The sequence below is a fragment of the Macrotis lagotis genome, chromosome 1 (assembly GCF_037893015.1).
Source record: "Macrotis lagotis isolate mMagLag1 chromosome 1, bilby.v1.9.chrom.fasta, whole genome shotgun sequence".
In the NCBI taxonomy this organism is placed as follows: domain Eukaryota; kingdom Metazoa; phylum Chordata; class Mammalia; order Peramelemorphia; family Peramelidae; genus Macrotis; species Macrotis lagotis.
The window spans coordinates 782,797,308-782,912,371 of NC_133658.1; the positions used below are offsets into that span (position 1 = coordinate 782,797,308).

At 36.6% G+C, this 115,064-nt stretch overlaps 1 protein-coding gene across 1 annotated transcript; it reads right to left on the reverse strand.

Annotated features, from left to right (window-relative positions):
- Nucleotides 1-28,831: 28,831 nt before the first annotated feature.
- SLC35F2 (solute carrier family 35 member F2) lies at nt 28,832-96,908 on the reverse strand. Its single transcript, XM_074216611.1, has 8 exons — nt 96,715-96,908; nt 62,395-62,570; nt 57,813-57,940; nt 47,263-47,422; nt 45,574-45,730; nt 44,069-44,121; nt 39,316-39,470; nt 28,832-31,562 (listed from the first exon to the last, which is right to left on the reverse strand). Exons 1-8 carry the CDS (start codon nt 96,816-96,818, stop codon nt 31,377-31,379), a joined length of 1,119 nt encoding a protein of 372 aa, XP_074072712.1. The 5' UTR covers nt 96,819-96,908; the 3' UTR covers nt 28,832-31,376.
- Nucleotides 96,909-115,064: the final 18,156 nt, after the last annotated feature.

The following is a 115,064-nucleotide window of genomic DNA, read 5'->3' on the forward strand; positions in this document are numbered from 1 at the left end:
TAAGAGATAATGACATGTATGTTGTTCAGTCATTTCAGTCCTGTCCAAGTCTTCATGACTTCATCTGGGGCTTTCTTGGCAAAGATACTAAAGTGGTTGGTCATTTCCTCCTCCAGTTCATTTTACAGATGAGGGAAAACCAAAGCAAACAGGGTTAAATGACTTGCCTAGGGTCTCACAGGTAATAAATATCGGAGGCCAAATTTGAACTCAGGGTCTCCCGACTTCAGGGTCAGTGCTGTACCCCGTAGATCCATTGTGGTTAAATATGCTCTGTCATAAATTGATAAGGAACTAAACAATACTGACAGCCATATCAAAAGAGAGGAGGAGTTTGAGAAATATTGCAGAGTTATTTGTAATATTACAAAAATATTGAGTGAGGAATCAAGGATGACATCTAGGTTGGGAACCTGTTTAACAGGAATATAGTGAAAAATCAGGAATAGTTATCTTCATGTATTCGAATCTGGTCTCAGACACTTACTAGCATGTGACCTTGGGTAAGTCACTTAATCTTGATGGCCTTGTATCCAGGGCCATCTCTAGTCATCCCTGGTATATATTTGTTCACTGAACCCATGACTCCAGAGGAGAAAGTGAGTCTGGAGTCTGAGCACAGAACCTCCTCACTCAAATCCAATTTATTTGCATGTCATGGCATCACCTTCCCTGAGGTAATGGCCTTTGAGAACAGAGGACAAACATCATCATCATCAACACAGAACTAGTGTGAATGAGCAGAGTCTATGTTCCAAAATAGTGTAAAAGAAGCAATAGTCTATACTGAAATCCATTCCTACCTCCCGCTCCCCTGCTACTCCCAGGATAGACCCTACCCATCCCTACAGTACATTTCTGAAAGAAGAAAGCATTCCTAAAAGTAGCACCAGTGTGCCAAATGTAGAACACATTTTTGTCCTTATTGATTCAGATTTCTTGGAAGCAATCCACAGCTTAGCATCCAATATGGGGAGTGTGACTGCCATCTACTGTACACTTTCTGGCAGTGAAAAAAAATGTGAACACCTGATTGAAGAGTCGACTTTCCAGACTCGTTATATTAGCTTCTAAATTGGCTGGGAAGAAAGATGGGCACCAGCCAACTACATAATGGCCTTGGCTAATCCCAGATCAGCACTCACCTAGCTTGGAAGGACGCATATGGCAATACAGCTGCCACACATTTATAATAAAGCTAAGATTGTGGGCTAGAAGAGTGAAAGACAGTGACCTCCTCCTTCTGGAATTGCTGTTATACCTGTGTGGATTCATTTGCATGCCACAGAAGATCTCAGGCTTCAGCCTAGTTTCTGTGACTTCTGTCTTTACAACAAAGATAGCACAAAATCCCCTGACTATTGTGCTTATTCTGGCCAGAATAAAAACTGACTCTTCCATACAGATACATGAATGTATCAATAAAAATCATAAATATGCATATCTGCTTCCTATGACCATGCATGTAGAAATAAAGGAGGATTAACCAATCTGGTACAGAGATGTACGTCAATAGGAATGAGACGATAGAACAATAGCTTTGCTATGGTGACACCAACTTAAAGGAGGAGGGAGGTATTGGGAGTCTTCTAATATCAGTTATTGATTAACACATTCATATCATTCAGTCCTTAGGAGCAGAGGTGTAATATTGTACTTCCTCCCTTCCATGATCATCCTTCCCCCAACACTCCGAGCACCAGTCATAATAGGTCTTGGAGAACAGGTAGTGACTGAATTGCTGTTTGTGGTTAACTTTGAAGGCCCTTTTTATTTAAAACTATCCTATCCTTTAGACAGGAGTGGTACCCTACCCTTTCACAAAAATGATAAACATGAGAGCAAAGGTTGTTACGGCAGCTTTTGTTTGTCCTTTGTTCTAGAAGACCATGACATCAGGGAGGTGATTCCATAACATGCAAGTGAACTGGATTTAAATGAGGGAGTGCTGTGCAAAGTCACCAGCCTCACTTTCTCCTCTGAAGCCATCTAAGTCCAGTGGCCAGATATGGATCAGGATGACTGGTGGACAGAGCACTAGCCCTGGCATGAGGAGGACCTGAGGTAGAATCTGCCCTCACATAATTGACCCTTACAAGTTGTGTGACCTTGGGCAGGTCACTTTAGCCTGACTGCCTCCTATCTCCAGCCACTCTGATTCATATCTGGCATTGGATCCAGATGATTCCAGAGGAGAAAGTGAGACTGGCGACTTAGCACAGCATCCCCACTCAAATGTAATTTAGGAGAATAGAAACTGAGTTCAGACTACAGAAATTATATCAATATCTCCCAGGTGAAGGGGACAAGAAGTGTGTAGAGTTTTCATCAAGAGCAAAGGTCACAGGGCAGCTAGGTGGTGCAGTAGATAGAGCACCAGCCCTGGAGTCAGGAGGACCTGAGTTCAAATCCAGACTCAGACACTTAATAATTACCCAGCTGTGTGACCTTGGGCAAGTCACTTAACCCCGTTGCCTTGCAAAAAAAGTAAAAAAAAATTAAAAAGAGCAAAGGTCACTTTTGTCAGAATTTCTTAGAGGCCAGGATGAACTGGAGCCAGCATAGATGAGTTTTGGAGAATCAATTTTTCTGTTTGCTTGTTTTTTGGAGAACAAAAATGTTTTTCTTTCTTTTTGGAGGAAATTAGGATTAAATGACTAGTCCAGGATCACACAGTTAATAGGTATCAAGTGTATGAGAACAGATTTGAACTTAGGTCTTCCTGATTTCAGGGCACCACCTAGCTGCCTAGAGAACCAAATGTTTAATTCTCATTGCTAGCATTTTCATCTCTTAAATGAGCAAATAAAATAAATTAAGGCTCAACCTATTTTTTGTTGATTATCTAGACTTAAGTGATACAGAAAATGTTAATGATGCAGATAAACTGAAAAGTGTATCTTGCATATGCATTTTTGAGGGAGATTTAATTGTTAAATATTTCCCAGAACAGCATTGTTTATAGGTTATCTGACAAAATTGAAAGCAGTGAAAAGAACATAAGGCAGATGATGCTCATAGGACTTTTTCCCTCTTTATCCCAGACACTTCTTGACCTCATCTTTTTTCCCAGACTAGCACCTGTATTACTACTCTTCTTCCTTTCTTTCACTCTCCTCCAGAGGCTACTTATGGAGTGATGACAACTTTTCCACACTCTTTTCATGTCTTGGGGTCTAGAGTTGGAAAAGCCTTGTACTAAACAAATACAAGAAGGCCTAGGAGAGGTACTCATCTGCAATGGAGTCCCATCTCCTAGTAAAAAATCACATCGATGCATGATCTTTCAGGCCATTGTTAGGTATAATGTTTTTTTCAATAGAATTACATATTCATGTTTGGCTTGAATTCTTCTCTCCCTTGGAATCATATAGTTTGAAAGGACCTCAGAGGCTATCATAATCCAACACTTCCATATTCATATACACTTTACAGATGAGAAAGTTGAGGCCCTAAGATGTTAATTGACTTGTCCAAGGTCACACAGGAAATAAGTGGCAGGGCCAAGATCAAACCCAGATATTCCAACTCCAAACTCAGCTTTCTTTTGCCTTCCTCCTCCCACTTAATTTATGTTTACTTCATGTTGTACATTCAGTCATGTCCAGCACCATGTAACTTTCTTGGCAAAGATTTGGGGTGGTTTACCATATACTTCTTCTATGTGTCCCCATTTCACAGATGAAGAACTGAGTCAAACAGGAGTTAAGTGACTTATTCAGGGACACACAGCTGGCAAGCATCTGAGGCCAGATTTTTAACTCAGATCTTTCAGACTCCAAGTCTGGTGCTATATCCACTGCACCACCTAGCTGTACTATATAGTCTTACTAGTTCTCTTTAAATGTCATTGTGTGTCCTCCATGTTGGAATAGGAGCAAAGACATCACAAGGTTATGTCTCCACTTGTGCATGAATTGGATTTAAATGAATTAGAATTGCACAGTCATCAGTCTCACTCTTGCTTCCAGACACATCAAAATCCAGGGGCAGGACAAAAGTTAAGACAACTGGCACTGCCTCAGGATGCAGCAGTTGACCTTGGCATCTTAGATATCTAACTAAGTTTTAGCCTTCTTTGTGACCATTAGAAGAAACTGTTCTTATCTGCCCATTCCTCAGGGGGGGGAATTCCTCACATGTTTGGGCTACATCCCCCTCATTAACTGGGTTTGAAGTCTGTTGACTATTCTCAATCTTTTTAAACTGTCTGACAATTGCTGTAACTTCTTGGAGCCACAAGTGAGAGCTGAATGAAGTTGGACACCAAAGGTAGATGAGCAGACCTGAAAGAGCTAGTCCTCCTAGAACACCCCATAACTCCACTTTTAAATATTCCATTCTTTAAAGAAAAATCAATCCTGTCTTATTGAGTACTCCAGCCCATAACAAAGACCTAACCCTAAATTTTGTCCCATTATAATGTTCATAACAGAGGTTTGTCCTTTAGTCTTTACAGCCCAAAGGGCAAACTGTTAGAATGTCAGCTAGCCTGGACCCCAGATCAACTTTAAGTAATGAACAGGAATGATTACATTTTTAAAAAGGCCTCTCAGTTTTATTGGCACGGTGGGTGAGCAAAGGTTTTATGGAAAGCAAAAGGCCACATCTTCGTTGTAGGTTGACATACCAGAGGTGCAAGACCATAGTTCCACTGTCAGACTTCCTGCTTACTATCCCCTTCTATCCTCGGACCCTATTACCAACCTGATAAAGATACTCATCACCTAATATCTGGACTACTGGAAAAGCCTTAAGTTCCTTCCCACTCCTATTTCAGCCTCCATTTTGTGATCAAATTGATCTTCCTTTATATTGTTTTTTAGGTTTTTTGCAAGGCAAATGGGGTTAAGTGGCTTGCCCAAGGCCACACAGCTAGGTAATTATTAAGTGTCTGAGACCAGATTTGAACCCAGGTACTCCTGACTCCAGGGCTGGTGCTTTATCCACTGCACCACCTAGCCACCCCCAAATTGATCTTCCTAAAGCTCAGATCTGATCATGTCATTCCCTTAATTAATTGACTCCAGAAGATTCCTCCAGGATCAAATATAAATTCATCTGTTTGGCCAAAACCCCTCATCAGTGGGGTTTTATTTCAAGTTTTCTTACACCTTGCTCTCATTGCTATTGTTCCACTGTGTCTGATTCTAATTGACCACATGGACTTTGTCTTGGTAAAGATACTGGAGTGATTTTCAATTTCCTTTCCAGTGTGTCTTGATTTGACTTATGAGAAAATTGAGGCAAATAGGGGTTAAGCGACTTGCCCAGGCTTACATAGCTAGCAAATATCTGAGTCTGGATTTTAACTAAGATTTCCCTGGTTGTCTGGTGCTCTATCCATTGCAATATGTAGCTGCCTTCTTATAACTAACTCCACTCCAAATACTCTCTGACAGTGACAGTGACTGACTTCCTCATTATTCCTCAAATACAACATTCATGTCTTGTATCCAAACATTTTCACCGACTGTTCCCATTCTTGGAAGTCCCCCTTTCCTCATCTTTTCTGGTTTCCCTCAAGTCTCAACTAAAGAACTAGTACCTAAGGGGCAGCTAAGGGGCACAAAGGATAGAGCACTAACCCTGGAGTCAGGAGTTACACTCTCAGGTACTTGACACTTCCTAGCTGTGTGACTCTGGGCAAGTCACTTAACCCTAACTTCTCTTGCTCCCCCCAAAATAAAATAAGAACCTTTCTATCCTTCCTTAGCCCTTTACTTTCTCTCTGAGGCTATCTTCAGTTTATCCTGTTTATATCTTATTTATACATTGATATTTGTAGGTTTTGTCCCCCTCAGTAGTGAGCTCATTGAGGAGAGGCTCTTTTTATAGTATTTCCTTACGTCTCTTGTGTTTAGCACAGTGTCTGGAATATCATAGATGTTTTATAAATGCCAGTTGAGATGAAATATTACTTGCTATAAGAAATGAAGAGCAGGACACTCTCATAAAAAAACCTGGAAGACTTAAATGTATTGATGTAAAGTGAAATGAATAGAAACAGGAGAACTTGGTAAATAATAAAAGCAACATTTTAAGATGGCCAATTGTGAATGACTTAATTTCTCAACAATACAATAATCCAAGACAATTCTAAAGGATTTATAATAAAAAAAAAAGACTTCCCTCTCCCAGGGGAAAAAAAACTGGAGTCTGAATACTAATCAAAGCATGTTTTTTTTAACTTTCTTTGTTTTTCTTAGAGGCTTTTTTTTGTCTAATGACTAATATGGGAGTGTGTTTTGAATGACTTTACATATATATATATATATATATATATATATATATATATATATATATATATATATATATATATATATATATATACCCATATCAACTTGCTTACCTTTCCAATGAGGAAGCAGGCCAGAAGGAGAGAATTTGGAACTCAAAATTTTAAAAAAATATTAAAAATTGTTTCTAATTCAACCATTCTGGAGAGCAATTTGGAACTATGTCCAAAGGGCAATAAAATTGTGCAAACTCTTTGATTCAGTAATAATACTATCAGATCCTAAAGACAAAATAAATAAGGGGAAAAGACCCATATGTATAATAATGTTTACATAGATCTTTTTGTATTGGAAAAGAATTGGAAATTGAGAGAATGCCCATCAATTAGGGGAGGCCAAACAAGTTATGGAATATAAATGTGATGGAGTATTATTTTTTTGAAAGAAATCATGAGCAGATGAACATCAGAAAAGTTTGGAAAGACTTAGATAAACTGATGCTGAGTGAAGTGACTAGAAACAGGATAACATCATTCATATTAACAGCAACATTGTGTGATGATCCCCTATGATGAACTTAGTTCCTCTCAGCACTTCAATGATCAATAACAATTCTAAAAGACTTGTGATGAAAAATACTATCCTCAACCAGAGGGAAAACTATGGAGTCTGAATGCAGATGAAAGCATACTATTGTCATTTTTTAAAACTTTTTCTGTTTTTTTATTTCTCAAGATTTTTTCACTTTTAGTTCTGATTCTTCTTTCACAGTATATCAAATATGGAAATGTGTTAAACATGATTGAATATATGTAACATATCAGATCACTCTCTATCATGGGGAGGAGGAAGGAAAAGAGGGAAGTAGAAAAATATGGAACTCAAAAGTTTACAAAAAGATGAATGCTGAAAATATCTTTGCATGTAATTGGAGAAAAATTTTAAAAGCTTCAAAAATTGTTATTACATGTAATTAGAGAAAAATAAAATACTAAATTTTAAAAAAATCTGGTTCAGGCCAAAAATGAATCGATGTATAGATAGATGGATGGACGGATGGAGAGAGAAACAGAGAGACAGAGAGAGACAGAGAGAGAGAGAGAGAGAGAGAGAGAGAGAGAGAGAGAGAGAAGAAAGAAAGAGAGAGAGAAAGAAAGAAAGAAAGAAAGAAAGAAAGAAAGAAAGAAAGAAAGAAAGAAAGAGAAAGGAAGGAAGGAAGGAAGGAAGGAAGGAAGGAAGGAAGGAAGGAAGGAAGGAAGGAAGGAAGAAAAATACTAACTGCTCCAGGCAGCCATCTCCCCAAAGAAACCCCATCACGTGACAATTGGTTTCATCATTGCCACCTTGACTTTTTCTGACTCCCCAAATTTACTTGATTCTGATTCTAACCCTATCCAGAAAAGTCTAAAAAAAGAAGACTACAAAGACATGTTTCCAGTTCAGTAAAATAACAAGATGACCTACTTCTGCCTTTATAAAACATATTTCAGTTTCTTTGTCAAAAAAAAAAATGTTTAAAAGTATCAGGGAGGGAGAGGACAATTAGAAGGAATTTTTGGTATGTGTATTAATTGAGAAAGCTCAAAGGTAAGGAAACTAAAGGAAAAACTTACTTTGATTCCTCATAATTTAAAATCTTAGCAAAAAACTGGGACATGAGAGAACAGCAAAATAAACACTTATTTCTCATTAGTATGTAATCTTCACGAAAGCATCATTTTGGAGATTTTTTGCATCCCCAATACTTTACATAACTTTTTTTGACAGCTTGAGGGGAATCTAGGTCTTCTATTTATTTCATTAATGTAAATAAGGTAACTCTTATCAAGAAATCTCTATCCACTGAGGCAATTGGGCAACTCATCTATCACGTCTACATTTAGGGTTACTTTGACACTGAGAGGTTAAGTTATATGTATGTATCTTGAAGCCATCCTGTTTCAAAGTTTACAAAGCACTTTACAAATATTTCATTTTATCCTTACAATAACCTTGTTAGGTAGATGTTATTTTTATCCCCATTTTACAGATGAGAAAATAGAAGTTAAAAGACTGACTAACTTCAGATGTGAACTCAGGTTTCTTCTGACTTTAGGTTCATCACTCTACACAATCTATCATCTAGCTGGTTCTAGGACCTCCTCTCTAGGAAGAACCTTGGGCAAGCAAAGAAGCTAATATGCCAAAAACTTAAAATGCATTTTGTTATTTTTCCAAATAATTACAATCTTTCATTTTATTCTGACACTGATACTAGGAAGGAAATAAGGAGGCCAAGTAACATCATCATTTTACAAGTAAGGAAATTGAGATGGAGAGAAGTATGACTTATAAGGACTTAAAGGATCTTCCAGCATCAAGTTCTATACTCTTCTCCCTTTAGGGTAATGCATAAACTAAGAAATAGAAATACATGTATTTAAAATAATCAAGGACCATGGTAATTTAGTCTGAAAAAGAGACATTTGAATTTAACTTTAACTCTTATTAACTATTGTTGTGATTCTCTGATGGAGAATCCTAAGTTCTTAACCTGGGTCTATGACCTTAATATTTTGATAACTATTTAAATATAATTAGTTCATTTTGTAAATCCTGTGTAGTTTATTTTTGCATTTCAAGACAATATTCTGAGAAAGGGTCCATGGACTTTATCAGACTGTCAAAGGTTTCATGGCACAAAAAATGCTTAAGAACCTTTGAATTGGAAACCCAAGCAAGGAACTCTTTCTCTATGTAACTTAGAAACTCTGGGAGCTGTACTATCTCATACCTACAGTGAAGACCTCATTAATTTATTGTCCCATGGAACAAAACACCATTTTAATGACAGGTCCAAACTGTACCTACCCAAAGGGTTTGTCATGGTACACCACAGATATCAAGAACATGAGGAACAAAGTCACCAAAAAGCTTTGGCATGACCTGATTGCTTCTGCAGTCACAAGTGTCACATGAAGTAGGCACTGGTCCAGAGTCTTTGAGCAAAGGCCTTAAAATTTCAGATCTGAAACACAGAGGTTATACAGGGTGTGGAGGCAGAAAGAATCTGGGAGAAGGTCATCACAAGCATGATGGGAAAATTTAATCCTTGAAAAAAAAGAGGGCAAATTTCCAACCCTTCCCAAGTTCCAGTACAAGAGAGATAAAGCTCCAAATCTTAAAAGCCTTTGAGTGACTTTATCTCCTTTATCCCAGACCCACATCTGAACAGAATACTGTTCTGTACATTTTCTCATGAATTTCCCAATCTGTGCTAGTTCCAGAGCCATCATAATAATACAGTCTCAGTCAGAGGAACATTGCCTCACTGATCATTAATTTCCCAAGTCATCAATCACTAGATGCCACTGAATTAATTCCCAGGAGTTCCTTCTTGAATCTTCATTTGCACATTTTCTTTATTTAGCTCAGATCCCAAGAGAGCTATCTAAAGCTAAAATTGCTGATAATAGCAGAGCTCAGAGAGCTCAGGTACAATGAAAAACAGAAGGCTGCCACCTTCTATGTTGATGCATTCCCCTCCTGGGTTCTTCTGGAGCCTACAACTACTCAAAAATAGAATTGGGTAATTAGTAAGTCCCCTCTTCCCCGGAAGTGTTTGAGCAAAAGTTGATCATTTATTTCTCAGGTATTTTGTAGAGAGGATTCTTTTTCTGGTAAGGATAAAATGAAATGGTTGATGAGAATCCTTTTCAACACTGACATTATAGAATTCTGCATTCTATTCATAGGGGTTAAAAGAAAGATGCTCTTTCTATCCTATGAAATTTCTAGTCAGATCTCAGACTCCAGTTAGAGGTAGGGTAATAGCCTACCTATTATCAATCAGTTAAGTCATTCAACAAGTATTTATTAATCATTTACTATAGGCTAGTTGCTATGCTTAGCAATGAGCATATGAAGGAAATAGAAAATATCACCCCTGTTCTAAAAGAAATCACATTCAAAGAGGGGAGATAACATGTAAATAGAATCAAAGATCAAGACCTAAAAGACACTTCTGAAATCACTTACTACAATAGCCCCATTTTGTAGATAAGGAAACAGAGCCAAGGAAGTTAAGTGACTTGTCCAAGGTCATGGAGTTTGGTGATATTGCATATTATTATTCTGGGGATATTGTACATCTCCCATTGTACAATTTTCTAAAGAAGTTTCTCCAGTTTTCTATCCTCAAAAACATATGTTCTAGGAGGTCCCCTAATTTTACATATCCCCATTCTAGAGCAAGTGATATCTAGAAGTAAGTTCAGGATAGCCAATAACCAATATGAAGGCCAATGCTGAAAATCCTTGACTAATTTAAAGTCTGGCCTCAAGTTTAAAACAGAGTCAAATTCCACTACAAAGTAAGAATTCATCATATTGAAACTGGTTTTTGAAAGACATTTTAGTTTTCCACATTATTCCAAACACTTTGGAAAAACTTATAATTAAATTACAAAAAAAGGTATTATGTCCTTCTCTAAATCATCCAAGGAAAGGAAGGAAATGTTGAGCAATCCTTCAAAAAGCAACTGAGCCCAGACAGATTCTGGCCCAATCTGCCTTTTCTCCTGTGTTTATCATGGATTTGTCTTCTGAACAGAAAAAGAAGCACATAGCTAATATATTCAACTAAGAATTTACCTTGTACTTTGTGATGTGAAAATTTTCCACAACTTTTCAGGCCAGAGGCAGCTCTCAAAAAAAATGATAGAACTCTAAACCTCGATTACACAAAACATCCTAAGACTTTCCGGCAGCTTTCTGGGCAATCTGCCTTTGTGTTTTGTGACCCTCCATGTCTGCTAATGGGATTAGTGGAATTATAGGTGACCTCTGAGCTAGTATGAGGTTATAGAGACTGAAGCTTCACATGGGGCAGTAGGATGGCAGGGGAAAGAGTGTTAGATTTAGAAAAAGAGAATCTGGGTTCAAATCTTCTAGCCGTGTTCTTTCCATTCTATTTTCCTCTCTACCTCCCACTTCTCACCTTGTACCCCTGTTCTCTGGATTAATGAGAGTTCATTGTATCCATTCTACCAGGACATCTAATCATATAGCTACTTTTTCTCCGAGTCCCTTCCCCCTTTCTTTCTCTGGGAAAAATAGTCAAATCAAGACTAATATTCCTAATTCTGAAGTCTGAAAGCAGACCAAAGCTTACTATTTTCAATTATTAAAATTAGTTTTATGTTTTATAGGTTTTTTTCCTCTCATAGTGCTTTTTCCTTTTTGTTCTGATTTTTCTTTTACAGCATGATTATTATGGAAATATATTTAACATAGTTATACATTATAACCTATATTAGATTGCTCTGTATTGGGGAGAAGTGAAGGGAGAGCAAGGAGAAAATTGTGAAACTCAAAATCTTACCAAAAATTGGTTGTTGAAAACTATCTTTTCATATAATTGGAAAATTAGATAAATATTTAAAAAAAAAAATTTAAAGACTAACAGTAAAACTCCTAGGTGATACAATGGATTGAGTACTAGTCTTGAAGTCAGGAAGACCTGAATTCAATCCAGTCCTAGATGCTTATGAATTAGGTGACCCTAGACAAGTCACTTAACCTTGTTTGCCTTAGTTTCCTCATCAGTAAAGTAACCTGGAATAGGAAAAGGCAAACCACTCCATTATCTTTGCCAAGAAGACCCAAAGTGGGACCACGAGGAGTCTAAAACATATGGACAACCAAAAATGATGCATCAGTCAATTGTTCTGTGCCTCCATTCACCATAGCTGACTTTTTTAGATTAAAATATCCTTCCATGACCAGATACACAGACACACACACACACACACACACACACACACACACACACACACATCAATTTCTCTTTTCAGAATATAAACTGCTCAAGGGAGTAATCGTCTTGTTTTTTAAATTGTATCACCAGAATTTAGACCAATGACTGACATAAAGTAAATCCTTTATATATAGGTTTTTTTGGGGGGGGGAGAATTTATTTATTTATTTGTTTGTTTGTTTGTTTATTCATTTATTTATTTAAACAGCTTAACCTCTCTGGATATCAATTTCTATATCTGTTAAAGTTCTAACTTCTAAGGTTCCTTCCATTTCTACAGTTATGATCCCCCAAATATATATTTTCCCTTAAAAATTATGAAGTTATAAAGCCTGTATGTTACTAACTCTAAGATATGAACTAGGGTGGGGATGGGAAGATAAGCATTTGTATAGTGTCTACTATGTAATAAGCACTGTACTTTACATAACCTTTTTTGACAGGTTGAGGGGAATCTAGGTCTTCTATTTATTTCATTAATGTAAATAAGGTAACTCTTATCAAGAAATCTCCATCCACTGAGGCAATTGGGCAACTCATCTATCATGTCTAGATTTAGGGTTACTTTGACACTGAGAAGTTAAGTTATGCTGCTGATACTACCATACAGTTTCCCAAAAAAATCTCAATGCCATTTACTTAGTGCATAGTATATTTGCTGATATTATGTGTTAGTCCCTATGTCCTACACCTATTTCCCTCTTTCCTTTCTATTCCCTGTTTCCACATGCATTAGGACACAAGAAAGAATTTTCTAAGATTTGTTTATAAGAGAGAGATGCATTCAGAAAAATACACTAGGGTGAAATAACCAGATATGCATAGATATAAAAATCTGCATAGTCTCAGATTAAGTGGTCTTTCATATAGCTCTATTTTACCAGTCTACCTTAACCCATCACAATTTTTTCTCAGTTGAATCATCTGGTTTTTTTAATACAGTCAGAATGGGATCTTCTGGAGCATATAACATCTCCATATTGCCTTTGTAATTTGAAAACGGGCTTGGGCTCATTCCTACATCCCCAGCTTCTGTTCAGCTGATCAGAAAGATCAAGATAGGTTCTTGTTACTCTACCTATATTACTGCATAATTCCTTACTTCACTTCCCCACAATCCAAGAGAGAAGAAAGGAAATATAAAACAGGTATAATGTTTCCCTTACCTTGAAAAATAAGAATAACTTGTCACTCCCAAAGTTCACAGAAGATAAAAACCTTCCCTTGGAGTCCAAAGATAAACTTCTTACACACACACACACACACACACACAAGTTCTTTATTCCTGATTTCCCTATTTGTTTAATCTCTCAAATGCCCATGCTTGTACTCTTAAAGTCACCTCCAAGTCTTCCCTTGGCTTTTGCCCTCCTTGATTAAGACCTGTAAGTTTTGCATCTAAAATGTCCATTCAAATATCTATTTCAACTATTACCCTGGCAACATTAACAGTTGTTCCTCACTTTCATTATAACAGCAGGATCATAACTGACTATTTTTTATGTTTTTAATGTTTTCTTTTTATAATCAAGACATAGCACTGGCAGATTAATTTTTCTAAATAAATTTGGATCATGTCAGTCCCTCACCTGAAAATTTCAATAGTTCTCTAGTAAACAACAAACACCTTAGAAAGGCATTTCAAGCCCTTATATAATCTTTCTGCCTCATTCTCAATTTCAGTGACTCTTTCTCTATCATAGTACAACATTCATCTTCTACCTCCAAGCCTTTAATCATTATCTTTCTTTGTAACTCTTCCCTAGCTTCTTTTGTCAAAATAGGATCCTTCAAGGCCTGTTCAAATGTTCCCTGAAGCTAAACCTACTCACCCATAATCCAAGTCCACATGATGTCTTCCTTATGTGTTTTTTTAAGTTGTTTAAATTTTATATCCTAGCTACTTTCCCTTATAGTCTTTGTCTTATTCATCTATGTATTACACATAATTCATGGCATATCATCTTACATTCAGAAGATATATTATACTCAATAATCATTTGAATAGATGACTGACCAAATAAATGAATGAGGATACTTTGCAATTTTTTTCTGTCCTATAGATGGGAAAATAAGTCAAAGTACTGAAAGACCTAAAATTTGCAATGAAATATAATTGAGCTTGTTCAATGAATTTATATTAGCATAGATTTTTAAATTATTTTTTATTTCTGCATTTAACAAAAGAAGTTGAAATCTAATCATCTATGTGATAGCTAATCCAAGTTTAATCATATTTGTATTCATCAATTTGGGGTTTGTTTGGGTGATTGTTTGAATTGTTGTTTTGTGTTTGTTTATTTTTTGATATAGAGCTCTTATTCTGAGCTCTGATCATATCTAAAATATATTCCATTATCCTTTTCCAAAACTTCCACTTCTCTGAATGTGCTTATTTTTCTTGAGAGCATAACTGCTTCTCCCAGGTTTGCAACTGCAGGGTCATCTTTGACACCTTGTATAATGACTAAAATCTTCCCCCCAAAATGTGCACTCCTTCAGGCATATTTTTGTATCTCTAGTTCTTCTTTTCCTTTTGCAAGACAATGGGATTGAGTGACTTGCCCAAGGTCACACAGCTAGGTAATTATTAAGTGTCTGAGGTCATATTTGAACTCAGGTCCTCCTGACTCCAGGGCTGTGCTCTATCCACTGCACCACCTAGCTACCTCTGTGTATTTCTATTTCTTAACAGAGTACATGGGACACAGTAAGAATTTAATAAGTGCTTGTTGATTGATTGACTTACCTCATATATCCAATCACCTTCAAATCTTGTCATTTCACAATGTCTCTTGCATCTGTTCCCTTTTTTCCCTTCATTCAACCTAGTTCAAGTTCTCATCAACTCTTGGCTAGACAGTTGCACTAGCTTTTCAATGATCTAGAATTGACTTAACTCCCTAACTACCTACCTCCCCACTCAATTCATCTTCTGCCAAAGTGATTTTCTTAAAGCAGAGATTGAACTATATCTTTTGCTGCTTCAATAAACTCCAGAGGTTTCATACTACTTTGAAGATCAAATATAAATACCATCTTTTATCTCTACCACCTCTCCAACTTACCTTCCTGACCTAAGAGTAAGTGTAAATAATAATTGGTTTTGTTTTAACCAGAAACCTTAAGATTCTTTTTAATTAGGTAAAGAGATCATTTTTTACCTAACTTCTTACTTATCCTTATATACTTAATGGATAGTGCCCCAGTCAAACTGAAAACTGGAAAAGACTTTAACATAAAAAGGTCAAGGTCTCCCACTGCATCTAGTGCCATCTCCAGTCATCCTGATCTCTGTTTTGCCACTGAACCTAGATGACTGCAGAGGAGAGAGTAAGGCTGGTGACTGCATAGCCCTCCCTCACTTAAATTCACTTGCACATCATGACATCACCTTCCTGTTGGCTCAGTCCTCTTCAAGAATGAAGAACAAGCAATAAATACACTACTCCTTTCCAGAAACTTTTCCGCCTTCCATCTCCTGTCTCTGTGTATTGGCATTGGCTGTGCTTCATACCTGAGAGCGCTCCTCAACCAGAGGAGTCCCTCTTCAAGGGACAATTCAATGCTACCTTCTATAGGAAGGCATTCCTGATTCTTCCAACTACTAGCAATTGGTCATGGTCTAATATACTAATATATATCACAGACAGAATTTCAAAGTATTTCTAGCCCTCTAGTTACCACGCTCTGCTGCCTCCCAATGTTCAAAAAGCTAAAATGTTACTGGGTGCAGCCCAGTACTACATAGAACTATAACCAGTGATTCTCATATTACATGTATAAAATGTTCACACACACACACACACACACACACACACACACACACACACACATACACACACACACCCTTAATACCTCAGGCTATATCTACAGCACTCCAGTTAGTTAGTATTTGGACAGAAGAAAGAATTGAAAGACAGCATTATTATGTTAATCTGTTAAAATACACAACTGCAGTAGCTTTTAGTCCACAGAGGCCTTCTAAACTTTAAGATCATCTAAAAGCATACATCCTAGCTTCCTGGTGTATTCATATGAGCTTTCTGATAGCTTTAGCAAATAATTCACACTTATTATCTTAATTCACCTTCCCTGAAGGTAATCTAAATCCAAAAATGCAAGGGCTCACAGTTACAAGTGTGCTGGCATCTCCAACAGCTGGGCTCCCACCAATGATAAATACACCTGCTTTAAAATTAGCAAATCCTATTGTCACTTCTCCAAACTGGGATTGTCCTGAGATAGCAGTTGATCAGAGAGCTTAGAGAGAAGCAACTGCTGCCTGAGGAATGCTGCCAGAGATTAGGATTAAAATTTTGTCATAGCATTAACTTTAATCATGAACCCCCATTCTTTATTTTGGGAACTGACATGTTTTGGTGAACAAAAGGGCAAAGAAACATGAGACTCACTGTATCAGAACTGGAAGGTCTTAGAAATTGTCCAATCCAAATCCTTCATTTTACCACCCCTGACCTTCTTCCTTTTCATATGTAAAATTATATTGGAGAGTTATAAAGAAAAATAATGCTGGATATTATCGCAATCTATATTAATGGATATTATAGCAATCAATATCTCTGTCTTTTCCTTCTACTATATGGCAAGCATTCCTGAGGGCAAGCACTTTGTATGTTCCTCAATAACCTACCACAGTCTTCTCTGCACATATTAGGAGTTAATAAATCAATAAATTTCAGAATTTGAAATCTGGAAAGGAAATCAGTGACCATCTCATATCTAAACTCATTTCATATCCAGACTCTGTTTGAAGACCTCCAGGAAGGAAAGAACATCATCTCTTTTCCCCTTCTGTTCAGCTATAACTGTTGTTTGAGGAAGGAGGTTGGTAGTGTTAACTTGGTTATGGTGGTAGTGGTAATGATAGTTTTAAGACTGTGTCTCTCCATCTCAAGCAAGCTACAAGTGCAAGAGCTCCTCATGAACCCAATCCCACCACTGATTAGTATAAGAGCTTTGACTTTCTTAGGCAACTGCTCCCAGGGGCTTAGCACATTGATGTTCTACTTAATGCAGACACTGGACCATGGACACAACCCACTGATACTCAGAACTTCTGCATGCAAGAGATCTGCCTACCTCAGCTTCTCCAACAACAGGAATCACAGGCATGAGACCCCACTCTTAGCAACTATAATTGATAAGAAATGTTTCCTGATATCAAGTCCACATTGGCCTTTTTGTAATATCTCCCTTTTAGTCTTGGTCCTGCCTCTGTGGACCAAAAAGAACCAGTCTCTATTCTGTGTGGCAACCTTTTATTCTCTATTCCCTGAATCTTCTCTTGTCCAAATTAAACATTCCAAGTTCTTATAACTCATCCTCACATGACAGGAATCCTAGGTGCCTGGTAAGCCTTAGTGTCTTCTTCTGAGTCCTTTCCTAGCTGATCAGAATACTTTCTAAACTGTCACACTTAGAACTTAAGGAAAGTACTACAGGTGTCCTATCTGGGACAGAGTACAAGACTGGCTATTATCCCTTTGTCACAACAGCAACTAGTGCTGCCATAGCCAGGCCCTGTCAGGCTCATATTTTCTTGTTTCCATTAAAGAGATGGCCTGTCAAGTCCAATCAGCTCCAATTCATTTATGATTGGATTAAAATTAATCTGATTAAATTTTTTTGATTTATTATAAGAAATACATCACTCATAAGGCTTAACGGAGAACTCCATTAGCTATGCTTAATGATATTTCTAATCATGACCTGAATGGTTTAAACAATAGCCTGAACCTGACCCTAAGAATCTATATGTACAGACAAAATAATATCTCACCACATATGGATTGCTGAGAAGTCATAGTTAAACACAGATAACTTCTTTGGAAATTTTCTAGTACCTAATCCAATTCAATTCAATGCAATTCAACACTCAGTCATTAAGCCTCTTGTGTGGTTTACAAGGCATTACAGGAAATAAAAAGAATATCTTCCGTACTCTCAAGAATCTTGGAATCATTTTTTTTCTGGGGGGGGGCAGTCAATTGGGGGAGGAATGGATATTCCAGAAAGTATGCTGCAAGAAAGAGTGTAATGAGGGCAAAAAAAAGATATTAACACAAAATCCTCTAAAAATATCAAAAGGGGGTAGCTAGGTGGTGCAGTGGATAGAGCACAGCCTGGAGTCAGGAGGATCTGATTCAAATCCAACCTCAGACATTTAATAATTAATTACCTAGCTGTGTGACCCTAGGCAAGTCACTCTTAATCCCTTTGCCTTAAATAAATAAATAAAAATATCAAAAGAATAGAGGATAAGATTTTTTCTGAAGAATGTGGACATTTTCAGTTTCTTTCTTTCTTCTTCTGACCAGGATTTAAGATAGAGTAGATAAAATTCCCATTTCATAGAAGTAGCAATTTGAGAAACAACTGTCAAAAATAAATTAGTAGCACAGCCAAATCTCCTGACTCCTGACCCTTTAACAAAAAATTAACAGATTTATTAGTTTCATTAAGACTCCTGCCCAGGTCTTCTGATTTTGCTCTTCCCTCTTCTTATTGAAGGTAACACCATCCTCCCAGGTTCTCAGGCTCACCACCTGGAAGTCATCCTGGATTTCTCATGATCTCTCACCCCACCATATTCAAATTTTTGCTAAGGTCCAACAATGATATTTTTTATAATCTCTCTTGAATAAACTCCTCTCCTCTGACACCTCTGGTGCAGGCCCTTATCACCTCATGCCTGAATTATTGCAATAGCCTGTTAGTGAGTCAGTCTACCTCAGATCTCTCTCACTCTAATCCATCTTCCATTCAGCCACTAAAATGATTTTCCTAAAGCACAAGTCCAATCATATTGTCCCCCTACTTAATAAATTCCAGTGGCTCCAGTTATCACCAGGAGCAAGTACAAAATATTCCATTTGACAAAGTCCTCCATAATCTAGTCCCCTCCTACCTTTGCTGTCTTCTTATACCTTGTTCCCCACCTTGTATTCTTCAATTCAGTGACACTGGCCTCCTGGCTATTCTAAGAACAAAACATTCCATTTCTTGGCTCCAGTCATTCATTTTGTCCATCCCCCTTGGTTGCTCTGAAATACTCTCCCTCCTCCATTCCAACTACTGACCTCTCTGGTTTCCTTTAACTCCCAACTAAAATTCCAGATTCTCTAGGAAGCCTTCCCCAGTCCCTCTTAATTCTACTATCTACCCTTGGTTAATTACTTCCTATTTATCCTATATATAGCTTGTTTTGTGTACATTTTTGATATGTTATCCCCCCCCCTTAGATAATAAATTTGAGAATATGGACTGTCCTTTGTCTCCTTTTGTGTCCCTGACTCTTAGCTCACTGCCTTATACAGAGAAGATGCTTAAGAAATGTTGTTTGGGTTTTTTTTTTAATGAAATGATTGTTCTTCCACTATAGCACAGTTCATGATGCTGAAGTTTTTTACTCTAACTACCTTATGCTTTTTTTGTTTCTTATATTATTATTTACATTGGAGAGCAAATCAGAAGGTATTTTGTGGAACATTAACTTTCTAAAATGCATAGTAATATTTAGCCTATTGGAGCACTAATTTATTAAATTGCATAAATTATGTATAATAGGAAACTACTTAAGGAGCCCAGAAATTATGATCATGAACAGAATGCTCACTTGATTCAAATCCCACATAGACTTTGTTACATGAATAGACATTCTGTAACTGGTTCTATGCTACTAAGCATGTTGTAAATAGGAACCTTTAGATTGGTTAGAGAATTGAGGAACTTTATCCTTCTGTTGATTTGTCTTTCTTCTTTTCAGATGATGTTCCAGTGGGAGTAGAAAGATAAGTGGAGGCAGCCCTCTCCATCTGAGGTTGACATATGACCCATGAATACCAGTTTCTATACCTCAAAATTTGTTCTTTTATTTTGATGGCTATGACCTTGGCTTGGTTTTTTTAGGGGTTTTTTTTTTGCAAGGCAATGGGGTTAAGTGGCTTGCCCAAGGCCACACAGCTAGGTCATTATTAAGTGTCTGAGACGGGATTTGAACCCAGGTACTCCTGACTCCAGGACTGGTGCTCTATCCACTGTGCCACCTAGCCACCCCAACCTTGGCTGTTTTAAAGGATCGGGAGAGGAATCTACCAGGAAATCTTGGAATGAAGTCTGTGCTAGATTTTGTAGCCAATCTAGCCTTGATGTACTGAGGAACAAGAAGTCTTAGGATCTGGTCCAGTGGAAGTTGAGATAAGGGCCCATGCAGCAGGGATGCTGCCTCTATATAATACCTTGGTAGGACCAATACCTTGTAGAGACTTCACTATCTATGTCTCTTCCTTCATTAAGTCTAGGTCTCTCCAAGACCTAGGTTATATAGGGAAAGTGTGTCCACAAGGCATTTGGAGAAAATGTTTTTAATTCTGTTTTTGCTATATTCACATAGTAAATACCCCTTTGTAAAAACTAATTCCTATTCACTGGTTAAATAGATCTAGGTAATTAGTCAACAAGGGAGAGAGGAAGAGGAAACCGCACCAGAACTGCGGTTTAACAGCATTAGAGAAAGGTATTCTAATCCCTCAGGGAACCCTTAGGATCTTAGGAAGCATAGTAGATCTGTCTCTGGAACGTGAGACCAGAACAACTGTCATGACTAACTCAGCTGGTTATGTTTTAGTACTAAGAAACCTGTGGTCTCCTGGTTTAAGCCTTCTTGAGCTATTTAGTTTACTGTATTTTATTACCCTATACCTAACCCTGGCCCATTGTCATATAAATCATTGGTAACAAAACAAATTGGTGTCAAAGGCCCAGGGAAAAAGAGGACACATTAGAGGATCTTAGATCTAGAGATGAAATGGAGTTCAAAGAACATCTAGTACATCCTCTCCACCTCATCAGGGCTCCCAAACTTGTTCCTACAAGTCTCCATGCCTCAGTTTATGCTATTCCTGTGTGGTCCCTCTCTCTATTCATCCTTCATTAAGTAACTCAAATTTCGTTTCCTCTAGGAAACTTTCCCTAATTCCCTTAGTCCATATGAATTAATTAATTAAATGAAAAAGTATTTATTACCGAATGCCAGCACCTATACTAAGTTGTGAGGATACAAATACAAAAAGCAAGACATTCCCTGCCTTTGAGTTGACATTCTCAAGAGGGGAGGATAGTACAAAGGGAGCAATGACTGGAGAAAGAAGAACAGAGGTAAGTATCCACTTACTTAGAAGGGCCTAGAAGTACAACATGATTCTCTTGGCTCTGGGATGTTTTGTATACTATAAGGAGGTTAAGAAATCATGTTCCAATTTGGAAAGGGAATCATATCTATCCCCTTCTATCCATATTCACAGCTATCATTTTAGTTCAAACTCCTATCACTCCTTTCCTGTTCCATTGCAATAACTTACAAGTTTTATATAGATTATTAGCAATTTAAAGTGGTCGATATGGTTAAACCTGGAGTCAGGAAGAATCTGAGTTCATACTTAATAGCTGTGTCCTTGGACAGATCACTTAATCTCTCTCAGCTTCATATAGCTATAAAATGGGACCAGAGAAAGCACCTACTCCTCAAGGTAGCCGTGACAATTAACTGAGATAAAATGCATAAAATTATTTGCAAATCTTAATACACTATATAAATGTTAGCTTTTGTTAACCAGACTGAGCCAGCCTCTAACTTGTGGGTGGCCAGAGCTGAATAGAGTATGTTAGAGAAAAGAGAGACAGGAAACAAGTTTAATTTCAAAATGAGAGAAATAAGTTCAAGTAAGGAGACAAATTAGACACATGTGCTGAGTTGGGGGGCGTGATTTAATGTGGCTCAACCTTGATACTTATACCAATGACTATGCCCTGACAATGAGGGGTAATAGAAACAGTGAAACAAGGTTGATTCAATAACTGGTACCGTTTTGCCTTGCCAGATTTCTCATATTATTTTTTTCTCTTCTATACATGTTTGGTTTCAGTCAAATTGGATTATTCTCTGCTCCTTGAACACGTTCTTGCAAACTCCTATGCCTTGGTTTATGCTGCTCCTGTGTGGAGACTCTCCCTACTCACCTGTTTAATTCATCTTCAACTTGCATTTCTAGTTTCTGCTCTCTCTAAGTAGATACCAAAATAATCTTCAGGAGACATAAATTATCCAATTCAAAGTTGTATTCATGTTCCATTTGGCAGCTTCTGCTTCTGATGAAGCCTGTATGATGATACAAATGAGAAAGGCAAAAGTGAAATGGGTCCTGCACTTAATGATATCCTTTTTATTTTAAGGTTCACTTCAAGGAGTTGCTATCACTTCCCTACATGCTTATCTAGTCTAGATCACTGAATGGGTGCTACCTCAGTCAAACTGAGACTTGTTAAAAACCTTAGCTTAAAAAGACAACCCTACTGCATCCAGGGTCAACTCCAGTCATCCTGATCCATATCTGATCCCTGACCCGAGATGGTTCTAGAGAAGAAAGTGAAGCTGTTGACTTTGCATAACCCTCCCTCGCTTAAATCCAATTCACTTACATGGCATTACATTCCTGATATCATAGTCCTCTTTAAGAATGAAGGACTAACAATCCCTCTTCTCATTTAATTCAACTCTTATGAAAAACCTGTCAAGCACCTGCAATGTATATGATGCTGTGCTGGGTGTAAGATAGAAGGAAAATAGCCACTGACCTCAAGGAGTTTAACAATATAATAGAAGAGACAAGATATGTACAGAGTTAAGTATAACATAAGGTAAAATGCTATGAAGTAAAAGAAAATGGAGGCCATGAGTTGGCCAACCTAACAGGAGAATTGGAGCATTGACTTTGGAATCAGAAGGCCTGAATTGGAGCTACAAGAGATCTAGCCTAGAGAATAGAAGATTTAGGAAGATATTATTAACTGAATTCCATTATTTCCATTCCATTTCATAGGGCTGCCATGTGAAAAAGAGATTAAATTTGCTCTACTAGGCATCAAAGGAAAGAACTAGGAACAAGGATGGGAGTCCCAAAAGAAGCAATTTTAGGCTAGATTTAAGGTAAAACTTCCTAACACAGGAAATCTGTGCAAAAACTGGAATCAGTCACCTCAGAAGTAGGTGGATTGCCAGGATATCTGACAGGTGTTTACAGATACAGAGACAACTTGTTCAGGTACAGGTAGGAATATTATAACTCAGCCACCATCTATTCCAACTTATATATAAAATTAATTCTCACTGTAACTTACCTGACAAGCTTCAATCCAGATTCTACTTGAAGACTTCCAAAGGAGAATCCACCACATTTCTAGGACCTTCATTCTATTTTCGGGAAACTCAAATTGTCAGGTTTTTCCTGGTACCAAACCCAAGTTTGTGGTCTGTAACTTCTATCCATTGCTCCTGGCTATGGCTTTGAGGTCAAATAGAACAAATTTAACCTTTCCTTTATATGACAGCTCTTGAAATGTTTGAAGACAACCATCCTTGAGTCTTCTCTTCTCCAGGCTAAACATGCTTAGCTCTTTTATCTGATTCTCATACAATATAGATTAAAGGTCTTTCACATTCCCAATCATCTTCCTCTGGAAATTCTCCAGCAAAATTGAAGGCCCTGTTACTTATTCTTGTCTGACAGAGTTCAATTTATTTATATCACTAGCTATCTTCATTCATAAAATGAGGGAATTGGTATAGATTGGTATGAGAACTTAAGTTCCTTCTTCTAGAACTTAAGAATATAGAGTAATGAGAGAGATATATGCAGAAAAATCTCAAAGTCTTGACACAGAAAAAAGAACACAGAACCTACATCCAAGGAACCACTTAACCACTTAGTATCTCTGTGACCTTGAGCAACTTACTTATCCTCTCTTGTTCTCAGATTCCATCTTTGCAAAATGAGAAATTTAGACTAGATGACATCTAAGAGCCTTTTCAGCTCTAAATATGTTAACTTATGAATCAAGGTAAAATTATATGAATTTTACCATATAGGTAATGAGTAATTCATTAAGATTTTTGAATGGAGGTGAAAAGAATGTTAAGGGGCTTGATATATAATATCAAACTACATATATGTAACAAAGAGAGGTCAAAGAATTAATTTTTTAATGGTTGAATGACTGGTATCAGGAAAAAGAAATCTGGAGATGACCTTCCCAGTAACCCTCAAATCCTACAACAGAGGAAATAGACTTATTTTGTTTGAGCATTCTTGTGTGGACAGGTAAAATTTTGGCATACTTGAAGACTTGCAACCCCCATGCTATGCTATTTACATATTTCCTCCCCACCCTCTGAGAAAACTTTAAATGGTTTGTTGGAAAACTGCATGTTTCAGCATTTACACAATTTTCTCATAAATCCCTCAGCCTTTTAATCAGTTAAGTGACTATACTTAGAATGTCCCTTGATTTATTGATATCTTTTGGATCCTGAGCCATAAACTAAATGAATAAATGGTTTTAGTGCTGAGGCAGATAGCAGAAATTAACATAATGATGACAGAAAAGAGCACAGTCAGTGTGCATGCATCAAGTATCTGAGAGGCTTATATAGGAGATATCCAAAAATGCAATGGGCTGTCTGTGGAAGGGGAGCAATCCTCTGCTTTGGAAGTCTGCAAACAAAGGCTGGTTGGTCACTCATTAGGGATGCTACAGAAAGGCTTCTTCTAGCTTGGGTAGGAGTCGAATTAGATGACGTTTGAGGTCCCTTCCAATTTTGAGTTTATTTGAGAATGTAGCAAAATTTCGTAAAGGTATAGTCCTTTTCCTACAGTGGCAGACTATAGTTTAAAAATATATCCACTTGTTCATCAAGTATCAAAGGGGTAAATATGCCATCTCAAAGTTGGCAGCACCACCTAGTGTTGGTTTTCTCAAGAAGGGTCTTCAGTCAGCCCGTTAAACTAGTCACCTAGAGACCCAATGCTAGAAATTTAACACAGCCATGGACTCGGGGACCTTACGAAAGCTATTCTGCCCTTTCTGCCCACAAATTCTTCATTTGGATAACAATAATATTAATGGCAAATATTTTATAACACTTCATTTTGTCAAGAACTTTATGTATCATGTCTCATTTTATCATCAGAACTTCAGATGTAGGATTATTAACCTCATTTTACAAATGAGGAACTTGAGACCAAAAAGTTTAATTTCCCAGTTTGACACAATTAGTATCTGAGATAAGATTTAAACTCAACTCTTCCTTTCTCCTAGTCCAGCATAGCAACTCTTTAGGGAAATTGTGAGAACCTCCATAAAACTCTCAGATTTGCTAGAAGGAATATGCTCTAAATATAGGAAATGTATAACAGGATCAAATGTTAGGCTCTACATAAGTATCTAGCATTTTCTAGCAATTCACACATTGTCTGTTTTACATATTTCAATACCTTTTGTAATCTGGTTGCTTGATCAAGTCATGTGGGTATTTAACATTTTTAAATGTTCAAATTAAAAAATATATAGAAATGAATTGAGCACTGCCTTCTCTAACAAACTCATTTTCTGTGTTACATTTCTTTTCCTAAAAATTGTTGCTGTGTTGTAGAAGGAACAGAGGGTTCCAAAACTAAGAAGATGTTGAAAAAACAGTTTCTAGAGCATAAAATCCTTTTAAATGAAACTGGCACTGCACATTAATTGCTAAGATTCATTTAAAATGAAAATAAAGGTATACTTGATTTATGAACTCTCTCTCTCTCTCTCTCTCTCTCTCTCTCTCTCTCTCTCTCTCTCAACAATTATGGTAAGTCTCTGAATTCAGGATGCAGGAAGCAATATTAACAATGGAACCCAGACTCCCAACCATCTCAAAGACTGTTCCCCAATCCTCCCCATACTCTTTCCTCCTGGTTCTCTGACTTTCTTCAAGTACCAGTTAAAATCTCACCTTCTGCAAGAAGCTTTCCTAGTCTTTAATTCTTTCCCTCTGAGATTATCTCCAATATATCCTGTTTATAACTTGCTTGTACATAGTAGTTTGTTCTCTTGCCCCTTCAACTGTGTGCTACTTGAGAATGGGACCTGTTTGAATCCTTAGAATTTAACATAGTAAATGTATGGTGTATTCAAGGAAGACCAGTCCTTCAGGTGTGAGGGATACCTAGCCCCTTTTAGGGTTGCTTTCCACTCTCATCATCCACCTGAGCTGCCAGCCTCACCTGTGACTCTAAGAAGCTGTAGAATGCACAGCAGCCACTGTAGCAAACCCATTTTGGCAGATGGGCTAAATCAGGTTGTGGGTAACCACAAACCACTGGGTTTGTGGAATGAGTGGATGAGAACAATTTGCCCCAGTAGCCATGAAGGCAACTGAAGCAGGCACTATGGAGCAATTTGAACTTGGTTAGACATCAAAGACACCAAGGTCATTCATTGAATCTTGAACCATCACCAGGTATCTTGACAGTATTTTTTTCCTTTGAATGCTATTTCATTTTATTTTTTCAATGACACACAAAGATAGTTTCCAACATTCATCTTTTTGTAAGCTTTTTCTTCCTCTTCCCTTCCCTCCCCATGACAGCAAGTGATCTGATAAGGGTATTACTGTATAATCAAGTTTAACATATTTCCATATTAGTCATGTTGTGAAGGAGGAATCCAAACTAAAGAGAAAAATGAGTAAAATTAAAAAAAAATAAAAGAAAATTTAAAAAGTTAAAGTAGTATCCTTTCTTTCAAACTCCGTAGTTTTTTCTCTAGATGGGAATGGCAGTTTCCAGCAAAAGTCTTTCAGAATTGTCCTTGAACACCGAACTGCTAGGAGGTGCTAAATCCATCACATTGATCACACAGTGTTGCTAGGTTTATTTGGGGGTTTTTTAAGTTAAAAAGTATGTTTCAATCTGTATTCAGACATCATCAACTCTCTGGGGATAAATATCATTCTTTATCATAAATCCTTCAGATTTTTCTTAAGTCACAGTACTTTTGAGGAAAGCTAACTGACTTTATTTTTCCATTGGACTGTGATGGCTCTGGAAGAGAGTTAGGATGATTTCATGCAATTCTGCCTCACTTATATACAATTTATGCATGAATGAAAAGACATCACCCATACCATTTTACCATTTTTATCTATCTCAAAGTTCTGTGGCAACTCGCAAATGATGAAGCAGCAGGTGTGGTTACATTGGAAATTGTAGTCACAACCCTGCACACAAGCAGCCCAGGTCATAGGATCATCCCTCACTGGAAGCAGCAATGGGATTTGACAGCCCACTGGGTTTCTGAGCAGCCATTTAAAAATCACACTGCTCACCTTGTGGTGTGAGGAAGGGGCCAGAAAAGATGTCCTAAAAATCATCTACTTAGGCAACCCTGGCCTGATTACCTTGGCACTTGGGGATCCCACCCTGAAGTCAAAACATAAAAAAAAGTACCAAAATTTTTTCAAAGGTGATTCCACTCACCATCTGTACATGGAATGAGTGCACACTCAGAGACAACACAAAATCCAATAGACCTGAGAAATGAACAGCTCTTGTTGCAAGAGAACTCAAAATCATATCCAAATAGCAGTCATGAGGATGGAAAATTATGTCAAAATTTGCTAGAGCAGTTCATCAGTGTTGTATATCAATTTCATGATGTCATACCTGTCTGGGTTCTGGATAAAATATGTTTTCATGCTTACTAGTCACCAAAGGAGTTAAACAAGGCTCTGTGCTTGCTCCCATGCTTTTTAGCAAGATGTTTTCAACCATGCTGTCAAACACCATCAGTAAGGAAAAACACATCATCAGGTCAGCTACTGCACTGATAGTAAATTTTTCCATTTGAAAAGGCTACAAACTAAGACCAAAGGAGGGAGTGTTGGTACATGATTTTCAGCTTGCAGATGATTATGCACTCAATGCAACCTCTGAAGCTGAGCTACCACAGAGTATGGATCGATTCTCTGCTGCTTGTGCTAATTTTGTCCTAACAATTAAGACAAAGAAAACACAGGTTCTCCATCAGCCAGTACCACACCATCCATACATGGAAACATCAGTTATGGCAAATGGAGAAGTTTTGAATACTGTTGATAAGTTCACTTACCTTGGCAGTGCATTTTCAAGGGAGGTACACATTGATAATGAGGTTGTTGTACCCACTCCCAGAGTAGTGCTGTGTTTGGAAGACTCCAAAGGAAAGTAAGAGAAAAGAGTTTTAATCTGTCCATCAAACTGAAGTTCTACAGAGCCATTGTGTTGACCTCACTATTGTATGCCGTGAAATCTGGGACAGTCTACCAGGGCCATTCCAGGAAACTGAATCACTTCCATCTGAATTGTCTTAGTAAGATTCTGAAGATCCCCTGGGAGAAGACACTGTGGTCCTTTCTCAAGCTAAACTTCCAAGAATTCAAATTAGAGTGAACTCCAATGGATTGGTCATATTGCTTGAATGCCAACATATGCTTGGCAAAGATACACAAGGCAAGCACTCATGGTGGGGGGGGGGAGACAGGTGAGAGGGGTCAGAAAAAGCAATTATAGAACTCTCAAGATCTCTCTTAAGAACTCTGGAATTGATTATACAACATGGGAAACACTGGCACAGAATGGTGGGCCTTCAACAGAAAGGGTACAGTGTTCTATGAGCAAAGTAGAATTGAAATAGCTCAAAGGAAAAATGAGATGCACAAGTTTAGAGAACCCACCTCAAATGTTCACATGGACTATTTATACCCAATCTGTGGTAGGGCATTCTGAAGTCACATTGCTATGATCAGTCTTAGTCAGACAAACTGCAACTTGATTCTAACATAGTGATGTCATTTTGGTCCTCCTTAAGGTAAAAGAACAACAACCAACCAATCAAATGTTTAATAAATGTTCATTGATTTGACACAGCTTGAAATCAAGTACTGTTAGCTGGAAACTTGTACAAAAATCATTGTTATAGCTACAACCAAACACCATTTCTAAAGTTGTTGTGCTCTCACAAAATGCATTCTAAATTCTGACTTAAGCTGTCAGAAATATATCTTCCCTCCCCTGTGATTGGCTATGCCAAATGTAAATCCAAGGAAAGAAAGGAAGAGACCAAGGAGAAAATTCCTGGATGTCAATAACATGCATAAGAAAGGGTAAGAATAGTTTCCACTTTGAATCTGTAGACTAGAAGTCACCTTTGTGGGTCACACATTCATCAGTATTTTGAATTAGGAAACAAAGAAAAATTGTGTCCTTGGAAGCAATTCCTGCTGTCCCTACAAAATCTTCAGACTCATATTCAAAACCTATCCATTGCTTTCTGGATCATTTAGACATCATGTTTCCTTAAATTGGAACGTGTGTGTGTGTGTGTGTGTGTGTGTTTGTCTGTAATTGTAATTGTCTTTCTTTTTTGTCCCCAGCACTTAGAAGAGGTCCTAGAACCTACTAGGACTTGATAAATGATTGCTGATTTTTTTTCATCATTTCTGCCTTCCAACAAATTAAGTGGCTTGGTTTTTTTTTCAAAATAAACAGCTTGTTTTTATGTGGAGTTTTTTCCCCACCTAGGAATTATCTTATAGTGATTCTCTATGGTATGCCACAAGGAATACTAAAATGTCAGATCACTCAAAATTGCAGATGATCCAAAAGAGGCAGTGTGCTGTATCACAATTAACATAGATGAATTGTACATGAGAATTGGCATAAAAGTATTTATCATAACCAAAAAGAAGGTGGGATAGGAATGTAAGGAGAATTAAGGATAAAAGATGAGATAACTTGTGTGTTGGATTGGTATCCACACAATATTAAAAGCAACCAAGGAAGGCCTCTAGCATATTGGGTAAAAACATGGACAAGAATAATATGGTATAATAAGGAATGGATAGGATACAATCTTTACCAGCAATGGATATATTTATATAGAAGAGATCCCAGATCCATCAAAGTGGTAAAGGAAAAAAACCTGAGAGTTAATGATCACATCATGTGAACCATATTATGATAAATTAAAATGTCAATATGCATTGGTTATCAAGAATTTTTAATGTAATACTGTAATTGTGATGCCATTACATTTTTAATTAAGTGAAAAAATCACTTTCCATAACTCAAAATATGAAAAAGCTTTTCATTTCTCCCAAATAATCTCCAAACCAATTTTGATTTCTCTTATTAGATGAAGAGTACTTCTAGTTAAATATAGCTCACTTTATAAGGTAGATATATTCTTGGAAGGGCAGAGGAGGAAGTGCAAAAATAAAATTTTAGAAATTGTATCATATTTTAAATGTAGTAGGGAACAACAGTATCCTAAAGGAATTCAATAATGTCATATGGTGGAATAAAGAATTGTTTTATAATATAATTTGTTGTTGTTTGTTATATCCAACTCTCTTGTGGAGCCTGTGGACTGTAGTGTCCATGGGGTTTTCTTGACAAAGGTTCTGGAGTGATCTGTCATTTCCTTCTCCACTGGATTAAGGCAAACAGAGGTTAAGTGATTTGTCCAGGGTTACATAGCTAATAAGTGTTTAAGATCAGTTTTGAGCCCCATCATACTCACTCCAGGTCCAGAACTCTAGCCACTAAACCACTCACTGCCTCCTAGAACTTAAATACTTACTCTTTAATTTATTTATCTTAATAAAATTTTTGCATATTGGTTTTACTTAAAGTGAAACATACATGAGTATTTGGTTTATGATAATTAAAAGTGGTAATACAATATACCTTTTATTAAAAAAAAAAACTTATAATACATAATAACAGTTTGATAACAAGTCTTAACTTCTGTTTTTACAACAATAAAAGAGAGCCAGGGTTTCCTGAATTCCATTAAGTGTCTGGTGCATTAAATGGTATGGTCAGGATCTGTCAACTAGACCTCATTTACTACCATTTACAACCAAGTGCATTTATTTACCTGTTCTTTTGGGTACTAGATCACTCCAACTTAGAAGAACATACTTTCCTTGCAAGAACTAATTAAGAAGTCACTGAATAATGGAGAAATTGGACTAGTCTGAAACTGTCCAACTGGCCCTGACCTCAGCTCCAATCTTGATCTCTAATTTACAGTTTGTTTGTTCCTCAGTTGCTCCTAATAAACATTCTTTGTTCTTCATTTCTAGCTTCAAGTCAGCTTTCTCAGACCCAACTCCTTGTATCTGTAATTTTGACAATTTACGAGTTTTGATCAGCACATTCTGAACACTCAATTTTGCTATACATTAGTAATTTCTTTTTTATTTTAGAAAATGCATTCTATTTCTTATACAATTCTATACAACATATACAATTAGACATTGAAACGTTCACATTTTGACAATATGGATATTTCAAGAGTGTTGCTTCCAACAGTGAATGAGTCCAGTTTATACCCAATGGCAACATTCAGTTTATCTGGTGGTTATCTTGAATCCATTTGCACCCTAGCTTCTTTGGCTACATGGTTGCAGGGTTCGTTTCATGGATGTTCTCTTCAATCTTTAATCCCAAATTATCAAACCCAAAGCTGATTGGTTGTGGCACATTGCTTTCAGGTGGTTCTGCATTTCGAGTAGGAGTGGAACAATATAAGATGAAGCCCACCATGATAACACTGAAGGAAAGAATGTAGAGCCCTGAAAACTGAGAGGAAGAAGGAGGCTTTAGGCTTCTGACCATGCTCATTGTCCATAATCATGAAGGGTACTGTGACACTGAGGATAAAGCACTGATCAAAGAGGCAAAAAACCCAGGTTCAAATTCTACCTCAAACACCAGCTGGTTAACACCAGGCACGTTATGCTAAGATCTTTTTTTTTACTTTTGGTCTCAGGTTCATATCTGAACAATGGAGCTAATAAGGGGTGGTTGTAAAGATAAAAATAAGATGATATTTGTGAAAAATACTTTGTAAAACTTAAACTAACATATAATTATGACATTATTTTTAAATAATAATGGTCTTTTGCCAAAATATCACTTTACCCAAACTTTTCTTTTAGCACTTTTGGATTTGCAGAGAGCCCTTTAATCCTATAATCTCCTATGAGCTTCACAATACTCTATGGGGTAGATTCTGCAGCTATTATTATTCCCATTTTACAGATTAAGAAACTGAGGCTTAGGCACAGGCTCAAACTAACTGAACCATGATCACACAGTTCATAAATAGTAGAGGCAGGATTTCAACTCAGGTCCTTTCCTGGCTACAAATCTAGGACTCTTCCCACTATACTTACCTGCTTAACATGATTCAGAACATTCCATTGTTCATAGATGAATGCATAAGCTATAGGAACACCACATGGTAAATTTATTACATACTTTTATGCATCAGAGGTTTAGGCTTGAAAGAGCTCAGATCATTTTGTTTGCTCTTCTCACTTTACAGACAAGGGAATTGAGGGCCTGAAAGGTTGAATGAGTTACTGAAAGTCAAATAGATCGTAAGTGGCCAAATTGGGATTTGCACTAAGATTCTCCGACTTCAAAAATCCAACATTCTTGCCTCTACACCCCTCCACCTGCATAGTAGAAATGCTACTTGTTTCTCAGAAACAGTCTACCCCAAACCAGGAAACAGCCATCTTTATAAAGAAGTGATCCTTTAAAATAGAACAAACGCAATATCAGAATAAGCTCCAATAAATCCAATCCAATTCAACTCTAGATTCCTAAGGTGGCTTGAGATGGACAGATCATAATGCCTTTTGATATTTTATGAAATGGTAGATGTTGAATTTCATTTAGTCTCTATATATGCTCTAATATTTTTTCACTACTCCCTTAAAAAGAAACAACAAAAAAAAGGAAAAGCTGATTATGAAAGCAATAAGGAAAATTTTAACAACAATTATTGAACTGCAGTCATTTCAATCATGTCCAATTTTTCATGTACCCATTTGGGGTTTTCTCGGGAAAGATACTGGAGTGGTTTCACATTTCTTTCTCTAGCTCATTTTAGAGATAAGGAAACTGATATATTACCCTATATTTACCATGTTTCCATGAATATAGAAACAAAATTATTTCAAGTCTGTGTTTACATTAATTAGTTCACTTTGGGCATTTCATTCCAAAGCTCTTTTTTCTTCCCATCTTCTCACTTTCCTTGGCTCTATTTCTCTAAACAGCATTGAGGACTTGTAGACTCACCAAATGTTATAATTTACTCCACCTAGTGACTGTCTTTGTAATAGAGCTCTTGCAATGGATTTCCAAATAAGAATAAGAATCAGAAAAAAATGAAAGGTCTTCCTATTCTGCTAAAGCAACCATCTTGTTTTTTGATTCCATGAACACTGAAGTGCCCTTCTTCTTTTGAATAAAGTGTAGACATTCCCCAATTTCCCCCCCCAACTATTTCTTCTCTATCAATAAAACAAAAGTGGTTATAAGGATGCTCTTTCCTCCATTCTTTGCAAAGGTGGAAGATTATAGATGTGGAAAACTGCATATATATAGGCTTTTTTTCCTTTTTTATTCTTTGTTATAAGGAATGATTCAGAGGGATCAGGAGAGGAAAGGATACAATGAAAAATATAAGTGATGTAAAGACAAAAGATAATCAAAATTGACATAAAAGAAACCTGGTGAGAGAGGCAGAGTATGAATAGATGTAAATAGATTATGTTCTTTATCAATGAAGGTACTACCCATATGAATAAGATTATAAATTCACTAGAGTATTGGAGAATAATTTTAAAATTGATGCTCAAGTCAGGAAGCATGTGTTTCCCTGGAGAATACTTTAAAACAGAGATTAGCAAAATAATACTCTTGGGCCAAATACAACCCACTGCCTATTTTTTGTTGGTGACCTATGAATGTATTTTAGATTTTTATATATGATAAAACTTTATTTAAAAAATAAAACCTCTTAGTTTATGTTGTACAGATGTTTCAGTCTTATCTAACTCTCTTGACCCTATTTGGAGTTTTCTTGGCAAAGACACTGTAGTAGTTTGCCATTTCCTTCTCTAGCTCATTTTACAAATGAGAAACCTGAGGCAAACAGGGTAAAGTGACTTGCACCTGGTCACACAACTAATAAGTGACTGTGATTAGGAAGATGGATCTTTCTGACTCCAGGCCTGGAACTCTATCTACCAGCTGCCTTCTCACAAAGCAGTAGTTTGGCAATACCTGTTTTCAAACATCAGGTTGAAAAGACCAAATTTTGCTCTGATTAGAAAGAAAAAAAAAGAAAATATTCTCCTATTCATGTAGAAAAGCATTGTGATTTGTAAAGGGAACTGATCCCAAGTCCATCATAGAAGTATGACAGAGCTGTGGAAGGGGGATTCAATTATCTGGACACCTGTCAGAAATCTCTCTGATGAAACCAGAACTGGCAAGACATTTGTCACTTGCTTTTATGATAATTTCAGCAAGGAAAAATTATATTCTGCATCTGAATCTCACCACTAGGTAGACACTGGTTGCTAAGTCAGAAATGGTGAGAATTTTGTGAAGAAATAATGATTCTGTCCTAGAGTTTGTGAAACAAGAAAGCAAAAGCCAAAAACAAACCTAGACTTTAGGAAAGGGAATTCCTTCAAGAGGAAGGAGAGATAAGATTTCATGGATTACGCTACATATAAAGTTAGCTAAGGAAAGATAGAACAAAAAAAGATAAAAGACAAAAAAGAAACAATTATAACGAAGAATAGGTGAGTTACTCAAAGAGACCAACACGAGCATACAGGAAACTCATCAACCAACTTAGATTTCTTTAAAGAAAGTTCAGGAAAAATGAAAGAAAGGTTGGGAAATAGAGATAAGTATACAATCTGTGATTCATTGATTTAGGGAACTTATATATGAGGAAACTCCCATTATATGTGAAAATTGGCACCGTTTCTGTAAGGTCCAGTAAGATCTTACTTATTGTGGATTTGCCTAGAGGACTGATAAACCAAATGACTTCCCCTCTTTCATACAAGTCTGAGTGAAAGATGGAACTTGAACCCAGGTCTTCCTAGTTTCATGGCTGGGCATGACATCCTCTAAGAATAGTAAGTAAACTTCAGAATGAGTTGTGGGTAGTTAGAAGAGCTAAAGATGGGGCAGCTAGATGGTGGATAGAGTTACCAATGCTGGAATCAGGAGAACCCGAGTTCAAATGTGACCTCAGACATTCAATATTTGCCTAGCTGTGTGACCTTAGGCAAGTCACTTAACCGCATTGTCTGAAATAAATAAATTTTAAAATGTTTGGCATATTTATGTTTTTTTAATTTATCTTATAGAAAATAAGAGCCAAAAAATAGAATATTGTTTGGATAAAAGAGATTCTTACTTCCTATTTTGCTCCTTTTTGTTTTTTCCTGTCAAAAAGAATTGAACTGGAAATAACAGGGGAAAAAAATGACTAAAAGAATTCTTGCCCCAGGTAAATAAGGAGATAATAAGAAAGTGCTTACATGGCTCTGAATGAGTTCAAGTCTCCTGGCTCAAAACAACAAAAACTTCAGGTCCTAAAAGATATGGCTCATATGATTGCTGATTGAGCCACTACGTGATCTTCAAAAGATTGAGAATGAAGGATTTGAGGAGTAGAGAAAAACTGATGAAATTTTCCTTAAATTTTTTTAAAGGTAATAGAATTGAAGTCTTTCAAACATAGGTCAGTGAAATTAACTTTGACTCCTCAGAAAATTCTATAAAATATGACTAAAATGATGGCCAATAAATGTGTAGAAAGAAAATAGTAATTACAAACAGCCTACCTAGCTTCATTAATCAATCAATAAACATTTATTAAATGTCCAAGTGCCAGACACATAATTCTTTTTAACAGATTTATTTACAAAGCAAAAATATCAGTGTAATTCTATAGCTATGGCTTACCTAGCTTTTAGCACCTCATCAAGCAAACCCTTATACTATTCTTATGGCAAATATGGATAGATATGGATCAGACTATAGGACAATTAGATGGATTTGGTACAAGTCATCATTACTAGCTTGATATCAACTTGGAAGAAGTCTCTAGTGCAGTGCCACAGGAATCTTTAACTGGTCTTTTGTTACTAAACATTTATCAATGATGTAGGTAAGAGCCTAGATCGAATACTGGACCACAAAGTGGGATAAATAGCTAACACACTGGCCAAGGAAGTAAGAATTCTCAAAGACCTCGACAGTCTAAAACAGTGAGCCAAACTGAAGAAAATGAAATTAAGGAAGAAATGAAGACTAAAGGAAAATATATTTGAAATCAAGTAAATCATAAATAGACTTGTTCACCAGATCCTGGAATATGAAAACTTCAGAATGCCTATTCTATTGAACATGGGTTATCCCAAACTAAGTGATCTCTTATATATGTATAAAAATTAGAACTTCTTCACTTTTTCAGTCAGCAGAACTTAGCTATCTAAAAGGCAAACATATCTACCTAGGGGACTTAAAACACCTCCACAAGACTTGTTTCGTATCCTCATTATCTAATCTTGGCCAATGAAAACTTTACAGTACCACTATCAAGAGAACAGTGTGTGGACCATTGGTCTGACTCAATGTCACATGGAATATCTTGGGAAATTATAATTCAATAGATAATTATGCTTTAGAGTAGCAATAAACAAGTTTTTAACTTTAGAACATTCATTATCATTTGAGATAACAGCTAGTTACAGTCAAATATATGCTTTACTAAGCAGCAAAGCTTTAAGCCTCTCCCACCAATCAACTCATCTCAATGGTCAGTCTTTCAAATAGGAACAAGACTAACTCACTGAAAGATGTTCTCTTGTGTGGGTATACAGCATCAATCTTGATGAAAGCCCTGCTATATTCCTCCATCATGGCAGGAAGGTAGCTCTGAGTTCTTAAAAGGCACTCATCTTGGTAGATTCAATCTCAGAGACAATGTGTCCATCATCTGAGAAATAATTTAGTTGAGTCTGGAGATACTCATAACTGATTGGGTCAATGTGAAAAAGCAACTAAGAAAAACTAAAGACTTTGAGGGTTGGGTAGAGTTGGGGAACGGCATTATACAATTACAGAGACAGGATCCATCCTTATTCTATCACAAAATGTTGAAATGTGAGAGCAGTTTCAAAAGGACAAAGGCACAAAACTGAATCACCTCTCTTACCAAATTCTAGTTATCAAATGAAAGCCAACATCTCAGCTACAAACTCAAATGATTATGATTGCAAAGTCTGTCAATGAACTTTTTTATTACTCGTATGTATGTGTAGCATACTGAGCAAGGGAGGTGGGAGAAACTATGATTTCTTCATTTTTGTCTTTGCATTTCTAGTTACCAGCATAGTCCTAGGCACATAATAGGTCCTAAAAGAAATACTTCTTGATAGATCAATATGGGAAACTTCTAGGGTGGGTAATCTCTCCTCCTCTGATATATATTTCGACTGTGACTCTAAAGAGTTGCCATGGAGTACTGCAAGGTTAAGTGATTTGGATATGGCCACACAGCCAATACATATCAGAGGCAGGTCTTGAATCCAAGTCTTCCTGACTCCAATGGCTGACTCTATTCACTATAACATCCTACCTCTCACCACCATAAGGGGATAAAAAGGAACAGAAGACAGTTTCTAAAGAGTCTGCTATCCAGCTGACCCACTCGGCAAAGGCAAAAAAGTCTTGGGGTTTTTTTTTCCTCCAAAAACAATACTTTAACATACTTGATGTGAAATTCTCATCTTTTTATCTGATATTCTTCTTTTCATCTTCTTTTTTCTTTTGTCTTTCATCCTCTAAGAAGACCATGACATCAGGGAGGTTAATGCTATGACATGCAAGCTAATTAGATTTAAGTGAGGGAAGCTGTTCAAAGTCATCAACCTCATTTTTTCCTTGGCAGCCAACTGGGTACAATGGCCAGATAAGGAGCAGGACAACTAGACATGGCACTGGATACCTTGGGAGACCTTGGCCTTATTGAACTAAGGTCTTTAACAGCTATCAATTTGACTGAGGCAACACCCAGTCAGTGATTAAGGCTAGGTAAGAAACAGATGAGGTAAAGGAGCAAAGAATGATCACTTTTACAAGGTTTCTCAGTAATTGAGACAGGTAAGAAAGAAATGAACAACGAATAACTTCTTTTGCATGATCAAAAAATAGCAATCTGGGAGGAGAAAACCCTCAGAATTTCTAGCCAAAACAGAAGCAACTGTTATTTACCTTCTCTCTAAACCAATCAGGGCCCAATGGCCAAATGGAGCTTGACCTGGGACTTACTATTATAGGCCAATCAATGAGAGACAGTGATTTGGTGCTGGTACAAATCCAATTCACTTGCATATCATGGCATTACTTCCCTGCAGTCATGGTCTTCTTGGAGAGCAAAGGACAAACAACAGTCTATATCAGTAGTAGAAGCAATCCCATTGCCCAGCTAGACTACACAGTTTGCCCCTCCTTTCCATCTTTCCTTCCTTTCTCTTTCCTTACCTTCCCTCCTTCCTTCCTCCCTTTTCTACTTTTTCTTCCCTTCCTTTTCCTTCCCTTCCCTTCTGGAAGATAGAAGATTTGATTTTGGGTCCCAATTCAAATGTGTGATCTTAGGCAAGTCACTCTGTACCTCTGTTTCATGAACTAGATAATATCTAAAATTTCTTACTGCTCAAAAATTCCATGACTATATTAATAGGAGAATTAACATTAGAAATCAAATGATCCTAACAGCTGTCAGTGAGGAAAAATAGAAATAAATCTATCTCCTCACTTTTCCCCATCCTATTCTTTTCATGCTCTGATTTGTGAGCAGAGGACATGGAAGGTTAATTGGAAGGGGAGAGAATAATAGGATCTAAGATTCACACAGGTCCAACTATTTTATCATGCACAGCTCTTAGTATCTTGGCTCCATTCCTGCTTACACAAATTTAGCCTCTCCAAAAGTCATTGCCCTGTAGCCATGGCCTCCTCTGCCAAGAAAATTGGCTATGCTTCATTAATTTGAAAGTGCTTCACTGGAGCACTTTCAAGTTCTCTGCAGTTCTCTAATTAGAAAATAGCAATAAGGGGAGCAAAGAGGGGTAACTCTTGACCTGCCATGGGCCATTACCCAAAACTCTTTCCTTAGAGGTGATGAGATTTTCTTTCAAGCCTGAATTCTTCAAAAAATATAATACTTTAGTCTACATTTGTTCCAAGAAAGAAACTTTTTGGGGAGCATGCCAAATATGTATCCAAACATACCAGCTTTACTTGCTTGTTGTTGTTTAGTTATTTTCAGTCATGTCTGACCCTTTGTGACCCAATTTGGAGTTTTCTTGGCAGAATTTGGACTGGCTTGCCTTTTCCTTCTCCAGCTCATTTTACAGATGAGAAAACTGAGGCAAACTTGCCCTGAGGAGTCTTCCTGACTCCAGGCCTAATTCTCTATCTCCAGGATTACCTAGTTGCTTACCTTATATCCAAAAAGAAAGAGTCCAAAGAAAAGGCTGTAGAGATCGGCAGTCAGGATGCCCAGGTTGACTGAGGTGGCACTTGTGACTTTGATGACCACAGGCATGAAACTATACAGACAAAACATACAGAGGGCAAAAGCCACAAATAGCAGAACTGCAAAATAAAAAAATCACACATGACATCACCGGTGAGAAATAATTACATTTAGCAAACTTGGCAAATATTTGTTAGGTGTGGACTATGTATAGAGCACTGGTCTGGATGATGAGTAAGAATAAAAAAAAAACCTTACATAAATCACAGTGCATAGTCTGGTAGGGAATACGGCACATACACCAAAACCAGACTAAAAATAATATAACTTACTTTGGTAGCACATATCAACATTCTTCCCTAGTAATATTCAGTGAATGAAGTGAGAGAAATCAAGCTTTCCAAGGGGGAGAGAGAGGGAAAGGAACATATTTCTAGTTTGGGGTTGGAAATTTCTGGGAAGGAGCCAAATGAAGGAATTGGAATAGATGATCTCTAAGGTGCCCTTGAGCTTTAAAATTCACTTCTAGAACCATTAGCTCATACTCCCTGCAGGGGTTTATTCTCCCCAGCTCAAATAAGAAGAAATCTGCTGCCTTTCTCTGCCTTTCCAAGTCAGCAGAGCAAAGCTTTCTAATTATCTAGCTCATTATTTTGCTGGAAAGATAGAGGTCACTTAACATTTTCATTACCAGAAAGTTACCAATTGCTTTACAAGGGCCTAATATGTAGTAGTCACACTTTTTTCAACTGATGAATATTCTCAAATAGGTCTTCAAAACCTAAGATTCACCTATCTTCAAATATTATTTCTTGGTGAAGCTTTAGAGACATTAACTTTCTAGAAAAAGGATTGAATTAGATGTCTTTCTCTGTCAAAGATTAAAATTCTATGGCTCATTAGGATTTTATATTTACTTTTCTTTTCCATGGTTGCTCCCACACCTCAGTAAAATGCAAGTTGCTTGAGGCCAGAGACTGTTTCATTTCTGTTTTTGCATTACCAATGCCTGATGCTATTGTTGTCCAATCATGTCTGACTTTCTTGTGACTTCATTTGGGGTTTTATTTGGCAAAGATAATAGAGTATATTGCCATTCCCTTCTCCAATCCATTTTACAGATGAGAAAATTGAGGCAAATAGGATTAAATGACTTACAGAAGGAGGGTCAGTTAGTAAGTGAATAAGACCAGATTTGAACTAAGTAAGATAAGTCTTCCCAAATCCAAGTCAGACACTATCCTCTACACTACACCGAGTCTTCCATTATGTGAAGTAGTTGGTGTTTACTTCAGTTTTAATGAATAAGGAAAGCATATTGTGAATCTTAAAGTACTAGATAAATGCGAGTTGTCACTTTGGTAAAGGCCTACAATTTCATTGGTATAAGAAGCTGCATGTGAGAAAACTTCTACCAAAACACGGTGTCCACTTTTTTTTGCCACTTAAAGTCTTCAAAAGTTGCCTGAAACATTAAGAGGGGAGGTGACTTACCCAGAGTCACTGAATCAATACGTATCCAATGGCAGGACCTGAACATATGCTATGCAGACTGTTGTGATTATTATAAACTGTAATGACCTCTTTTTTTGACTCCTGATTGGCTCAATTTGTATCATCTGAATCAAGAATTGGCTCTGAATCAAGCTTTCTAGGATATCAAAGAGGTTGGATAAATTCAAGGTCCCTTATCTTTACTGTATGCTACAAATGAGACACATGAAGCTGGCACACCATGGTAGAACAGGAGATAATGAAAGGACAGTGAGTTACAATAGGACATAAGCTAATAACTTGGCAAAAATTCTTTTAAAAAAATGGCATTATGGATTCTGCAGATGCATTGCTTTGAAATTCATCACTACAGATAAATTCTCAATTTGGAAATGAATTGTCTACAATGAAATGACTACATGACATGATAATATTTTGAAATAAGACTCAATGTGATTTACTGCTAGAAACTTTCTTTACAAAGTCATTTCATCACAGGGAGGTTTAATCAATATAATAAGTGAGGCTGCATGGTGTGTAAGGGAAAGAAACCAGGACAGAGTTCAATAAGATCTAAGTTCAAATACTCCCTCTGACACTACTTCATCTCTATAATACTGTTCCTTTATCTATAACTGAGGATAATAATACTATAATACTTCTCTCAAAGGTGATTATGAGAATCAAATGAGAGGATCAAATTTAAAGTGCTTTGCAAACTTTATAGTGGAATGTAAATTGCACCTTTCACAAAAGAATGTCTATTTTTTTTTTTTTTAGATTTTTCAAGGCAGTGGGGTTAAGTGGCTTGCCCAAGGCCACACAGCTAGGTAATTATTAAGTGTCTGAGGTCAGATTTGAACCCAGGTACTCCTGACTCCAAGGCCATGCTCCATTCACTGTGCCACCTAGCAGCCCCGAGAATTAGTTTAATTCAATCCAATACAACATGTATTTATTCAGTACCTGTCATGTACAAAGTTTTGTGTTAGGCATGAATAACAAAGGCAAAACAAAAAAAGGATCTTTGCCCTTAAGGAGTTTACATTCAGGAATTTAGCACGTAAATAGATAAGAATATATACTATAATTTAGGAAGAAGGAGCAAGAATTGGATTAAAGGAGGAGAAGCATTTGAAAACTTTTCACCAGCCTTTACAAAATCCTGGGGTGTCAAATAGGCAACGCCATGGTAGCCAATTCTGAAGTTTCCATGGTCCATTGCCAATCATTCACCATAAAATCCAATTCTATTTGTTTCAACCAGCTGGGATGTTCTAACTTTTATTCAGAGTCAGACAAGATTAACCTTTGGTCAGTCTCAGCCACATTTATGTCAAGGGAATGGCAGGATTTAAAAAGACTTCCCTTAAAGTAAGGTAGGGATTCTAAGAGACAGAATTTGGGGGGATGGCATTTGAGAGACAGAGAATAAATGGGACATATTTAGCAGAAAAATAGTGCTTGAGTGAACTATTAGACCAACACTTTTGAACAACCATCATAGAGGAGAAGGATTAAATTATGCTCCTTGACTTTCAAAGGTAGAATTTACAGGAAGACAGATAGTGGCTCCTTAAAAAACCCAACAATTAGGATAGTCTGAAATTGGAAATGGGCTACCTTATGAAATAGTGATTTGAATAGACGTGCCTGAGAACCTCTCTGAGATCCCTTCCAACCCTAAAGATTCTCTAAAGTTTTTCCCTACTTATTTCACAGTGATATAAGTTTTGAATTTTGACTTAAATTTCCTTTGGCAGTTTTCTCAGGATGTCATCATTTCTAAGGATGTGGAGGGGGAGAAGGAAACATTACATTTTTCATGATTAAACACAATCAGACGTCGCAAATCAATACTTAACAAAAACAAGGACAAGTAGAGTAAACAACTTATTTTCCTGATGACTCTGGCATTATGTAGTTCAGTGGGACCGAAGATTAATTTTGTCTGGTTCTGAATAAAAATTAGATCATTCTATGTGGTTTAAAAAAATGGAATTAGTGTTAATCAACAGGTTTATAAGAGGTTAATCAAAAATGGTCTGAGGAAACCTCAGGATTAACTACTATAGCATCTATTATTGAATACTCCTCAATTTTATAGACTGGTGAAAAGTTTTCAAATGCAGCTTTTTTTTCTGAATGCACTTAATCAAATGATCAATAAACATTTTTTTGGGGGGGTTTTGGCAAGGTAAATGGGGTTAAGTGGCCTGCCCAAGGCCACACAGCTAGGTAATTATTAAGTGTCTGAGACCAGATTTGAACCCAGGTACTCCTGACTCCAGGGCCGGTGCTCTATCCACTGTGCCACCTAGCCACCCCAATAAACATTTATTGAATATCTATTATGTGCTGAGCATTATGCTAGACCATGTCACTGCCTTCCACCCCAATCCACATGCATTCAATGATCTCCAGTGGCTCTCTGTTATCTCCAGGATCAAATATCAAATTCTCTAATTGACATTTAGTCCTTTACAACTTGACCTCTTCCTACCTTTCCATCTTCTTACACTTTACTTTCCTCCACAGCCTCCATGATCCAATCACACTGACTTCCTGGCCGATCATGACTCGCCATCCCCTGACCCTGCACATTTGCACTATCTGTCCCCTCTGCCCCGTGCTTTCCTGCCTCACCTCCAAGTTCTAGCTTTTATGCCATCCTTCAACTTTTAGTTCAAATCCTATCTTCTGGAGTTTGAGGGTTTTTTCCAGGTTGTCTCATCCCTTAACTCTGACATTACCTTCCCATTTATGCTGTGTATGCATTTATGCATTTTTCTTATATGTACATAGTTATTTGCATGTTGTTTCCCCCCCCCGTCCCCCATATAATATGTATTACTTTGAAGGAAGGGGTTGTCTCTCTTTATATCTCCTAACACTTAGTACCAACATGTAATTATATAATATACAGTATAACATGTTGATTGATTTGGAAATGTGTAGTAACTAAGAATGGGATGTTTTCAATGATAATGACATCAAACTGCATTACTAACAGAATTATGGAAAGAGGGAAATTCTGAAAAGGGTTAGTAAAGGTTTTATTTTGAACAAGTTCCACTTGAGATACCTACAGGATATCCTATTGGAAAATCCAATATACTGATTCAGAACTACAGTTCAGGGCAGATACTAGGATCAGAAATATAAATCCTATGAAATAAATGAAAGAATCATAATTAAAATGGACCATCATTCATAAACATACCAATTTTCCAGTTCCACTGAATGTCAACAACATCTCGATATTCTATAAGTACCCTTAATAAAAATTAGAAAACAAAAAGTTAGTATAAATCTCACAGATTACTTTTAATATTTATTTTGTAAATAATTCAATAAGGGGGTATGTATATTTCTTATATATTTTTCTCCTATTAACAAAAAAATGTCTTAAGACTATACAACTATTACATATAAGAAAGATGGCAGGGGAAATTAAAATGGGTTTCTAAAACTTAACTCCTACATTTTATTATAATAGTTTTAATTCTAAAGGGGAAGAAAAATCATACCTTGTATTCCCTCTCAAAGTCTGTTAATGAAATGTTGATGTTCTAGAAATGATTAATATAACCAAGACTCCATAATATGCATTATTAAAAATTGGAAGCAGGAGTCCTAAAGATCTTACATTTCAACAAATGAATGAAAGTATAAGTTATGTTTCAATATTCCCATATAATAAATATAGTCAATGATAACAAGTGAGTTCATCAGAATCTTAACTGCACGAACATGAACTATAACAAAATTCAAAAAGGTAAAAACCAAAGTAAATAGAGTTTCAGAAAGATTCAATAAGGGACACAAAGTAAGTTATCTTTTTTGATTTGTTTTGCTTCAATTTGTAAAGATGTATAATATAATATTGGTAATTTTTATCCATCTGATTATTAATATTACAACCATTAATCATAAAAGTAAATATTTATGTGAGCAGCTAGATATCACAGAGGTTAGAGTGTCTGTCATAGCAAGACACATCTCCTGAGTTCAAATCTGGCTGCAGACACTTATTAGCTGCATGACAGGTCATTAAATTTTTATTTGTCTCAGTGTCTTCATCTGTAAAATAAGCCAGAGAAAGAAATAGTGAACTACCCCAGTATCTCTTCTAAGGAAACTCCAAATGGGGTCACAAATAGTCCATCACAACTAAAATGACTGATCAACAACCAAAATATTTATGTAGCACTGTCAGATTCACAAAACACTTTACATATATGATCACATTTATTCCTCAAAAAAGAAAACCCCTCTGAGGTAGGTACTGTTATTATTCCCAGTTTACAGATGAGGAAACTGACTGAAAAAATTAAGGTACTTGTCCAGGAAAACACAACTAGAAAGTATCTGTGGCATGATTTGAACTCAATTCTACCTGGCTACAAATCTATCCTGACTCTATCCATTATACCACCTAGCTTCCTATTTAATGTATTGATAGAGAGTTATTGCATGTTTAAGATAATTATTAATTATTTGGAGGTTCCTGTAAATATTGAGTATATACTAATGATTAATCAACTAATCTCCAAAGATAAATTTTTAAATCAAAAATGAAATATTTTCTAAAAGCTTTACAGGATTGTAAGCCATATGAATTAATTTTCTTAATAGTTTCAAATTAATAAATGTGTTATTAATAGGAGAGTCCTGGTGTATGCCACATATTCTAATCATAGTATAAAGAAAACAAAAGAACCTTACAGCTGGAGACCGCTGATAAATGTCCCAAACAAGCCCACCATTCCTAGAAACTCTACTCGGCTCAGCTTTTTCACAATATACTCTTCACATACATTAGAAATGGCATAGAGAGAAGCTCCAACAAGAACTAAGACATCACCAATCAACACATCACTCCCTGCATGAGAAGGGGAGAAAAAAAAAAATTAATTCACAAGAGAATATGTTTAACTCCCTTGGATAAGGGTCAGAAGAGTGGTGTGGAAAGGGGAATAAGGGTGAATTAGTTGCTTGTTGTTGATGACCATGAAGGTCTAAGTTGCAGAGAAGGTGCTGACCTTCACTGACAAAGAATTCCCCTTTTTGAATTAAATCAGTAAAATCACAATTTTGTTCCTTATCCCTAGACATGACCATGAACAACAAGCAATTAGCCCACCTTTACTCGAGGGTCACATAACCAGTACACATCAGATGCAGGTCTTAAATCCAGGTTTTCTTGCTTTTAAAGTCATTCTCTTTCCCCTATGCCATGCTGCCTGTCCATCACCGCTCTGACTACTATACGGAAAAGAAAAGATACCTTAAGTTTTTAAAGGTTGAAAAAATCTAAGGAATGTAAGACTGAACTTGAAGGATGATACTATCTATGGAGATGTGGCTATGAATTTTTATATATTCCTTTCTGATTCAGACTTTCTTTAGTCTCCAAGATGAGGTTCAACTTAGAATACCCAGGAAAGTCAGATTTTTGAAGAATAATGGGATAGATCAATCAGTTTCAAAAAAAAACACAGAAAAGGAAAGTGTTTTCTCAGTTTTTACTCCAAGAGGATGTTAACGGGGGTTTTGCCAAAGCAAAATGCCCACTCTGACTTTCTTTCATTTTTCACCTTAATTTTGAGACAATGGGCAGTTTATTTGCAATTAAATAGAGGTTATCTAGGGAATATTTATTATTTTTGTTTAAAAATTTTTTAGTTCCTTTATTTTTAATTTATGGAATAAATCAAGCATTTCTGAACATAGTATGATAAAAAAGAGATTACACATGAAATGGCAAATAATGTACAACTTGTAATTCCTATATAATAAATTTATAATGTAAATTTCTTTTTTTATAATACCTTTTAAAATAAAAAATTCATAGGAAACTCATAGTGGGCCATGATATTCAGGAAATTACTTCAAATTTTGCAGCCTCAAGAAGAGGAAAGCTAATACAAATAAATGATGGAAAATGGTTGCTCTTTCCCAAATCAGAAAATACTTGGCAAGGAAAATCTATAATATCAAAAAAAATTAGAGGAACTATCCATAGGCATCCAAAGACAAAAAACTGAGGCACAGAGAGATGAAGAGGCCTGTCCAAGATCTCAGATTGGATCTGAGTCATGGCATGCCTATGGCATGAGTAATGCCATGACTATTTTTCAGATCTTTTGATTCCCAGACCAAGACTTTTTCCACAACACCACTCTACTGACCATATTCCTTTGTTATTAAATTAAGGAAATTATGTACTTTTCTCAACATCTTCTAAAAACAGATTTACAACATAAACTAGGAGAAAAATCAACTTGAAAAACCAATTTTAAAGTTACCTAGCAAGTCTATCTGATGTCTTTGTATGCCTTAATTATCATTATTTTAAAGTTAAATTGTCTCCAAAAGTGTCTCTAAGGCTATTGCTGAGCAAGAAAATCTTACCTGAATTATTATCTCTTCCAGCTAGTATGTCGGCACCAACCATTGTTCCTACTCCCAAAAGACAGACGGCCACAGCAATAAAATGGATCACTCTGTATCTTGCATGAAGAACAAACCACGAAAGGGCCATCAGAATTGGAATCCCAAAGCAGTCCAAAAGCTGTTTACATGGAGATGAATAATCTGTTTTTAAACTAGCCTGGATTAGAACTAGGAGAGTGATGAAAAGGATCAGATGCAAGAATGGCCAACCCCAGTCCATGAGTTTACCCAACCCAACAGTATCCGCAATCGCTAATGGTCCCATTGACTCTCCCTCATTCTACTCTGGCTCTGAGGAGGCCAATGATCAGAACAACATCAAAGCTGGTGAGAGGTAGTAAAGTAAGTGGACAGAGCTCTGGGTCTGGAGTCAGGAAGACTTTGCTTCAAACCCAGCTTCAGGTGATAAAAAAGATCAGGCAAGTCATTTAACTTCTATTTGACTCAGTTTCCTCAACTGAAAATGGGGATAAGAACTACCTGCCAAGATTACTGTGAAGATCAATTAGAAAATATTTAAAAAACATTTCACCTGCTAATAAACTATCTGTGTGATCTTGATCAAGTCAACCTCTGTTTGCCTCAATTTTCTCAACTGCAAAATGAAGATAAGAATAGCACCTATCAGGATTGTTATGAGGATCAAATGAAATAATATTTGTAAAGGCATTGGCTCTATACAAATGCCTATTCCCTTCCCCTTGCCATTTTGCAAGCCTTTTCTATTCCTCAAGAAAAACAACTAAGCAATGCCAAGTGAAAGCATACATGAATAAGTTAAAATATCACCAGAACAGTTGATTTTCTGAGGAAAGAAGGGACGGGGAATTTCAAGTCACTGGTAATTTAAGTGACTTGCTCATGATTAGATAACTTATTAGTGACATGATCGCAGTTTCTGAGGCAAAATTCTTATCTAGGTCTCCTGGCAATAAATCATAGAATCATAGATATAAAGTTGAAAAGTCATCCTCTCCAATTTAGAAGAGAAAACTGAGACTCAGGGAAGTTAAGTATTTGTCTAAGGTCACAGAGGTAATAAACACCAGAGATGGGATTTAAAATCAGGTCATTTGGGGGCAGCTAGGTGGCACAGTGGATAGAGCACCGGCCCTGGGATCAGGAGGAACTGAGTTCAAATCCAACCTCAGACACTTAATAATTACCTAGTTGTGTGATCTTGGGCAAGTCACTTAACCCCACTGCCTTGCCAAAAACCAAAAAAATAAAAATAAAACTAGGCTATTTTACCCTAGAACCAATGCTCTTTTTTTTGGGGGGGGGGGGGAAGGGAGAAGTCAATAAAGATACATGGATAAGACAGAGTAAACTTTAATTTTTTTTCTATTCCAAACTTAAAAATTAATTAAAGTGAGCACTTCTACATAAACCACAGAATAAAAAAGAAAGCAATGTATATGGAATTGCAAATCTCTATTACACAGAGTTTGCTTTTACTAATTATATAATAAATACAACATGCTACTTTCAAAATTGTCTTCTTTATGATTCTTTCCTGGCTTCCGTTCAGTTCTCTTCTTTGCTTTTACAAAAAACTTGTTTCAATGACACTTTATTCTTTTGGAGAGTTCACAATGCACATTGTAACCCTACCCTTCCCCATCTCCAATCTCTACCCTATTATTGAGAATAAAGAAAACCAAAACCTTTGAAGTATACACACACACACACACACACACACACACACACACACATATATAATCAAGAAAAACAAATTCACTCACATTCATACTCATGTTTTAAAATATGTCTTATTCTGCACCCTGATTTTATCACTTCTCAGTCAGAAAGGGTAGCTTCATCATCAGTACTCTGAAATCATGGTTGATTATTGCAATAATCAAAGTATTTAAGTCTTTCAAAGTTATTTTTGTAATATAGATAATTACTTTATGAATTATTCCCCTTCTGTTCAATTCATTGTAAACCAGTTCATACAGATCTTTTTATATTACTCTGCAACTATTCCTTCTATTATTTTTAGGTGGGTTTTTTTTTGGCAAGGCAATGGGGTTAAGTGGCTTGCCCAAGGCCACACAGCTAGGTAATTATTAAGTGTCTGAGGCCGGATTTGAACTCAGGTACTACTAACTCCAGGGCCAGTGCTCTATCCACTGTGCTACCTAGCCTCCCCTTCTATTATTTTTTAAAATAAAATAACATTCAACTTTAGTAATATACCATAATTTGTTCAGTCATTCCCTAATTGATGGATATCTTAATAGAGAAAGCTACTATGAATACGGTTTTGCAAAGGGCTATTTTCCATTTTCTTTGATTTCTAGAGTTTAGGCATAGTAGTGGCATCACAGTTTCAAATTGCTTTCCTGAATGGCTAGACCAAGTCATCATTCCATATTGACTGAATCAATAATGCATTAGTGTGCCTACCTTCCCACAACCCTTCCAACAATATCAATTCCATTTTTGTAATCTTTGTCAATCTGGTATACATGAATTAGAAACATGGCTATTTTAATTTGCATCTCTCTAATTATTAGTAATTTGGACCATTCTTTTACTGACAAGGAATCTTCCCCTCTCCCATTTCCCAATAAGTTAAATAATTAAGGCATTCTGGCTGATATTGAAGGGAGTTAGCTCTTTCACTGCTTCCAATTAAGCAATTCGGACCCAACCCAGTGGAAAGGTCAATGTAGCTTTAATAATGATAATGTGCAATGTGACCTAGTGCTGATTTATAAGAGCTTCATTTTATGTGTACTTTTACTTTTTTTTTGTAAACAAAAATTCATTTTATTTTTGCAATTACATGCTTTGGTAATTTTTCAACATTCATCTATTTGCAAATTTATAAATTACATATTTTTCAATCACCCTCCCTTCCCTGCCTCCTCCTCTTAATGATGAACAGTCACCGTCACAACGAAAGTTGTATATGTATATTTCTGTTTAACATATTTACATATTAGTCATTTTGTATAAGAGGAATTAGGACTAAAGGAAAGGAAAGAAAACCATGATAGGAAGGAAAAAAATGTTTAAAAAAGGGAACATGGCATATATTCAGATTCTGTGGTTTTGTTTTTTTAATTTTTTTTTCTTTTAAATGTAAATGACATTGTCCATAACAGGTCTCCCAGAGTTGTCCTTGTTCTCTGAACTTCTGAGAGGAGCAGCTGTACTTTTACTTTCAAATCCTGGGGCTTAGATATGCACTTATTTATGTACTTTCACACCTAGTTGTATGAAAATCTATGCTTATATTCTTCTGTCTGTAAATACCAAGTCTCTGGCATAATAATAATATTACTAGAAAAATTGCTAATTATGAAGTCAGAATTTCGAAACAGCAATTTCTTTCCTTCCTTCAAACAACTGGTGGTTTCCTTTCTCCATCCTATTCTCCGACTGCACTAAGAAAAGATACTAAATTCAATTAATTCTAAGTACCTTAAGGGACAAGGGCTAGGTTTTATATTTCTTCTGTATTCAATAATTCATTCAGCACCTGCTATGTACAAAACATTGTGCTAGACACTAGGAGAGATAAAAAGTTTCCCTAAGGCAATGTCCCTGCCTTACTGAATTAATAATCCGATTAGTTCCAAGTTCTCTGAATTCTGAAAAATCCCAGACATTATTGAGCTCAATAAATACTCTTGATTTGTTGTTGAGATCCTTTGAGTAACTTTATTCTGTTCTACTAACAGAAATAACCCAAGCTTGTTCTTTTCAAATAGATTTTATTGATTTTTTTATTTTTATATTTCCTCAATTTCCCTCTGTGTTCCTCTCTGTCCTTCTTCCCAGAAAGTCAACCTTTATAACCAAGAATTTATTTGAAAAGAGAGAAATTCAACAAAACCAATTTAGTAAATAGGAAAAAAAATGACATTATTTGTACAGTTGCACAGCCATGGGTCCCAAACTCTTCAAATGAGTCAGAAAAGATTTCTCTGATATTTCTTCTTTGGGGCCAAGCTTGTTTACAATTTGTGATTTTTATTTTAGGGTTTTTTTTGCAGTAGTTTCATTCCACTTGGACTCTTATATACTCATTGTATATATTTTTTCTAGTGTCTCAACTTCACTGGAGATCCATTCTCAAGTATTATCATGTTTCTCTATATTGAGGTGCTCATCATTTCTTAGAGCATAACAGCTTTCCTTTACATTCAAATATCACAATTTGCTTTGCCACTGTAAGCTATTCTTTTTTTTATTGTTTTAAGGTTTTTTTTCTTAAATTAAAGATTTTATTTATTTTGAGTTTTACAATTTTCCCCTAATCTTACTTCCCTCCCCCCACCCCCCCACAGAAAGCAATTTGTCAGTCTTTACATTGTTTCCATGTTGTACATTGATCCAAATTGAGTGTGATGAGAGAGAAATAATATCCTTAAAGAAGAAACATAAAGTATAAGAGATAACAAGATCAGACAATAAGATAGCAGGCTTTTTTTTCTAAATTAAAGGGAATAGTCCTTGAACTTTGTTCAAATTCCACAGTTCTTTATCTGGATACAGATGGTATTCTCCATTGCAGACAGCCCCAAATTGTCCCTGATTGTTGCACTGATGAAATAAGTGTGTCCATCAAGGGGTAAGCTATTCTTAAAGAGGAAAATTTTCTTCCCAGATATACGGGTACAATTGTCAATGCTAAATAAGTTGTTTGTTTCCTTATGCACTATCCATAGAATAAGATTTATATGTGATTTTTAAAACTTGTGAATCTTTCAGACAGATACACAAGAGTTATTAAGTCATTTGACTACAGATGGGTCACAAGTACCTTTCTTTAGTATCTCTGTACCATCACAGAATCACAAGGAGCTTCTATGGGCTTCTAGTGTAATTATAATCGAAAGAAATCCCTCTAATAATTTATCCCATCCAACCTTTACTCAAAGACCTTCAGTGCAGAGGAATTAAAAATTGTGGCAATTCCACTTTGGGGCAGTCAATTGTTAGGAGGTTTTTCCTGATATCAAGCCTACCTCTTCCTCTTCATGGTTTTCATCCACCTGGATTCAAGCCCCTGTGACTGAACAGAATAAATCTTACTGCTCTCCCATATGACAGTACCTCAAATGTTTGAAAACAACCATCATGTCTCCCCTTACTGTTCTCTCCAGAATAATCATCCCCAGTTCCTTCAACTAATTCTCAGTTAACATAGATTTGAGGCTCTCATCTCTCTGGTTGTCTTCTTCTGGACACTCAAGCATATTTATGTCCTTCAGACTTACTTGAACAGTTCCATTAGAACAGTAGTTATCAAACCTTTTGGTGTCAATCTTAAAAATTATTGAGGACTCCAAAAGTTTTCTTTCTATGGGTTATAGCCATAGAAATTTGCTGGAATTAGTTAGAAATTCATGTTATTATGAAAAGTTTTGACCTGGAGAACCATCTCAAAGGGTCTTAGGGACCTTCACAAGTACTCAGTTCACAGCTTGAGAACTGCTGCACTAGGCTACAAAAGCTCTCCAATCAGCAAGTTATTGAATGTAGTGGTGAATGAGCTACTGTTTGTAATTAGTGTAAGAATACTCTCCTACCTATTCATCTTGTCTTTTCCCATTAAAAAAAAAAAAACCTGAACGAAACAAGAAAACTCTTGGCAACATAAGGAGTCAAATGATATAGGGAAGGAGCACAATCTCCATGATCCAAGGCCCCCATACCTATCAACATTGGTTCCCACCTGATCGGCACAAGTTCTAGAAAGATGAAGGTAGCAATACTTCCCTGGACCACATTGGAGTTTGATAGGGTTTTGTTTTGTTTTTGTTTTAAATACTCTGCTTTAGAAGAGGTATTGATAAACTCAAAGGAAGACAGAGGAAGACACGGAAACTTACAACTATACTAGTAAAGTGGCAATAAATCATGCCTTTGAGGGGATGGTTAAAAGAACTTGGAGATGTTCAGCATGAATAAGAGAAGACTTTGGAGAAAATATAATAACTGCTTTTTGAAAATATGAGTAATTGATTATCAAACTGCTTGCCGTCTCAAGGAGTGGGTGGCCAGGGTGGAGTGGGTGGAGGCCAGGAAGAAAAGAATTTAGAAATTAAAATTTTTTTTAAATTACTGTGAAAACTTTTTACATTTAATTGGGAATTATTTGATGAAATAATGTTTTAATGTTAAAGACTATATTATAAGGCTATAATATAAAAAAGGAATGGATGGAAATTATAAGGAAGACATGTTTTGCCTCAACATCAAGAAAAAATTTCCTACCAATAAATATGTAAAAAAATGATGGGACAGTATTAGGTTTCTCTTCACTGGTAGTTTTCAAGCAAAGGCTCTCCAATAATCCCTTATTGGTTGTGTCCTTACAGGGACCTCTTTTAGATATGGATTAAACTAGATGCCCAAAGACAGAAGTCTATTTGAAAAGATCTTCAAGAAGAGGCTGAATGGTCACCTATAAAAATATGTTGAAGATAAGATCCATGATCTGTGATTCTGTGATTCTAGATAGAACAGTCTCTTCACTATTCTCCAACAGGTTGTGCTTACTCTCTAGTCTAAGGCTTTTCCCTGCTTATGAATGTTTGGGTTGTAAATGCAGTAATGAAGTCTAGTGTTAACAGTTTTGTCACCGATTAGCTTGAGCACATTTTCACTAATTCCTGGAAACAGTGCTGTTTCTCTACTTGGAGTCAGGAAGAGTTCAAAACTTTCTCTGACTCTTACTACCTATGTAACACTGGATAAGTCTCTTAAGCTCTCTGTCTCAGTTTCCTTATATATAAAATGGGAATGATAATACTCCTACAACACAGGGTTGCTATGAAGATCAAATGAGATTTGTTATTGTTGTCCAGTTATTTTTCAGTCATGTCTGACTCTTTATAACCATATTTGGGGTTTTCTTCCCAAAGATACTCCAGCTCATTTTACAGCTAAAGAATCTGAAGAAAATATGGCTAAGTGACTTACCCAGAGTCTTTGGTTGGTTCTTGTCCTTCATTATTGAAGAAGACCAAAATGACACCACTATGTTTGAGACAAATTACAATGTGTCCAACTCTGACTGATCAGACCAATACAAGCTTGGAATTTGCTACCACAGATTGGGCACAGGTTCCATGTGAACCTCTCGGGTGGGTATTCTAAACTTACAGATGTCACATTTCCTCTGAGCTGCTTCAATTATGCCTTCCTCATAGAGTGCAGCACTCTCAGTGATGAGGATATACCATGCTGGGTAGTCCTATGCCTGCTTCTCCCATGCTGTGAAATCTATTCTAAAGTTCTTCAATGAGACCTTCAGGTTGTCTCAGTATTGCTTCTTCTGACCTCCTTGTGAGTGCTTGCCCTGCATGAGTTCTCCATAAAATAATTTTTTTGGCAAGTGTACATCTTCCATTTTAACATGTCCAGTCAATTGTAGTTGCACTCTCTGTAGTAATGTTGAAATGCTAGGCAGTTTAGCTCAAGAAAGGACTTCAGTGTCTGGTATCTTCTCCTGCCAGGTAATCTTCAGAATCTTCCTAAGACAATTTAAATGGAAGCAATTCAGTTTCCTGACATGATGCTGGTAAACTGTCCAGTTTCACAGACATATAGCAATAAAGTTGGTTCTGTAGACCTTCAGTTTGGTAGTCAGTCTAATACCTCTTCTCTCCTATACTTTCTTTCAGAGCCTTCCAAATACTGAGCTAGCTCTGGCAATCCATGTGTCAACCTCATTGTCAGTGTGAGCCTCCTTGGAAAAGACACCACTAAGGTAAGTTAACTTGTCCACAATACTCAAAACTTCTTCATTTGCCATAATCGATGGTTTCACATATGGATGATATGGTGATGGCTGATGGAGCACCTGGGTTTTCTTGGTTTGAAGCTTAGAGAGATGCAGGACTCTTGGTTCAGTAAGAAGGCAGATGAAATTCAATTTTATGCAGGCAGTAACAAACCTGGATCAAAGACATATGGTGCATCTCAATGACAGTGCTGATGTATCCACATTGATTAACAAGAGGGGCATGATCCTAGAGGTTTGCACTGATCACTTCCATAATGTTCTTAACAGACTACCATCAATCAATGCAGAAGCCATTTATTGTTTACTTCAAGTTAAAGTCAATCATAGTTGAAGTTCCAGTTGAAAAAGAGGTTTTGAATGCCATTAGGTTCCTTTCAAGTGGTAAAGCACCTGGTGCTGATCCTATTCCAGCTGAGATCTACAAGTGGAGGGGAGGGGGGGGGGAAGGGGGGAGTCCACTACTCATCCAAAAACTGAGTGAAATTATCCAGGTTATATGGCATGAAGAGGTTATCCTCCAAAAATTCAAGGATTCAAGAATTCACTGTCCATCTCTATATAGGTAAAGGGAATAGATTGTCCTGAAACAATCACAGAGGTATTTCTCTTTTAGTCATTGCTGTTAAGATTCTTGCCAGAGTCCTTCTCAATAGACTGATATGTCACCTGGAAGTTGGTCACCTCCCTGAAAGCCAGTGTGGCTTCAGAAAGGGTCATGGAACAGTTGATATTGTGTTTGCTGTCTGACAACTCCAAGGAAAATGCCAGGACCAGAACAGAGGACTATATACAATATTTGTAGTTCTAAACAAGGCCTTTGATACCATCGATCATGAGGGCTTATGGAAAATTATGTCAAAATTTTGCCCAAAGAAGTTCATCGATATTGTACATCAGTTCCATGACAACTTGCACGCCCGGATTCTGAATAGTGGACAATGCTCTCAAGATTTCCTGGTCACCAATAGAATGAAACAAGGATGCATCCTTGTTCCCATACTTTTTTCAGCATGATGTTTTCAGTCATCCTTTCAATGCCTTCAATGAGGATGAATATGGCCTCAAGGTCAGCTACCACACTGATGGCAAATTCTTCAGTTTCAAAAGGCTACAAGCCAAGACCAAAGTGGAGGTCATGATTTTGTATTTACAGATGACCATGCACTCAATGCAGCCTCTCAAGCTGAGATGAAACAAAGTATGTCTAGAGTCTAAGGCCAGATCTGATCTCAGGAACAGGACTCCAGATTCAACCTTTTACCCGATGCGCCTTCAAATGATATAATATATGTAAAATATGCAAATATTAAAACAACACATAAATGTTAACTATAATTATTTTTGATATAGTGGCATACAACTTTAGCTCTTTTTTTCTTTCTAAAATTAGCTTTCCCTAGTCACTTCAGTCCTTATTGCAAACCTTCTTCAGTGACTTTTCATAGTAATAAGTAGGAAGGGAATAAGCATTATATACACTACTTTGTACCAAACACTCTTTAAACAAATACAGCTGTTCAATGATCAAAGACAACCCTGAGGGGCATGATATGGAAAATGGCATCCACATTCAGGAAAAAAAAAACCCCATAATAAAACTATGGAGTCTGAATGCTCTCAATATTCACTTTTTAAAATTTCTTTTATATTTTTTCTTTTTTTCCTCATGGTTTTTCCTCCTTTGTTCTAATTCCTCTTTGACAACATGACTTATATGTAAATATATTAAATAGAAATGTCATGTACAACTTATACCAGATTGTTCACTGCCGTGGGGAGTGAGGAAGGGAGAATGATAGAAAAATGTGGAACTCATAAACTTGCAAATGGATGAATATTGAACATTACTCTTCTATGTAACTGGAGACAAAAATTAAAAATTTTAAAAATTACTCTTTTGGGGCAGCTAGGTGGCGCAGTGGATAGAGTACCAGCCCTGGAGTCAGGAGTACCTGAGTTCAAATCTGACCTCAGACCCTTAATAATTACCTAGCTGTGTGGCCTTGGGCAAACCACTTAATCCCATTTGCCTTGCAAAAAAAAAAGAAAAAGAAAAAAGAAAAAATTACTCTTTCATGTGTGACTGCTTCATTTTCTGGGAGACTTCTGATATTGGAAGCACTCAAATTCCAAAGCAGGTCCTTTTCTAAAATGTCATTTCTAAATTAGTTGTTTGAAACTTGGAAGGCTTTTGGTCATAGAAGTAATGTTATAAATGACAGGAAGTGGGCTTCCCAGATTGAACCATGGAAGCCTATTTGGCTTGGGGAAAGGATTAATCTTGGAATGCAAGAAACTCAGATGATCTTTTTCCATCTAGGTTCTCAAATATATTTCCTTTATTGCTAAATCTCTATCTGGTCTGCTGTGTAGGATCTATAAGATCTTTTCACTTTCTATATGTTGTGTCTAAGCATTCCATAAAACAGCTGTTCTCATCACCACAGCATTCCTCACTAGTCAAATGTTTATGAATGTTTGGGTTGTAGGTGCAATAATGAGCTCTAGTATTAACAGCTTTGTCACTGATTTGCTTGAGCACGTTTTCACTAATTCCTAGAAACATTATTCATGATAGCATATGCTCCATGAAAAACTGACAGCATTCACCTACATAGAGGGTTTGTTCAGTTTTTTGCGTCTTTCCCCTCAGTGAGCAGGCTCCAACCCAGTCTTGTCATGACACTAAATGTAATGATTCAAATACAAAATTCAAAATGAAGGAGATTCATCTTACCTGGACACTCGTGAGGGTAGTATACTGGTAAGCTTTGACTATCATGTAATTTGCCTCCACATCAGCCAGACCCAAGAAGATGTACTTCCACCATTTTCCTTTCAGGATTTGCAAAAGGTTTTCGTTGCCTCATCAGAGAAAGATTTGGAAAATATATATTACTCATAAATAAAATGTTACTTCTTTAGTTAATAGTGTCAAATAAAAACTTTCTTCTTTTGTTATGGTTCTTGAATGCATCCCCTTTACATTTTTACTCTAATTCAAATCCTTATTAATATCTTACCTCTCAACTAGACTATTGCAATAGCCTCCTAACTTCCCTCAAAACATCTAGGATGGGAGCGGCTAGGTGGCACAGTGGATAAAGCACTGACCCTGGAGTCAGGAGAACCTGGGTTCAAATCCAGTCTCAGACACTTAATAATTACCTAGCTGTGTGGCCTTGGGCAAACTACTTAACCCCATTTGCCTTGCAAAAACCTAAAAAAAAAATCTAGGATGTTATAGGGGTCTTAACCTGTGTCCATGAATTTGTTAACTGGGGTTCAATATAATTGGTTTCCTTTGGAATTTTGAATTTTTTTATTTTATGCATTTAAAAACTTTCTTCTGAGAGAAAAGATCATTAGGCATCACCAGCTTGCCCAAAGGGTTGATGACATAAAAAAAGTTAAGAATCTCTGCTTTATTTTTTTTAAGTTGTTTTTTTTTTTGCAAGGCAATGGGGTTAAGTGGCTTGCCCAAGGCCACACAGCTAGTTAATTATTAAGTGTCTGAGGCCAGATTTGAACTCAGGTACTCCTGACTACAGGGCCAGTGCTCTATCCACTGCGCCACCTAGCCGCCCAGAATCTCTGCTTTAGATCAAAACCCTGAACCTCAGAACCTTTCCCCTATACTACTGAAATAAAGTTCCTACCTACTCCCACACAGCCAGTGCCTTTTGCCTGATGCCCATCCTACAGACTACTACCATGGCAAACTTTGTAGGGCATATTTAGTTCATGTTATCTCCCTTATCAAAAATTTTAATGGTTCCCCATATTCTGAAGAAACTTCTCAGCATGGTACTTAAGGTCCTCTACAATTTATCCCAGCCTGCCTTTCTAGCCTTTTTTTTCCTCTCTCTTTCATGCATCTCCATTCACATTGATCCTTTTACCCTAAAGTTCCCTTGCCTCTCATCTCTACATATCATTTGAAATACTACTTATTGGAAAGAACTTCAGCCTCCCAAAGGCAGCCCCAGGGTGCTGGGAGCCACAGCTCACAGCAGCGGGGGAGTCTCCTGAGCTGCACCCCGGGGAGCACCGGACACAAAGTGGGGGAACAGTGGGGGACCTCTATCAGAGTGAGCACGTGGAGCCCAGCCCTCAGGGCACACATCTAGCAGCCACTGCATTCCAGATCCAGAAACAGAAGCAGGCTGAGCCAGTAAGCAGGAGCCCCCAGGGCATGAGCCCACTGAGCTGAGGGAGGGGAGTGAAGAGAGACTGCAGAGCTCTGTCCTCTGCCTCTGGAACTGGACTCTGGGGCTCTAACCACATTCAGATCCTGATCGCACTCTAGGCCCCCCCATAGAACAGCAGCCCCCCCCCCACCTCAGCCCCGTGGCAGAGGGAGGTGCTTATGGTCATTCACAGACCAGGAGGGAGGACAGAGCCTCACACACTGAGACCCTTGTGGGAGTGTCCCAAAAGCTCAGGAAGCACCCCCCAAACCAGGCCCAGGCTGGGAAAATGAGCAAGCAAAGAAATAAGAGGAAGACCATTGAGAAATATTTTGCAAATGAGCCCAAGAAGGATCAAAATACTCAGTCAGATGAGGAAGCACAAGCTCCTGCATCTAAAGACTCCAAGCAAAACAGAAATTGGGCTCAGGCTATGACAGAGCTCAAAAAAGACTTTGAAAATCAAATGAGGGAGTTGGAAGAAAAACTGGGAAAAGAAAGGAGAGAGATGCAGGAAAAACATGAAAATGAAGTCGGCAGCTTAGTCAAGGAAATCCAAAAAAATGCTGAAGAAAATAGCATGCTAAAAACCAGCTTAGGTCAAAAGGATAAAACAGTTCAAAAAAGTTATTGAGGAGAAGAATGCTTTAAAAAGCAAAATTGGCCAGATGGAAAAAGAGATAAGAAAACTCTGAGGAGAACAAATTCTTCAGACAAAGAATAGAATTCAGGGAGATTGATGAATTTACCAGAAATCAGGAATCAATACTTCAAAACCAAAAAAATGAAAAATTAGAAGAAAATGTGAAATATTTCATTGAAAAAACAACTGATATGGAAAACAGACTTAGGAAAGATAATTTTAAAATTATTGGAATACCTGAAAGTCATGATCAGGAAAAGAGTCTTGACATCATTTTCAAAGAATTACTACAGGAAAATTGCCCTGATATTCTAGAAGCAGAGGGCAAAATAGAAATGGAGAGAATCCACCAATCCCCCCGAGAAAGAGATCCCCCAAAACCAACCCCTAGGAATATTATAGCCAAGTTCTAGAACTCCCAAGTCAAAGAGAAAATATTACAAGCAGCCAGAAGGACACAGTTCAAATATCATGGAGCTGCAGTCAGGATCACACAGGACTTAGCAGCAACTACATTGGAAGCTCGTAGGGCTTGGAATACAATATACCGGAAGCAAAAGAGCTTAGAATGCAGACAAGAATGAACTACCCAGCAAGGCTGAATGTCCTCTTCCAGGGAAAAAGATGGACTTTCAATGAACCAGGGGAATTTCAAAGGTCCCTTTTGGAATGTCCAGAGCTGAACAGAAGGTTTGATCTTCAGATACAAGACTCGGGTGAAGCATGGAGATTGGAGGAGAGGGGAGAAATATGAGGGACTTAATGAGGATGAACTGCATGTATTCCTGCATAGAAAAATGACACTGATAAAACTCATATGAACCTTCTCAGTTAATAGTGCAGGTAGAGGGAGCTTTTATAGTTGAAGCACAGGGAAAGCTGAATTCGAAGATAAAATATGGTGTAAAAATGGAGTCAATAGAAAAAAAGGGAAATGTAATGGGAGAAAGAAAAAGGAGAGGGGGGATAGGCCAAGATATTTCATATAATAAGATTTTTTTTTATTACAATGAGCTATTGCAATGATATGGAAGTGGGGAGGCAAGGGGGAATGAGGGGACCTTTGCTCTCATCAGAGGTGGCTAGGAGAGGAAACAGCATATATACTCAATGGGGTATAGACATCTGGAGTAAGAAGGGGGGGGGAGCAGGGGGAAGAGGTCGGGATGTGAATAAAGGAGGACAGGATGGACCATGGTGGGAGAGTGGTCAGATATAATACATTTTCTTTTTTACTTCTTGCAAGGGGCTGGGATTGGAAGGCCTGTCCAGGACCATAGGGCCAGGTGGATTCTGGGCCTAAGGGGTGGTATGGGGGCTCAGGGCTTCTTGGCCCCAGGACCAGGGATCTGTCTTCTGTGCCACTCAGCGACCCTACAGCAGAGTCAGAATGAAAGGAGAGAGAAAATATAGTACATGGTAGTGGAGAAATAAGAAAGGAGGGAGTTGCGATCAGCAATGGCAACGATGGAAAAATATGGAAGTAACTTTTGTGATGGACTTACCGTAAAGAATATGATCCACCCATGACAGAGTTGTTGGTGTTGGAACAAAGACTGAAGCACATTTTTTACTATTATTATTTGAGGGAGGGTGCAGGGCAAATGGGGCTGGGTGGCCTGCCTGGGGCCACATAGCAGGGTGATCTTTGGGTATCTGAGGCCAGATTTGGACCCAGGTGCTCCTGGCTCAGGGGCCAATGCTCTGTCTGCCACCCAGCCACCCTTACTATGATTACTATTCTATTTTATTTTATTTTGGGTCTTTTTTCTCTTCTTTTTGGTTTTTGCAGGGCAGTGGGGATTGGATGGCTTGCATATCACACAGCTGAATGATTGTTGGGTCTATGGGGCTGGATGTGGGCTTGGGTGCTTGTGGCTCCAGGGCTGGTGCTTCGTCCATTGCACCACCTGGCCATACCTACAATTATTACTATTATTTTTTTTTAATTTTAATTTTTTTCTCTCCCCTTTACTTTATCGCCCAAGCAAGTCTATATTCATGGGGGGAGGGGTATTTTGTTTACTCTTAAACAAGAATATTTTATTAATGTAAAAAAAACCATTTGTACAAAATGAGAATTAAAAAATAAAAAATGAAATACTACCTATTATTCAAAATGCAATCAAATGATTCATGGAAGCTTCCCTGATCTCACAGAAAGAATTCCTTTCTCCTCCATATTTTTAACAACTAGAAAATTCAAGGCATATTCAAGAAATGGAGAAAAGAAAAAGTTTGACTGAAGTATATAGTATTTGAAGGTGAGTTGTAGCATTTGTAACTGAAAAAGTAGCTGGGGTTAAATTGTAGATAGCCTGGATTGTCCATTAAAAGAGTTTTTAGACTTGAGGTGATGGGTTTAGACTTTAAATGATTTTAGGTGACTTTAGCCATTAGAAGGATTTCATTGGGCAAGGAAAGAGGGGCAGCAAAAAAAGTAGTCAAGGACATTGTAATCAAAAAGAGGGCCTATTTTTACATACCTGGTCGAAATGCCAACATTGTCGTGTAAATAAAAAACAGTAAACAGTAGTTGATGAAACTTTGAAGCATTGGAGTATTCACTTTATACTTGTCTGCCAAATACTGACTGGTAATAGCTGTCCCACAGATACATAAAGATAGCATCTGGCCTAGAGCAATTGTTTTCAAGATGTTCCTAGAAATGAAAAAATAAAACAATATTAATCTGCAACAAACTAACAGTTTAAGAAAAATATTCTATTTTAAGCACAAAAATGTCTCATTTTTCTAAGTATGAATACATATATACATGTATAGATAATATATAATATGCAGCTATCATTGAGCTACTGATTCTGTATTTCTCAAATTTCTGCCTTCTGCCCCCTTTGCCCTTCTCCAAACCATATATTTCCCAAACCTTTGATTGTCCACTTTTAATGATTTTTCTATGGCACATTGTAATTTTTTAAAATAAAATATATAATCTTGATCAAAACCATCTTTATCAAATTCCTAAAAAGAATAATTTGTATTTATATGGAACATTCAAGTTTGCAAAGTACCATACATGCATATAATGAATATGCTGTACACATTCAATATCACATTATATTTTCTCAGTAACCCTATGATGGTCATTATGAGTACCTTAGTCCTTTTATTGATGCAGAAAATGAAACTCAGATTAAGTATTTGTTTACAAATTGTGTAATTATTGAGTGCCAGTAATAGGACCTGAAACACAAATCATCCTAAGTCCCACACTCTTCAACTTTGGTTTCCATCTTTGTATCAGGTTCCCTTTCATGTATACAATGCTCCCAACTGGACTACTCATTGTTCCTTGAACTTATCCTGCCTCTCCCACATTCTTTAAAGTTTAAACTCATATCTGCCCTCATTTCAAAAATACATATTACCAAATCCCACACTCCAATCTCTGCCTGTTCAAATCCTTTCATCCAAGGCTCAGATCAAATGCTATCTCCCTCAGCAATCTGTCTCTTTTCCTGTTTCCCCTCCTCTAGCAACACACACACACACACACACACACACACACACACACACACACACACACACAGAAACACACAGCAATTGGAGGTAATCTATCTTCAGGTATCTTAAAGTATCTTATACCTACCTGTCCTATGCACATATTCCCTCTCATATTTTCATTATTCGCCTAGGCATTTTAAATAGAAAATAATCTCCTTGAATGTAAAATTCCAAAAAAGTAGTCCAAAGACCTATTAAGATTTCCAAAGTGATCCATGATACAAGATGGGTTAAGAATCCCTGGTCTATCTAATCTTGGTGAGGGTGAAATCAGGAATCTGAGCTACATTGGGTTAAGGTCATTGAGTGTCTGTACTAGATCCAACACTTGGTTAATCAGTGAGAATGGTGAATTACCAGGCTGCTTCAAGAGGGAAAAACTGACCTAGGTTGTGAATAGAGCAGGTCAAAAATGATTAATCAGCAGTGGGTTATGAGTGGCCACGAGAGAAAACATTCAAAATGGAAAGGAAATGCTAAGTATTAGATTAGAGGTAATTGAAAAAAAGATGTTATTTTTTCCCATTCAAGTTCACAGACCCCAGATAAATAGATCCATAGATGGGTTTTTTTTTTTGGGGGGGGGGCTGTGCATATGTGTGGAATATATTTCAAAAGCAAGTATTTAAACAGGCTTCGACAGGAATAATCTATAAAGTTTGCTGTCATTTAGTTTCCAAAGAGAAGTGGGTTTTTTTTAGGTTTTTGTAAGGCAAATGGGGTTAAGTGGCTTGCCCAAGGCCACACAGCTAGGTAATTATTAAGCGTCTGAAACTGGATTTGAACCCAGGTACTCCTGACTCCAGGGCCAGTGCTCTATCCACTGCGCCACCTAGCCGCCCCGAAAGAGAGTTTTTATGAAGCTATTTCCCCTATGGTGTTTGAATGTGGTACTGATAAAAACCTAAATATTAAAAGGTCCAGGGGAAGCCTTTCAAAGGTACAGTAGCTAACTAATAGAGAGATATTTTTTAAAAGAACATGAACAAAAATCATACCATACCAAAAGGTATGAATGGGTTGAAATATGTACTATCAAAGTTAATAACTTTTACAACCTATGCTACTGGTCAAAGTCTAAATTCTCAATATGTAACTGAGAGTTATGAGTTTGGAATTTTTCTCTCTCTCCTATTATTAAATGTTTTAACAATCACAGGAAAATAGATGATTAGAATTTGGGAAATAGCTTGTTATCTTTGTGAGAATCATATAGGTTTCTAGCATTTCTTAAATATTAAGTCAGGTATGAAATAGCCATCTTCTCTAATACAAGGTAGCAAAGTAAGGATGGCATATTTGTGAGCAAGGGTGTAACGGGATTTACTTGACACCAGAAGTTTTAATGATTCCCTTGTTTCTTTTTAAAGTATAAATATTCTTTTTGTTTAGGGTTGTCATCTCAGGTGGCTGCCAATTTATAGGTTTCTTGATGAATCCTGGAGAATAACTCTTTGCCTTGCCTAATCTTTATTGTTTATTTGCAAAATACTATATTTTAATTAACAGTACTAATCAAGTGATTATCCACACTGCTGAGGTCTCAGCTCTAATCAAGTACTATACCTGCAAACTAGGTAAGCAGCTTTCAGTTAAACAAGAGTGTTGAAGTCAAGGCACCATGATCCAAGTAATGGTATTGAAAGACTTCAATCCAGGAGTATACTGGTAAATGTTTAACAACTGACTCTTTTGTTTATAATATATATACATTCGTATATATATATATATATATATATATATATATATATATATACACATATATATATGTATATATATGTGTGTGTGTGTGTGTGTGTCTGTATGTGCATGGATAGGCAGATATATATCTATAATATACACATATACACATATATGGATACAACATATTTTTAAGTTTAATTATCATTATTAACATTTACACCATTACTTTCTTAAGTCTGGATAATGAGCAAAACATCTTTGTAGCTTTTATTGGTTTCTGAGGTGTAAATGCTCACACTGAAAATTTAACAAATGACTTTTTTGTGAGCTGGCTCCAGCATATATATTAAAGTATAGGATTTTGATCAAGGAGAAACCTTAAGATCATCTAACTCCCAATTTTTACATATGAGAAAACAAATTTTTCCTATAAAATAGAATTCTCTATGAAATTCACAAGAATAGAGCGATGATTAATGAGGATGTATATAATTATGTATATAGTTATGTTTGCAGCTAAATATGTGTGTATAGAAAATACCTGGAATTCAGAATTTTGAGACTTTTGGGAGCAAGTCTTTCCACATTGGAGAAAATAATGATTCAGAGACAGAGTTGGTAGCAGAACTTTAAAAGAAGGACATTTTTCCTTCCTGCTTTGACAGAAGACTTATGTGGTCCTAGAGTCTTTTCAAGACAACCTCTGACTCCCCAGACTACTTTTCTAGTTCCACCTGTGCCCCAGGGACTTTATCACACTAGAAATGGTTACATATTTTCCATCTCTTCCTCCTATTGGTGAGACCCTCCACCTATATTCACATCTAAAACTGCTCAGTTCCTGACTCTCTGGATTAACTTTCCACTTTGGCCCCAAGTGAGCATCTGCTTCCCTTTCCCCCACCCCCTCCCTTTTTTATCCTGTCAACCCCTATTATACAAAGTCATTGAGGGCAGGGAATTTCTTTCTTTTCTCTATATTTGTATTCTCAGCATTTAGTTTAGTGCCTACAGATAGTATGTACTTAATAAATGCTCTATCCAGTTATCTATTTATCTATCTCATTCTTTAAGCAGAATCCCATGGAGAAAGGGAACAGGCATTGGAAGATAGAAGTATAGGTTGAAAGTCAGCTTCTCAACTTCTCAGCAGGTGCTTCTTTTCCAGCTTGCCTTCCTAGAGATCTTAGAGAACTTCTCCCTAGGGAAAACTCTTGGTTGATCTGATATATCTCACTCCAATTCTCCCTCTCTCATTCATTCTGTGTATTTTCATTATATTTAATACATATAACTTCTCTATTCTCTGTTTACTATCTGCTTGATCATCACTATTTGAGATAATAAAATGTATCACTTGAATTTGGAGGAAGGGACCATCCTGCAGATATAAGCTAAGGTACCTCTCACCCTTTATGTGATAGAGTCAAGGAAAGAGGCTTTAAACTAAAAAACAAATAAACAAAACAAAACAAAACAAAAAACACTTTTCCCAAGAGCCGTAATATCTAGCAGAGCAGAAAGAAATTATTCTGGGGGCGGCAAGGTGGCAGAGTGGATAAAGCACCAGCCTTGGAGTCAGGAGTACCTGGGTTCAAATCCGGTCTCAGACACTTAATAATTACCTAGCTGTGTGGCCTTGGGCAAGCCACTTAACCCCATTTGCCTTGCAAAAAAAAAAAACCCTTAAAAAAAATCATTCTAGTGTAATATCATTCTCTATCAGAGAATACATGGCTAACCTGTTGCCTTTTCTCCTGCTCCCATTCAGGAAGCAATATCAATAAGTATCCTTTGGAAAAGGAAGTCAAAACTACAAAAAAAAACTATTATGCCTTCCCATGAACTACTTTTAGAAAAGCCAGGGCTGTGCATATACATAACCTAAATGGACAACATATTTTAAATAGTATGTGTATACATGTATAGGTATATATAGCTTATATTATATATGCATTTATAGCACTTTTATCAATATATTTATATATATTTTACAGATAGAACATATAGATAGGTAACTTACACTATACAATATTTTAAAATGTCAGCAAAGTATAATATTCAATTAATTTCATTTGAACCTCACCACAATCACATGGTATTATTATCTCCATTTTTACAAATGAGGAAACTAAACTTTATGGGGACTTAGGATCATAGATTTGGAGTTAAAAAGGACCTTAGAGGTTACCTAGTCCAAACTCCACTTGTAACATATGAATAAAGAGGATCAAAGATATTAAATGATTTTCCCAAGGTTACACAGGGAAAAAAGTAATAGAAGTTGGACCAACACTTGACTCCCCAGACTCCACAGCCATTGTGGGATCACAGACTTAGGAAATGACTGATTTCAGAACTCAAACCCAAGTGTTGTAGATACCAAGTCCAGTGCTCTATCTGCTATGCTGTATAGATAAAGAATTTAAAATGAGTGATCATTAAAAGTAAAGGGTGGGGGTGGGGGCCAAGATGGCAACAGGAGAGGACCTTCTCTCAGTTGCTCTGGAGCAAAACTTATAAACTAAGTACTCTAACTACATTTTCAGGAGACAGAACCCACAGAGGGATCCAATGTGGTAATTCTCCAATCCAAGGTAACCTGGAAAAGAGCAGAGAGGCTCAGCTCCACAGATCGGAGGGGTGGCCCACCAGAAGGGTGGCCAGCCAGAGCAAAGGAACTTCAGCTTCCCGGAGACAGCCTCAGGGCTCTGGGAGCCATGGCTCACAGCCGTGGACAGTTTCCTGATCTACATCCCAGGGAGCATCAAGCACAACTTGGGGGAACAGCAGGGGACCTCTGCCAGAGCAAGCAAGTGAAGCCCAGCCCTCAGGGCACACAGCTAACAGCTTGGCCAGGGCAGCCCAGAGCCAGGAACCAGAAGCAGAGACAATAAGCAGGAGCCGCCAGGGCATGAGCGTGCTGAGCCTAGGGAGGAGTAGAGAGAGAGACTGGCGAGCTCTGTCCTCTATCCCTGGAACAGGACTCTGGGGTTCTGACCACATTCAGATCCTGATTGCAGTCTAGGCCCCCCATACAACAGCAGGCCCCCCCCCACCTCAGCCCCATGGCAGAGTGGAGTGCTTATAGTAATTCACAGACCAGGAGGAAGGACAGAGCCTCACACACTGAGATCCTTGTGGGGGTGTCACAAAAGCTCAGGAAGCACCCCAAAACCAGGCTCAGATTGAGTAAACAGAGAAAAAAGAGGAACACCATTGAGAAATACTTTGCCTGTGATCCCAAGAAAGATCAAAACACTCAATCTGAAGATGAGGAGGTACAAGCTCCTGCATCTAAAGGCTCCAAGAAAAATAGAAATTGGGCTCAGGCTATGACAGAACTCAAAAAAGACTGAAAATCAAGTGAGGGGGATAGAGGAAAAATTGGGAAAAGAAATGAGAAAGATGAAGGAAAAACATGAAAATGAAGTCAGCAGCATAGTCAAGGAGACCCAAAAAAAAAGTACTGAAGAAAATAACATGTTACAAACCAGCATAGGTCAAATGGATAAAACAGTTCAAAAAGTTATTGAGGAGAAGAATGCTTTAAAAAGCAGAATTGGCCAGATGGAAAAGGAGATAAGAAAGCTCTCTGAGGAAAACATCCTTCAGACAAAGAATAGAACTCAGGGAGACTGCTAATTTTACGAGAAATCAGGACTCAATACTTCAAAACCAAAAGAATGAAAAATTAGAAGAAAATGTGAAACTTCTCATTGAAAAAACAACTGATATGAAAAACAGATTTAGGAAAGATAATTTAAAAATTATTGGAATACCTGAAAGTCATGACCAGGAAAAGAGCCTTGAGATCATTTTCAAAGAATTATTACAGGAAAATTGCCCTGATATCCTAGAAGCAGAGGGCAAAATAGAAATGGAGAGAATCCACTAATCTCCCCAAGAAAGAGATCCAGAAAAAAAACAGCCCCCAGGAATATTATAGCCAAGTTCCAGAACTCGCAAGTCAAAGAGAAAATATTACAAGCAGCCAGAAGGACACAACTCAAATATCATGGAGCTACAATCAGGATCACACAGGACTTAGCAGCAACTACATTAAAAGCTCAGAATATAATATTCCAGAAGGCAAAAGAGCTTAGAATGCAACCAAGAATCAACTACCCAGCAAAACTGAACGTCCTCTTCCAGGGAAAAAGTTGGACTTTCAATGAACCAGGGGAATTTCAAATGTTCCTGTTGGAATAGAAAGAGCTGAACAGAAGGTTTGATCTTCAAATAGAGGACTCAGGCGAAGCATAGAGAGTGGAGGAGATGAGGAAAATATGAGGGATTTAATGATGATGAATTACATGTATTCTTGTATAGAAAAATGATACTGATAATACTCATATGAACCCTCTCATTTAATAGAGCAGGTAGAAGGAGCTTTTATAGATGAATCAGGAGAAAACTGAATTTGAAGATATATTGTGGTATAAAAATGGAGTCAATAGATAAAAGGGAAATGTAATGGGAGAAAGAAAAAGGAGAAGAGGAATAGGTTAAGATATTTCATATGGTAAGGGGTGGTATGTTGGCTCAGGGCCTCTTGGCCCCAGGGCTGGGGATCTGTCTGCTACACCACTCAACAACCCTACAGCAGAGACAGAGTGAAAGGAGAGAGAGAAAATATAGTTCATGGTAGTAGAGAAGTATGAATGGAGGGCATTGCGATCAGCAATGGCAATGGTGGAGAAATATGGATGCAACTTTTGTGATGGACTTATCCTAAGGAATGTGATACACTGCCACGGAGCTGGTGGTGTTGGAACACATACTGAAGCACATTTTTTTATTATTATTATTTTCTGGGGGGTGTTGCAGGGCAAATGGGATTGGGTGGCCTGCCTGGGGCTGCACAACTGGGTGATTGTTGGGTGTCTGAGGCTGGATTTGGACCTGAGTGTTCCTGGCTCAAGGGCCAGTGATGTGTCTTCCACCCAGCAGCCCCTACTATTATTATTATTATTACTATTTTATTTTATTTTGGATCTTTTTTTGGGGGGGGGTTATAGGGCAATGGGACTGGGTGGCCTGCCTGGGGCCACAAAACTGGGTGATTGTTGGGTGTCTGAGGCTGGATTTGGACCTGAGTGTTCCTGGCTCAAGGGCCAGTGATCTGTCTGCCACCCAGCAGCCCCTACTACTATTACTATTATTACTATTTTATTTTATTTTGGATCTTTTTTGGGGGGGGGGGGTTATAGGGCAATGGGACTGGGTGGCCTGCCTGGGGCCACAAAACTGGGTGATTGTTGGGTGTCTGAGGCTGGATTTGGACCTGGGTGCTCCTGGCTCAAGGGCCAGTGATCTGTCTGCCACCCAGCATTATTATTATTATTATTATTATTATTATTATTATTATTATTATTATTATTTTATTTTGCATCTTTTTTTTTACTTTTATAGGACAATGGGGTTGGGGTGGCTTGCAAGGGTCACACAGCTGAGTGATTGTTGGGTAGCTGGGGCCGGATTTGGGCTCGGGTGCTCCTGGCTCCAGGGCCAGTGTTCCGTCCCCTGCACCACCTGGCCATACTTATTATTATTATTATTATTATTATTATTATTATTATTATTATTATTATTATTATTATTATTATTGTTGTTGTTATTGTTATTGTTATTGTTATTGTTGTTATTATTTTAAATTCTAATTTTAATTTTTTTCTTCCCTTTACTTTATCGCTTATGCGGGTCTATATTTTCTTGGGGGAGGGGGTATTATGTTTACTCTTAAACAAGAATATTTTAGTAATGTATAAAAAACATTTGTACAAAATAAGAATAAGTAAATCAAAAAAATTAAAAAATAAAAAAGTAAAGGGTGACAGGTACTTAATATAATCCTGTCTTTCTCCCAGATCTGAGCAAATTAAATTCCCTTTGAATATTTCTTAATATTGCTAAGGCTTAGAAATGCCTAGCCAGTCCCAATAAATCTTGTTCCTTTTATGGAAGAAATATAGTTTTGATACCTAAACAAAAGCAAAAACAGAAAGAAAACTATAGACTAATTTTCTTAATGAATATCAATGCAAAAAAATTAAATAAAATACAAGCAAGATGATTACACCAATATATCATAAAATGCCAAAAATGCAAATCTGGTTCAATATTAAGAAAATTATCCGATAATTGATTACGTCAATAACAATAACAACAAAAAATCATTTGATTGAAACTATAGTTGCAGAAAAAACCTTTGACAAAATACAATAACCATTTCTATTAAAAACACTAGAAAGCAGAGAAGTAGTTGTTTTCAGTCATTTCCAAATCTTTGTGACCTCATTTAAGGTTTTCTTGGCAAAGATACCAGACTCGTTTTTCATTTTCTTTTCCAGCTCATTGTACAGATCAGGAACTGAGACAAGCAGGGTTAAGTGACTTACCTAGAATCATATAACTAGTAAGTAGCTGAGGTAAGATTTGAACTAAGAAAAATGAGTTTTCTTGATTTCAGACCCAGCACTCTATCCATTGAGCCACCTAGTCCTAAAATGTTAAGTATTATCTATCTAAAGATAGAGCAAGCATTATCTGTAACAGGGATAAACTTGAAGTCTTTCCAATAAGATAGGCATGAAGCAAGGATATCCATTATCATCACTTATTCAATATTGTACTAGAAATACTAACTAAAAAAATAAGAGAAGGAAACAAAACTATCATTCTTTGCAGATGACATGATAGTACACTTAAAGAACCCTAGAGAATCAACTAAAAAAACTAACTGAAATTATAAACAACCTAAGCAAAGTTGCAGGATATAAAATAAAACCACAGAAATCATCATAACATACTACCAATGAAACCCAACAGGAAGAGATGGAAAGAGAAATTTCTTTTTTAAAATAGCTGCAGACAATAAAAAAATATTTGGGAGTCTACTTGCCAAAATAAATTCATGGATTATGTGAATACAATTACAAAACACTTTTCATACATAAAAGTCAGATCTAAATAATTAGAGAAGTATTAATTGCTCATGAATAGGCCAAGCCAAAATAACAAAAATGACAATTCTATCTGTTAATTTACTTATTCAGTTTCATGCCAATCAAACTACCAAAGAATCATTTTTTATAGCTAGAAAACTAATAATAAAATTCATCTGGAAGGACAAAAGATCAAGAATATCAAAGGAATCAAAGAAGGAAGGCTGTCTAACCATTCCAGATTTCAAACTACATTACAAAGCTATACTCTTCCAAACATGCTGGCACTGGACAAAAAATAGAGAGTGGATCAATTAAATAGATTAAGTACATAATACACAGTAGTAAATGACTATGGCAATCTAGTGTTTGATAAATCCAAAAATCCAAGCGTTTTGAGTTAGAACTAAATATTTGACAAAATTTACTGGATAAACTGGAAAACAGTCTGAGAGAAACTAGGCATACATTAACAATTCACACCTTTTAAGGTCAAAATGTAGATATGTCTTAGACATAAAGAGCAATATCTTATGTAAGTTAGGGAGGCATGGAAAAATATACCTGTCAGATCCACAGATAAGAGAAGAGTTTATGATCACACAAGAAATAGAGAAGATTAGAGGAAGTAAAATGGATAATTTGACATAAGATTAAGGTCTGTGAACCAAAGAGATCAAGGAAAAATGAAAGGATATAAATATACAAAAATATTTATAGCATTCTTTGTGGTGACAAAGAATTAGAAATCAAGGGAATACCTATCAATTGAGGAATGTCTAGACGGGTTGTAGTATATGATTGTGACAGAATACTACTATGCTTTAATAAAATGATAAGCAAGGATGGTTTCAGAAAAACCTGAGAAGACTTATATGAACTGATGTAAAGTGAAGTGAGCAGAACAAGAAGAACATTGTACATAGTGACAGCAATATTGTAATGGTCAACTGTGAAAGACTTAACTACTCTGATCTATATAATGATACAAGACAATTACAAAGAATCCTTGACAAAAATGCTATTGACCTCCAGAGAGAGAATTGATGAACTCTGAATGCAGATTGAAGCATATATTTATAAATTTTATTTTATTATTTCATTTTGTTTTGGAGTTTGGGTTTTTTTTCTGGGAATATAACTAATATTTTGCATGTCTTCATGTATATAATTGATATGAAATTGTATGCTCTCTCAAAAGGTGAGGGAGGGGCCAGGGGAAGTAAGAGAATTTGGAACTCAAAAAAAATTTTTTAGAAAGATTTTATTTATTTTGAATTTTACAATTTTTCCCCTAATCTTGTTTCCCTCCCCCCCACCCCCCCACAGAAGGCAGTCTATTAGTGTTTACATTGTTTCCATGGTATGCATTGATCTAAATTGAATGTGATGAAAGAGAAATCATATCCTTAAGGAAGGAAATATAAAGTATGAGATAGGATTTTTTAAAAAATTTTAAATTAGGGGAGGCTAGGTGTTGCAATGGATAGGAGCACCGGCCCTGGAGTCAGGAGTATCTGAGTTCAAATCCGACCTCAGACACTTAATAATTACCTAGCTGTGTGGCTTTGGGCAAGCCACTTAACCCCATTGCCTTGCAAAAACCTAAAAAAAATTTTTTTTAATTAAAGGTATTTTAAAAAATTAAAGGTCATAGTCTTGGATCTTTGTTCAAACTCCACAATTTTTTCTCTGGATACGGATGGCATTCTCTATCACAGATACCCCAAAATTGTGTCTGTTGTACTATTGGAATGAGCAAGTCCATTAAGGTTGATCATCACTCCCATGTTGCTGTTATGGTGTACAATATTCTTCTGGTCCTGCTCATCTCACTCAGAATCAGTTCATGCAAATCCTTCCAGGTTTCCCTCCCGGTTTCTAATAGAGCAATAGTGGAACTCAAAAATTTTTAAAAATAAGTGTGAAAAATTTCTTTACATGTAATTGAGAAATACTTAATGAAATAAATAAAGAATTTTTTAGTGAATTTAAGGAGATGGCACTTGAGCAAGGGGGGGGGGGAGTTCCAGGCATGAGGACCAGTTAACCCTTTCCATCCTCAGGAAAGTAGAAAATCTAAGACACTGTAATTTATTTGATCAAATAATTGTGCTTAGCCTGAGTTACAAATTCAGATTATGAGTTCAGACTTAGAGAGTAATAGGATAACCCAATCCAAAAAGTTACTGAGAAGATACAACAAATCCATGAGCAGTGAAAGACTGAATTTTCTTTAGGAAAAGATATTGATCCAGATCAGGGGAGCCTCCTCTTCAGCAAGAGCATACCCAACACCTGATAGTAGGGAAACAATGGACTCAGAATTACTTCAGTCCCATTCTTACCACTAAGGATTCCATTGGCTCCCCACCCCCAAATAAACAACAAGAGAATGGTCAGATTCTGATGCTGAAGAATGCAAATCTATTTCTAAATTGTTTGATAAAGTAATTAAAGCCATTCTATCATTTTAATAATGGATTTTGAATTGAATGTGCCAAATGACTGAGAAAGGCAAGTAGGTGAAGTGTTTGTTTGTTTGTTCATCACTAAAATTTCACAAAATTCCTGCAGTAAAAACAGAATTTTGGCCTTTTGAGCACAATGAGGGAAGATTTTTCACAGCCATTAAGCATAACCGTCTTGAGCTCTTGAGTTGTATGGACAAATGTAGCTTTTATATGAAGAGGTATAAGAATATTTCTTGGCTTCAAATCATAATGACCTCATCGATAACAGAAGAGAAAGATATAGAAGTTGTGAATTGAGAGGGAACTGAGGACAAAGGGAGAAAAAGAATAACAGTGACTCACCAAAGCACCACAGGGCAAATAGTTTTTTTCTTAAACAGTACATTTGGGGCAGAGCCATAAGTAACTTTGATTTCAGCATAGTTCAAGATGCTTAACCCTTTGATCAGGTAAACACTGGTATTAGGTAACAAAGTCTTTTCTTCTCTGAGGGTTGCTGGCATAAGTGATATGAGCCTGCCCAGGGGCTATATCCTGTCATAGTTTTCAAACGGAACTTGCATTAAAGACAAATCTCAATGGCAGGATATGGTCTCAGACCAGTATAACAAGTTAGTTTCATCCTGTATGCAGGTCAAGAGTCAGGAATCCAAGAATTTGAAAGGAATGTAAGAATGAAGCTATCCTAATTGCATTACTATTTACAAATACATACAGGAATGATGATTAGCATTATTACTCAATAATATTAATCCAATATTTTGAAAACACTTTAATTTTTTTATTTATTTATCCCCCCTTCCTTCCAAGTCAACTTAAAGTATATTTCCTAATCTTATCTTCCACACCCACCAAGGAATCATTTGGACTGGAAAATACAATCCCTGAGATCTTAGTTTTTTTGATTGTCTTAAATACAAGTCTAATCCTCATTCAGTAAATTCTAATGGCTCCCTATTAATTCAATGATCTAATACAAAATCCTCTGCTTTTAAAATCCTTTATGAATTGATTCCCTCCCACCTTTCAGTCTTCTTATACCTTACCCCTGTAGCTCTTGACTCTTGATAATTTGCATAATTCCAATTATTAAGAACTCCTATTTTAAGCCATCCTTTCCATATGATTATGAAGTAAGGTTCAAATCAGCTGCAAATATATCTACTTTAAATGCAAAACCCACACTCAAGTTTAATTAATAAAGCTATCCTATTGGGTTCCCCTGCAGTTCAGTGATAGGAAATTACAATGCTAGCACTGTCTTCCACAGAATGTGATTTCTTAGAGAGGAAATCTTAAAAATCTCCTATACCTGCTAGGTCTTGGAATGGTTTGGGGATAAATTAATCATTTTAGCCCATTTAAAACATATGGAAACCAATTTCATTCAGTTAAAATATCTACATTTAGCAGAATAAAATGAATTTAATCTCACTTTGCCTAAGGCATGTTACATTTGGCCGCAGAAAATGTAGACAAAATTATAAGAAAAGACTCTTTCCTATTGAGAAAGATAATAAATAAGAATTCAATTTATTATATTCTTTTATCCCTAAACATTTAAAATGCAAAAATTCAGTCACCACAGCATTACAGCCCTTCATAACCTTAGTGCTAAAAGAAAAGGGAGCTTGGAGTTACTTGCAGTAGAGAATTATCTTCAGTAAAGAATTATGTCATCCAAGATTATAAGTGAACAATAGGTATTCATTTGAGGCTGGTAGTCTATGTAATAAATAATGTGAAAGCTAGTCCCTAGACTGAGAGCAACATATATATAGAAATTTTGAGTATGTGAAAAACAAGGGTCCTTCGGAAACAGAGAAAGTGATTGATTAGTTAACATGAGTATGTTCAGGGAGTAGAACTGGGAGTCATCATGTAGATCAATGGGTATGGGTTCTCAGACAATATGCTCCTTCCTCAGGCAAACCCAAGGGGTGTGAGGGTGAGTATAAAGGCACTGAGTAGATACAGCTGTGAGATTCAAGGCATATTATTATTGTAATTATTTTGCAAATGAAGAGGAAGAATTTGGGTAGCATGGGTCAGTTTTTCAATATAGAGATCTTTTTATTATGAGTTGACCACTGGTATTCTAGATTTACAGAGCCAAGAGATATAGCCAAGGTATAGCAATCCAGGAGACCTAACCCTACAGCCTTGCAAGCCCTCTTATCAAGATTATTGAAGAGGAAAACCTGGAGATAAAAAAAAAGTTCACCCCATTTCACACTAGCTGCACAGCTTATGGACTTCTTTAGATCTCTCCATTATACCTTCCTTCCCCAGAAAATTTATCCTCAGGAAATTTCATTAAGCTGCAACATTAAATCCATCAGGTTCTCACATCTCATCAGTACCCTCTGCACCTTTTAACTGGAATACAAAGTCATAGATAGGGCTCTATTTTTTAAATTTTATTTGTTTATTTTTGAATTTTACAATTTTCCCCCTAATCTCACTTCCCTCCCCCTACCCCACAAAAGAAGGCAGTCTGTTAGTCTTTACATTGTTTCCATGCTATACATTGATCTAAATTGAATGTGTTGAGAGAGAAATCATATCCTTAAGGAAAAAAAATAAAATATAAGTGATAAAAAAGTTACATAATAAGATGGATTTTTTTTTAAATTAAAGGTAATAGTCTTTGGTCTTTGTTCAAACTCCACAATTCTCTCTTTGGATACAGATGGTATTCTCCATTGCAGATACCCCAAATTGTCCCAAATTGTAGCACTGATGGAATGAGCAAGTCCATTAAGATTGATCATCAACCCCATGATGCTGTTAGGGTGTACACTGTTCTGATTCTGCTCATCTCACTCAGCATCAGTTCATGCATTTCCTTCCAGGTTTCCCTGAATTACCATCTGTCCTGGTGTCTAATACAGCAATAGTCTGCCACAATTTGTTCAGCCATTCCCCATTGATGGACATTCACTCAATTTCCAATTCTTTACCACCACAAATAGAACTACTATGAATATTTTCATACAAGTGATGTTTTTACCCTTTTTTCATGATCTCTTCTGTGTATAGACCAAGTAGTGGTATTGCTGCATCAATGGGTATGCACATTTTTGTTGCCCTTTGGGCATAATTCCAAATTGCTCTCCAGAAAGGTTGGATTAATTCACAGCTCCGCCAACATGTATTAGTGTCCCAGATTACCCACATACCTTTCAACATTGGTCATTGTCCTTTCTGGTCATATTGGCCAGCCTGAGAGGTGTGAGGCAGTACCTCAGACATACTTTAATTTGCATTTCTCTAATCAGTAATGATTTAGAGCAGTTTTTCATATGACTATAGATCACTTTGATTTCCTCATCTGTAAATTGCATATCCTTTGACCATTTGTCATTTGGGGAATGGCTTGTTTTTTTATAAATTTGACTCAGTTCTTTATATATTTTAGATATGAGTCCTTTGTCAGAAAGACTAGTTGCAAAAATTGTTTCCCAATTTACTACATTTCTTTTGATCTTGATACAGTGGTTTTGTCTGTGCAAAAGCTTTTTTAATTTAATGTAATCAAAATTCTCTAGTTTGTTATTTGTTATCATAAACTGCTTCCCTTTCCATAGATCGGACAGGTAAACTATTCCTTGATCTCCTAGTTTGCTTATAATATTGTCTTTTATGTCTAAATCCTGTTTCCATTTTGATCTTATCTTGGTATAGGGTGTGAGGTATTGGTCTAACCCAAGTTTCTGCCATACTAACTTTCAATTTTCCCAACAGTTTTAATCAGAGAGAGCTGGACTCTTTGGGTTTATCAAACAGCAGATTACTATAATAGTTTCCTGCTATTGCACCTATTCCACTGATCCACCATAATACCAGACAGTTTTGATAACTGAGGCTTTATAATATAATTTTAGATCTGGGAGGGCTAAGCCACCTTCTTTTGTGGTTTTTTTTTCATTAAATCCCTGGAAATTCTTGACTTTTTTATTTCTCCATATGAATTTACTTACAATTTTTTCTAACTCATTAAAGTAATTTTTTGGATTCAGGGTCTCTAAAGAAATAAGTCAGCACAGTTTTTCTCCCCATTTCCCACCAGTTATAATGCTTCTGGGCATCTTGGAACTCCCCATCATGACACAAAGTAAGGTACTTCTTTCTACTCCTTTTTTAATTTCCTTTTTAATGAAACATTTTTAATTGGAGTATTAAATGTATTATACATTTTAAAAGAAACAAGCTACACAGAATAGATATATATCTCTTTAAGTCTCACTTTCCTCATCTGTGTTAGAGGAATTACTGTATTTGAAAAATTGACCATACAAAGGTTGTTGTGATGAAAGAAAACATTATTGAAAAATAAGGATCCATAATTTCAAATACAATCTTTTTCTGTTCTTTGTTTATAGAAATGATGAGTTTATTGTTATCTGTCAAGTTTATAACAAAAGAAAAAGAGGCAAATATAAAAATTTATTTCAGATGCATAAAGAATAACCCAATTTTATTTAATAACTGAATCAAGTTTTTCCAGTAATTATTCATCTATATTATAATGCATGCTGAATATTTTTTACATAACCTATGAAAATGAAATCATCAATTTAACTTAGTATTTTTCTCTCTACATATTTTATCAACATATCACATTGAATAGTTCTGCCCTAGATGAAAATATTGCTTTACACAATAAAATTAGTTTTTTCCTCTTTCTCTTTGTCTCTATTCCTCTTCTCCAACAAGTCTCTGGATAACTGAAGTCCCTTATTACTTTATTTCACTTTGCCAGGCTTATGATTTCTTTTTCAAATTTTTTGTTTATTTCTTTTTCCTGTCAATAGTATAATAGTATTTCTCCACAAACCTATTCTACAATTATTCAGGAATTATCCAACTGGTTGGCATCCCCTCAATTATTTAACAAATTTCTTAATATTTAGTGCTATTACAACCTCACCCCTCTACCCTTTACTTCTCCTTATCCCATTTAAATAAGAGATAGTTGACTGATGATAGATGTCTCATATAGTAAATATATGATTGTCATTATGTCCTTTAAAAAGGAGGCACTACAGGTGAGTATAGGGGCCTAGAAATAAAGGATTTTTACACAGAGGAAAACAACCAAATATAGAGACATAGACTCAGTTAGGTTTTTGGAGGTAATATTTATACAAGTTCCAAAGATCAAAATGAACAGAGAATGATAGATGAGTTCTTGGATCTATCAAAAGGGATCCTCTACATTGCTATCTGATTCCCACTCCCTTTCTTTAGATATATGGATAGAAAGTCAGAGTGGAGTCAGAAAGACCTGAGTTCAAATCTTGCCTCAGATACTTTCTTGCCTATTTGACTTTGGTCAAGACACTTAACCTCTATTTGCCTCAATTTCTTCATTTGTAAACTGACTCTAATTATAGCACCTATCTCCCAGGGTTGCTGTGAGGATCAAATAAAATTATTTGTAAAAGTGCTTAGCATAGTATCTGGTATATAAATGTTAGTTATTACTAGCATTATTAAGGACCAAAATTCCTTTAAGAAATAGAAAGAGTTGGAGATGCAAAAAAGAAGTGGCTGCAACTAACTGATAGTCTTTTTTGTTTGAAGTAGTTTAGTCATTTCCTTCTCCAGTTCATTTTATAGAAGAGGAAGAACTGGAGCAAACAAGGTTAAATGACTTGCACAGGGTCACATGGCTAGTGTCTGAGGTTGGATTTTAACTCATGAAGATGAGTCTTTCTAATTCCAAGCCCAGTGCTCTATAGATAACAGAAAGACTTCACTGAACTCTAGCACAAGCTTTCCCTTACAAAAATTCAATGTAATAGAAATACTCATTAAGCACTCCCTGAGATATGGCTCTGCTACTTCAACTGTAATAGAAGAAAAGTACAAGAAGAGACCTGAAAAAGCAAGAAAATAAATAGGAGAGAGCACTACATTCTATAATGAAGCAGAAAGGCTTCACGAAGTAGAGACAACTCTACTGAACTGAACCTAGAAGAATGGGTAGGACTTGGATACATAAAAAGATAAGTAGAATTTTTATTAAGGCTAGAACACAAGGATAGTATCAGAGATTTCTTTGGTATCCTTCCTTAGAACACCCTGAAATGGTGTCTTTCAAGTGAAACAACATTATAAATAGACTTTGCTGGCTCTTCAGGTATAATAGTAGTACTAAAAACCAGATTTGCTAACCATTTTCCCTTTTTTTTATTCCCCACTTTTTCCTGTCCTGGGAAAGTCCACTGACAGTTCAGAATTTCAGTATCATTTGCATAAGTCTCTCAAGCATACTGATAGGATATTAATCATCATCCAATACCAAAAAATCTGTCTGCTTGTCTATCTATTTATCAACATGTCTATCAGATTCATGATCATGAACTTATTCAAAAATTAGTTTCTCTATTAAAATAAAATCATAACTATAGGGAACTTGGAGACTAGATAGTTCATTTAATATACAGAAATTTTTCTCTTTTCTTTTCATTGTGTAGTTGATAAAGAAGCAAGAAATTATGAGTTTAAAGGAGTAAGATAATTAGCCATGTCTAGCCTTAAAATTGCTTCATTTATCCTCAAATCTGAGTCTTCAAAATTCCCTCTCCTCTTATCTGAGCTTTCAAGAATTATATAAACACTATAATTTCTTTAAGTATTTGGAATCTTAAGTAATGAGTTATATGATTATCATGCATTTACAGGATGGTTTTTTTAAGTTTTTGCAAGGCAAATGGGGTTAAGTGGCTTGCCCAAGGCCACACAGCTAGGTAATTATTAAGTGTCTGAGACCAGATTTGAACCCAGGTACTCCTGACTCCAGGACCAGTGCTTTATCCACTATGCCACCTAGCCGCCCCTTACACGATATTTTTTAATTCAAATATATATGGCTGTTTGATCATTTCATTTGTGTGTGACTCTATGATCCCATTTGAGATTTTCTTGTCAAAGATACTGAAGTGTGAGGCAGCTAGGTGGTGCAGTGGATAGAGCACTAGCCCTGGAATCAGGAGTACCTAAGTTCAAATCTGGCCTCAGACACTTAATAATTACCTAGCTGTGTGGCCTTGGGCAAGCCACTTAACCCCATTTGCCTTGCAAAAACTAAAAAACAAAGATACTGAAGTGGTTTGCCTTTTCTTTATCCAGTTCATTCTACAGATAAGGAACTGAGGTAAACAAGGTTAAGTGACTTGCCCAGGATAATGCAGCTAAATAAATATCTGAGGTCAAATTTGAACTCAGGTCTTCCCTACTTCATGACAGAGATCTATACACTGTGTCATACCTCCAATATATTACAAGCCAATATATATTTTCCATTCTACTGAATGATACTACATTCTAAAAAGCATAGCAAATTTAGAACAAAGTCATAGACGACAATTTAAGATGATAACTGTGTTTAAGTATTTGAAGAGTCATCATTTTGGAAGAGGAATTAATTTGTTCTATTTGACCTTAGTAGGAACAAATTTAAGCTTCCCATAGGAGGCAGAGTTAGAATTTGAACCTCAGTTCTCTGACTCCATCCCAGAAAATGTTTCTGTTGTATTGCTTCTCCTTCCTTTGTAATGTAAAAAGGAATGACTTGGAGCAAAATTTTCATTTTTCTTTCCATCTGTATGACACACAGTGTGGCCATTTCCTGCCTTGAGGTTTACTACCTTTTTTATTTTCTTGCAGCTGTTGAACCAAGTTTGATATATTGCTTACTTTGTATATATTTGTTTGCATGTTGTCTCCCTGCCCCCATTAGATTGTAAACTCTCTGAGGATAAAGAAATACATTTTGCCTAATTTTGTATCCACATAGTAGCTGGGCCATAGTATATGTTTATTAACTGATTGATTGCTAAGGGGCATCAAGGTATAGCCATGGAAAGGTTCACTGTAGAGCTCTGTTATGGAGGAATGGAGCTTTATCCTCTAGCATTGATATCTGGGAAGAGAAGCTCCCTGGGGGATGGGGGGACTTTTTTCTCCTTGTGGCAGTCCTCCTACATTTGACTGCTAACATCTTACATCTTGCCTTGTGTCTTCCTGGACTTCTCACAGACCCTGCCTTTTTCCCTTCACTCTACACCAAAGAAGAGATGGATCATGCTCTGTATCATACAGACCCTCAACCATTCCCACCAACCACAGAGTGGATTGCCTGCTCTTTTAACAAAAAATGATGTCAGATTGTATGTACGTAACACATTTCTTCCTCTCACCCTTCAGCTTTAGGTAACTTCTTCCTAAGTTCTGTGTATTCCATCCTGAATCCCTATAGCAACATCAATGAGAATTGCTGCTGTGATGAGATGCCTCATTGAAAACTGAACTGAAACCATATTCCTGGAATGGGCCATCATCACCAGGCTATTTCCCGAAAAAACTATCCATCAACCCAGGCCTCACAAAAGCATTTCATGAGGATTGGAGAACAGGTCAGTCACCTCTCATCCTTCAGGGCCAGGCAAGTTGCCATGTCCCATTAAATCTGAGGCAACTCTGGCGCAGTCAGTAAATTGTGGTAAAATTTTGTGAAACTAATTTTTTTGTTAAAACCTAAATTAATTTCTCTGTATATTATAAAAACAAAAAACCCTCAGATTTTAAAACTGCCTTGAATTTTTAGGGGTATTTATCCAATAATGTTTTAGTCATGTCCCACTCTTTGGGACCCCATTTTTGTGAAGTAGTTTGCCTATTTCTTTTTACAGATGAGGAAACTGAGGCCAACAGAGTTAAGTGACTTACTCAGGGTCATATAGCTAATAAGTGTCTGAGGCTGAGTTTGAACTCAGGGAAAGGACTGTCCCAGGCCTTCATACCCAGGGCTCTAGCCAATAAGCCATCAAGCTATCCCTGGGGTAACAAACCAACTATTTACATGCTTTCTTCTCTCATTTCCCCAAACTAGATTTTCTGCAATGCATTCATTTAATGTGTGCCATATATTTCTAGGAGCAAGAAAATCAAAAAATTCCAGAAGGGAGTTAGATGTGACTGAAAAATGACTACAATATTTCTAAGCATTCACACATTACTCTAGAAGTGATTCTGCATATGGAAGTGAGATGAAGGAACATAATTGGAATTTCCCTATAAGTCATCCCACCCCCTTCAACTTTTCATTAAGCAGGTTTAAACTTTCAAACCAGAAAAGCCAGAAATGAACATTCAAGTTTAGTTTTCATTAGCCTGAATTGTTTATCCTCATAATAATAAAATTAACTCTCCATAGCATCAGAGAACTGATAATGTAATCTATGGATTACTTAAACTCTTTGCTTATCTCTTTCTTCTTTCTATTCCCTATCTCTTGAAAAAAAAAAAAGAAGTGAAATTATAGCACCATAGATTTAGAACCTGAAAAGGGTCTTAGAAATCATCACCTTTGATTTAGAGATGAGAAATGAGGCCCAGAAAGGCCTTACTAGTATTATTAATATAATAAAATAATGTATGATAATTCTATTAGATTCTTATTATATTAATAAGATAATATAAAATGATATTAATATTGTGATTATTGTTAACATCTAAATAATATTTACTGTGTGCTAAGTGTTTTACAACTACTATTTCATTTAATCCTCACATCTCTGGGAGGTAGGTGCTATCATTGTCTTTGTTCTACAGATGAAGAAACTGAGGCAAAGATTAAAAGACCTGCCCAGGGTCACACAGCTAGTAAGTTTCTGAGACTGGATTTTAAGTTGTCTTCTCAACTTAAGTAACTTTCTCAAAGTCACAGAGGTAGTAGCTGGCATATTCAAATACAGGTATTCTGATTTCAAGTCTCTTTCCTCATCTTTAAAATAGGGATGATAATAATAGTTCTTACTTCCCAAGTTTTTGTAAGGCTTAAATAAGATAATATATCCAAAGTTCTTGCAAACCCAAATCTCTATATCAATGCTGCTTATTATTGTTATTATTATCATATCAAATTAACAAGCTACAGAGATAAATAAGACATAATCCCTGCTCTCAATGAACTAACAATCCTTTGTTATCTTAATATAATGATATATTTTGATCTGTGATACAAGTGGCTAAGAATTGGAAATTGAGGAGATGCCCATCATTTGGGGAATGACAACAAGTTGTGGTATATGATTCTAATAGAATACTATTGTGCTGTAAGAAATGATGAATAGACTGATTTCAGAAAAAACTGCAAAGACCTACATAAACTGATGCAGAGTGAAATGAGCAGAATCAGGAGAATATTGTGCACAGTATTGTAAGGGTGGTTAATTGTGATGACTTAACTCTTTTCAGCAATACGATGATCCAAGACAACTCTAATAGACCCATGATAAAAAAAATACTATTCACCTCCAAAGAAAGAACAGAGCATCTGAATACAGACCAAAACATACTATCTTTATTTTCTTCTTTCTCAGTTTTTCTTTTTTTTGGGGGGGGATGAGTATTCTTCCACAAAATGACTAATATAGAAATAATTTTTGCTTGATTGCAAATGCATAAACTATATCAAATTATTTGCCATCTCAGGGAAGGGAGGGGGGGAATAGAATTTGGAATGCAAAACTTTCAAAAAATGAATGTTAAAATTCTTTTTGCATGTAACTGGGGAAAAAAATAAAATATTATTTTTAAAAGGTTCAAAGTCCTTTAGAGTCACATTAGAGAATTAAAATCAGCTTTAGTTTATGATCCTAACTTCTTTTGGAGCCAACAGAATTAATAAGCTTGATTATTCAGTTTATTCACTGAACTTGGATTCTAACAATTTTGGCCTGTTTCAAAAACTTAAGTCTAACTTCAAAGGATATAAATTTGCTATCACTAAGGAATTTTTTTTTAAGGCCCACAGGCTCATTTCAATTTCCAATTTCAATAATAATAATTTATATGAACAAACTACTTTAAGGTTTACAAATGGACTTTGCATGTATGATGTCATTTAAACTTAAAAATAACCCTGTACTCCAGGTACTAGAGGTATTGTTGTTTCCATTTTATAGTTGAAAAAAACTGAGACTTGGCTAAGTTAAGTGACTTACCAAGAGTAATAAATCTAATAAATACTGGAGATGAAACTTAAACTCAGGTCCTCCTGACTCCCAGTTTAATACTATTATACCATCCTACTTCTCCTCAACCAATTCAAAATAAAATATTAAGGCAATTAAAAAATGAAAGTTGCAAAAGTTTTTTGAACAAAGGCTGAGGTCTTTTGGCAAAAATTAACAAATAATGTAATGGTAAATGTTGGAAGAATTTGAGGGACAAGTAATAAGAAAGTCAAGCTAATGCAATGTTGGTAGATCTGTAAATTGATCCAGTTGTTCAGAAAACACTAGATTACTAGAAAACTAAAATGGTAACATTTCTTTTCCTTTCAGAAGAAGAATGAGAACCATGGGTACAAAATGAACCAGATATTATTAGACATGACAGGAGTATGCTAGAGTCAACTCTTACTAGTTCTTGAGAGCAACTTGTTAAACTTTCAGTGTAACAATTTGCACCTCAGAAATTGGCAAATGCCATATATCACAGCTTGATTATTTTTCTGTTGCTATTCAGACTTCAGAAAGTGATGGGGGAGGGGGCAGTTAGGTGCCACAGTAATAGAGCACTGACCTCAGACACTTAATAATTACCTAGCTCTTGCCTTGGGCAAATCATTTAACCCCATTGCCTTGCAAAAACAAAACAAAAAAAGGATGCAGAAAATATTTTAAAAAATAAAATAAAGTTAAAAGTGCTTCTCTATTCTTTATTGTTATATAGAAGAAAGTAAGGCATCTATTAAACAATTTTTGTTTCAATGATTAGAACAAGTGTGCAGCTTCTCATGGTCATTTGAAGGGGACAACACTCACTTGGATGTCCAAATTCTGGTATCCTTATTTTTAAAAATCAATCATCTCGAGGCAGCTAGGTGGAGCAGTGGGTAGAGCATCCACCCTGGAGTCGGAAAGAACTGAGTTCAAATGCAGCCTCAGAGACTTAATAATTACCTAGCTATGTGACCTTGAGGAAGTCACTTAACCCCACTGCCTTGCCAAAAAAAAAAATCAATCACTTCATTATTTAGACACTTTAGATGACAAACACCTCCTATAAATAATTGTTTTAAGGCTATGATCCATTTCACAATACCACTATTTCATGCTTTTGGCTTAATTTACTTTATCAAGAAATCCCTAGGTCTAAGTTGTTCCCACTGTGGAAATAAAAGAAAGATTTAAGTAGAATGTGAGTCCTTTGATAACAGTATCTTACCTTTGTATTTGTATCTGCAGCACCTATCATAAGACCTATAATATAGTTAGTGATTATTAAATGTTTGTTAATAAGATGATAGGCACAATGAAGGATGTGGTGTTTAATCCAAGGAGCAGCTTCAGTCCAAGTTGAGGCACAAATAAAAGAACTAGATTACTTAAAAGAATATTCTCACATTATGGTCACATCATGACAGAACCAAAAAGTCAAAAGGAACAAAATCATGAAAGTATGAGAGTTGGAAAGAACCAAGGGAACTTTGAGTTCCAGTACTTGGCAATGATATGCATGAAGAACTGTAACAAAGTCTCATTAAAAAAAAAAAACATAAAACTGGAAAATCTGGAGAGAGATAGAGTGTACCTTGGTGGCACAATAGTTGGAGCACCAGGTCTGGAGTCAGGCAGATTTGATCTCAGACACTTCTTAGCAGTGTGACACTGAGCAAGGCACTCTGAAAGCCTGATAAAAGCCACTGGAAAGGGAAATGGTAAATCACTTCAGTATCTTTATCAAAAAAAAAAAAAAGTTGGTCCACAGGTTCAAAGTCTTAGATATAGTACTTATTGATTAATTTAACTTTCTCTATCTTCTACAAATCTGTGATATCTTAATTTGACATCTGGTCATTTAATGTCATGATAGGACAAAGTCCTGAAGTCATGATTATAAAGAGAAATAGGTCTTCAACTCTATTTCTAAGATCAAAGAAGTAAATGGCCTGAAGATTACATGCACAACAAAATATGTGAGTGTCTTCCTTCCTCTTACACTTACATTTTACTTCCTTCCACACAATGGAGCTACAATTCAACTATATAGGCAAACTTGACATCTCCTGACTCTTCTTCACTTGACATGTCCCTCATGCCTGCAAAATTTCTCCTTACTTCTAACTTTTAGCCACCTTGACTTCCTTCAAAACCTAGTTCAAATCCCACTCTTCCCTCAGAAACTTTCTATCTCCTTTGATTATAACTTACTTATTTATGTGTTGCTTTCAATAATAGAATGTCAGTTCCTGGAGAATGGGTCCATTTTTGCCTTTCTTTGTATTCCTCCATTGTTTACTATGGCACATAGCAAGTGCTTAATAAAAGCTTATTGAAATTTGGTAACTAACATAACCTATGCCCTATCTCCCCTCTCCCCACCCCACCCCCCCAGTTAGACCTACTGCAGGGATAGGGAACCTCTGACCTGCAAGTCATATTGGCCTGGCATTGCCAAGGCAAACAGTAAAAGGGACAATAAATCTAGAAGCTTTTTAGGAGTGAATTAATTAAATATTTGCTCAAATATGGCCCGAGAATGATGTCATAATATCTAAATGGCCTTTGGAAAAAAAAATGCCCTACCATGGTCTATTTAGACTCCTAATTAATCTAATAATGATAAAGTTCTTAACAGTTACATGTATCAGCTTCCCATATAGGAATTTAAACAGTTTAACCTTATTAAATTTCTTATGATTACTCTTTCATGTTTATTCTTTTATGCTTCTCTTGAATCTGGCTTATGAATGTCAAAATTTCTATTCAGCTCTGGTCTTTTCCTGAGAAATGCTTGAAAGTCTTCTATTTCACTAAATATTTTTTTTTCCACTTGAACAATTATACTCAGTTTTGCTATATAGGTTATTCTTGGTTGTAATCCTAGCTCTTCTACTTTCAGGAATATAATATTCCAAGATCCATTGTCCTTTAACATGGAGCTACTAAATCTTGTGTGATCCTGACTGTGGCTCCACAATATTTGAATTGTAATTTTCTGACTTATATTTTCTTCTGAGGGGTGGAGCCAAGATGACAGCAGGAGAACAGCCTTTCTTAGGAGCTCTCTTCAAAATATTTCAAAAACCTTAAAAATATGACTAAATTATGCTAAATTTTAGAGAGACAGAACCCACAGAAAGATCCAGTGAGGCAATTCTCCAGCCCAAACTAACCTGGAAAATAGTGGGAAGGCTCTGTTCCATGGGGTTGGAGGGGGCAGCAGCACACCAGAGTGAAAGAACTTCAGCCTTCCAGGAATAGCCCCAGGAAGTCCCTGGGTCCCTGGGAACACCAGCTCCTGGCAGCAGAAGCAGTTTCCTGACCTGCCACTCCAGGGAGCACCAAGCACAACTTGAAAGATCAACAGGGAGACCTGTGCCACAGAAAGTGCAAAGCCCAGGCCAACATGTCCCTCCTCAGCAAGGTCACAGTCCTTAGTGGCCCTCAGCACAACCGAGATCCCAGAAAACAGAAGCAGGACTGTGGAGCTGCCCAGCAGGGAGCCACCCAGCAGCTGTTTCCAGAGTGCTCAACCCTTGGAAGGTAAGGGAGTGGAGGGAGACTGTTGATGTCTCTTTGTCCCTGGGACTCTGGGGCTTTGACCATATTCAGACCCTGGTCACAGTCTGGGGTCCCCATAGAAAAAGAGACCTTCTTCACAGACCCAGGGCAGAAGGACGTGCCTGTGGCCATTCAACAGACCAGGAGAGCAGCCAGAACCTCACATACCGAGGTCCTTGCAGGGTGTCCCAATAATACTCAGAAGTTCAGGAAGTACCCCAAAACCAGGAACAGCTGGGGAAATGAGTAAACAAAAAAAAAAAAAGAACCTAAACATAGATAATTACTTTGGTCCTATGGAGGACCAAAACACACAATCAGAAAATGAGAAAATCCAAGCTTCTGCATCTAAAGACTCCAAGAAAAAAATAGGGCTTGGGCTCAGACTATTTCAGAGTTCAAAAAAGATTTTGAAAATCAAGTAAGGGAGGTAGAAGAAAAATTGGGAAGAGAAATGAGAGAGATGTAGGAAAAAACAGCAGCTTAGTCAAGGAGATCCGAAAAATGTTGAAGAAAATAACATACTAAAACCAGTTTAGACCAAATAGATAAAACAAAGCTCTCTGAGGAAAACAAATCCTTCAGATGTAGAATGGAGCTAAAGGAAGCTGATGACTTTGTGAGAAATCAAAACACACTAATTCAACACCAAAAGAATGAAAAACTAGAAGAAAATGTGAAATATCTCACTGAAAAAACTGATCTGGACAACAGATCCAGAAGAGATCATTTAAAATTTATTAGGCTACCTGAAAGTCATGATCTGGAAAAAAGTCTTGACTTCATTTTTAAAGAACTTCTATAGGAAAATTGCCCTGATAATCCTAGAAGCAGAGGGTAAAATAGAAATTGAGAGAATCCACCAATCTCCCCGGAAAGAGATCTAAAAACACAACCCCAGGAGTATTATAGCCAAGTTCCAGAACTCCCAAGTCAAAAAGAAAATATTACAAACAGCCAGAAGTACACAATTCAAATATTGTGGAGTTACATTCAGGATTTCTCAGGACTTAGCAGCATCTACATTAAGGGTTCATAGGGCTTGGAATATAATATTCCAGAAAGCAAAAGAGCTTGGAATGCAACCGAGAATCAATTACCCAGCAAAACTGAACACCCTTTCCCAGGGGAAAAGATGGACTTTCAATGAAACGGGAGTTTCAAATGTTCCTGATGAAATGACTAGAGCTGAACAGAAAGTCTGATTTTCAAGTACAGGACTCAGGGGAAGCATAGAGCGGGTGGACAAGAAGAGTAAATTATGAGGAACTTAATAATGATGACAAACTGCATGTATTTCTGCATGGAAAGATACTGATAATATTCATATGAACCTTCTCAGCTGATGGTATCAGAACACAGACTGAAAACACACACACACACACACACACACACACACACACACACAAATAATATTTTCTTCTTCGCCTGGGAGTTCTGGAATTTGACTATAATATTCCTGGGACTTTTCATTTTAGAATCTTTTTCAGAAGGTGATTGGTGGATTCTTTCAATTTCTACTTTACCATCTGATTCTAGGATAGTGGGAACATTTACTTTGATAATTTCTTGAAATATGATAGCTAAACTTTTTTTTAATCATGGCTTTTAGATAGTCCAATAATTCTTTTTTAATTAATATCTTATTTTTCCAATTACATGTTATGAAAGTTTTTCCTCTTGCATATTTAGAAGTTACACAACATAGTAATGAGCAATCTAATAAAAGTTATACATGCTCATTTGTGGTTACTATTTTTACATATTAGTCATTCTGTATATGAAGAATTAGGACTAAGGGAAAAGAAAGAAAACCATGGAATAGGAAGGAAAAAAATATAAGACAAGGTTTTACAAAGTGATATCCATTTAGATTCTGTGGGGTTTTTTGTTTTGTTTTCCTCTGGATATGCATGGCGTTGTCCATCATAGGTCTCCCAGGGTTGTTCTAAATCTCTGATATGCTGAGAGAAGCTGCATCCAACATAGCTGATCAATTCACAATGTTGTTGCTAATGTTCTCTTGGTTCTGCTCCCTTCACTCAGCATCAATTCATGTAATTCTTTCCATGCTTCTCTAGAGTCTGACAATTCATGATTTCTTATAGAGCAATAGTATTCCATAATTTTCATATACCATGAAATTGATAGTTCAAAAGCCTTTAAAATACTTCTCAATCTCTTTTCTAGACCAGTTGTTAGTCCACTGAGATATTTCACATTTTCTTCTGCTTTTTTGACTTTGATTTACTGTTTCTTGAAGTTTCATGGAATCATTAGCTTCCATTTGCCTAATTCTAATTTTTTTTTTTGGTTTTTGCAAGGCAAATGGGGTTAAGTGGCTTGCCCAAGGCCACACAGCAAGGTAATTATTAAGTGTCTAAGACTGGATTTGAACCCAGGTACTCCTGACTCCAGGGCCAGTGCTTTATCCACTACGCCACCTAGCCACCCCCTAATTCTAATTTTTAAAGAATTATTTTCTTTTTAAGGAATTCTTTCCTTCAGTGAGTTTTTAAACCTCTTTTACCATTTATTCTTGTTGTTCAGTTGTTTCAGTCATATTCAGCTCTTCATGAGTTTATTTGAGGTTTTCTTAGCAAATGTACTGAAGTAGTTTTCCATTTCCTTCATTTCACAACTGAGGAAAATGAAGCAAACAGGGTTAACGGACTTGCCCAAGTAACATAGCTAGTGAGTATCTGAAGCCAGATTTGAACTCTGGAAGATGAGTCTTCCTGACTCCCAGTCTTCTACAGCACCATCTAGTTGCTCCATCTTTTACCCTTAGACCAATTTTATTTTTAAGGAGATATTTTCTTCAGTGTTTTTTATGCCTCTTTAACCATGCTACTAATTATTTTTCATAATTTTCTTGCATCATTCTCATTTCATTTTCCAATTTTTCTTAACTCTGTTGGGCTTTTTCTTCCATTTTCTTCCTTAATTTAAGTTTACATTTGATTAGGGAAGACAATACAAACTGGAAGGGTCCTTAGCTGATTTCCAGTCTAATTTTTATTTTATAGATAAGAAACTGAAGAGATTTATCCAAGGTCACACAGGTAGTAAAAGTTAAAGATAGAGAATGTAAACCAATATCCTGACTTTGGGGCAAGAGATTTTTTTTTATTGCACAACACTGAAAAAGTATGTATAGAATAAATATATGATATTGATATATATAAAATAATATATTTAAGTATATATATACATATATATGTATATATATATACATATATGTATATATATATATACATATATGTATATATATATATATATATATGGAACTTAAAGTGAGGAAGGCGGGGTAGCTAAGTGGTGCAGGATGTGGAGTGCTGAATCTGAAATCAGAAAGACCTGAGTTCAAAGACACTGGATATTTGACCCTGGACAAGTCACTTAACTCTCAGTTTGTTCATCTGTAAAATGATCTGAAGAAGGGAATGGAAAACCACTCCAGTATCTTTGTCAAGAAAACCCAAGGGGCGCCTAGGTGGCGTAGTGGATAAAAGCACCAGCCTTGGAGTCAGGAGTACCTAGGTTCAAATCTGGTCTCAGACAATAATTACCTAGCTGTGTGGCCTTGGGCAAGCCACTTAACCCCATTTGCCTTGCAAAAAAAACAAAAACAAAAACAAAAACCTAAAAAAAAAGGAAAAAGAAAACCCAAGATGGGGTCATGAAGTGTTGGACATGACTAAAACTTCTGAACAAGTGAGAACTGAAAGGATCAGAGAAAGCCACTTTTAGCAGGTGAATAAGAAAATGAAGTTTTCTTATAAGTAAATTCTCTAGAGCCTGTATGAGGATGTGCCTTCCTCACGAATTTACCTCCCCCCCCCCCCCAGACATTCCATTGGTGATTTGGCCGCATTCCAAAGACTCCAGGAGCCAGCCACTCCTTGGAATACACAGGTAGTACTGGGGAGAACTGGCTATTCTCACAGTATTGACCTTATTCAAAGTAAAATCTTCCAGCTCCCTATGGCATTTCCGTGAAGTCTTCAAATTGCTCCCATATTACTGTTAAAGGAACAACTAAATTAGCATCTAGCCTTCTCTGTTCTCCACTGATAAATATTCTGAGGCTCCAAGCATTGGCGGGAATCTCACCCATGGAGAATTGAGTCTGCCTGGGACTTTTCTTTCTCTCTTTCTCTTTCTCTCTCTCTCTCTCTCTCTCTCTCTCTCTCTTTCTTTCTCTCTTTCCTTCTTTCTTCCTTTCTTTCCCAAACCGGGACTTAACAGAAAGGCTAGACAAGAACTTGGGGTCCCCCCAGCCACGGACTGTTCAGAGTTGGTGCTCCCCCGAATTGGTGATGTTATCTTTATATTTTTCTTCTACTTTGATTATAGTATTACTAACCCATTGTCTTTAATGTATTAGTTGCTGTATTGGATGTTATTGTAATCAATCTACTCCTTGTGTTGTGTAATTAAAATACTTTCATTTTTTATGAGTGTCAGGGAGAGTGTCATTTGCAGGAACGAATCCGAACCTCATTTAAAATCACAATACAGCAGGATGTGCTTGAGATGTATCTTAAAAAAAGTTGAAGATTCTGTAAAGTGGAAGTGGCCAGGGAGTGCTTTCCAGGCACAAAACAATGCCAGCACAAAAGCAGAGAGGCAGAACATGGAGTGAGATGAATTTAACACTACTGGAAGCTAAGGATATAAAAAGGCAGAGTGACAAGACCCTTTCAGTTTTCTATGATCCTATGAAAATCCACTCCAAGTATGAGGGAAAGATGGAATGATATCAATAAGGAATCCAATTTGGTTAGTCTGGCTGTAAAATAGATCATGAAAAGTAATGGGGCAGCTAGATGGTGCAGCAGATAAAGCACCGGAGTCAGGTGTTCAAATCCAGTCTCAGACACTTAATAATTGCCTAGCTGTCTGACCTTGGGCAAGTCATTTAACCCCATTGTCTTAAATAAATTTTTTTTAAAAAGTAAATAAAATAAATAACAATAAAAAATAAAATAAATCAATGAATAAATAATTTTTAAAAAGTAGTCATTGTGGACTAGAGCTAAATTGTGAAAAACTTTCAATGTTTTATTCTAGAGGAAAGAAGGAACAATAGAAGTTTCTTAAAGCAGAGACAAATTTTTGGCTATGGTTTAAAGGATTCAAGAGATTAGAAGAAGGGTGTTCAATTAAGAGGTATTTGAAACTGTTCAGTCAAGAGATGATTAGGGCCTGCATTAGGATCATGGTTATGCAAACTGATGGGAGAAGATGAGAGAGTTATTTCAAAGGTGGAATTCACAAGACTTAGCAACTTAAGGAGAAGGAGAAAGAATTAAGAAGCAATTTCAGGCCTAGTTAGCCTTACAGTTCACTTCAACATTCTCAATTCTTTATTCTTTTAATAAATATTTAGTGAATTTGGCTTTAGATGTTGGAGGGATAAAAGAAAAATTATACTCCCTACCTATTACAATATGGGGGAGCAGGGAAGGGAGGAGCACCAGGATACCTACCAGGATACTGTGTTAGAGGCAAGAGAGGTTCAGAAAAGAGAGAGAGAGAGAGAGAGAGAGAGAGGTTCAGACCAGGAGCTTATAAAAAAATCCAAGAGGAGTCATTTTTGCCCTCCAGGAATCTAAATTTAGTGGAAAAGTGGAATACAAATTATTGTAATATACTGCAATAATAATAATGTGATAAACCCTATAAGAGATATAGGAGCAAAGTACTGTGAGAGGCCAGGGGAAAGGGCACTAAATACATGTGATGACAATGGTTAAGTGATGCAGTACTTGGCCTGGAGTTAGGAAAAACCATCTTTCTTAGTTCAAATCTTACTGCTTTATTCTTGGCAAGTCCCTTAACCTTCTTTGCCTCAGTTGCCTCATATAAAATGAGCTGGAGAAAGAAATTGCAATGACTAAACAACAATAACACCAATGATCAGAGTGGCATTCTGACTTCAAGAGGCAGCCTTGGATTCAGCCAAAGGCAAGTCAAATTAAACTCTTCAGTGCTCTAGATAACTTAGTAGAAAATGAAGTTGAGTTGTTTATGTTCCTTACACTACAGGATATTAGAATCATAATACTAGAGTTGGAAGGGCTATTTAACGTCATTTTCCAGATAAGGAAACTGAGGTCCAAAGAGGTAAAGTGATTTATCCAGAAATGAGGCCTCAAGCCAATTTGAAATTTAGAATTTTTTTTTTTCATTTCAAAGCCATCTATCTTCAAGAAGTAATTTAATAGCCTCTTTTGCTAGGGTTTAGAGATCCTCTGGGTGAAATGCCAACTATCCTCACTGACCAAAACAAGATGTGACAGCCTGGAACTAAATTATTCAGGACTTTCATACCTACAAAACTTGGGCAGCTAGATGGCACAATGGGTAGAGTACCAGCCTTGAAGTCGGAAGAACCTGAGTTCAAATAAGGTCTCAGAAAGTCATTTAACACTGATTGTCTTGCAATCAGGACCATCTCTAGTTTTCCCGTTTCATATCTGGCTCCAGAGGGTAAAGTGAGGGGCACAGCACCCTCAATTCATGTGCATGGCGTGGCATGGCATCACCTCCCTGTCGTCATGCTCTTCTTTGAAAAACATCGTAGCTATGAAAACTAGCAACCATTTGCATATTTTCCCTCTTTTAAATGATTAGGCAAATCAATACAACATACTGTCACTTTGGTCGCTTACCCTTCCAGGGTGTCTCTCTGCCTTTTTCAAAGCCACGGAAAACACCCGGGGCTTTCTCAAATCAATAAGCCCGCTCTCTAGTCAACCCATTCGCTAAAAGAGAGCATTGTGCTAGGAGACACAAAAGGCAGAGAAGCCTGGAGTCTAGTCTTGCCTGGGTAGATTTAGGGGACCGCCCTTCCCTCCTGCCTACGCCGGTTCTGGAGGAGCAGTCGGACAGGTTTGCTCCCACAAGGAAAGGCAGATTCCTCTCAAGAACGCGTCAGCTGCCTCCCTAGGACCTTTAAGGAAACGGACTGGAGCCGAGTAGCCAGTCAGAGGCAGGCAGGAGTCGGTCCCACCTGCCCAGCTCACCTTCTGAGCCTATCAGCGCTCGTGGGCGCCCAGAAGTTCCTGTCCTCGCTGCAAACCCGGGTCCTCAAAAGAAAAACTAACAAGTTACATTGTAGCGCCCTAGAGGATGGACGCTGGAGTCGGGGGGGCGTCAGCGGACCTGGCTTCTGCAAGACCTGTGCTTACCACTAAAGTATCAAAATTATTGAAATAAAAGTAAGGTATTATGTATTAGTCCCTGCTCTCAAGAACTTCGAGTCTTTCTCCCCAAATCATCCAGAATACAGATAGACACTTTTAAGGTGAGAGAGGGAGACAGAGAGCCGGAGAGACAAGGTGGAGCTGAGAGATGGTCCCAAAACGACCCCCAACACACACACACACACACACACACACACACACAGACACCGATTTTGGGTTGTAGGTTTCGGGTGCCTCCAAGCTTTAGCTTTGGCATCTCCTGCTCCCCAATCAGAAATTGGGGACACGTGGCTGACTCCTCTGGTGGCTCGGTCCCTCCCCGCCTCCCCCCCCCCCCCCCCCCAAGCAGCAGCCCGGTAGCCGGCTCTCTCTACTCACCAGGTGAACAGTTTTTCTTTGATCCTGAGCAAGAGGCTCATGAAATGGCGAGGAAGCCCCGGCGCTTCCGCGGAGCGTGGGGCTTGTGGGCTCGCCGCCTCCATGTGCCCGATCTGCCTCGGCCTCTTCTAGTGTGGCTCCGTGGTGTCTCCAACCAAAATGTGCCTGCTGGCCGCGGAAAGGAGGAGGCGGTCCTTAGGTGCAGCTGGATCAGACTCCTCTCCAGCCGTGGAATCCTCCTCTTTCTGGCTCTCCTCTGTCTTGCTCCTTCTGCAGCAAATCATTAACAATCGGGAGAGCAGAGCCAGACAATCCATTTGCAAATTATAACACTGGCAGTTATGGGGTGCAAAGAACACAAAAGGAAGGCAGAGAGGAGGGAACTTGTTCTCATGGGCAGTGGGTTCTGAGCACTTGTGTGCATTTCATGTTTTTATGACTATTATGACAATAAATAAGATATGATTTTTTTAAAAATTATTCCCTCAGCAGATTGCAGAGAGCTAGCAGATCCCTGGACATTCTTTTAAGGAATCTGCCCCTCCTTGGTATCTTCCAAACTCCTCTCAGATTTATTTTCAAGCTGCATCTTCCTCAGAGAAGAACTAAAACGCCTTTGGACCTGTGTAATTTTCATTTCAAAATACTGTTGAACGTGTATAAAAGAAAAGCAAGAACATTGCTCTGTTGTGTGAGACATGGTGCATTTCCTTCCTTCTTGGACCTGCTTTAGTTGGTCCTTTATTATTCGGAGTTGCAGCAAGCTGTGACAGCATAAAAACATAGTAAGTTTGCCAACTCTGCTGGTTGGCACCAATTCTGGGATGCCCTGTCCCTCTGCCACTCCATTAGTTGAAACCATGTGCTGAGGAGAAATTGAAAGCAATATCAGACCTCTTGGAACTGGTGCCTGGAGCTTATGGATCAACCCTTCCTTCTCTTTCATGTTATTATTTCAAAACATTGTGTACCTTGAGAAGGAAGCATGACTTCCCTCTGCTTCTCTAAGGAAAAAAAAAAGCACTTGGGAGATAAAGATCAGATCTGGGGTTTTTTTGGTTTGTTTGTTTTTACTATTCTTCCCCACCCCCACTGCTGGAATGATTAAAACTATGATGAATTCAAAGAAGTTTGCCAAGATTTAAAGAGGTTGGCAACTCCAAAGAGACTTCCAATAAGAAATTATATTTTAACTAAACCTTGAAAAGAGACGTTCCTTATTGATAATGAAGTGTACCTCTCTTTTCTGTGGTAGAGTACAAGTGTGAAATGTGCAGATATGGTCAATGTGTCAGATTTTTGTTTTTTAATGACTGTTATTTTTATTTTTGATTTTATTTTTGATGGAGAAAGGTTATTGAAAGTGACATTGTTAGTTTTTTTAAAAAACATTAAACTTTTTTACAAAAGATATAAAATAAACACCCTATCAGTCCAAAATTCCTCTCAAAAATAATCAAGTGGAATAAAAAAATTTATGACTTTCTAATATCATGCAAAGAGAATTATCACTATTACATGTTTATATTAACATAAAAACATAAAAATGTCAAGATTGAAAGTAGGTGGGTTTGAAGAGAGTTAACTTCATATCCTAATAAATAATACCTTTTACATATAACTGTAAAGCAAATATGACATATTGAAGTGAAAGCAACAGGACTTGAATATAGGTCATCTGACCTCTGATTTAAGCTTCTTTCTATAACAGCCTCTAAAATGTAAACCTTTATTTAGTGAAAAGAGGAAATAGTGACAAATGTATGCAGTTCCTTAAAACTGTACATGCAATACCATTTTGATGATTATGTTTTCTAAAAATATTCTTTTTAAAAACAGTGAGAGTAGCTTACACTTATTTGTGTGATACAGAAAGGTTTCCAAAGTATTTTCCTCACAACTCTGTAGGATAAGTAATACAATTATTTTTATCACAGTTTTATCCATTACAAACCTGAAGTTCAGTGACTTGCTCCAGGTTACCCAACTGTTAAGTGACACAGCTGAAAGCTGACCTCAGGTCTTCTGATTGCAGGTCCCATGTTCTTTCTTTTACACCAAACTATTTAACAGGGAACTTAAATACTGGCAAGAACTTTAACACTGCCCCAACATCACTCCAAAATGAGGTCATCCCCTACAGATGAATATTGATCGGCCTGCATTATTTTAGCATCAGGATTAAAATACTTTGAGTGGGTTTCTGGGCATCTATCCATGATTTTTTATTGAAAGTAAAAATGTTGCAAAAATAATTTAGGCTTTAATGGTATAAAAAGAAAAGTTTATGAGAGTCAACTGCTAAAACAAGGCTTTGTGTGTGAATAATGTTCCTTTGGGAAAGATTCTGTGACAATCCTTTTCATCTCTATTGTTTGTAATAGGTTTTGAAAAAAGAAAAAAGTTCCAGAGTTGCAGCTATTAGTAAGAAACATAAATCTGTATCACTGATATAACATAGAATGATGAAAGGTTCATGCATCCATTAAGGATACATTATGATTTTTCAAGACACTAATCAAGAAATTCAAGGTTATAATTTTAACTATGCATAATTTTGACAAGTTGGAAATTTATGATTACTATGTGAGTCATATCTGAACACCAAGATAAAAATATATTAACTAATTTGTATCTCTTTTAATTGAAAAGAAATCAAATGTGCAAATGGAAGAAAAACAATGAGGGAAAGAATAAGGGAAGCAATGGATATAAGTATTCAAAATTTCTGTATCCAATGATTAATGTTTAAGTTAATTGAAATACACGTATAATGATATACCCTATGAATTTGAACTTTTAAAGTGTAATGAAAACTTATGTTGATTTTTTTAAAGAGACTATTGAAAGTCTGTGTTTAAAACAAATCTATTGCTATCATTCTGGTAAATATACCTGTCACCACTAGAGGCTCACCATGATAGAGTTTGAAGAATCCTACTCAGAATAAACCTGTTCTTTTTTTTAATCTGAATTGTCCTAAGTACATAAGGTACCAATCAACAACAACAACAGAATCAAAAATACAGACTTATTTAAGGCTTTCAGGAAAGTGATGCATGTATCCAAAAAGGAGAACAAATCAATATTATTCTGTGCTTATGAGACATTTTTGTTTAGAGAAATTCATTTGATTTATTCTTTTATTAGGGGAATGCCTACTTTCCAGATCATGCTATATTCTTGGATGAATATACCATACAGCTTGCCCATCAATAAATATATCTTAGAAATATTGAACGATGAACTGCACCTGGAATTGAATAGGAGGAGAATAGAATAGATTGTCTTTGGAAAACTGCAACTCCTTTTTAAAGACTGCAGAGACTCAAAAATGTATAATCTAGGTAGACCTAGAACTAGGTAGACCCAGGTTCAAATTTCTCCTCTAACATTTACTAGCTATGTAATCCAAGGAAACTCGCTTAAGTCTCTGACTTGTATTCATCTGCCAAGTTATAGGTGGCATGAAATCTTCTCCCCCCCCAAAAAAAATATTTCTGTTGATGCTACATGGCTGTAAGTCACAGAATTTCACAATCTCCAGAGAATTAAAGTTCAGGGTTACTGAAAGGGTAATAGGAGGCATGTGATAGATACATCTATACTGCACCATATTGCCAAGAAAAGTGATATGGTATCATTAAAGAAATAAACTATCAGGAAAAAAGGCAGGCAGGTCATGTGGTAAGAGTCTTGGACAACCAACGGACAACTTACATGGTCCACCAATATCCATGTAAAGAGGAAAGTCCCTAGCACCTTGAGTATACTCGCTTAGAACTTACAGAAAGGCATAGCCAAAAGTTTCACAGGTTGAGAGGGCATGAATGGATTGAATCATTGAAGGAGTATTCACATTGATAATATTAGAAATCTTTCAGAATGATAGAGAAAGTCTTCAGGGCTTTGATAGAGGAAGGACATGAATGAAAATCAGACAAGAACACAATGAAGAAATTGTACTTTGCATCAACTGAAAGGACAGATCTTATGCTGATAAATCAGATCCTTGAAACTATCTCACTCAAGAAAAGGTAAGTAATAACAAGGTCATCAAACAACCAATCATTTATTGAGTATGAATATATGCCATATAAATGTAGTACCAAATTACTATAAGATTTACCAAAGAAGTATGATGATTGCTATGCATTCATGTATAGGTTATTCAAGGACTAGAACCTTAGTATGAGAGCTTGCTGAGTCTTTTCAGGTGCTCATCCACCTTTGATATCTAACTGGCATTCAACCTTAACTTGTGGTTCCAAGAAGCTATAGAATGCACAACAGGGACACCTTGGTAATCCATTCATAAGCTCTAAACCAGGCTGAGGATAACCACAGGCCTCAAACCATTTGCGAGTTAGCAGAGTGTCAATTCCAAGTATGTGAAGACTTCCCCTGGCAAAATGGGCAGATAAGAATAGTTTGTTCCAACAACCATGAAGGCAGCTGAAGCACCATTGCGGAGAGTTTGGTCAGACATCAAAGATGAAACGTCATCTATTGCATCCTGGACCATCACCAGTCACCTTTGACTTTTGCCCTGCCACTAGATTTCAATGACTCTGGAAGAGAAAGTGAAATTGTTTACTTTTTTGCAACTCTGCCTTACCTAAATCCAATTCATGCTCAAATCAAGATATCTATCATTACATGACATCATCAGTCCCTCTTTGAAAATGGACAGATAACACATTCATAAAAAAAAATAATAATAATAATAATAATAATAATGTCCCTTCTAAATAAAAGATTTCTGTTGTCAGTCATGCCATCGCTTCATGATCTCATAGACTATACACTCCATGGTGTTTTCATGGCAAAAATACTACAGTGGTTTGCCATTTCCTTTTCCAGTGGATTAAGGGACTTACAGTATCACACAGTTAATATGTCTGAGTTCAAATCTGAAACTCAGGTCTTTCTGATTCCAGACCCACTGGAACCTCACTGCACTACCTGGCTGTTTCTCTTTAAAAACATCATGACCAGATATTCTATTTTATTCAAAAATAAATGATACTGCATCCTGATACTTAGCTACATCCAAAATTAGAGATCAGTACCATGAAAAGGAACAAAATATATCATAGTCTAACAGAAAGGATAGTTTTTTATGATTATACTTGGTTTGAATTCTAAAAAGCAAGAAAACTCAATACATTCCCAACTCCCTCAGACATTCCTTTTCCCTCTGGGGAACTTCTCCCAAAACTTCTCCCAAAGCTTACCTTTATCTCTATAAAGCAAATTTCAGATCAGTTTTCACTTTCCGTCAGTAGCTCTGCTTCATTTGAACTCCACAGAACACACATGGGGTCCTCTCTACTTTCTCCAACCCTTCTTCTACCTACCCTGCTTTCCAGCTTCCTTTTCTGTGTTGTATACCCTCAATAAGTTGTAAGTTCCTTGAGAACAGGGACTATCTTTCTTTTTTTTTCAACTATATTTAAAACTTTTTTCAATTATATGTAAAGATAGTTTCAATATTCATTTCTTTGTAAGATTTTGAGTTCCACATTTTTCTCCCTCCCTTCCTTCCATCCCTCTACCCCAAGATAGCAAATAATCAGGTAAATATTATACTTATATAATTATGTTAAATATTTATCTTTCTTTTTCTTATTTGCAGCTCCAGTACTTAGTACAGTGTCTGACACATAGTTGACACTTAATAAATGTTTAATGAATTGAATTAAAATGATATATGCATACATACATAAAAATGCAATTAATCATTTAAATAAAACATTTATCTTGCCCCTAAAGGTCTATTTGCATAATAATTATTTATTTATTAACATATATTAGAGCAACTAGGTGGTGCAGTGGTTGGGGCACCAGTCTGGATTCAGAAAAACTCATCTTTGAGAGTTCAAATCTGGCCTCAAATACTTATTAGCTGTGTAATTCTGGGCAAGTCATTTAACCCTAATTGCCTCAGTTTCCTCATCTATAAAATGAATTAGAGAAGGAAACAGCAAACCCCTCCAGAATCTTTGTCAAGAAACCCTCAATCAAGGTTGTAAAGTGTCAGACATGACTGAAAGATCTGAACAACAAATATACATAACACAAAATCTTAGAGAACTCATCAACTTGATTAACAACTATTATCTCTATGCAATTGATTCCTGGATCTATTATGTCAAATCCTAATTTCTCTATTATACTCCATGTTTATGGACACATGTGTCCTAGTGAAGGGATATCAGGTGATATCTCATTATCTTTTTGCCCCCAATTGTTCCCCTCTCCTGAACTTCCCTACTGTTGAAGGGACCACCTTGCTTCCAATTACCTCAGTTTACCACCTCACAATCATGCTTGATTCCCTTTTCTTACTTCCCCAACATAACTAAACAGTTGTTAATTCCTCTCATTTCTTTGTCCTTTTCTTTCTCTTACTCTAAATTTAAATAACAAAAGAGTATTTCTATATGCAGAGCAGAGCACAATCTTCCAACAATAAAATTATGAATCATTTCATATAATTTTTTAAAGTATGTAATAAATTCCACATGTTACTTTCAAAACTATCCTGCTTATCTGTGCTTCTGTAGCAATCTTCCATTATGTCTTGGAATGACCAGATAGATCAGGAGATTTGTATTTCTTTTCAGCTTGGCAAGAGAGAAGCTAATAGGAGATCAGAAAAGGAGACTGGGATATTCCCCCAAAATAGCAAAAATTTTATGGCGCTCCCAAAAGGGAGAAAAGAGAAGGCAAGGAGGGTAGAAGAGGGAGATAGTGTGATTCTTCATATGTATACACAAAGCAGCAGGGAAACTGTGGCCACTGGAGGCAGGAACATCTACAGATTTCAACATTTATCACCATACTCTCATGCTTTTCAGGAAGTTAAAGAAATAATTCTTAAATTATTTCTCCTTGATCTGTTTTCCAGTTCAGTTGTTTTTAATATCAGTATACACATTTTATTCTTTCCATTTTTAAAAATTTTGTTCTAACATTTGAGAACAGAGATTCATTTACATGCTAACATAAAATATTGGGAGGAAGAAAGGGGGAGAGAGAGAGAGAGAGAGAGAGAGAGAGAGAGAGAGAGAGAGAGAGAGAGAAGGAATGAAGAAAAACAGGAAGAAAAAAGGAAGGAGGGAAGAAACAAGCATTTATCAAGAATCTTCTATGAGCCAGGCATTGTGTTGAATGCTTTAAAAATATGTCATTTGTGGGGTGGCTAGGTGGTGCAGTGGAAGCACTGGCCCTGGAGTCAGGAGTACCTGGGTTCAAATCCGGTCTCAGACACTTAATAATTACCTAGCTATGTGGCCTTGGGCAAGCCACTTAACCCCATTTGCCTTGCAAAAAAAATTTTTAAAAAATCTCATTTGATCTTAGTCAAAGATCAAGTGCTATTTTTAATGCCATTTTTACAGTTTGAGTAAACTGAGTCAGACAGAAGTTAAGTGATTTATTCAATGCATTTAGTTAGTATATGTCTGAGGTCAGAATAGGATTTAGTAGCAGCACATCACCTCAAAGAGGAATAATAAAGTGTTCTGCTTTTAATGTCAAGGGGTGGGGGAATTGAAATAAAGGGAAGGAAGCAAGTTCAATAATATATGAAAAGTGAAAGGAATAAATCATGGTATTTTTTTCCTGTAGAAAAATCAGTCTCATTACTTTATAGATGCAGCAAGTAGATAACATTAATGCTGCAACACTGGAGTGCTTTTGAAACTTTGCCAAGCAGTAGTACAAAGGAAAGAGGTTTGGATGTTTAGGAAGTAAAGAAGTACCTCTAAAAAGTGCTCTTATCAAAAAGTAAGTAGGTAAGCACTTGAGAATTTTGGGCATGCAAAACTGAGTGCATATAGAAGTGATATTTTAGTCCAGATAATGAACTAACTATATTATTTAACTGCTGACAGCTTTGAAAAGTATTGAAAAACCATAGTGGAACAAAGTATTGAAAATGCAAATATAGAACTGACCTGTATCAATTTAAGCCCAGTGCACAAAAACTATTTCCTAATGATTCTCACAAATATCCTCTTCTACCACCCCTCACTTCTCAACCCATTTGTCAGCAAAAATTAAATGGTATGGTTATGGTGATCTTATTACTCAGATGCTTCTACATTTACAAAATATACTCCAAGACATTTACTAATGCACTACATGATATTGTCATAAATAATTAAAATGATATAAATTCAGAATAACTAAATAATTGAAACACTCATCAAAATAAATCAGTTAAGTACCCTCTGAGCTTGAATGTCTTTCATTTTTATGTTATTTGTTTTCTCATTAAATCAAATCTAATAAAAAGCAGTTAATCTTTCAGATCAGTAGTACCAAAAAACTTGTTTCTAAAGTAGCACCAACTTAAAGGACAAAAAACTGAATTGCTTCTGTGAAAAAGATCCTAAATTAAGCATGAAGTTTAGGAGTTGTTTATGAAAATATAGTTGATCCTTTATCAATCACTTAACAAATATTTTACCAACTCCTATTCTAGCAGACTAGCACTGAAGCCCACAAATATAGCAATTAGTTCATATCACCTATGATGCTCTATAATATGGGGAAATTTTCAGGATTGATCATCCCAGTAGCAACACAATAATAACCATAGAAAGATACAAAATACATCACAAAACAAAGTTATAATACTCCAATTAGATACCACTCCCTTTAATATATGCTGTGTTCTAGCCAAACTGAACAATTCTCCAATGCTAAGTTCCTGTTGGTTAGCTGCTCAGCTAGCCTATCCTTCCCCAGGCGAACATGAAAGGGGCAGGAGACAAGGATGGAAGGGATGGAAAGGATGACAAGTTCTCCAAGATCTCCTAGATCTCCAAGTACTCCATTTATTGAACCAGAAACAAGTGCTTAAATATCCTCTCCAGTTCCTGGTCCATTCCCACTCCCGTGGCAACCAATAAATCAACCATAAATAATGCTCTGGTGCTAGAGAACACCAGGTGATGAAGCTTTACAGTACTCCCACACGCAAGTCTCTTACACTCCAACTCCTGTGTTTTTCATGATCTCTCTTCTCTATATCTTTGCTCACAACAATCCTTTTATCTGGAATGAATTTTATCTTCTGTCCTCTCTATGTTGATACTCTTTCCCATCCTTTACTATGCTCCTAATATGCTACTTCTTATATGAAGTTTTCTTGGACCAATTCCCAGGTGGAAAAATGATCTTTTCCTCAAATTTCTTATCCCTGGACATCTTTGCACACATTTTCCTCTTCCCCATATTATCATTCATCTGCATATCTGTCTTCCACACCCCTTAAAATGTAAGCTCCTTGGGAACAGTTAGTGTCAAATCTATTTTTGTGTCTCCAGCACTTAGCATATAGAAGACATTTAATAAATGTTAAATAAATTTAAATGTCAGTTTATTTGCACCGTGTTGTGGCATTTACTATATTAAAAAGCCCCATCCAAATTCCCCATTTATGTAAGTTGGAACTATGCCAAAAAAGCTATTAAGCTGTGCCTTTGACCCAGTGATACTCTACCAGGTCTATACTCCAAAGCGATCAAAGAAAAAGGAAAAGGACAGACATGAAGAAAAATATTCATGGACATTTTTTTTTTGCAGTTGCAAAGAACTAGAAACTGAGGAGATGTCCATAAATTGGAAGTAGCTAAACAAGTTATGGTATATCTATACAGTGGAAAACAATTGAATTATGAGAAATGGTTTTGGGGAAGGCTTCAGAAAAAAACAGGAAAGATTTGTATGAATTGATGCAAAATGAAGTGATCAGAATTAGGATAACAATTTATATAATAACAATATAACTTTAAAAAACTTAGGAACTCTGATTCACACAATAATCAGGCACAGTTCCAGAGGATTCATGACAAAACATGCTGTCTACCTCCAGATAGGCAGATTGAAGTATATTGAATTTATATATATGTGTGTGTGTGTGTGTGTGTGTGTGTGTGTGTGTGTGTGTGTGTATGCCTTAACAAAAAAACAAACAAATATCAAACCCACCACTTCCAACACCTCATCCAGAGCCAGAAATCATAAAATGGTGCCTATGAATTCTCCAGTATCTCAAAGATGACTCCAAGGTCATGAACCTAGAAATCTAGAAGAGTTAAGAGAAAAGGATTAGATTGAAGGGATGTGATTAGGAGGGAAGATAATAAATTCAGTTTTGGGTTGTTTTCCTTAAAGTTTTTACAAAGGTATATTTATAGGGGCATTATGGAACCAGACTTATCTATATCACCAAAATTGGGCAGTAGTCATTGGTTTTGACATGTCCAAACATGGAAACATAGACACAAATCATCAGAAAACAGGATCATAAAGACAGCATTTAGTATTCCATAGCATGGAGTCACCAAATCACTGCAAATCATTTTTCCTTCTTCTGGCTCTTAATGGACAATTGCCCAAATTTTATGTTAATAAAAGATTGAGAATCACTGCTCTGTATCATATTGCTTGCTTTCTGAGATCACAATAACAGTAGCTCACATTTATATAGTATATTAGATGCATTATCTCTTTTGATCCTTACAACATTCCTGCAAAATAGCTGCTATTATTATTATCCCCATTTTGTTGCTGTTGTTCATTTCTTTCAATTATGTCCAGCTCTTTTCTGATTCCATATGGGGTTTTCTGGACAAAGATATATTTCCTTATCCAGCTCATTTTACAGAAGAAGAAACTAACGTAAACATGTTTAGTAAACTTGCCCAGCTAGCAAATATCTGAGGCTACATTTGAATTCATGTCTTCCTGATTCCATCACTCTGTCTACTGCACCATCTAGCTATCCTATTCCCATTTTATAGATGAGGAAAATGAGTTCCAGATATGGTAAAAGGCTTGCCAAGTATTATCGGTGGAATTCAAACTCAGATCTCCCTAAGTCCAAATTTTTCCTTGCTATCCTTGGTGGTATGTTGCCCCTCACCATTTTCAATTATCCATTTCCATCTGGACCACTGTGGTTGGTTTTCTCCTTCATAAGCTGGGTCATCCTAAAGTTCAATGGAGAGTACAAAGACAGTGACTCATTTCTTCAAGGCAAGAACTCCTCTAAATGAGATTCTGCTTACATTCTAAACACAAGTAAGGTTTTCGAGTTGAATGATCCAAGATCAAGGAACATGCTTCCAAAGGGCTGGAATAATTTCATCAATCAGCCTTGGCCTTCAGAGATTGACTGACCTTCTATAGGGACGGGGCCCCAAATGGAGGAATAAGAGGAGAAAAGCCTGGTTTCTGATTTAATAATTGGTTATTAATATAATTTTAAAAATTTCTCCCAGAAGACATTATGGAAGAAGTATCAACATACTAATCAGATATGAGGGACAAAGAAGAAAAATAGAAGCAAAGGTGACTTTGAAATTTTGAGTCAGTAACTGAAAAAATAATTGACAAAAATACTTTCAAGAAGTCAAATTTAAACAAGTTAGTTTGGGGTATGTGTTTTTTTAGGTTTTTTTTTTTTTCAAAGCAATGGGGCTAAGTGACTTGCCCAAGGCCACACAGCCAGGTAATTAGAAAGTGTCTGAGACCGGATTTGAACTCAGGTACTCCTGACTCCAGGGCTGGTGCTCTAAACACTGTACCACCTAGCCTCCCCCTTGAACAGTCTTTTGATAAAATTCAGCATCAATATATAATTGGAATACTAAAAATGTATAGTTTGTGTTAGTCTTTATCATTCCTAATAGATTATAAGTTTACTAAGGCAGGAACTATGTAATCTCATAGGATCATAGGTCTACAGTTGGAAGAGGTTTCAGAGGTTGAACCTCCTCATCTTTACAGAGGAAACTAAGGACCCAAAGGACTGTGTCTTACCTAACATTACATAGCAAAAGATGTAGGCTTTAATGTTTTTTGCCATTTAAAAAATTTCCCTTAATATGATACAGTACACATTTGTAGCAAGTCTCTGAATTTACTCTCTCAATCCATACATATACTAGCAGATTGGGTCTACACAATCCCTTCATTATTCAAGGAGTAACCCTAAGGAGTTGTTCAGTTTTATCTGCTATTGACATTAGCTTTCATTTCAATATTTTCCTGCTGTTATCAATGACCAATAATTAATATAATATTTCCTCATCAATTAATATAACAGTTTTTACAAAGGTTTATTTAATGAAAAGATGTAGCAAGAACAGTTGTTAGACCTACTCTAGACAGACCCTCCCCTTTACTACTTCAGTTCCTGAGTAATCTCAATGTTAAAGTGGTTGCTACAAATGAAATCACAGCTTAGTCTATTCTGTCTCCTATATTCATTCAAATAGCAGTAGAAATAGACAATAAAAAGAAGTAAGAAACAGAGGTTTTTGTGCTCACTGTCTCATGGAGGTCCAGATGAGAACTGCTACTACCTTTCTCCTCAAAACTTATAGTTTCTGTCTTGCACATCTGTTAAGTTCCTATTAGACAAGCTGCTCAGGATGTGTTAGGTTCTTGCAGCTAGTCTATCCTTACCTAGGCCAATGATGAAGGGGTGGGAGACAAGAATGGAAAGTTCTCCAAGATCTCCTAGGACTCCAAGTACTCCCAGATCTCCTAGATTTCCATCAAGATCTCCAAGATTTCCAAGTACTCCTAGATCTCCATTTATTGAACCAAATAAAAGTGCTTAAATAGCCTCCCCAGTCCCTGGTCCACTCCCACTCCCATGGCACTTAGTAAAACCGCTCTGGTGCTAGAGGACACCAGGTGATGAAGGTTTACAGTACTCCCACACACAACAGTCCCTTACACACATTCACTGGGAAGAGAATGATTTGGTCAATTAGTACCTTTTGTGTTCACACTCAACCAACTAAAAGACTTTTCTTCACCACAAGAATAAGCAGATAGGAAATGGTCACAGAATACGTACAAATGTTCTGACTTGAGGCTGGGTCTCTATATTTAACATTAACATGCATCTCCAGAAACAAACTCACCAAAAATTAATGTGGCTTAGGAAAAAAAGGAAAAGAAGGCTGTACATGTTCAAAAGACAGGGGTTTCTATTTCCTTGTGATGTTTTGATTGATAGTATTGTTTCTTAAAACTGAAATATTGAATTTTTTTAAAAATATTGAATTGCACATGTAATATAAATTCTACATGGTTCGAGATAAGGTTTCAATTACAGGAAAGTGAAAGACAATAAATCTATGATCTAAGGGTCAACCTAGTTAATTTGAAAGAAACTCATGGAACTGTTTTTCCCTACTGGCAAATGCACCAAGTATGGGGGCTCTAGGACCCAAACTAATGCATCATGCCCTTCTTTACTCAAGATTCAGACACAGACGAATTATTCTAGCTCCTGACTTGCCCTCCCTAACAGAATTCCCTCCCTCTCTCTATACATACTCACTGAATCTTCTCCTCTCTCACTCTCTACTCACCCTTTCTGACCTATTTTGATGAATGTTTATGAGCTTGAGAGTAGGTGTGGTTTGAGAGTGGTAGTGAAAAGATAAAAATTAATCTCTCTCCACACTACTATGATTTGAAAATTAAAGTAAGCTGAGAAATAATGGTCAAAATATGATCAATTAATCCTGCAGTAACCAATAAATTAGGTCTGTAGCCTTTCAATAACCAAAGACCCTAAGGCAGGATTTACTAGCCTTCATACAGTTTTGGGAAATACAGAGTTGACTAAATGGAAAAATACAATACAATTAGTTACAGCGTTACATTACTTAAATTGGCTTAGATATTGTGGGGGTAGGGTTAATATGATTAGTTAAATTAAAGAAAGCTGGGAGCACCCAATGGGGCTAGTAACCAGCTCTCTATAATTTAGGATGTTCATTGTTTTATAGGACCCATATGCATCTAGTAATCTTTGCAAGGGAATCAAAATTACCAGATTTTCTCTCTTCTTGAAAAAGATAAAAACTTCATTAATTGGGGGCAGCTAGGTGGCACAGTGGATAAAGCACAGGCCCTGGAGTCAGGAGTACTCAGACACTTAATAATTACCTAGCTGTGTGGCCTTGGGCAAGCCACTTAACCCCATTACCTTGCAAAAAAAAAAATCTAAAAAAAAAAAAAAAAACTTTGTTAATTGCACAAGGACAGGAAGGGACAGACAATCTATCTTGTAGAAATATACCAAATCAGTTTGCAAGCCTTCAAAGATAGATAAACAGAAATCCTGGAATTTTTCAGAAGCTGAATGTTTGAAGGATAATGAATTTTCTTTTAATTATGACTTTAAATTAAATAGGAGGGAAAGAAAGATTCCTGAGCTCAACTCAAGTTAGCTCTAGGCAGTTACATAACTTTAGAAAAGAACTCTAGGCAGAAGCAGAACTCAATTAGAAAAATCAATACAGCATAAAATCAATTATGTTGTAGAATTAATACAGTAGAAATCAATAAAGTAGAAACTCAAGGTAATATTAATTTTGATATTTTCACTACCACTCTCAAACCACACCTACTCTCAAGCTCACAAACATTCAACAACAATTCTAGCTCTCCATCTTCCTTCTTTTTTTTTGTACTTAACATTCATCAGCAGGACATTCTGAGCTCTAGTGATAACACTATTCTCATCACACTTTATCATTCTTAATTTTAATTTCCTCTATCTTGTTATCATCTTCTATACAAGTCTTTCCTTAGCCAAAGTTAGTCAATGAATTTGTCTCTGCAATCACATCAGTATCCTTAGATAGACAGTTCAGCATAATGCCTGACCAATAGTGCCAAAAGTTTTTGTTTACTAAGCCTATAGCTTGTCTCCGGACTTTATCAGAACCATGTATATTTTTGTAGCAACCTCTGGCAAGCTATTGGATGTCAGTGAAGATAATGGAATTTGTAGCTCTTCTCAGTTTGGGAAGAGAGGAAACAAACAAAATCAGGCATGAAATGGGAGGGTAGAGATTTTTCAGGTTCAGAGGAAGGTCAACAGGCTGGAGGAACTCTCAATAAAAGCAAAAAAGAGAAGAGAAAGTGATAATTATCCTAGGATGGCAGCATGAACATGACAGCCTGAGTCTGTGGCATCTGCAGTTCCTTTTATAAAGATCATGACAAATGACTTCTAAATAGACAAATGGAGAGATATTATAGGAGCTCATGCCAAAAGCAGGAACCCTGAGACCCTGAGAGGACACTAGATACAAAGAATAGGTGGTTCCTAATCTGGTACTACTTTGTATCCCTTAACTATGGTTTTAAAAATTATATTAAAATGTAATTTCTGAATTTAATCTTAATTCCCATAAATACTTATGACTGATCTGTTTGGTGTCCTTCTGTTGGCAACATAAATGACAAAAAGTATCTGGGAACCACACAGGAAAGAGGGACCATTACTACTAGTTCAAGATTGAGGAGAAAAGATATTTTTTTTCTATTCAATCACTTCCCTTCTTATCCTAAGTACACTATTTTCATTTATACAGAAGCTTTTAAGTTTCACGTAATCAGAGTCAGTTTATCTTTTTGTAATTGGTTTTATCCCCAGTTTAGTTAATAATACATCTGCTATTATACATTTGAGATATGCTTGTTTTCTAATTTTTGTATAATGATCTTGCATATTGAAGTTATGTATTCATTTAGATTGAATTGTTGAACATGGTGTGAGGTGTTGTTTGAGACCTAATTTCTGTCAAACAGCTTTCTAGTATTCCCATAAGTTTCTTTTTAAATCAAATATGGAATTCTTTCCTAAATAATTGATGCTATCCACTGATAACTCTTTTTTTTTGCTTTTTGCAAGGAAATGGAGTTAAGTGACTTGCCCAAAGTCACACAGTTAGGTAATTATTAAGTGTCTGAAGCTGGATTTGAACTCAGGTCCTCTTGACTTCAGGGCAGGTGCTCTATCCACTCCGCCACCTAGCTGCCCCTCACTCTATTTTTAATCAATACCAGATGGTTTGGGAAACTTCTGCTTTATAATGTAGTTTGAGGTCTAGTAGTGATATTCCCCCTTTATCCATACTTCTTTTCATTGTTTCCCCTGTCATTATCCACTGTTTACTTTTGCAAGTAAATTTTGTAACTATTTTATCAAGTTCTCCAAAATAGGTTTTTTAAAAAAAATTATTATATAGATTAAAAATGTAAACTAACTTTGGTACTTGAATTGCAAATTGATTTATGGAATTGTGGGAAAAGGGCAGGCGTGACCAACTTTGAATACTCACAGAGAAAAATCATGATGGCAGATGGAAGTAAAGCTTTGTCTTGTTGGAATCTCATAAAGATAAACTGAGACACAGAATCCTGAGCTTTATCACATTGTTAGCAGAGTGTGAACTTGATTAAAAAAAAAGTGGGTCAAATATCTATCTGAATTATATTAATGACTTAGAGGAGGAAATAGAGCTCCTTTTTATAAACATAGGGCAACGAGCAGAACTGGGTAGCTGAGGAAAATAAAATCAGTGTAAGACTGGCAGCATCTTGTGGGTGAGGGCAACATGACTGGTCATATTAAAAAGAGTAGATTAACATTCAATGAAGGCAGTTATCTTCCTTTTCAGTCTCAGAGGAATGCTTGATTGATTTAAGGAACTCAACTACATCCCAGGCTATTGACAGTGGACCAAAGAATAACATTCTCTTACTCCTAAGAGGGAGATAGCACTCTCCTTAATTGTACGAGGATAGGCATGGATGGAAAGTATATCTTGCAGAAATGTGTCAAATTAGCTTGAAGATCTTCCACAGCAGCAAACGGATGTCATGGAATTTTTAAGGAGCTGAAGGTATGAGGGATGATAAATTTTCTTTTAACTAAGTCACAAGGGAAGTTAAACTCCTGTGATTAAGAAATTTTCATTGTTTGAGTCCACCTGCAAGGTTAAAGATAGCAGACCAGATCCCTGGTTTCCACACAGATTCCTCAAGGATAACAGATTTCCTTGAGTAATTAGCAGAACTAAACTTAACTCAAACCCAAAGAAATGAGACTTGAGCAATCACTCAGAATGGGGCAGTAATATAGAATAAGATCAATTACAGATTAGAATTAACTATAAGATTATACAGAATCAATTTAATTTCTTCAGTTTCAATAACACTTTAATAAATCACAGAAGATGCAGGGATAAAGAAAGAGATAAGTAGCACAGCACAGAAAGTACAGAGACAGATGGTGAAAATAGGGGAAAAATAAAGAAGCAGAGAGCGTGAAAACAGGGATAGAGTAGCAGAGTAAGGGAGGTAAATGTTGGGAAGAGAATGGGGACTAGAGGGGGCACATAGAGTAATTTGCTAACCACAAACTTGTGAGAACTGGGCAGCATAGACTTGGTTGGGGATGGAGTAGTGCTCAATGCACAGCAGGATTTGGGGGGTTCATAGGATTTTGGTGGGGTATAGACCAATTTTTTTCTATTAGTTCATTAACATTCACATCATCTCAAAGTTATCAACAACATTTGGTGTTCAGCTGGTCTTATTTCAGGTATCTGAAGCTTATTTGAGATTTGTATATAATAGGACAAAAAGATCCTGATTTAAGCAGTTTCAGATGAGGTATGACATAGTTTACAGACTATATTCCTTTGAACTTTAGAATAGTCTATAGGTGATTTCTAGGTTCCATTTTGCATCTTACTTTGAGCTATTGCTACTTTATTCTGGCTGCTTATAAATTTACTATTCTGACTAGAAAGAGAAAAATATGATCAATGGGACCAGAAAAAGATAGAACTTTTACACAGAAATAATATGATTTTTATCATATTGGTAGGATTCAGTCATGATTTATTTAAGCTATTTTTTTATTTCTCAAAGATATAAGATTCTACAATTGAATCTATATTTTTTGTGCTTTCATAGATTGATGATAATAATAACAATCATGATGATGATGAGGATAATAATAGCTAACATTTACATAGTTACTTTGTGACATATTACATTTAAGTTTCAAATACTTTATGCATTTTATATCTATTTAGAATAGAATATCCCTTTTTATTATTACCTCCTGGTTATTATATTTGAGATTATTATAAATGCACTTTTTATTGAGAGTTCATTCTGCAGCCTGAAACTTTGCTGAAGCTATTGTCTCAATTAATAACTTTGCTGATTCCCTAAGATTTTCAAAGTAAGCCATTACCAAATGGGAATGACTTTATCTTGTCTTTATCTATCTTTTATGCCCTTAATTTTTTTCCTTGTCTTATTTCTAACACTAACATTTCTAGAGCTATACATCCATATTATTGGAAAAGGTTCTAGTGTATCACCATTGCATATGATGCTTCCTTTTTGTATAGATAATTCTTGTGCTAATAACAAGGTTTCTCTGCGTCTATGTAATGAGTATTGTACACTGACAAAGGCTTTTTTCTATCTAATTA

Excerpts from the sequence above, each read along its gene's own strand:
- SLC35F2 (XM_074216611.1), bottom strand. The coding sequence starts at position 96,818 with ATGGAGGCGGCGAGCCCACAAGCCCCACGCTCCGCGGAAGCGCCGGGG. Across the intron at positions 57,941-62,394 it reads AATGTTGGCATTTCGACCAG|GCAACGAAAACCTTTTGCAA; the intron begins GTATGTAAAAAT and ends TTCTCTGATGAG. Across the intron at positions 47,423-57,812 it reads CTACCCTCACGAGTGTCCAG|CTTTTGGACTGCTTTGGGAT; the intron begins GTAAGATGAATC and ends CCATGTAAACAG.